This window comes from Chlamydotis macqueenii, chromosome 3 (genome assembly GCF_036417535.1).
Source record: "Chlamydotis macqueenii isolate bChlMac1 chromosome 3, bChlMac1.mat, whole genome shotgun sequence".
NCBI classification, from domain to species: Eukaryota; Metazoa; Chordata; class Aves; order Otidiformes; family Otididae; genus Chlamydotis; species Chlamydotis macqueenii.
In genome coordinates this window covers 17,851,176-17,995,354 of record NC_141558.1, presented here as the reverse complement: position 1 = coordinate 17,995,354, position 144,179 = coordinate 17,851,176, and the positions used below count along the sequence as shown (strand labels likewise).

The window sequence follows — 144,179 nt, the reverse complement described above, 5'->3', positions numbered from 1 at the left end:
GTTCCAACTCTATTCTCTCCCTCTGAGGTTGACAAGGCCATGAGAAAGAAGGCACTTTCTACAATTGCTTTGAAAATCTTGGGAGCACCTTCAGAGTACAAAAAAAAAAAAAAAAAAGCAATCACAAAAAAAAAGCTTTTCTTGTACTCCGTTCCCAAACTGTGCCAAGCACTCTTCAAAAAAAAGGTGCTGGTGCAGAAGAATAGTATTTTCAGAACAGGCTTTCCTCTTCCTTTATTTTTATTTAAACAAAAAAAATGTTTCATTCTGCTCCATCAATGCAAATGTGTGTCAGTATAACAATGTACTTCCCACCTTAAAACTGAGATCTGTATGTTGTCCCCTGCGCCTACCTTTCAAAAATGGGTTCATCACTCACAACTGCAAGGAGTGTTTTTTCATAACACAGAGCAGTAATAACGATGCTATTTCTCTTGTAGAGCTACTATACCTGACATAATATCATATCTAATGGGCCACTATCAACAATGAACCGTCCATGAAAGAGCACATTCAGTGCTGTCACTTTCTAGGCAATTAGTTTCACCATTTAAATTGTTACATTTCCAGTAATATTATGGCAGTGACACATGCATATCAAGAAAAAAAACTGTATTCTGGCAGTTCTTCATGCACGCTAATTGCTTGCAGACCTGTGGAAAAGGAAATAGAAGGAAAAATAGGAGAGAACGTAGAAGGCAAAACAACCCTGTCAAGTTATAAGTCCCTGATGGAAGCGACTTAACAATATTAGTAGTGCGCTATATGTAAATCAATTTATAGATACATAGATGTTGCTGGCATTGTTTTTACAAATATTTGCTTACTTAGATTGCTAGTTTCATAACATTAACTAATGCATCAAAATTATCTGGTACACCAATTTTCTTTCAGATTTCAAACTCAGAAAAGTAGTTCTAATTACTCGCGCAACTTACTAACAGAAATCAGTCTTTCTTCTACACACACCTAAGCTTCTGCAGTTTGCTATGTCCCTCACCAGGGCAGATCAGCAGCACCATACAGCTTGCACTTTAGTGCAGGGTTTTCTAATAAATAGCTAGATTTTTGCTTCAGCCAACTCCAGTGAACTGGGCAGAACAGCAGCGTACTCTGGCACCATCTAGCAAAAGCACAAAGTAACTCTCTTTCTCTTCCTTTCTGAGCACAGACTGAAAAGGGGACATGTAATAGAAATAGCTAACTGGGAGAGAATTCAAAACATTGGCACTTGGCCTCTTTTTTGACACACATGAAAGAGCCCTCTAAGGATCATTTGTGAATGTGTACCCACTGCTCGAGTGTGGTTTTGTGCTGTAATAGCAGAAACTAATTTCTTCTATTTCAAGGCAAATGGAATAGAATATATAATCTACAGTGATGATTTATGCCTCTGCAGAAGAGGATTAAAAAGCAAGCTCTAATTTCTTAAGTGTAAGCTTCTGCTTTAACCTTACCTGAAATCACCAACCGAGGCAAACACCAATTGTCTCCTGAGGACCAGGGTGATTTTAACAGTGATTTGTTTACTGGCCATGGAAAAGTGACCTGACCCTGGTTTTCAGTATTTCTGTATGTACAACGGAAAAACAAGATTTATTTTACAGGATTGTAGTGAAAATAAATTCTTGCACACTTATTGTTTTGTTTTTTTTTTCCGAATGCATGACCCAATCTCAAGCAACTATTTTCCTTCCTATTGATACTCTAATCAGACAGCTTTCAGGCAAAATCTTAAACTTTTACAGGGAAACGATCAGCCAAAACCTGGAGATAAGAAAGGAAGACGTGTTACTGTATTAAAGAGAGCAGCTCTGCTCTTCTTGCTTTGCCTCAGATGCAGCGGGTGAGCCCCTCAGCTGGTATAAATTGCACTCCTTCCTGCTGGCTTCAAATGATACCCGTTTACACTGACTGAAGGCCTGGCTTGTGTTTTCTAGAAACTCTGACCTTAGAAATCCCGTTGTTTGAAGGTGTTCTATGGAAACTTTTTCTTCAAAACATTTATTTTTGAAAGACAGAGGCAGTCAGAGAAGGTTTTTTCCATCAAATAACAAATAATTGCTAACTAGAAAAGTTAAACACAATTAGCCCAACTTTATAAATCCTATTGTTTGGGGTAATGTTTTAATTTTCTTCTCATCAAATGACTTGTTCCATAAATACTTCCTTTTCTTTCATCCCATCAATGCCATCTTGCTTGCAGTTTCTGATAGTTGTTTGGAATGGTTTATAAAGAGCAGGGTTCCTTAGTGCTGGTAATTTATACAATCACTTTCAAGTATCTGTAAACTTTGGGAAAATCAGGGGAAAATTGTTTAGCAAGAGTTTTGAATCAAAAAATGTTTAAAGCGTGTAAGCTATTTCAGACATAAATCAGTAACTAAAAGGCCCAGGAATTTGTAAGCACAAAGTTTATTTAACAAGTTTATCTGTGGACTTTTTCTTGCCTTTCTCCATTTACCTGAAAGAAGGAATATATTTAAATCTCTCTTTAAGCCTCATTCCATCCTCTCTTTTTCCACCTATTCTTGTTTCATTCCATCACATTCTCTATGATAAAAGCTAACTTTTGGAAGATCTACTCTTGAACTTGAATGCATTCAAATTTTCTTTGATACTTCATTTATTAGTTTATATGCCATTATATAATACCTGTGAAACACTGACAGGAGAGAGGACATTTCTGATTTTCTCGCATCTCCAAAGGGACACAAGCAGTTTCCAGGTCTGAGGGATTTTCACCTCCTGGTTTCTGCTAGTCCCTGCAGTGCATATTCAAGCTACAAAGAGCTAAATGTTTCCATCTGCGGGGTGTAACCTCAAGATATGTTATAGACATCTCAGCTGTTTTCTGGGCTAATGCATAACTTGATAGAGACATATACGAGCACATGGGGTTATCATTGAGGAACACGCATCCGTGCCTTGCCTCTCATGGCTCACAGAGACACAGTGGTCCCTGACGCAGTGAACTCTTGGCAGGGCTCCTCTCAGCACCAGGCTCTTCTCACCAGCCGGATGTCCCTGCAATTGCTGCCTGCCCCAGGGCCCCTGAATGCAAGAAAATCTAGTTGAATCCTAATCCATGCTGAAGCATTGGAGGAGTCGTGTGGAGACTGCAGCAAATGACCAGGCTAATAAATTGCAGCAGATGGGGACCAGTACAACGCACATGACTGGTCTGTGCTCCTGCCACCATTTCATGGACCGATGAGAGGACTTGGCTTAGGATCTCACAGAGATCCACAATGTTAGCTGATTATAGGTGCATAGTTTTTACCCGAATGCATTCTTAAGAACAACGTTTGGAAACATTTTTAAATCTGACTGCATATGTTATTTAGCCAGCTGCATTGGCTGTTCCATACATAAAGACAAATTTTTGTTGGCTTCTTGACATGAGTTTAAAATATGTTTGTGAATGTAGCTATGTGGGAAATGATTTGAAACTGGACCTTCTTCCATTCTGCTGGAACAATCCCTACGGCTTCAGGGTAAACCAAATGGAAGGCATTTTTTTTAAGCTCTGGCAGGTCTCCACGCTCCAATTTTTCAGAAAGTCATGGTACATACATGCTGAAAAAGTTGACATATCTGAAGTCTTTATACAGCACAAATGTCACACCAATAATAAAAAAAAAAAATGGACTATGGTTTAGGCCTGCGTTTTTTGTACCATGCCAAATTCCCCTGTAGGATGAACATCAGAGAAATTATCTCTGGAAAAACAGACTGATTATATTTAGCTTCATTAATAAGCTGTCGGTGTCTGCCTCTAAAAGATCCACATATGCAAATACTGGCCTTCATATACTTAGATTTTTCTCTGTCACCCCAAGACTGTCCTAGCTCACTGCAGCTGTGTCCTCTCCAAGCTGTCAGACTTGCATATTAACTGATATTTCATCAATTTGGCCTGAGCTGCATTTGTAACTGAGCCCCAAGGGGAAAAGCTAATGCATTAAACACAGAACATTAGCCTCCTGGAAGTCATATTTCCTTCAGAAGGAAAGAAGCCTTCCTCAGTCGAGCTGTACGAACCAGAAGCACCAAGATGGCGTGGAGAAACTCATATCACTCCTTGTGAATTTTTCATGAGTGTTTCTGCCTACGCATCTCTAACATCCAGCTGTACTTTACTGACCTCTGCTTATCCTTATCACCATCTTAAGTGTGGGAAAGGTAAAAATTACCTAGTCTTCCACATTTTTGGGGATAAGGAAGGAAGAACAAAGATGCTTCTTTTCTGTTTAAAAGGAATTGATTATATGAGGGAGGAATATTTGGAGCTGGGGGGCGGGGAAATCAGGATGGATGGATGTTAGTTTGCTAGTCCATAGCCCAATGTCTACAGAATCACGCCGTGCCGGAGGTAGTTTGTAGCTGCACAGATGGTCACGGATGATAAGATTTGCCTCGGGCAGGAGAGCTGTTCTTGCTTATTCTACTGAAATGCAGCCTTAGATATCTATAGCTAAATTGCTTTGATTTTTTTTTTTATTGTAAACTCCTCAAGTTAAAAGGGTAAAGCTCAATTTACGAACAAGATGTCAGAAGGCAAAGTATAAAATGCAAGAGTCCCTTAACCTAGCTTAAACACAAATTTCAGAAACAATTTCATTTGAAATACATTTAACTTGCAAGCTTACCAATAGCATCATTTCCCATACAGTTCAAATCAAGACTCGGCAGAACTTTCTCATTAATGCATCAAATAATGCAGATGTCCTTTTTTTGCCCCCTTTGAAGTGACATATGCTTCAATTTATTTTTAATCTTCTAAGTGATGTTGTAAGTAAAGCCGCCCTGTGTGACATATGAAGTTACTATTTTCTTCATTGCTATGGATCTGGAGAACTCAGGCAGCAGTGGCTAAACCCAGATTGAATCAGGCTGTTTAACCTAAACGCCGAGGAATTAAAGCCAGCATTTAATTGTGAGGACATACACAACGGCAAATGCAATTGCAAGTGCCCCTTGCACTAAGACACAGAATACACTAAACACTTAAAACCCCACATCTGCACTTTTCTTTCACAAGGCACATTTTCACTGCCAGATGAAGCCTTGCAGCTCTAGCTGTGTGAAACAACAGTGTCATCCAGTGGTTAGCTGGCTAACCACACACTTTTCCTCCCTCCAGACTTTCCAAAGTACGCATCTCAAGCTTGTCACATTGCTTGGGAGATGGCAGCTTGAAAATGAGCTGGCGTGAACAACTTGCCCTCTGCATCACATCTTTAAGCATTATTTCAGGTAATAGAATGGCTTTCTGCAGCCTCAACGCTGGTGGAAGGAGAATGGGTTCCATGAGGAACCTGTCAGCCTTTTGGAGACGAGGTGCAACGAGCAACCATTTTGCTTTGGCCTGGTGCAAGCAAGGAGAATTTGCAGCTCTTCAAAAGTTGTGGTCAAGGCCATTTTTAGGATGTGTTTAGGATTTGACTCTGGAAAGCCCTGTAAGACAACTGCCTGGAAGCCCAGCTAGCCCAAGGAGGGACCAGGGAGGAGGCCCTCACGCTGCTACAGAGACACTTTGCTAACCTCCCTCAGCCTCCCGCATTCGCAGCACAGGGGCTTCCTGCACCAGAGGCAGCACCTCCATGTTCAGCAGTCTGTCGTAGGTTTTCACCCTGTAGTTTGCCCACTTCCTCGATAAAACTTTGATCCTTCCACAGGCAAAGAGCCTTGTGGCTCATATGTACATGTGCAGGAAAATAGCTTCTCTCATCTGTTTTGACTCTGCCACCAGTCCTTTCTCCTTCTTACACTGGAAGAGGAAATGAATAATCTATCCCGATGCACTTTTTCTAGGCCATCGCAGTGCCCCATTTCCCCTCATCCACCTCTTTCCTGTCGCTAGCCCTGTACTTGATTGCAGCAGCTTCTCCACATCTTTGAGCTTCTTTGACCTTCTCTGTGCCGTTATCAGCTCCGCAATATCCTTTTTTGAGACAGAGGGGCATGACTGCAGATAATATTCAAGATTAAAGATGCTATTTTTGGCAAAGGTGGAACTTGCTTTCATTTTCAATAAAAGAAAGTAAAAATTAATAATACAGTTTTGTTTCATTTAAATAACATAAAGAACTTCACTAGTCTTAGAAGAAATCTATTTGGCTTTATTGGTTTTGTACATTTTCCTCTGACCTGAGGATTAAATATTGATGTTACTCTCTATATAATATATCTACAGTATTTAATATTTTATACTGTGATTTGCCATGGTCTAAATGAAATCCTTTAATTCTACTGAACTGAAACTTTCTGACATTTTCAAAACAAAATGCAATAAATGCTCTGATGTTTCCAAACTTAGGGACATAATAAATAAAAAATTCCAATCTTTCATAAAATTCAAAATTTCCACTTTAGTTTGGCATAAGATGGTTTTAAAAAAAAATTCCATGGGAAAACAGTTCTATCGTCTCAAGGCTAGCTGCAGGAATTTTCCAGATGGGAAATGATGTAGCTCCTCATGGGAATATAATGCTTTCTGTATATTTTGTTAAAGGAGTGCATATGATCACTTTGGAAAAGATATATTAATCTCAAGATTTATGCTTTGTTTGCAAGAAAAAGATGCTGCCAGGGAAAAAAAACCCTAAAGAACAGTCTAGAAGAGGCCATTCTTATGACTAAAGAATTTTTTTTTCATTGTCATTTCATTTTTATTGTTTTTCATAATCCTTTTTCAAGGCTTAATTTTCCTTTCCCTTGAACGGAATCTTTGAAAGAAATTCAACAGTCTCAGAGTCCAAGATCCCTCTCCCTCCTTTTGTCCATGCAGCCTCTCTACTTCAGGAGAGCAATGGAGATAAGGAATTTTATAAAAGAACATAAGTGATTTAGGCACAATTAGATATGTGCTCTTAAATCTGCTAGGTGCATTTAAAAGTCTCCCTACACAGGTTACGACCATTTATATCCTCATTTATATGGCCTGCCAGGACTACTTCTTTAAATTAGGTTGAAGGAGGCCAGATAAACCTAGAAGGAAGTCAGTTGTCTTTCCTTTTGGCATATAGATAGCCATTGCTTCTCCTTTCAAGGCTAACAACCAACAAGATGAGGGTAGAGATAAAGAGGACAAAGACTAAACCATCTTTTTCCTTAAGAGCTCACCAGGCAAGCAGCAAAATGTCAAGACGAATTGGATGAAATAGTAGAGTAAACTCCAATAGGAACAATACATCTTTTGAAAAGAAAGGCTGCCAGATAGCCTGAAAATGTTCCTTGGCTAGATTACCTCTTCCCCAGCAAAGCTCATGAAATCATCATGCTAAGCAATCACAGATAAAATGATGGGGTAATTATTAAAGTTTGAGCCATAATAATTGAACTTGGCAAAAAAAAAAAAGCAAGATAAAAGCTTTCTGTTCATTAGTGTTATTAGGTTTCAGTTTGTGCTGAAAATCTATGATATTTTAAAGAGTCTGGAAGCACAACTCAGCTTGAAAAGTAATTTCTGTGGAAGCATACAAAGGAAGAAGAGGAGAGCGTCTGTGATAGAATCTCTGCCAGTCTAACTGGGACTGGGTGCTGGGGGGGTGGGAGGAGGCCAGAGGAGGTATTATAATGCTTCTCAGAAGGTAACACTGCTGAGAAAGTTTTCGGAATATTTGTAGGTAACACTGCTGATAAAGTTTCCGGAATATTTATTGAGAGTCTGGAGGAAGAAGGTGACCTTCAGAAACATGCAAGCAGAATATTATCACTGACCTCTGCCTACAGCAGGAAGAGAAAGCTGTATGTTCCTGGGGGAGAGTGGGGTCACAGCTACACACCCAGGTGCTGCCCATATGCCTTTGTTTTCTGATTTTAATGAAATGATACAACACCAATGCCTTTTTTTTTTTTAATCCACTGTTTTGCTTGGAGGTTTTTGTTACTGAGTTTGGGGTTTTTTTGTTTCCTTATGTTTTTGGCAGGGTTTGCACAGGTGTGTATAGCTGCTGCTGTCAAATGGCAAAGCATATGTATACACACATATGTTCTATTTTCATATTAAATAGGTTTTCCAGCCTCCAAGGAGAAAGTAGCAGGAGAAGGGTGCTGGTGATTTCATGCAATAAAGTCTTTAGCCATCCTAACAGTAGTGCGCAGAAAGTTCGTGTTATGAGATGGGGAGATAAAAAGTGCGTTCATTCACAGAGAGTGAGAGGCTGAAACAGGCAAAAGGTGACATCAGCTGCAAGAAGTCTTAGAAAATATTGGCATTATATGGACAATATAAATGTGGGCACACATGGGGTTAAACTTAATCTCCAAGGCAGTACAGTGAATTTAACCTCTCATTCCTATAGCAAAGGGCCTCTAAACATGGCTCTCTGCGGCTGTGGGAAGCCAGCACTTCACAACACAAGCACCCCTCACCCGGGCTGCAGGTTGCTAGGGTGGAGATCCCCTAATTTGCTTGGGCTTAAAAAACCCAAAGAAGACAACTCCACTGACACCGAGGGGGAACAGACGTATTCTCTCCCTAATTGCTCCACACTGCTCAGGACGGTTCAATATGATCGCGTCTCAGAGAGCAGCGGAGAGGCGGCAGAGCGATAGCAGTCCTGCCCTGTACTGCAGCAAGTGAAATACTCCAGACCCTCACAATTGCGGCTGTAATTCCATTGAGGGTTTCTGGTGACATTAGCCAACCCCTCAAGTCTTTCTCTTGATGGAATTACAGACCTGCTATGGTCTGTGGGATAGACATCGATGCTGATGTCATTAGCATCAGCACTGGTTCTGCCTGCAAAGGCTGAAGCACTGAAAAGCAGCTTCTAAAAGTAAGAGTCATTTGAAATAATGTTTTAATGGGAAGCTGGAGAGCTCACGTAGCATAGCTCAGATGCAGCTTTCCAGATAACAGTAGCTGAAAGATATAACAATATACAGAGAAATTGAATGTACTGTTCACATTATTTGTTATAACATGGTATTTTCTTGCTTTTCTCCTTGCTTTTCACCTTGCTTGCATCAATATCAACGAAAATAGCATCACTGAAGGCAGTGGGATCACGTTGCATAAACCTGTCTAATGTGAAGTCAGGATCAAGCTTTAAATATAAATATATTACTAGTCCTAGGACAGCTACCAGGTAAGGGTGGAAATCCTCCTTACCTAAGGGTCAGTTTTGTGCCTGGAGCTCTGTTCACACAGGGCTTTGCCTTCCATAAAAGGCTGCCTAACTGGTTTCTGCACTTTGTCATCTTAAGTGGCCTAAAAATATGCTGACAATAAAAGCTTTTTTTGACAGTTGTGTAGAGGCCTCTAGTGGGGAGATAGACAGAGGGTGGAGGGTATTCACCCTTCTCCCTCCCCCACCCAGCCTAACACTCCACCCAACTCTGCAGAGCCAAAAATGTGTCCAGCTGCAGAAGCTTTCTCTTATTTTTGAAAGTTAATCTCCTCCAGAACTGGATTACCACTGGCTAATCCCTTTAACCACAGGCACATAATGTTGGAGATGGATAACTTGCTTAGAAACCTGCTCCGAGCGCAGGCGTTTAAGACACACACGTGGCCTTTTGGCTGCTCGGCATCGCGCTGGTCAGAGCAATCGCTGCCCGCTGCTATTTGCTGGCTCCTGCCTTGCTGGAGAGGCCTGTCGTACCCTTCCTACATACATTACATGGGGGTTTTTTACTGAGCTGTTGTGCGCTACCCTCCACATTGTGCTGCGGCTCTGCTATTCCACCTCCTGCCTTCTTGGAATGTTTTGTATTTTAGTTGGAGAGCTGCAGTAAAGATTTTAAATGAGCGGTTTCTGCTCATTACACAGGCCTGCTGCCCTGTTAAACAGAGCGATGTTGCGCTTCTCATTGTGCCGGAGTCTTCTGCAGCGGTTTGTGTACTGTGTCCCACACTACACTGCTTTTTATTTAGATTTCAAAACACCTGTCCAGTGCTGTGCCTGCTGCACAAAAATTAAAATTACAGCCTAGCATCAGAAATATGCTAAATATTTCTGCCTTGTTGATACTGCACTGGAATGTGTGAGAGGGGAGAGGGAAGAAAAAGCATTATTATTTTGGTCGGAAAGTACATTAAGAGCCAGAGCTTTTTGGTTAGTAGTGCAAAGCAGAAAGGTACAGGAGTAATAATGCATCTTGTCTGACGAGTCAGCACCGAGCAGGGAGGCAGCAACATTGTTTTTTACTAGGAACATCACTGGTATTTGTTCCACAATCAGACAGTATCTGGGATATTGATTAAGTATAGATAGCAATACTGGTTATACTCTAATCAAGTAACTGGAAGGCAGCTTTTCAACATATAATTACTTATACAGAAAATCATCCATACTCATGTGCTGAATTATCATATAAAAAGGAATTATTTATATTCTATAGTGGCACAGAGAAGAAGGTGATGATGGTACAGTATAATCTGAGTCTCACATTAAAGACTAATCTCATGCTACATTGTGACTCAGGGTGTGAAGTCAGAGGCAGCCAAATGCAGACCTACCCACCTCATAGCCTTGGATGCTGATACCTGCTTGGTGTAGGATGGAAGAAGCCTTTTAATCTTTCAGCATAGGTAAATCTCAAATTTACAGATTCTTCTTATGAAATGGTCGTTGCATTTTCATTCAGGATCCCTGAAGTGCCAGTTTCTAATGAGATATGTATTTTCGGCATGTGTAATGCCTAGAAAGTCATTCTGAGTTATCTGCAATGACTACAAAGTTTTGAGCTGATACAAAGTGACGCTGTCATAATATGAAATCAGGCCTCGTCTAAAAATCACTAATAATGTAGAGCAAAGGCATTATTTCATTTTGTCATTTTAATACTGACCAGTACTGGCATAATCAATTAGGAAGAGCTGTTAGATTCACAGCTTTCTACTACGTTGGAAATACAGAAGTGACAGTATGCCAGTATGCCATATGTGCATCACTTCTGTCTCCTAGGCATAACAGGGAAACAATTTATCACTATAGTGCACCCAACATGTCCCCATCTATCAGCCAGCCCCTTTATCATATGTTTGTGCCTCCATTTCAACAGCAGGTACCAAATGTCACGCTTATATTTATGACTGCATGGTTCTGCTGAGGCAGCTCCTCAAAAGCCTTTGTACTCCAAAATCCAGTCTTTCACCAGAAAGGACTTTAAAAAATGCAGAAAAATCATGCATGTCTCTTTTGGACTCTCCACTGACGGCAGAAATCCAAGGTCTAGGTAAACTGTTTTGGAAATGGTTCAGATGCTTGGGCAATGTCTGGTCTACAACCAGCATGTGAGCTTCACCTGCTGCCACGAGATTTCCAAGGAGACAGCTGGCAAGTGAGGAAGGCCATGGCCCATGGAGGCACAGAGACATTGATGCTGCCCTTCTGCATGCATCAGCCAGAGCAGCCTGAGAATGGTTGGTCCTTGTCTCCGGGGGGCAACTACCTGCAACAGGGAAATTGTTTCAGTCCTGTCAAACTGAGGAGTGTTTTCCATATGCTGAAGATTTATTGTTTTATTTATGATGCTGTGATGGCTTACTGTAATGAAATGGTGCAATATGGGCTGTAGTCTCACTGGAGCAGAAAGCAGAAAATATCTTAATTTATTAAGATGAAGACTTTAAACATTGCTAATTCCTTAGCATAATTCTTAAAGGAGGTAACTGGATCTACCCAAGACATTAGCTTCCAGTCCATGGAATAGGGCTGGCTCTCAATGCTGTGGTGACTAGATATCTCTCATGACAGAGACTGCACAGATGTTTCCATTTAATAATGTACAGAAAAAAATTACAGGTTTTAATTCAGGTTCCTCTCAATTTCCTATGAAATTCAAGGGTACTTCCATTAATTGAAAGACTTAGCAGTGATGTGAGATTTATAAATCTGGATTTTAAATTAAGTAATTTAGATTACTTGGGATAATCCAAAGCACGTTCCTGGTTTGACTGGCATAGGCTTAGTGTCCCAAAATGCTGGATTCAGATTTTTTCATAGGCTTCTAAGACTCAGCAGTCGCAGAGACTGCTACCCCAGAACAGGCTACAGGTCTCAGCAATATCTGCATGTTCAGCTGAGCACTGGAGCCAGCTTACCTGTACTATTACATTGTTAGCACAGTCCTGAGAATGTTTGATGGACTAATACAGATGTCTCTGAGGCCAGCTCTGCCCAGTTTCTAGGGTGAGAGCAGATGATAGAATCATAGAATCATAGAACAGTTTGGGTTGAAAGGGACCTTTAAAGGTCATCTAGTCCAACTCCCCTCAAGAAGCTGTGGAGACCCCACTTTCTGACTGTTATCAGTCACTGTTTATTACTACAGAAACCAGTATTTGATATTTCCAACCTGTAACTCAGGGGCTTTGCCAATGTTCCTAAACTGTGACCACTCATTTGAAACAGTAGAAGCTACAGAGAGATCTTCCAAGCATTGTGACACCTAGATGCAATCTCTGGCTTAGTTCCTCCAACAATTGTGCATGTTGTCTGAAAGCTGGAATCTTCTTGTATAAAGTTTCTCCTTGGAGAAACACTTCTGAATCTCCTGCTTTTCAAGGCACAAACTATTATCTTATTTCAACTACAAAACTTAGTGTTATATTGCCCTGTAAGAGCTACTCAAATGTTGCTAGTCCATGCACTGGACCCAAGCATGGTGGCATCTTGTGCTTACCTTCATAAGACAAGAAAAAATGAAACAAGAGATTCACTGCAAGTGTTTAGTACAAGGAATTTGTAATTGTAAATTAATTACTTGCAAATAAACAGACATGTAATAGATGAGGAACTCAAACATAAGTGCCAAGGAGTATTTATGTCCATTATAGTCTCACTTTAAAAAAAAAAAAAAAAAAACTATTTAAAATTACTTTGGTGGCACAGTGAGAACTGGTTGACTGTAGAAGTAAAGATACCACTGCTAAAGAAACAGTATTTGCCTCACAGTAGTAGGTGAAAGCTGTCTCATTCATTCATTTTGGCCATCAGGTTTTTTTTCTGTGATGGAGCAGTGGAAAAATGTACGGTTGGGAAAAGACTTTTTTTAAAAATTTAAATCTTCTGCTTTGAGCATCTGATAATGCAAGCAGAGAATGCATTGAGGGGAGCATGCTGGTGAGGCACCTGGGTGAAGACCATCAGGCCAACATTTTTATTTTTTCATTAGACAAGTAAAAGGTTGTACAAATAAATGTAAGAGCATAAGGATGACAAGGTGCACTTTTTCTGTCTATCCCACTGCTTCCAAAATACACATGCACCAGAGAGTACCAGGCTTTGTGTGGTTCATTGTGTATTGACACATCAAACTGTCTGTTTCAGTGAATTTATTACAAAAGGACTGTTCAGTTCTCAGGCCACTTCAGCGACTTGCTTCTCCAAATATGTGAACTGCCTTGGGGACAAATTGTGGTGCAACTTCTAGAGTCACACAAGGGAACAACAGGACTCAGACACCCCGTAAAAATTTATACTGAGTGGCTGCTGGAACAGGGCGCTCGGTGACTCAGCTTGCCTTGCAGCCTGCTGCTGGGGCAATGTAACTTTGTCCAACCGTTTGCATGGGTCTCATAGCAAAGCCACAGTTTAGCCTTTAAAGAACAGATCTCCATCGTTATATAGTGCCTGGATTGTCAGCATTCACATGCCAATGGTTAGTTTTGGAAGCTGGTGAGTATAATGCCCAAGCATGTGTGAAGTGGGAATTCTGAATATTGCAGCAGTATATTCATAACTTGACATAGTTTTTCAAAGCAAAATTCAGCATTGCAGCTGGTGGCAGAGTGGTGTCAAAGTCTGTCTTGGGGCTGGGGGGGAGGAAGCGGAAAAAGGAACAGGAAGGTTGAAGGGGGAAAAAGTTTCAATGAAAGGAGCTTAAGTAAGAGGGTGTTGAAGGAAAAATTGTGGCAGAAAGGAAAAGCAGCAGAGAGCTATAGATGGAAATGCTTTCCTTTCCTGCTACTGCTGGGATGAGAATAGGGGCAGCAATTTTACCTGGGTGGGAGCAGTGCATGACTTGAAGTAGTAACCATCCCATAGATGCCTGTGTTGTGGCTGGAGCTGGGGAGTGTATAAGTGGAAGAGCCTGTCTCAGGGCAGCTGTGTGCTGACCCTGCCTTGAGCAATTTTGAGATGTCCTGCCTCAGATTTTGGCTGTCACAAACAGCTGGAGCTCCACTGACCTCGAAGCGCCACCTCTTCCCTTTCCTCTCTCGACCCCAGCAGCAAGAGGGGCGAAGGCACATCGAATACATAGCATGGTGCCAACGGGAATGACCGCTTGTGAGGTTTCAAATCACAAGTTCATTGCAAAATTCACATCTTGTGTAACGGCTGTGCTCGCCCTGCTCACGGCATTTGCTGTGCATGTCAGCCGGCGAAGCTGTGCAGCATTCGTGCGGGAGCAGGAAAGGGTTAAGTGTCCGGCTGGAGCGTATGCGCAGCTGCAAGTTCAGATGAACCCTTGCAGACATTGTGCTTCACTGTTTGCACAGGGTTCATTTTCTGCTGCACTCCAGCACACCCGCATAGCCCCGCACGCACAGGCACAAGCGCGCACACACACGAGTACCCCTCTGAGAAGATTACAGTAACCAGCAGTTATAATTTTACTTAAGCCTTTATGACATTTTTAATTAAAAAGGCTTTAGTGCTTTTCTAGCATGACATTTGATTGCACTCTAGATAATGTACTCTTGCCGATTCTGGCAGCAGCAAAGCGTTTAGAAAATATATGAAATATTTTTATAAGGCATTCTGCCTGATCTGTCTTCAATGAAAGGCACAGTGCTTTCAAATCATGTGTATTCTTTTGAATAAAACAACAACATATGTCAGAGCAAGATAGCTGAAGAAAATCATCCTGTCCAAACTACTGTCCGTTCTAAACTGTTTTTTCATTCTTGCTGCCTAGATTCACTTTCATGTTTCATATAAAAATTTACTCAGATTTGCTGCACCATTCTGAAGTGCTAACTGAAATGAGACCTGCTACAAGCTGCTTCTTGCCTGTCTTGAAAAACCTGGGTCTGATGCTCTTGTCATCCATATCATTTAAATTTATTTGACTTAATCCTGATTTTCATCTCAAGCAGAATCACAGATCCTCATTCCTCAGAATCTGTCAGAATTATCCTTTTTTATTATTATTTTTATTACTATTAATATTTATATTCCTTTGATTTATTCACATGTATTCCTTTATCCACTTTGGTCAGCAGTAATCACACTTCACTTAAACGTGGCACCTTCTTAATCTCTGACACTGAGCTCTAATGCTATGCTCTTTCCTGGATTTATGCAAATTCAAAAGCAGAAATGTGGTTACTAGGGTCCTCACACACTGACGCCTTGGCTACATTTCAAAGATCAAAGAACAACATTCTAGCACCACTGAAGTCATCTGAAGATAGCCTTTGAAAGAAAGAGCTCCTAGATCTCTCTCAAAATAATAAATCTCTTAGCGAATTATTTGGTTGGTGGTTTTGTTTTTTTTTTTCCAATTAGGCAAAGCTTCTGACATTTCAAACTGTTTCCAGCCAAACTGATGCACAAATATTCACATCAAAACCTTCTCCCCGTTTGTCGCATCCTGATTTGAAATGTCAAGCCCCAGATTTTTCATCCAATGTTGTTTTATGGCACATTATTTATCATAGGGTGCTTTATTTATTCTGAGCATAACTCCCACCAGGTTGTCTCCCTGAAAGCTCAGCGTTGCTGCAGACCAGACACCACATGTCCTCTGGTAGGCATTACAATGACAAACACACAGACTTAGTCACCACCTGTGAAACAAAAAAAAAAAGTGATTTATGCTGCTTGCCGAGGGATGTAGGGTGACCTGATCCTGCGAGAGCCCTGGGGCTCAGCTGAACCTGCCCCAGCCTTGACCCATAGAATCAGAAAATCATAGAATGGTTTGGGTTGGAAGGGACCTTTAAAGGTCATCTAGTCCAACGCCCCTGCAAGGAGCAGGGACATCTCTAACCAGATCAGGTTGCTCAGAGCCCCGTCCAACCTGCCTGTGCAGAGGGAAGGATGGGGGTGACTGGCAGGGAACAAGCCGTGTACTGCAGGAAGGAGGTGGCTCCTCAGGGGATGGCTCTGGGTACCAAGTGTTGTTCAGACAGATTGCTCTGAATTTGATACCTACTTGAAAAAATCTGTCCCGCATTGGATCTGCTGTCAGACTGTTTCTTTGGAACGGCTGAGGAGAAAATTCTTGTCTCCCATCGAGTATCACATAGGGTTTCACAGTCAGAGGGCAGGATTGGGTATCACTCTCCGCTTTAACGACCCGTCCAGCCTTCCCGCAGCTGCAAGCCCTTCACTGCTTTCCATTTTTCTAGTGAGACCAGGGTTGTTTTTGCTAAATCCCCATCCTGACCCATTTCCTGAATCCCATCTATCTCATGTAGTGCACAAGGTGGGGATATAGAAGAAAACATTTTGTCAGACTGAACCTGATGAGTCCCGTCTCATTCGCCGGCAGCTTCAAGTCTCAAACAACAAGGAGCTCTGCCCCTTGGCTCCATATGGAGAGTGGTTCTCTGTTGTGCACACTTGAGGATGTAGCTCCTTGCTTTTGGCTCATCCCATTTTATTTTATTTTTTTTGGATCCTTAGGCTGATACCATGGAGCTCTTCTTCTAACTGCCTGGCAGCCCCAGCAGCAAGCTGGGAGAGCTGACAGAGGCAGCCCTGTGACATCATGCCCGATGCTGGAAGTGAGCAATGAGGCTGTGAGGACAGCTCTGCTCAGACTTCTCAGACCATGCTCACTGATGAGAGCATCAGCTCTCTTTAACAACCATCCTGTGAGCTGCAGTGAATTGAAAGGCTGCAGAAGCTTATGACTTGGCCAGATGTTCATAGCTTTTTGTGTGTGTGTGTGTGTGTGAATGCTAAAGCACGTTTTTGACACCTAGTCAGGAGTGGCCCACAACTCAGGTTTCAGATGTGGTGTAAACACATGAGGATGCTAGAGTCCTTCAACAAAATGGTGGCTGAAAATTTCTAAAATGAGTGAAGCAGCTCATCTTTTCCTTTTGCCATGCTGGGGAACCTATGCACCATGTTTGACCTTGACAGGCTGGAGAGGTGGGCCCGTGCCAACCTCATGAAGTTCAACCAGGCCAAGTGCAAGGTCCTGCACCTGGGTCATGGCAACCCCAGGCACAAATACAGGCTGGGCGGAGAATGAATTGAGAGCAGCCCTGAGGAGATGGACTTGGGAGTGCTGGTGGATGAGAAGCTTAACATGAGCCGGCAATGCGCCCTTGCAACCCAGAAGGCCAACCGCATCCTGGGCTGCATCAAGAGGAGCGTGGCCAGCAGGTCGAGGGAGGTGATTCTCCCCCTCTACTCTGCCCTGGTGAGACCCCACCTGGAGTACTGTGTCCAGTTCTGGAGCCCCCGGCACAAGAAGGACATGGACCAGTTGGAGAAGGTCCAGAGGAGGGCCACAAAGATGATAAAAGGGCTGGAGCACCTCTCGTATGAGGACAGGCTGAGAGAGTTGGGGCTGTTCAGCCTGGAGAAGAGGAGGCTCCGGGGAGACCTGATAGCGGTCTTCCAGTACCTCAAGGGGGCCTACAGGAAAGATGGGAAAGGCTGTTTAGTAGGGCCTGTTGCAATAGGACGAGAGGTAATGGTTTTAAAATAGAGGGGGGTAGATTTAGATTGGAAATTAGGAAAAAATTTTTTACGATGCGAGTTATAGAACACTGGAACAGGTTGCCCAGAAAGGTGGTGGAGGCCCCATCCCTGGAAACGTTCAAGGCCAGGCTGGATGAGGGTCTGAGCAACCTGATCTAGTCAGGGATGTCCCTGCTCCTTGCAGGGGGGTTGGACTAGATGACCTTTGAAGGTCCCTTCCAACCCTAACCATTCTATGATTCTATGATTCTATGATCTTTGCAAAATTTTTCCTGGATCTTTTGCTAACACTTTTCCAAAAGCATTCACTCTGGGGCAAGCATGCTGCAGAGGGTATTTCAACTCAGAAAGACTGGCAAAGTTACGAGAAACTAAAAATGGGGTCTTAAAAGGACACATTTCCGGCAGCTTTCACCATAAATACCACTACTTATACTGTTTAGAAGAAGCATGAACTTACACAGTACATGTAATTTTTGAGGCACCACAACTAATTTTTCAACAGTAAATTTTACACCCTCTTTAAAATCAAAACTCAATATAACCTTAACTGTGGAGCTAACATGTTACCTCCACAATGAAATTTTGTAATATCTTTAACATCAGTAATTCATATAACTCCTGTCATTATTTGTGGCTTGAAATATATCAGGAGAAGGAGGGGGAGGAATTCCTACTGACTTGAAAGAGGTTTTTAGAACCAGCATATTATGGAGTGCAGTCCTCTTTTTCTAAATGGCCCAATTTGTTTCAAAGAATGCTTCAAGGCATTAAAAAATGGTTTAAAAGCAGCAGGTTCTCAACTACGTACATCAAGTTGCAGCCAAGAGTGACATTTTATAGCTCATTGAAAAATAAGATTGTATTATGGAAAAATCTGACACACCCTTAATTATTGCAGCCTGGACGAACCTATTACAATAAAGTAAACTGATAAAACTTGTGAGACAGAAAAGACAGGGCTGTAATAGGAAGCCAGATCAATGCCGTGCATGCCTCACTGCAGAGCTCTGGGGATCTTGACTTTTTAACCAGAATACCTGGCTTGCAGCCTCAGTGGCATGGCTTCTGCATAGCTGCATGGAAAACCAGCCCAGGATGCACTTGAACAACAAATAGCATCATAAAAAAAAAAAAATCTAGTTATTTTATGCTAGTTGTAACAATCAAAGCCCCTGAGCCCCAGGTACCTGCAACATAAAATCTTCTTAGACTCTGCAGTGTACTGAGCGTGTTGAGTTTCTCTGTGAGGGGAAGAAGTTATAACGCATTCATTTCAGACATAGAGAGCAAATGGGGCATAGGGGAAATAGGACTACAGGATTATTTAGGTACTTCAGTTCTGCAGTTTTTCTGAGTATTAGTTACCTAATTACCCCTGAGGATCTGGGTCTGGGTGATTTGCTGACAGCCACACAAGGGAGCAGTGATAGAAAAGGCAAACCTTGCTTCAGCGGTGCTGTTGTAAAAATAAAGTATTGTGTTTCAATTCTGTGCAACTGAGGGTCATATTAATCACCTTATTTCATATTCCCCTTTTCCCTTTCTCTTAGATGGATGGTATAAAGGTACTTGTAAAAGCTACATCTTTATGCCATTCGGCAGCTTAGACAGCTTAGCCAGTGTTCTCCTTAAAAAAGAAACCAAGAATTGAAAAAAATCAACGCCTACCACATGTATCAAAATGGCTTTAAACTATATTTTAGTTGTCCACTTTTTAATACAACGTATTTTCTGAGCCAAGCCTCCCCCTCATTCTTCCAGCTCTTTATATTTTATGGGTTTCTATCACTCTAAAGCTGACTGTGCTTATCCAGAGGCATAACTCCCTCTTCAATCCCAAACTGCCGTATTTAATACTCTCACTCCCTCTCGTGGCTCTATATTATGTATACACCAGCTCTAAAGGATGGCTTGCAGAGCTGCAATCAACCAACTTCAGAAGAGACAGCGTTAATCTAATGTGCTGCAGATTTCCTCTTATGCACAAGCGTGCCTGATACACTGGGTTAATAGAAAGAGTAAAAGCAAATAAACCTAAAAGAAAACCAGCATCTCAGCAGATTTAGGCACGCAAATGGGGCAAGGCGGGTGGGTCAGAGCCTGCCATCTGATCTGCAGCGCTTCCCCCTTTGATGGAATTTATGGCACGGTGTGTTCTGAAATCAGACTGTTTGCATCGCCCGTGCCAGATCTGCTCCCTGTGTGGGGAAATCCGGGCAAGCCGCAGGAAAGCCTGCGAGGTTCCCCGAATGAGGATCCCAGCAGATTGTTTTGTCAGATGTTGGCCACCCTGCAGATAAAGCCTCAGGGTCTGTAGATCTCTGAGGGAGCCTGCCAAAACCCAGAGTCACCTCCCTTGGGTCACTGGGACTCTGCTTTCCCTCCTTGCCTCCTCCCAGATTTCGTGGAGGGGAACCCGGCTCCTTGCATCTCCCTTCATCCCCCTGCAGTCCGGCAAGGGGAGGATTTAATGGTACAGGAGCCTGCCTTGGGCACAATTCACTCCCCAAATTCACACTAAAAATCCATTTTTCTAGAGGTCAGAAAAGAGGCTCTTAATGCCAAGAGGCGGCACTCCTTTCTGTACCAGTGTCTGCACAGATCACCAGGGACACCAATAGGTCACGCATGCAGACAGACAGCCGGTGATGGAAAAAGCATGCAACCCAAGATCCCTGCTTCTGTCTGGGATGGGCAGACAGCCCTCACAAAAGAGGACATTTGACAAAAGAAATACGAGATATTTGTCTAAAAGAAATGCTGGTCCTTCCATACCCTTTTATGCTACAGAACAGATTATGAGTACAGGGAGGTCTTTTGGAATTCCTTTAAGTATTTCCCATACAACTCTGTTGCTTCATCTTATTCAAACACTTGAAAATGAGTATATCTTGAGGCTGTAAACCTCTTCTGTTGCCTGAAACAGGGTGTGATGCTTTCTCACCACTGACCAACACGCACAACCTGCTAGCCGAAGCCTCAGCATGTGCACAGCTCCTGTTAAAGACTGGGGGCTTAGTGCTCAGGGCTCTCCACATCCAAATATTAAATTCCAAATCCACCATGTGGATCCTATTAATTCCACACTGAGAAAGAATATCAAAGATCAGAGTGATAATCCGTAACGGACCTAACCCAAAATCCCCAGCCGAAGCAGTCATGACCTCTGAAGGAGCTCAGCTCCAGCCCCAGACATCTGTGACGTACCCCAGCCCCACAGGCTGTGTGCAACATCAACGCAACCCCAGTCCCAGGAGACAAAAGCAAACCCCAGACTTGTTGATGTCCCAGCTCTGCTCAATTTACTGAAATGGGATTCAGGGCTTTTCCTGTCACAACTGGCCATACCACCAGCATGGCTGGAAGCGAAGGACATTATTTGTTTTTCTCCTGCAGTGTGCTACTATATTCCTTGCCATTTTCTCCCCAATACTGTAAACCAAGGTAAAGCAAGATTTGATATTTACTGAAAAAGCTGTTTCTCTGTAAGGTGGAAACTAGAACAAAGAGCTTTATTACAGAAATCTTTGAACTCCTCCTTCACACCGCTCATCTCTTTACCCCCTCTTATGTCAATACCTCCAATTCTGATGCTATTTTGTACTCCTTAACCTGGCAATGAGAAATGCTAAAATCACTCATCTCTACAATTTTTCCTGTGGAACATGAACCAACACCATATACAATATATTAATTTCTCTCTCAATGAGTACAGCTGCTGAGGAAGAGAACACAATAAAAGCAAACAGAGAGGTGGAACAATGGTGAGAACAAGCCTCCCGCAAAGCTTTCAAGCCTGCTGTGGTTTTATTGATACAGACCCCTCTGGGAGCAGGATTTCTCATCCCTTCAGCATTTGTAGTCCTGGGTGAAGGCCGGCAGAGGTATAGGTACAAGAGAAGTTGAGCTTCAGAAGCTTCTTGAACAGTTTCTTGGGTTGCTAGGTTTGGTTTAAGAGTTTTAATCACATCCAAAACACTCCTCTCCTCTCTATGGCTGATGTTTTCTATAAGTTGACGAACCCATAATTTTTCTGCTATCTATCTGCCAAAGATGAAGTCAGAAGTCTGAATGAGGTACCTGCATTTTACATGCAGAGTGTAGACCTTGATCAAGGAATTCATTACAGCAATTACTCACAGCTTAAAGGTCTTCAAAAGTACCAAAGTGGAAAGAGCAGGAGGTACATATTGAATCCTCCACCCTATCAGATGCATTACCTACGTCTGCCCAGGAGTGCAACCTCACCTGGGTGGTACACTTCCAAGCTGGCCAGGGGTCACCCACTGACCTTGAGAGCACAGGGACAGAAATGCTCTTCCTTTGTACCACAGATTGACAAAACACATTCCAGGAAGACATAACCATGGGTCAGATCCTTACTCTGCTTTCAGAAGTCCAATCTCTTGTGTCCTTTCTCTGGTAAGAGTCAGGCTAAAGTTGTTATGGGAATAAGACTGTTCTTCCTCACGTAGCCCTGTGGGAAAACATTAGGAAATCACCAGCCTTGTCTTTCCTATGTGAGTGAAGTCACGCTCTACTAAAGGCTCACAGGGCAGACTGAGTAGCATCTTATTAGGTTTTAGAAGTGTGCTAAATGGCTACAGATCTAGGGAGAAAAACCAAGACAATGTGGAGCATTGCACCCACTGGAGTGTCCCTTGAATGGATCACGTTGTGCACAGGTCATTTCTCCCCACCGGTGAGCTATACAGCCTGGGTGAACTTCTGGGATCCACTGACCCACAGCTACCATTCCTTAGGGATGCACCTGAAACTTCCACACAGGAAGCATTTGAAAAAAAAATCCTTACATATAACTAAGCTATGTATTCAAAGACAGATTTAACTCCCTATACCTTTCCCCAGCACAGACGTGCACACGTATACACACACACATGCACACACACACATACGCACAGTTCAGGATGGTGTGCATCCAGTTCAGCATCCTCGCAATCTTGCATCAGTGTGATTCTATCATAGGTGATGAGTTTTTGAAATAGAAATGCCTCTACACTTTGCAGTTGTTTTTTTTTTTTTCCATTGATGATTTTGCATGGAATATTTACTGTGCTTTTTGTGGAAAATGCATGTTCCTCTGAGCCTGCCTTTTGTTTGAATATCTCCCATTTTTCCTATCTCATTCTTTATTATGGCATGGGCTGAGCGCAGCCCTCACTGATTCCCATCTAACTCAGATCTCCCCTCTGCCTGGTGGGCTGCAAACTCTGAGCAGCTCCCAGGTTGTTGTGTTTGTGTCAGAAGACTTTTCCTGTTTTCCTTTGCCCTCCTCAAGGGACTTTTTGCAGCCTCCTTCAATTTTGTTTCATCTGAGACATGCCAGCATCCCAGGGCTCTGTGGTCAGGGTGGACATCAGGGACTGTTCTGGCCAGTGAATTTGCATGTTCAAGTGGCTGCAGACCATTCTGCTTCCCTTCTCCAGGACAGTTCTGCAGCTGCTCTTTTGTTTTGCCCAGAAAACAAATGCCCAAATAATTTCTTTGGAAGAGAAAATGAGGGTAGCAACCCCTGTCCCTTTTGAATATTGGGAAATCGTCCTGAAAAACCACCCTGTAGATCCAGTGTCTCTGGAGACTTCCGTGAGCTACAGGTTTTGTCCTAACAGATTCAGATTTATAGGAAAACCTTTGTAAAATGCCAAGCAATTTCTTCCTAAGATGAAACACTTTGAGAAAGTGAATCTATTTTTGGTGATTTCTGGTGATGCTACATATAGGTGCTTCCTTTGAATTGCAGCTGCGGATAAATAAGTTTTAATTTCCTATGCAGAGCCCACATTCAGATAATTTCCTAGCTGTCTGCTCAGTGAAACTCCCACACAGAAAAAGGAGAGAAGCTTTTTACGGTACCTTGAGAGCAGTTTGCTGCACAGATGATGCATCCTCCAAGGGAGGCTGCTGAAATTGTAAAGTAGATGAACTCTACAGCTGAACTCTCTGCTGTTTTTACAGGAGTCATACAGGAACACTGCTGGTAGCTGAGGAGCTGTGCTGCTATGGGGAAGATGAGCCAGACCCAGTTCAAGGCCTCTGATCCCAGTCACCACAGATAAACCCAACAGCGGTTCAGAAACTGGGAACTGCTAAACAAAAGCTAACTGTAAGTGCTTTCCCTTCACTAAAATAGTCTATATTCCATTTACCAAACAAATCTCTTGTGGAAAATGAAAAAGCAGAGCAAATCCCGTATTGTTTGGAAAATACACATACATAGCACACAAAAATAATATATGAACTACGTTATTAAGGAATGTCTATATAGCTCTTATGAGAACAGACATACTTGGGTAATCAGCTCCAGTAAAATATTGTTGTAGAGTGAGAAAGCTCAAATGAAATTGTTAGCACAGGGACATTTATGTCAACCTGACACAGAAGCATTGCATCCCGTTTTGGAGATAAAACTAAAAATAACTGTAAGATTTTTGAGGATTTGTTTTCTGGAGGGACAAGATGGATATCAGGAGCATCTGAAGCTTGTGTTGCCAGTGCTTTGGACTGCAGGAGGGAAAGAGAGCCTTGTGGGAACTGCAGTCATGGACTAGGGCATTCACCATGAAAGCTTACAGGCTGGGAACAAGGAGTACATGCAGCTGGATACAAACCAAACTTCAGAAACAGCAGCAGTAAGTACCTTCTGTGTGTCAATACACCTAAATCTGCTTGCATTAGCAGGTGAGACTCATTATCATAGAATCATAGAATCTTAAGGCTGGAAGAGACCTCCAAGATCATCAAGTCCAAGCGTCAACCCACCACCACCATGCCTACTAAACCATGTCCTGGAGTGCCACATCTACACATTCTTTTAACATCTCCAGGGATGGTGACTCCACCACTTCCCAGGGCAGCCTGATCACTCTTTCAGTAAAGAAGTGTTTCCTAATAATCCTAAGCATGATGCATTGTTACTTACTGCTCCGACCTCATGCAAGTCTGATCGATACCACTAGAGTCAAGCAAGACTTAGGGAAACGGTCCTCTACAAGATTATCTATATCACTAACAAAAGCCTCAGAGACGCTGGCCCTGGCGACTGACAGCTGTGGATGTTGGTCTAGATCCTCCGCAGAAGTTGTGTCTTCCATCCTCTCAAGAAAAGATGCGCCCACTTGATCACAGCATCTTTTGCAAAAGAAAACTGAAAGCCCCAGCAAACGCGCAGGCTGCCCTAAGCGTTCACCTTTGCAGCTGGCCCTGGCAAGGGGGAGAGCAGCAGAAAAAGTAAATGACCCCACTGGAGCTCATTGTGTACCTGCCGCGTGCTTAAAATGGGGCTTTATCTGGCTGGCTCTTTTCATAAGCAATGAGTTTGCAGACATAGGAACTTTGTTCATCATACTTCCCCTGCTTTGGAGTACATGACATGCACTGTCTCTATGGCTGAATAAAAGGTCATGACTGACCAGCTGGTAACACAGAATGCATTTTTACACTAATGGCAGAGTATTCTCGCTTTTGTTTCACATTACAATGACTGCATATTTACATAAACCCTACATCTGTTTAGTAAATTAAGCCAGAGGGTGATGATCTTTGTCTTTACAGAAGAGCTGATTTAATTTTATTGAACATAGCTTTCCATTTAACAGATCAAAGTCAGTGCAGCCCCCTGCAGCAACAATTCAGTCTTATGTGTTTCTTCAAATATTGAAATTAGGAAAATAGGGGAACTGGGACTGAAGAAGCTAATGAATTTTAACAGACAAGTAGCAATTATTCATTGCTTAAAAAAAAAAAAAGGAAAAATAAAAATTAAAAAAAACCAAACCAAAACAAAACCCCCCCTTTGGGACCTTTGTTTATCCAGGGTTGAAGAAAGACATTGTGGAGGCAGCATGACCATTTTTAGGCAAATTTCTAGGAGCTAGTAATGCTATGGAGAAAAGACACAAAAAAAACCTGTTGAAGAACTGGCCTCTCTAGGCATCATGTCTTAGTTCCAGGCACTCAATATAGTGAATTGCTACTTGATAAAAAATCAGTTGCTTGTTATCTCTGCAGAAAGTAAGAGTGAAAATCATGACTATGAAACTGTATCTGTAATAGAGATAGGTATTTCTTGTCTTCTGAAAGAGTCTGCATGTCATCTCCCAGGATCTGACTTTGGGGAATTAGTCTGTGCCTTGCAAACTTTTACTTTTGGGAGGGGAATGGCTGAATATAAGCCTTACGTTTCACTGCTGAAGTTTGGTATTGGCTTACAAGTGGTTTCCTTGCCTCTCAGGCTGAGAGCAGCACTTACTGGTGAGCACCATGGCTGCGTCCCATTCTGTGGCAGGATGAGGCCAAGCACACACAAAAATCCACTCTTCCCTGCTCCCAACCTGTGGTTACCCCTGCAGGAAACCTGGGAATATGGACCAAAAGGAGCTATAGCACGTTCCAGGTTAGCCCTCAATCAGGACACTAAGAAAACTGGACCCAAAGTCTGTTTTGGCTCCAAGGAAACCTTTCCAAGAGAAACATGTTCCCTCTACACTACATCTATGTAACACATCCACACTAGCATGTCAGCTTGGATCAGGAATGCACTTTTGAAGCGTTCCTCCTGACCACCCCTCCCCACTACGCTTTGCTTCATATTGTGGAACAGTCCTGGTGTCTGTGAACTGGACTCCATTCAGACAAAGCTAATACAAAAGATCTGGTGTAGGAGCACACTGACTGCGCTACAGCCGCTGATGTGAGACGAGCCCATGCAACCAGATTAGAGCTGGTCCAAAATAAATCTCTGAAATACGCGGAGGGCACACACTGGGTCCTCTGCACCAGCTCCTCAGTGCTACAGATCTGCCCTACTTGGTCCAGGTCACCTGCTGATACAGACACAGCCCAAAGAGGCTGCACTGCTGCTTTCAAACCCTCTCACTGCTTAAATGGGTGAACAGTGCCATTTTAGGCACCATATGGTATCCCTGCAGGCCTGCAGCTGCCACTCTGCAGATCAACAGCTCAACCAAATGTCTCGTGTCATATCTGGCAGCTCCACGCAGACGTCTCAGATACCTTAGGGAGAGTAACTGGCTGTGGATGTCTATGTTTAGGCAACTCAATACCATTTTATTTAACCATCTATTCTGCCCTAGACAAAAAAAAAAAAAAAGGTAAGAAAATTAGATTAAAAAAATGAGAAAAAAGGTGCTTGAAATACTATGGTGAGTTCCATAAAATAAAATAATATATCTTGTAAAATTCTCTCATATGAAACTCTCTGCGAATTTTAAAAAATAACTAAAAAGTACAAAAGGTTGAATTTCAGCAAACGGAAGTACTGTTTTGTACTTCAAGAAACACCCAATTTTTATAAATAGTGATTATTGTTCAGTAAGGACTGGATTCTCTGACTTTAACAACTATTGACAAGCTTGGTATTAAGTTTCTCTGTGTGTGCTTTACTGGTCAACCCCCCAGATGCTCTGAGGACTGTAGTATCAGGATCTTTGCAGGATCACATCCTAAAGCTAGGTCTGTACTAGTAAATCAGTAAATTATCAGATTGCTAAATTTACTGGGGTAGTAATAAAAGAAACATGCTTTGCCGTGTCCTCTGCCCTGAGGATGACTAACAGGGAGCCCTTGCCTGTGCTAGCAAACCCCTGGTCTCCAGAATGGGCTGGCTGCAGGTCAATGTGGATGCTTGAGGGGCTGACCATGCCAGCACTATCACAGGCTAACCCCCTAGTCTTACACAACGACCACACTCCAAAGCTGCAGAAAAACAGTTTTATCTACCAAGACATAGCCTAAATTTCTGAATATGTGTGGAATTATTTGGACTTTCAGGTCTTTTAAGTACTGAAACCAAAATCCTGACCTCTTGTGGCCATCGAACTGCCCAGCAAAACAGCCCATAGCACATGAAGCAGGAGACGCTCTTGCTGGGAGCGTGATCTCCAGCACACATGTATCCCTGCTGCTCCTCTCCCAGATCTGCCTGCATTTCAGCAGCCAGTGATAAACCTATACAGTTGTTGTAAATTAAAATAATAGTGTAGTGTTTTTAGACACTGTGGACAAAAATGTGGCAGAAAATCCACAGAAATGGGAAGTATGGGAGTGATTATACACATTAACATCCTGCTTGTGGCACACAACCTCTTGCAGACCTTTAATTCTAACAAAGACCCAAGAAAAGGACACATTGATTTGGACTACCTTGCCTTGCTGCTCTGTTAGTCTGCCTAAGCATCTTGTTAAAGAAAAACATGGACTATTAATATATACTGCATGTGTAATTAAGAGTGTCTGATGCCACTCTTTACACATATATATTACCAGTACTCTTAAATACAAATGTACAGTTCTAAGAATCTGGCGTAGAAAAGACCAGGCAGTCTGGCTTCATGTGCCATTTTGCCTAGGAATCATAGAATCATAGAATCACATGGTTGGATGGGACCTATAAGATCATCTAGTCCAACCGTCTTCCCACTACCATTGCTGCCACAGCTACTAAACCATATCTTGTAGCTTCTCATCAAGCCGCCTCTTGAACACTGCCAGGGACGGCGACTCCACCACCTCCCTGGGCAGGCCATTCCAGTGCCTGACCACTCTTTGGGAAAAAAAGTTTTTCCTCACGTCCAATCTAAACCTCCTCTGGTACAACTTGTGGCCATACCAGGAAAGGTATTTAGTGGCATTTCTCAGGCCAAATGATCTCTTAACTGGAAAGACTAAGGCTACAAAATACTAAGGGCAGGCACACTATTTGTATCCTAATTGTCCGTGTGCAGTGATGCCTTCTATATGTGAATTTCCTTTATCCAGGACTGAATACCTGAATGCTTCATAATGTCTAAATAAGTGGAGCACCTCTAACTATGTACTTCAGTCTACATTTATGGCAAACGTCAAAGCTACTGTTATACAAATAATACGCCAAATACAACAGCATATATTACTAGTACGTATAAATGTATTCTATTAATAGCATATACTCACAAACATTAAACAGTGCATGAATAAAATGGATTTTTAGAAGGTTTTATTTCTATCACCTGGCACATACAGACTGGACACAGGAACTGTAGTACTGAGTACATTTTTATTTACAGGACAGATTAATTGATAATTGCACTTGCTTAACACAGGAAAGTAAGCAAAAATAGTGTTTTAAATAAAATTACATTTTAGTTACGTTCTTTCTGGAACTGCATTTCACTTCTGACCCCACAAAGGCTTATCAATATGTTTAGTTTTATACTTAGCAGTAACAACAGTGAAACCAACATACATAAAAATAAGCCTTTGCAGAGCTGAAGTCTGATGGTAGCCTGCTTTGACATTCAACGTATGCAAAAACCCATCCAAGAAAGAAAAGGTAAAGTGAAAAGGTACAATCAATCCCACCGCTCAGATTCTCTCTGGTTTTTCATTTCGCATTCTCTCAAAAGAACACAAATTCACATTAACAAAGCTATTAATAGGATATAGAAAGTGTTTTATAGAACAATATTTTAGCAATTATTTATGAAATGTATTTATTTTCAGGTTCTTCTCAGGTCTACATTTCTAGTATGTCACTATTCTCCTGTTTCCCTCTGAAATTGATATTTCAGTTGCATATGTTGACAGGCTTGGACTTTATTATTGAGAGGCCTAGATGCTTACTGGCCCTTATTTACAACACATTTTTTGCAGGATGCCCATCACAGCAGCAGTTGCTTATCCTCTCTTCCAGAAAACAACACTGGATTCTCTGTTCCTCAATGTTATTATCATTGTATTGTTTTACTGGTGGATGACATTTCAGTCTCTCCTTGGGTACCTAATGCTCCTGCTGCAACGCAGTGAATTCTGGTACACAACAGATGCAGGAACAGGTTCTCCTGGTGATGAAGATGCAACACGATAGCATCTTGAAATGCCACAGTGTCAGAGAGCACTCTGAGGTACTTTGTACGTGACTGTAGGGTGTGGCTTTGCCAAGAATGCTGAACAAGGTGGGAGTGGTATTTTGTCTTATACAGAAAAGTACCAATAGGCAACGGTGAAACGGATAACAGATAACCTGCCCAGACTACTGTCAATAGAAGAAAGAAGATTCTTCTGTGGGACAAAACACATCACAGCGCATTTTCAGGTAGCAAAAATAGAGGGACAATAAAAAGTACCTTTTAAGTGCTATTACATAGAAGTTGCTTTCACAACGCACAGTGTTTTTTACTTAGTTGTATCACTGTCTTGAGAACCTCTTCCTTGGAGTGGCTGGCATCAACCTCTTGGCACGCAGGATTCACCATCCTTCTGTATGACTCTTCAACTCTATTTAAAAACCAAGCAAGAGAAATGAAACTAAAGATTGCAGGGATATGAAACAGCATTAATCATCAGTCTCAGAAGAAAGTGTTCACACTGCAGAATGAAACCTATTGCGAAGAGCACTAAAGCATTAGTAATTACTATAATGCAAACCTCAAAGCGCATAGTTTCCTTGACAGTAATTCCCAGAGCTCTATCCATATTCACATGGCATGGCATTGAAACATTTCTTTCTTTACAGCTTAGCACTGGATACAATCTGGTATAGCAGTACAGTAGACAGCCTGCTTCTAATACCTGAGTTAATTTATTCAGAGCCCGCTAAGGTGTCTCTGAGCTATATGGCAAGGCGTTGTGTAGGTGTGCTCACTGACTAATCTCAGCTTTGAGTCACTGGAGAACTGGATTATGGAGTTTACACAGCATTTAACCCTTTCCTCTGATCAACTTTCCTAACTGGATGAATACCAGGATGAAATATAGGATGAAAACCTGCTCGCTTAGACTATAAGCCTTCTCACAACACAGAACTCTCCCACATTTAGTCTATGAGGATGTGAATGAGAATGTAAATATAATTTTCTATGTTCCCACAAGAATTAAAGATGGCAGACATTCAGGCCACAAGTTGTAAGATGAATCAAGCAAGATTTTGAATGTTCTCACATCCAGGTTGACTAATTAACAAGTACAAATAACTAAAGGCTTTCTGATGGAAATAAGAAGTTTCAGAATTAAAACACGAAAGATTCTTAAATGGCAGCATATTCCCTTAGCTCACCCATCACTCTGCAGGTCCCACTGTACGAACAATGTGTCCGCACAGAGCTTCTGTCATAATTAAGCAATGGATATTTTTAAGGTATATCAACACTAGAAATATTAAAACTCAACAGGTAGATTTCAGCTTTACGATGTGTAGATGTTCAGGTATCTACATTGAGGTATCTCCACAAGCACTAGGCATTTAAGTTTCCACTGTAGACAACGACGATCTAATCAATACATTTGGCAGAGCCCAGACAGCAATTCAGCACATCCTGAAGCAGGATACCTAGAGCGCAATTCAGTTGCCTAAACAAGTACTGACATGCTACATGCATGAACTTCTTGCTTTGCAGCTCTGGAACTTTTTAGGTCTCTCTCCTTCATGACCTATAGGTCAATAAGAAAGGTGATACAATACCAGCAGTAAGTAACAAATTTTAACTCTAAGATCCTTTGCAGGAGAATGAAGTTCTTCACCTGCAGCTTTCAAATACTTTCAGTCAGAAGTGACAGAATTTACCCTCCTTGTCAGCCATTAATCCTTTCCAAAAAACCCAACCCAAAAGCTCAAGCATAGGAAATTTTTGTCCCAGTACTGCGAGTAGGACATTTTGCTACTGATCCCACAGGAGCCAAGATTGCTTCCACACTCTGATTCCTCATTAAAGCGTACCTTTGGCGAAACAAACTGTTAGCTTCCAGCTCAGCTTCCTCCTTTGTTTTCTCCAGCCCCCGACGCTGAAGTCTCCGGACTCGCTCCTCAGGATCAACAGTCAGGAGAAGAACAAGATCAGGTTTAAGTAGATCCTCAGGCCACTGGTACACCTCATCATGAACTGGTGGAAGATCCTGGACTTTCCCATTTATTTCAGTGGCAATTGTGTATGCAGCTGTGCTGTGCCAATATCTGTCAAGAAAATACAGAATAGAGAGCGAAATTTTTAAAAGAATATTAATTCTCCAGTAATATAGGAGACAGGTGTCAACATAACGACAAGTGCAATAATGACAAGGTAGGTGACACTGTGATTTTGAAGGGAACTGTTGTTGCGGATGAAATATTTCACATGGTTATGATTTAGCAACAATTTAAGATTTATTAATGGTGTGAGGTAAATCAAAGGTTAAATTTAGCAGCACTTAATCATTAACCAATTTAAAGATTAAGAAAGTAATTTAATGAAGTATGTTAGGATAAAAACAGCTACTTAATTACAGATTCGAGAATGACAAGACTCACGCTAACTTACTACAGGGTACCCTAAATCAATACATACGTATATATGTGTATATGTATAAACACAAAACACACAAACATAGACAGATATTTGGATCCAATGAAGTATCTATGTTAAGGGGACTAGACTACAGCTAAAAAAGTTTCCTCCTTTTCTCTATATGGGTAGTGACGTGAATACAGGAGACTAACAGTCATAGTAAAAAGTTCTTGTTAAAAGAATTCTGTGCCATCCATTTCTTAACAGAGCAATATGACTGAATGCAATATTCAGAAATATTGTGAATTATTAAAACATATGGCAGAAGCAACATATTAGGCAAAGAGTTACATTATATGTCCAAACCCAATACTCAGAGTCCTTTTTTTTTTTGTGGTTCCCATCCTACTTTGTGCAACAGATTTGGTAGAGAACATGCAGTCTTCAACCACATGTGAATGAAGACAAACTTTATTAATGGTTATGCATTTCACTTGCATTTAATGTTCCCACCACTATGAGGTATTGTATTTTACATACTTTACTAATTTTGAGGCTGGTTAAAAGTAGCTTTTACACACATGCAAACAACTTCTGTGTATGCGTGTTGTGACAGGATGTTACAGTACATCTACTGAAACAAGACAGGGATTTCAAAGTGCATCTAGACTTTCTTTATTAAGACTAATACTGAAAGCTGCCTACAGAGTTAGTGAAAACAAGAAAGGACATAAACAAAACAAAAAAAAGTGAGAAGCATATTTCTGGCCTTACATTCTCAAAGAAGATCCACCTGGATCTCAGACCCTTTTTAGAGACAGCCATGATGAGCAGCCCTCGTTCTCCTCAGATTTGTCAGAGAGCCCTGCTTTGGCTCAGGCTGCACAGTCCATGCCTCCACTAGTCCTAACTGAAGATATAACGGGTGTTATGAGTGTTACACTGACAAAGGTCCCCTACCTGACTGTTAGCATAAGTATTACTCTTTAGAAGATGTAATACTTATCTGACTACCTGCAAGTAGCACTACCAAAAAGAAAAGAGAAACACAGAGACTACTATTGACTTCCGCTTGTAACACTGAACAACCATAGGATAGCACTGACAGAAGAGGACTTCTTCAATATACAAACCTGTCTATGATCACAGGTGCCTGAGTGGAAGCTTTCGCTATTTCTGAAGCAAGAATATAGTTACCCGCAGCATAAAATGCTCTTCTAATGGGTGCTGGCTCATCATCAAATATTGTCCTCCACTGGCTGATGCAAGCTGGTGGAGACCTTAGCAGAACACCATTCAGGGTATCCTTCACAGACTGGGTTACGGTGGTTTTGCCTGCATTTCATTGACAGAAGGAAATACTTGTTATATTACATATCAGATACAACTGAGTTTTAAAAATTGAAAAATACTCCTACCTTTTGACTTGGAGCACATGTTCTGACACCTGACTGCATAACCTGAGTATCTTGTGATAAGGTTTTCAGCGGAAAATGAATAGAAGTCAGGTTCAAGGAACTATTACTCCACTTCCTACTGTCAGGGCCTTTCTCCCATCCCTCTTGCCAGCTTTCTGTCTTCCCTCTTCTAAATGCACTAAACACATGGCAATTTCTCTATATATCCATTTAAAATATTTTTCTAGGTCACAATTCACATGAGTGTTGCCACACTGTCACCCAATGCTTTCTTTTTAGAAGAGATTTTCAGTTCTCTTTCATGGAAAAGCCAGAAAACAGTTATTCAGAGGCAAGCAGTATTTCTCTCGAAGACAAACTGCTGCCAGTTTCCCAGACTACCAGTACTTTAGCTCATGTCTTTGAAAACTTTCTAGTAAAAGTATGTTTCATAATCTGCACAAGAAATTTAATTTGCAGTACTCCACTCTTTGTATTCTTTCATTTACACAGATAGGGAAATCATCCCCCGAATGAGAATTAGCATAGATCGTTTGATCTTTTACAAGTAAGCGAAGGCAGTCTGCTGTTTATAATTACTAATTCTTTCAAGTCTGTCACCGGTTTCCAGGATTTTTTAAATTTTTAAGCCTTACTCCTAGCTGAAAGCCACAGCGGTCGCTTTTCTCCCTCATCTGCGGTTCCTCCAGCCACACGCTGCTCTTACCCGTGGCGTCCAGCCCCTCAAAAACCACGACGGGAAAAGCTCCCTTCTCCTGGTGCTCGGGACATTTCTCCAGCAGGTCCAGGACCGCTCCCGCCTCCGGGATCCGCGCCGCGCACTGCGAGGAGAGACCCGGCCCTTCACCCCCTGGCCCTCCGCTCCCAAGGAGCGGCGAGGCCTGCCCCTGCCCCTGCCCCTGCCCCTCGCCCGGCGCAGCTGGCGCAGCTGGCGCAGCTGGCGCAGCTGGCACGGCACGGCACGGCACGGCACGGCACGGCACGGCCCCGCAGCCCCGTCAGGCCCTCACCTCCCGCAGGCGGCGGCGGACAGCGGGGGCGGCGGGCGGCAGAGCGCGGCGGAGGGGCTGGAGGCCCGGAGACCCCGGGGTGCAGCGGCCCAGCATCGATGCCGACAGCCGGAATCAGCCGGGCACGGAGAGGTAAAAAGAAGGGAGAGGAGGGGCGGGGCGGGGCGGGCGGTGGCGAGAAACGAAACTGGGGCGGCCGGCCTTCCCCGGAGACGCCCGGCGGGGAGGGCTGCCCCTCGGAGGGGCGGGTTTTCTGCCTGCCCTCCACCCCACTTTCGTGGAGCGAAGGGGCTTGGTCCCTGCGGGAAATGGCTCTGTGCACGGATGGGTTGGAAGTGAAAGCGAAAGAATAAAGTTTTGGCCCCGGGATCCGGTCTGCCTGCCCCCACGCCCGCAGCAAAAAAAAAACAGGGTCACGTTCCCACAAAGTCCCGTGGCCGAATCCTGGTGGTCTCCAAAAAACCAACCAAACAAAAAAAAATGCTGCTTCGGACTGGCTCAAAGAGACAAGGAAGCCATAAACCGAACTGAACTGCTTTGCTGCGTGGCAGTGCCCAGCTGTCGGGGCATATTGGTAACTTCACCCCATTATCCTGTTACTCTTGATAACAAGACATAATGGACTCAAATAATTTGGGAAGCAAATTGGACTTTCACAGGCCTGCAGTGTTTTCGTAACTCTATAATGGCCGCTTTCAGCTCAGAGGCAGGAACCAGAAACATTGCAAATAGCTGTAACAGGTTGATGTCAGTTGCTATGAGTGATCTTGCCCAAAACGGCTGAGTTTTCAAAATATGTAACTTGAAATCCAAGAGAACTTGCACTTCTGCAGAATCCTATTTTTCCCTTTCAATAGTTGGAAAACTGCTGCTTAGAGAGATCTAAAGTTAAGCTTCTGATGCATCTTCTGAAAGAATATACTCCACAAGCGAGTACGCTCGACAAGAAATTGCTCAGAAACTCGATGTCTTCCTCTGGTCAGCTCAAACACGCTGCACAAATATATTTTGCTTAGCATACCTGCAGGGAGAGGAGCAGCTGGTAGGCAGTGTCAGTTAGCTAGAGATCACCAGACTAGTGAGGTGTGTTGACCCTGGCTGGATGCCACCAAAGCCGCTCCATCACTTCTGCTCCTCATCTGGGCAGGGGAGAGAAAAATATAACTAAAAGCTTCTGGGTTGAGGGAAGGATGGGGAGAGATCCTTCAGCAATTGCCATCACAGGCAAGACAGACTCAACTTGGGGAAATTAGTTTAATTTATTACCAATCAAAATCTGAGTAGAATAATGAGAAATAAAACAAAATCTTAAAATACCTTCCCTCCACCGCTCCTTTCTTCCCAGACTCAGCTTCACTCTCAGATTCTCTACCTCCTCCCCTCTAAGCAGCACAGGTGGATAAGGAATGGGGGTTATGGTCAGTTCATCACACATCGTCTCTGCCTCTCCCTCCTCGGGGGAAGAACTCCTCACATTCCTCCCCTGCTCCAGTGTGGGGTCTCTCCAATGGGGTGCAGTCCCTCCAGAATGGCTGCCCCAGTCTGGGCTCTCCATGGGCCACAGCTGCCTTCAGGCATCGACCTGCCCCAGCATGGGGTCCTCCGCGGGCTGCAGGTGGATCTCTGCTCCTCCATGGGCCTCCATGGGCTGCGGGGGGACAACGTGCCTCACCATGGGCTGCACCACGGGCTGCAGGGGAATCTCTGCACCAGCATCATTTTGTAAAGTTCACTCAGATTTCCCCCTCAGCTTTATCATGTCAGAAAGGAGAGCCCCCATCTCTTGTAAGGCAGCTGCTTCATCCCCTCAATCATTTAGATGCAGGGACAAGTTCTTTAATGCCGTGAGGTCCTGCTGAGACGTAGAGACCTGAACGGTACCACTAGTCAACGTATGGCTACATGTACCGAGGTTTCACAGAGCAGCTAAATAATGCCATCTGCCTTGTTCTCAATACCTTTCTGGATGGTAGTAAGCTTGTCATGGACTTTTTTTTTGCTGCTTCCTCCCACAGAGCCAATGATTTCAGAGAGGCATCAACAGTAACTCTCAGATCTCTTTTCTGAGATGTGTCACTACTGAGCTCAGCATTAGGTACACAAGGTTTCAGTCATTTTTATTACGTTCATTGCCTTACCTTTATCTACACTGAAGCTCATCTACAACTTTTCTGTTTATTTTTTTGAGGTCCAACTGGCTTGCAGCCAAGTTTCGCTTCAAGAGCGCTTGAAAAGCTGGCCGTGTTCCTCACTGACGTATCTGGCTCCTTGCTTTCTGTTTTCCTGATGCCCCTGTTGCCTTTCTTCTCCCTGCTGACTAAATGGAAAGAGCTTACTTTCCATTTTCCTTTTCCCTTCATAATCTTGTTTAGAAGCATTTCTGAGCCAAGTGGGTGGTGCTTCCTTTCTCATTTATAATATGTTTATGAGATCATTTACAATAGGTGTGTGACATCTGTCCTCCTGGCTAATTACTTAAAAGTATCTTCTTGCAAGATTTTAGGTCTTTCCCAGATTATACACAAATGGTCCAGGTGAAAATACAGCAATAGAGAGTTGCCTTTTATGTCCAAGACAGGTCTTTGTATTTAAAATCAGTGTAGAGGGTATGAAACTGTTTTGAAATTAACTTATGGTAAGTATTTTTCAGTTTGTTCACAAGGACCTTTATAATTTTGTCATCTGTATAATATGTTGTGCCAATTATGCGAAAAACACTGTTCTGGAGCCTATTCACGTCTTTGAGGGCCCACTGTGCTTGCATGTAGCTATGGGGAAGAGATACAGACACAACAAGAAGCCATACAACCAATTCAAAAAAATTTTTATCAACCCACAGTGGAAAAAGAGGAAAAAAAAAACCCTGAAAATTAGTCAGTCTGTAACTTCAAAAATATGTCTAAGTACACAGTCCTGTAACATAGATAAACAGCTATCCGAGACACAAGGCAGGAGTTACTTATGTTGAAGTTCCATAAAATGCATAGGTACGTAAAATACACACAAATAGAATACAGGTGGTTTCATGCAGAATAAACTTTAAAGGGCCTTCCAGTAAAGATAAAGGTCTGTGGGTGAGATTGTAAGAACGTAGAAGTTGGTGGAGTGTCAGACCAAGACACTCTCCTCTTCAGTGGCCAGTGCCAGATGTTTGGAGAAGAGTATGGAAAGGACACAGAAAGATCCTTCTCCCAACATCTTGTCAGTAATTTGATTTCCCTAGGAAGATACGGTTTGAGTGGAACTGCCAACTAGCCACACTGGAGAAAGCAATCTCTTTATTTAAAGAAATAAAAATACATTATAGAATCATAGAATCATAGAATGGTTAGGGTTGGAAGGGACCTTCAAAGGTCATCTAGTCCAAACCCCTGCAAGGAGCAGGGACATCCCTGACTAGGTCAGGTTGCTCAGACCCTCATCCAGCCTGGCCTTGAACGTTTCCAGAGATGGGGCCTCCACCACCTTTCTGGGCAACCTGTTCCAGTGTTCTATAACTCGCATCGTAAAAAAATTTTTCCTAATTTCTAATCTAAATCTACCCCCCTCTATTTTAAAACCATTACCTCTCGTCCTATCGCAACAGGCCCTACAGAACAGCCTTTCCCCATCTTTCTTGTAGGCCCCCTTGAGGTACTGGAAGACCGCTATCAGGTCTCCCTGGAGCCTCCTCTTCTCCAGGCTCAACAGCCCCAACTCTCTCAGCCTGCCCTCATACGAGAGGTGCTCCAGCCCTTTTATCATCTTTGTGGCCCTCCTCTGGACCTTCTCCAACTGGTCCATGTCCTTCTTGTGCTGGGGGCTCCAGAACTGGACACAGTACTCCAGGTGGGGTCTCACCAGGGCAGAGTAGAGGGGGAGAATCACCTCCTTAGACCTGCTGGCCACGCTTCTCTTGATGCAGCCCAGGATGCGGTTGGCCTTCTGAGCCGCAAGGGCGCATTGCCTGCTCATGTTAAGCTTCTCATCCACCAGCACTCCCAAGTCCTTCTCCTCAGGGCTGCTCTCAATCCATTCCCCGCCCAGCCTGTATTTGTGCCTGGGATTGCCACGACCCAGGTGCAGGACCTTGCACTTGGCCTGGTTGAACTTCATGAGGTTGGCACGGGCCCACCTCTCCAGCCTGTCAAGGTCCCTCTGGATGGCATCCCTCCCTTCCAGCGTGTCGACGGCACCACACAACTTGGTGTCGTCGGCGAACTTTCTGAGGGTGCACTCTATCCCACTGTCCATGTCGCCGACAAAGATGTTGAACAGGGCCGGGCCCAGCACGGACCCCTGAGGGACGCCACTCGTGACCGATCTCCACATGGACATTGAGCCGTTGACCACCTCTCTCTGAGTGCGGCCATCCAGCCAACTCCTTATCCACCGAGTGGTCCGTCCATCAAACCCATGTCTCTCTAGTTTAGAGAGAAGGATGTCGTGCAGGACAGTGTCAAAAGCTTTGCACAAGTCCAGGCAGATGATGTCAGTTGCTTGTCCCTTGTCCACCGATGCCGTCACCCCGTCATAGAAGGCCACCAAATTGGTCAGGAACGATCTGCCCTTGGTGAAGCCATGTTGGCTGTCACCAACCACCTCCTTGCTCTCCATGTGCCTTAGCATGGTTTCCAGGAGAATCTGCTCCATGACCTTGCCAGGCACAGAGGTGAGGCTGACCAGCCTGTAGTTACCTGGGTCCTCCTTATTCCCCTTTTTAAAAATTGGGGTTATGTTCCCTCTCTTCCAGTCATCGGGCACCTCACCAGATTGCCACGACTTCTCAAATACGATAGCCAGTGGCTTGGCAACTTCATCCGCCAGTTCCCTCCGGACCCACGGATGGATCTCATCAGGTCCCATGGACTTGTGCACCTTCAGGTTCCTTAGATGATCCCGAACCTGCTCTTCGAGTACAATGGGCAGTTCTTCATTCTCGCAGTCCCTGCTTGCACCTTCTGCAGCTTGGGCGGTGGGACAGGAACTCTTGTCGGTGAAGACTGAGGCAAAAAAGTCATTGAGAACTTCAGCCTTCTCCATGTCCTGGGTAACCAGGACACCAGTTCCCTTCTGGAGGGGGCCTACATTTACCCTGGACTTTCTTTTGTCCCCTACGTACCTATAAAAGCTCTTCCTGTTACATTTTATATCCCTGGCCAGATTCAGTTCTGCCAGGGCTTTGGCCTTCCTTACCTTATCCCTGGCCACTCGCGCAGCCTCTTTGTAGTCCTCCCAGGCTACTTGTCCCCACTTCCACCCTCTATAGGCTTCCTTTTTCACTTTCAGTTGGTCCAGGAGCTCCTTGCTCATCCACGCCGGCCTCCTGGCCTTTTTGCCTGACTTGTTTTTCATTGGGATGCACCTCTGCTGAGCTTGGAGGAGGTGCTCCTTGAATATGGACCAACTTTCCTGGGCCCCTCTTCCCTCCAGGGCCGCCTCCCATGGCACTTGGCCCATCAGGTCCCTGAAGAGGCCGAAGTCCGCCTTCCTGAAGTCTAGGGCAGAGAGCTTGCCATGTATTTTCCTTGCTGCCCCGTGGATCTTGAACTCCACCATGTCATGGTCGCTGCAGCCAAGGCTGTCCTTTAGTTTCACATCTCCCACCAGCCCCTCCCTGTTGGTGAGCACAAGGTCGAGCATGGCACCCCTCCTTGTCGGCTCCTCTATCGCCTGCAGGAGGAAGTTGTCATCCACGCATTCCAGGAACCTCCTGGACTGCCTGTGCCCTGCCTTGTTGTCTCTCCAACAGATGTCAGGGTGGTTGAAGTCCCCCATGAGGACCAGGGCCTGTGACCGTGAGGCTGCTCCTATCTGCCTATAGAGCACTTCGTCCGCTCTATCCTCCTGGCCAGGCGGCCTGTAACAGACCCCTACCATGACGTCCCCTGTCCGTCCCCATCCTCTAATCTTGACCCATAAGCTCTCTGTCAGCTCCTCCTCCATCCCCAGGCGGAGCTCCACACACTCCAGCCGGTTGCTGACGTAGAGAGCGACACCCCCTCCTCGTCTCCCCTTCCTGTCTTTTCTAAAAAGCCTATACCCCTCCACGTTGACGCTCCAGTCGTATGTGTCATCCCACCACGTCTCCATGATGCCAATGAGGTCGTAGCCCTGCTCGTGTGCAAGCATCTCCAGCTCTTCCTGTTTATTCCCCATGCTGCGTGCATTGGTATAGAGACACTTCAGCTGGGCCCCCGACAAAGCTGACTTGCTGGCTGGAGCTACAGGGGTGCTATTGCACCGCAGTTTAGGTTTATTTGCACTTATCTGTGATCCCTCCTCAGCTTCTGGACCCTCGGTGCTGGCACTGGCGCCATGCTGACAGCAGTGGGCTGAACTGTGCTCCCCCTCCCCCAGCAACACTAGTTTAAAGCCCTCCGGACGAGCCTGGCAAGTCTTTGTCCAAGCACACTCTTCCCCCTCTTGGTTAGGTGCCCGCCATCTGCCCCTAGCAGCCCGGGCTTCTCAAAGCACGCCCCGTGATCTAGATACCCAAAGCCCTGGCTGTAGCACCACTCCCTGAGCCAAGAGTTAACCTGCCAGATACGTCTGGCCCTTTCAGGTCCCTGGCCTTCGACCGGGAGGATTGACGAGAAGACCACCTGCGCCCCAGAGCCTTTGACTGTTGAACCCAGAGCCCTGAAATCCCTTTTGATGTTTTTTAGACTGCTGCCAGCTGTGTCGCTGGCCCCCACATGAAACACCAGCAGTGGATAATAGTCTGTGGTAATCATCATAGATTTTTTTACTGATTTTGGAAATTAAGTATTTTGAACTTTTTTTTTCCTATCCAGCTGAGACACTAGGCAACGAGCTGAGGGCTGAGGCTGCAATAGGTCGAGGTGACCATACCAGCCTCAGTGGATCTTCCACAATGCCCAAACTTTCAGAAGGTCAGGGAAGTTTCTGAGACAAGGTGAGCTAAATGATAATTTGTCACCTGTGATAAGATCTCTATCCAAAGCTATATGCAGAGATTGTGAGCTTGGTGGCATACGCACATGTATACATATATATATACACACACATAATACAGAATATTTATTGAAATGCACAATTTGAACTGTTGTGATTGTCTTTAAGGTCTTGTGCTCACCACAAGTTTTCTTAGTAAAAGTTTTCCAGCTCAAAGGAGGGAGAAAGGCTGTACTCTCTACATCTGCATTGGCTCAATTTGACATGAACAAAAGCAGCAATGAGATGAGAAAAGAATTTGAGTTGGGACCAGAGAAGATATGAAATGGTATAGAGTTCCTAACACGAAGCAGGAAGGATGTATGGAGCGAGGGGGAAACAGACTTCTCCAAGTTAATTGAAACACTGAAACGGCCAAGGAGCAACTTCAATGTCAGGTTTCAGTCTAAACTTGCATTGTGTTGTCTCCCTCCTTTTGCAATTTCATTTTCAAGTTTGTGATAAACAAACCCTTTACTTTATTAGAAAATCCTGCTTTCATCCTTGAGCTTGTGTCTTATGTAAACCTCAAGGAACTGGCAGGGCACATGGATAATTCCTCCCATGGTAACTCAATGAAATAGTCTCTGCTGACAAGCTCCAAGACAATTTTGGAAAGCCTCAGGAACTGAGATGTTTCCCATCATGTGGCAGCAATACATTTGTGAGGTGGCAGTGCTGTGAGGAGCAAGAAGCCTCCCATCCTGCCCTACTGGCATGAATCTGTTCCAGCAAGAAGCAACTGACAGAGATAACAATAAACACCAGCTGAAGGGGAAACCCTGAAGCCCCGTTATTCACTGATTCAGGCATTACTGAGCCAGTAGATCATCTCCAGGAAAGTTAAGGAAAGGTGATAGGAATTTGAGAACAGCAAATGACAGTACTAATTAACATAAAGGAAACACTTTTTTATTCACAAGCAGATTCTGCTTCCCATTAAAATTTGTGAACAGGATGAAGTGAGTTCTCCTACCCCTTTTTCAAGGGGAAAAAAAAAAAAAAGCCAACATGAGAGCAAGACTGTCCTGCTACATCAGCAGTTCTGGCAGCAGGTCAATGGAAGTGAGTGAAGCTCCAATTTAAGCCTGCCATAGCCAGCGTGCAGTTGTAGGTGTTGAGATTAGAGTATGGCTCTGTACCTTGGCAGCAGTGGTGACACTAAACTGCGCATGCAAGAATGAGGACAGACTGAACCAGGGCAGCATGAGGCTGAAAAGCTGTGGAGAACTTCCTGGGGTGTCCAGACCCACTGCAGATAGCAACTGGTGCTATGATGGAGGTGCTCCTCTCCAGCAATAGCTGTTGTGCCACTGAGGAATTGAGGAATACAGGAACTGGTAACTTGGTCCAAGTCACCTCCAGCACCTGCCGAATTTTTCCTGGTGTTCCTATATTCAAGTTGGAGGGGTAGCTTTGCCCGAGGTGCTTTAGGCAGTATTGGAGACTAAGAGTTAAATAGCTGTCAAGTATTTTCTTTTCATGAACCAGAAGTCACCAGGCTCCCTTAACCTGGAGTGCAAGCCTCTTTAAACTTCCAGGAGCCCACGGCTCCCTCCGAGAAGGATGCGGTGCAGTCATGAAAGCTCAGCTTTCCCCCTGCTTCAGGAGTCACATTGGACCAGCAGGACCGAAGCCACTGAGCCCACACACGTCCGAAGGGGTCCGCAGGCGCCAGGCCCGCTCAAACCTGCAGGTGCTGAAGCCGGGCCCGGAGCGAGCCTGGGGTGGCTGGGAGAAGGCGAACGGCGAGCGAGCGCCCGCTGCTCGGTGCCAAGTTTCCCTTCTGCGAGAAAGGAAAACGAAACCGAGCGCTTCCCCTCGCGTCCGGAACGCCGAGGGACGGGGATGGGAGGGGCGGGACGGGGCCGCGGTGCTCTTAAGCGCGGAGCGCCGGGCGCTTAGCTGCAGCTTGCCACTCGAGCCCAGCCGAGCCGGGTCGAACCGAGCCGAGTCTAGTCGAACCGAGCCGAGTCTAGTCGAACGCAGCCCAGCCAGATCGCTTCGAGTCGAACCGTGCCAAGCCGGGTGCAAGTGAGCTACAGCGCATCCCGCCGAGCCGAGCCGAGCCGAGCCGAGCCGAGCCGAGCCGAGCCGAGCCGAGCCGAGCCGAGCCGAGCCGAGCCGAGCCGAGCCGAGCCATGCGTCTGGTGGCGCTGGGCTGGGTGCCGCTGGCTGTGGCGCGGGCGCTGCTGGCGGCGCTGCGCGGGCGACTGGGCGCGCTGTGCTGGAGCCTGGCGCCCGCATCCCTCTCCCTGCCCCTGCCCAGCTGGCGGCGGGTCCCGGCCCCCGGCCCCGCCGCCCTCCGGCGACAGCGGGAGTGGGACGACGCGGCCCCGACGCCCACCAGCGTCAACTACCACTTCACCCGGCAGTGCAACTACAAGTGCGGGTTCTGCTTTCACACGGCCAGGACCTCCTTCGTGCTGCCTCTGGAGGAGGCCAAGCGCGGGCTGGCGATGCTGAAGGAGGCAGGTAAGGCCGGGGAGGGGCCGCCGGTGGGAGCTCACCCCTTCCGACTCCGCGGTTTACCCCTGTAACCCTGACCGGGCCGGGTCACGCCCTCCTCACATCGCGATAGTCAGGCACTGGCAGGCCCAGGCTCACGGCATCTTTTTTTTGGTCCTCTTCTAGGAATGGAGAAAATAAATTTCTCAGGAGGAGAACCGTTTCTGCAGGACAGAGGCGAGTTTGTAGGCAAGCTGGTCCAGTTTTGCAAGCAGGAGTTGAAGCTACCAAGCGTCAGCATTGTTAGCAACGGCAGCCTGATTAGGGAACGGTGGTTCAAGAAGTACGGTAAGGAAAAACCTGCTCTGCACGGAAGCAGTGGCAGGGTTTGGGAGCCTCCTTGGGGCAGGGTCCCCGAAAGCTGGCTCTCCTCGCAAGCGGGAGGTGGTTTGTTAGTGCTTCGTTTTCAGTAAGCACAAACCAAAGATAAATACCGGTGAAAAACTGTTAATTATATGTCATGAACGTAGACAGTTCGTACTGTTGCCTCTTTGGTGTAATAGTACAATAAAATAACAGCTCAGGCTGTCTCCGTAATGCTGGGCACACACACACACACACACACATGATATATATTTTGATGCTGTTGCTGCTGTGGCTTTTGCGGTTCGTGCAATGACTTCACAGAACTGTATTTCCATGGCACTTTGTGACAGATCACAAGGAAGTGAAAGGGGCAGAAGCCTGACAACTTTTATCAGAAGGACTGAATATTAATCAATTTTTAAAACTTGTTTTCAGGTGAATATTTAGACATTCTGGCCATTTCGTGTGATAGTTTTGATGAGGATGTCAACGTTTTAATTGGCCGTGGTCAAGGAAAGAAGAACCATGTGGAAAATCTGCATAAACTGAGGGAGTGGTGCCGAGAGTATGCTGTTGCTTTCAAAATAAATTCAGTGATCAACAGATTTAATGTTGAGGAAGACATGAATGAGCAGATCAAGGCACTCAACCCTGTGCGCTGGAAGGTAAGAAAGCAGTGTATACCATAGGTTTCCTGTTGAGGGAAAAGTAATGATGAAGTCCTGGAGTTGTCTGAACCTCAAATCACCTCAGTCAGATCTCCAGCTCCAGCTTGGGCTGGTGTTAGTGGACTTCATGTCAGTGTTAGATGGTTTTGAGGCAGGTTCTGTCCCTTTGTGACTGAAATGGAGCCCAATACAGAATCATACAATCATAGAATAGTTTGGGTTGGAAAGGACCTTTAAAGAGCATCTAGTCCAACCCCCTTGCAAGGAGCAGGGACATCTCCAACCACATCAGGTTGCTCAGACCCCCGTCCAACCTGGCCTTGAATGTTTCCAGGGATGGGGCATCCACCACCTCTCTGGGCAACCTGTTCCAATGTTTCACCACCCTCGTTGTAAAAGCGTTCTTAAATCTACCCTCTTTTTAGTTCAAAACCAGTATGCATTGTCCTATTACAACAGGCCCTAAAGAGTTTCTCCCCATCTTTCTTATAAGCCCCCTTTAAGTATTGAAAAGTATTTTCTGTGACCATCTGAAGCTAGTTAAACTTAGAGTCACCAATCAGGTTAAAATCTTTAAAAACAAAGATTGACATGATAGACTGCACTGTATGTGGCATTTATAATACAGCCGTACTATTTGAGGTTTAATCCAAAGTTTATTTAAGCTTTGATGATCTGTGGCCTTATTAAGTCCAGAGCAGTTAAAATTTATGTGGAAACCTGATCAGGAACCATGACTGTATAATTTAATGTAGAAGTATGTAATGTTGATTTGCTAAAAATAAATCTGCAGCATGCCCTTCGTACAGTATTCACTTATCACAATTTATGTCAATGTGGCTCCACTAGCAGAAAAATTAAAAGACATGGCTACTGAGACAACTGAAGGGTTTTGTTATGATGATAGTTTCCTATCCTCAAGGCAAGTGAAAACATAACATTTTAACCAGGTGCCTTCTGTCTTCAGGTATTCCAGTGCCTGCTTATTGAAGGGGAGAACACTGGTGAGGATGCCCTGAGAGAAGCAGAGAAATTTGTTATCAGCGATGAAGACTTTGAAAAATTCTTGGATCGCCACAAAGATGTCTCCTGTTTGGTACCAGAATCTAATCAGAAGGTAAAATTGAAACTGTCGTTTTGTAACTTTATTTTGAAGTAAAGTTGGAAAGCTGGAAAAGAACTAGAAGCTTTCATGGCAATTAACACTTTCCCTGTTAGTATTGGCTTAGAAGAGGTACAGTACAACCTTGTCAGCAACTGGTTTTCTTATGGTGAAAGCCAAGGTTTTTCATTTTCTTTAAGGCTTTTTATTGAGCACAAACTTATTAACAGAATCATACAATCATTAATAGAAGAGTAAAATCTCATTGATCCCAATCCTGTAGAAACCAGCAGGAGTCTTCTCACAGCATCGTATGGGCCTCTGCTCAGTGAGATGGATCTATAAAGTGTCGGTACAAAGTCACATTGTTAACATTGTCTATCTGAACTCCTTTGAACTGCATCTTCAGGCTCTTTATTCACAAAGAGACTCCTTGCACTACTGCAGAGCCCAACTTGATGAGCTTCCATCCAGCTTACATTAGCTGAATTAAAATGCCTAAGCGTGGAGCTCAGAATCTTTTAGAAGACTCGCTGTTAAGAAAGTTTATGAACTGAGAGATGAGATACTATGCTGAACCAAGTTCAGGAATGCCTTAAATCTCGCATCTCACCTTCCTTTTCCTCTCCACAGATTAATACTCTCCATTTACAGTTTACTTTTTAAGGAATAGAAAGCTCAAGTGAGCAGACTGGGTTGCCTCTATAATGAAGGCATAGAAGTACTGTTTCATGTTTAAAGCATTCGGTAGGAGAGAGCACTCATCAGAGAAGGTGTTTAGATGAGAACCCAGAAATTTTTCTACATTTTTTTCCATGTAAGAAATCCTACAAAAAAAACCCCATAGACTTCCGTCAGTAGGCTTGGTTCTAGAAGACTGTTTCTGATTTCTCTTAAGCCTATGTGAAAGATGGGTACCAAATTGATGAAATAGATTTCCTGTTTTACACAGCAGCGAGCTCCAGCTACCCAGAGAATTTTAGGGAAGGTCATGTAGGAGATGCCGAGTTAGCTGAGCAAGCATGTCTTATTTCAGCTGCTGGCCTATTTCCTGGTGCAGACCTGAAAGCTTTTTGAGTTGGGAGATTACCGTTGAGCTGGGAGAACACCTTTGTCTGCTGGGGTGATAATGAAACATCCCAGCTTAAATGGTCTTGCCATTTGTTTGGAAAATGACATAATCATTCCAGTATGCAAAACAGTGTAAGTTCTGCCGATGTAGAAGTTAATAGAAAACCTGGGTATTTTTGAAAACACTTTCTTCCAGTTGGGCACCCACATTTCAGTTAGGCACTTGAGAGGCCATATTCAAGGAGTTACTGGTTTATTCATGCATTGCCACGCTGAGAATCCTGTCATTTATTTCTATAAATTTGATCCAAGCTCATTGAAATAGTGAGAAGACACTACCTGTTTCAAAAATTTGGATCAGGCCTTGAATGCATAGTTGTTTGTTTTGTTTTTCACTAGAATGGAATTTCGGTTTGCATATTAATTTAGGTTTTCCTTTTGATCTCTTACAGATGAGGGATTCATACCTCATTCTTGATGAATACGTAAGTCTTTGTTTAATACTTGGTACTTGTATGCTAATGTATGTATAAAACAGTGATAGCCAATTCAATTTACTGTGTATTCTGTAAAATAGTTTTACCATGTTGTACAAGGAATAGATGTAATTTTTTCCCATCAAACATACTGAGAACTTGAATTTAAGTATGACCTAAGGAGGAGTTGCCATGAGGTTGCATGCACGATCATTGCATCACGAATCTTGAAGTGTAGATGTGTATCTTTGCAGAATGTCTTTGTGTTTTTTCTTTAATTTAAAAATGCAGAACTTGTCCTGAAAGTTAAATTTTAAAAAGCCAACTTAGTTTACACGTAACTGAAGAGCAAACATTAATCTTCAGGAGTTATGGTATGGCTTTGTTCCTTCTAAGATCCGTTAGTATGTCCAACGATGAGCTTCTGAGCCTCCTAAGGACTACAGTGAAACTGTTCATGCGCTTACATAGGCTTTTGTGGGATTCCAGTGCAACTTGTTTAATTCTGTAGAAAAATTAAGCTTTTACAAATTGACTTTCTAATGACTCATCTTCGATTTTCCAGATGCGTTTCCTAAACTGTAGAAATGGACGGAAAGAGCCTTCCAAGTCCATCCTAGATGTTGGTGTCGAAGCAGCTATAAAATTCAGTGGATTTGATGAGCAGATGTTCCTGAAAAGAGGAGGAAAGTATGTGTGGAGTAAAGCAGACATGAAACTGGACTGGTAACTCAATATACTGAGTTAGGGCAGGTGCATTATGTAAAGAAAATGGGTGTGTATGTATGTGCAGGTATGTATGTATATAATGCTTTTAACTACGCTTGGTATAGTGTACAGGTTGATGTTCAGAATAACTCTACATGTGAATGTGGTAAATATTTTTAGAATATAGATTATGTTCTTGTCTATTGTTTGGTTGAACATTACCAAGTACCTGCAGAGCTTTCATATACATACATCTCTGAAATCGACTTTCTAGTCCATTGTATGTAGGACTCAAGGGCAAGCCATAAGGTAATGCCTCACAGGAAGTGGTTTTAAGATAGTACATAAGCGTGCATGCCAGAAAACAAACAAAACACCAGCTCAGTCTCTAATTCCTTATAAACAGCTGTAATGATCGATAACAAGGAACGTATTTTGCCTCGTTCATACGAAAAGGCAGATTGCAGTTCCTCACTCGATCACAAGAGGGCCAGCAGTCAGGGCGTTGGAAGCAGCCCCTGCCTTTTTCAGGGGTCAGAATGTACAAATCATTATCTGTAATAATATATTTAAAAGGAAATCAAGATGAAAAAATTGGCAATTTTCATTCTTTAAGACTTAAACTTAAAAGCATTTGTTGTTCTTTTCCATCTTCTCTGTATACACACATAATACTTGCAAAAATGTTGAGGGATGTAATTTTCTCCAAAAATGTATTTTTAGTCATGAAAGAATATTATATTTGTCCTAAAATATGAAAGTGCATTTTATGCAATGACGAGCAACTTCTTATTTCATATTGGCAATGACCTGAGTTCTAACAAAAATTTACAGTGAAAACAATGTTTTCTCTGTTTAGCATTTTATTCATAACTTCCTGTTTTCCTTTTATCTGCAAATACTGATGTATTATTTTTAACATTTTTTTGTCTCCCTGTACATAAAGTTCTGATGAAGATTCCTTCTGAAATTAATTTATACTAGGAAGCATGCCTAACACATACCTTCTGCTGCATGCTTTTTATTTTTCTAAGCCATGGAATTACAAACAACAAAGTTAATGTATCGGGTAACCTTGTTTTAAAGATTGTGTGGCTCAGGAGTCATTTTTACTTGCTGGTTACAAATATGCAGCTATAAAGTGAAACTAATTGGGTTTTGTGATAGCTGTCTTTGATTCTAAGAACTGGTAGCATCAACATAAAATAGAGAAAGGTCAAAAACCCCTGCAGAACAAATGATCTAATATGCTGCCCTTGTTCTTGGTTTTCTGGCAATTGTTATGGCTTTATAATTGCAGTTTTCCAAATTTAACTAATGTGTCCCTCTCTGCCCCGCAAAGCTCTGTATGAAGGGCAGGGGGCTAAGCATTGCACAAAGCAGAAGGGAGCTGGCACTACTCATTCTTCCTGTCTGTTGAACTCAGTGGCTTGACTGTCTCACACGTTTAAATATTGGCAGCAGTTGGGAGCCAGCACACATGAAATGTACCATGTAGAGAAAATTACACCTTCTTTTCTTTTTTCCGATAATGCTAGTTGAATTTTTTAAAGAGTTTTTCAAGAGAAATGTTTTGCATTTTCCTAATGCATCTTCAAAATTGAAGAGGAAAGCACTTAAGTAGGAGCTGCTACTTCTGAATAAAGGAAGGTGCGTCTCTGAATACACTGTGAAAATGTTTCCATTTATAATTCCTTCGGTTTCTATTTTTATTATCCTAACTGTAAATATACTGTCTTAGTGATGCTCTTTTGTCTTTTTGTATTCTGTATTTTGCAATCACAACACTTCCTAGACACTTAAATTTCAGGGGTTTTTTTTTCCCTTGTGTTAATACTAAGTGACATTTAAAATGTGGCCCACACACATTAACCCCACAGTCTTTTGGCAGCTGTTTCGCTGACCTCAGTTGGAGTTCTGCCTGAGTAGCAACTACGGGCAGGGCAAATTTATGTAACTGTGGGGTTTGACTTCCTTTGTGTTCAAATGTTAAATCTAGCATCTTCCCCAGCATCTGTGCTGCATGAGAGAAAAGAAGCATTTTCATTTGCTGCTGGCTCCGTCCCAGCAAGGGAGAAAGATTTAGTGCATCAATGTACCAGTAAATCTACCAGCTTGCTGTTTCTGCAGAAAATGCCAGCTGTATCACAGCACGCAGATGCGAGGTACACAAACTCCCATTCAGATCCAGAAATCCTGCCGTTCTTTGCTTTGCATTTTACTCTGTAAATGGCTGTTCTTTAGCTGCAAGAGATCCTCTGTGCCTACGGAGGAAGCTGCAGGATAAACAAACTGGAGCTGAAAATGTGAAAATCCAGTAAATAATGTAAAGACATTGAAGATGGCTTTTATCAGTAGGTTCTAAGTTATCTTCTTAAAATCTTAAGGATTTTACATTGCCTCTTGCTGTTGTACATAAGACAAAGTGTCTGCTCTGTGTGATATTCTTTCCAAAAGGAAAAGCCAGTCGTGTACATTGAAAATTAAAAATTTGACGTAACAGTTTGACAGACAAATGTTGAAGTTAAAGAACAGCTATTGGTCTTTTTATATGCAAAATTCATCTTTGTATAAAAATCTCAAATATTTTTTTAGTTACAACTTGATAAACTTAGTTCAAGTTGGACTGAAAATGAACTTCAGGCTTTCATTCTGTAGTTGGGCCTAACTTTCAGCATGGGACTAGGAAAATAATACTGAATTCAATAGGGCTACTCCCAAGCTTAGAGATTACATGCACATTGTGACCCTGAAGGGTCAGGATTTAAGTTAAAGTCCTGTAAACATAGATACGCTTAGTGGTATTTTCATATGTAATCTCATAGCACCGCAGCTAAGCACTTGCTAAAGATGCTGAATTGGGAAGGAACTTAGACTGCAGTTCAGTAGCATCACGCAGCTCTTCATATTTGTGAAATTTGTAGAGAATAAGCGTTTGGGAGAATGAGTTACTTTAGTTAAAATTATCATGAATATACCTTGGCTCATAAATAAAAGTGTCATTTAAGATGTATTTTAAGATGCCTTCTTTTTCAGTATGAAGGATGGTTGGTGCTTGATATATTTGAATGTCACAAATGAATTTTTAAATGATACTGTCACATAATTAATGCTAAATATTTCACGAGTGTGTTACACATTTCAATAAATGTTTCTATTTTCTTAAGTTGGCCTTTAATTTCTTTTTTTTTTTTTTTTTTACTGTAACCCAGAACCATAATAGCAGAATGTGTGACTGCATTCGCAGCAGATCTGTAATTCTGCCTGCAGTCTGTATTTAAGGGGGCTGCTTGCACGGTGCCAAGGGCACCATCCAGGCTGAAATGGAGAACAATAGTGGCGATTCTCCTTGGGATGAAAAGCATTTGTTACACGCTTGAGCGGACTGGGCTGTGTTGGGAGAAGACAGTTAAAATATCTTGTGCTGTTCAGATGACAGCCATTATGAAAGACAAACTATACATACATATCCGGGGAGAAAACAAAGATTATCTTCTGTTATGGTAAATATAACAGAAAAGCTGGTAAATTTAGAGGAGTAAAGCGGCTTCCCAAGCTCATCTCATCTTCAGGCTGCGGTATAAACTCTTGATAACCTGAAATTGAGCTTTTCACAGCTTTGCATTTTTTTCCCCTCCCGGGCTTTGCCAGGTTTTTTCCTGCGTATTCCAGTGGAGCGAAGGCACCTAGGAGCCGAGCTGCAGCAAGATGCTTTACGCCTCCCGCTTGCCTTCGACCCCGTGACCTCGGCAGGTGCCCCGCAGGGACTGCTGCCTGCGGTCACCCCCGCTACAGCTCCGGCAAGGGCGCAAGCTGCCTTCTGCTAAATCAACCAGACGTTTCTGCAGCTCGGCATTTTTCCTTTTGTGTCTCCGTGCATTATGGAAGAAAGCCGGTGCTCCATACATAATCCAACAACAGGAAAGCAGCTGTTTTGGCTAAACGGCGCTGGCAAACCAGCCATGACCATCATGTTTCCTGACATTTCCCTCCTTCCCTTCCTTGCAAGCAATGCAAACCCTTCTGCCCTCCTTTGGAAAATCCCCCGTTGTTTCTCTCCTGCCGCGGAATGACCTACTAGGCCGGGGTGGGAAGGCCTCTAGGGCAACCTGAGATGCGATTCTTTAAAAAAAAAAAATAGAAAAAAAAAAAAAAAACATGGGAAAACCGGGAGTGCGGCACGCCCCAGGAGGCCACGGCGGCTGCCAGGCGGGAAATCCCGGGATCCCCGCGCCCGCCCCCTGCCGCCGCCAGGGGGCGCCGCTGTGCCCGGCGCAGCGGGGCGGCCGCTTCAAAGCGGGCGGCGGCAGCGGCGGCGCGGCGGTTAATGGCGCCCGCCCAGCTGCGGGTGCCACCGCCTCCGCCCGCCCTCACCCCACCCTCCGCCTTCGCCGGAGAAAAGCCCGGGAGCGGCGCCTGCCGCGCACACTCCGGGTTCGCGGCTGACGGCACCGCGGGGTGGTGGGGACCATGCCTAGGGCGGCGGCGGTGCCCTGCCGCGGCTCCGCGGGATAGCGCGGGTCGCCCCGTGCCGGCAGAGGCTGGAACGGCGGGGTAAGGCGTCCTGGGGGAACCGGGCGGCGCGGTTGCGAGGGGTTCCTCCGCCGGCCCTGCTGATCCCCGGGGGTAGGGGGTGTCCCCGCTCCCCGCCGCGGCCATCGGGCAGCGGGAGGCGGTGCCGAACCCGCGGGGCACCCGCGTCCCCTTACGTAAATGGCTCCGGCCTCCCCCGGGGGGTGGGCGCTGCCAGGGCGGGAGCCGCGGTATTTCGGCTGCCCGTGGCCCTCCCTGGGCACCCAGCGCCAGTGGGCTCCCCTTGGCCCGCGAGGTGTGAGGTGGGGGGCGCTCGGTTTGGGGAGGGGGGGGGTGCCTGGCTGTACGGCGGCGGCGGGGTGATGGCGAATTTGGTGTGCGGTTTGGAGGAGAAATTGGTTGGTTTGGGTTGCAGAGGTGGAAGAAGTAGGAGTAGGGCTCGGTTTTTTTCACGCTTGTATTTTTTTTTCTTTCCCTCACTGTGCGTAAGAGATGCTACTGTTGACTTTTTTGGAAGAAACCATATGTAGGATAATGAGGTTGCCTCCAAAGTCGATTTAAATCAAGAGGATCTTATTCCTGAAAAATCAGGCTCGATATTGCTCTATTTTTATTGCTTCTAAAGAACTGGGAGTGTTAATGGGGTAGGCTGGTGTAAGAAGATACAATCTGTTTGGATTTCCACTGTGTTCTTGGAAATACTGTATTTTCTGCCCTGGAACATATTATTCTGTTTTCTACAAGAAGCATGAATGACGATTTATAAATAGATCAATTTGTTTATATTGTTCCAAACAACTGTTTACATTGTGCAGCGGATTGCTTCATTTCACATCAGCTTATCAGTGCTGACCCAGGAGCTGCTGCAGCTGAAGTTGCAATGTTCTTGGGCAGAGGGCTACTGGAGAGATTACTTCCCTTCTTCAGAGTTAAAACTCCTGGTTGTGGCCTTTCTGTTGGCTTTTGTGTGCTTTTCTTACAGACTTGAGCTGTAGCAAAGGGGCATGGTTAGGGGGAAGAGGGTGTGTGGGGTTGTGGTGTGCTGAGGGGCAGACTTGTGCCTTTGAAGAAACTGCTGTTTGTACTTGGATGGGACTTCACAGTGTAGGAGAATTTAAATGACTGTCTCCTGGTGATGCTGGACCATCAAAGGGACCTGACTTGAAATTTGTTAAATACCCAAAAGAAGGATGATCAAGTGAGAAAAGAGTGATAGTTGGTGGGGGGGAATCTTTGCTTTTGCTTAGGAGCTACTTGAAAAAGACAGGTGTGTGGGTTTTTTTTTTTGTTGTTGGGGTTTTTTTGTTTCCCCAGGATGAGGTTTTATTCCTTTACACCTCTTTTCCCTAGCCATCATGTCTTGTTATCCACTTGTGCAATCTGTATATTGCTCATGAGGGGGAGAAACCATCTGTGATTGAAATACGAGTACAATGACGGATGTTTCAGTCTGATATAAGCACTTTCAATGAGACATCCTTAGGTAAAACAAAGGGTTTATTTCTGCGCCCCCTCCCTTCCTCCCAAATTACCCTGATTCCTATTTTAGAAGCTGCTAGATGAAATCATGTCTTTATCATCTACAAAGCTATTGTAGATTTTTACCCTTGAAGAATAGTCTAGTATTATGAGTTATCTTCACTTACAGTCTGAACTTTGCGTATTTCAGTATTTTAAGGCAATAATTTTGGGGAAAAAAGACTATGTATTTGCTTAACTGCTTTTGTTTCTGAAGTTTTTTCCAGTACTACATTCCACATCTTTGTCACATTTTCTGTGGGTTTTTTTATAACTTTTGACAACTTTCCTTTCAGTTAAGCCAAAGGACAAGGCTGCTGTCTTAACCATGAGTTTTGGCTGCCGTGCCATACTGAGGGTATGAATGGCTTCAGTGTATCTGCTGTATTTACAAGAATGCTCTCATAGGCTGGCAGAAAAGTGGTGTTTGCCCTCCCGGTGCTGATTCAGGGAAAAACAACAACTCTGATCATCCTGCAGCTTGATCTGCGCATGTAGACCCTTTCTCTCCTAGAGACCTGATGTAGCAGGGGAATCAGGAGCTGTTACATTTCTCACCATGTTTCCCTGTGGAGTAGTATTAATAATTAAGCAGTTGAGTTAATAGTCTATGATTTGATTTGCTTTTAACTGTATTCCTTTTTGTATCTGGAGTTACAAAAGGGAAATGGAAAACAATTGCAAACAACCCAAAGCTCAGTTTGAATGGTTCAGCAATTCTGCTGTGTCTAACTTAGGCTGTGGTCAGCTGTTCTCTTTATGAGACAGGATCCTTTTCTATTTTGCTTTGCAGAAAGGAGCTCATAATGTTAATCTTTCCCTGACCTTTTGAAGGAGATCAGACAAAAAGATCATAATGATAACTTCTATTTTTCACATCTAATGGCTGGGAGGAGCTGTTGAAAATACACTTGCTCCTCTGACTGCATGCTGCAAAGTAATGGGAATGATTTTTCTATTTCATAATCAAATCAGATCAGGAATGCTTACAGTTTTTCTGCATATGCAGTCAGTGAATGCTGGAGCTGGCAGTGCTAGTACAAAACGGGTTTTCAAATAGCTTGATTGTTTGCTGATGGTGCCATTTATGGTGGTGACACCATAAGTGTCCTTTCTCAAAAAGGCTGAAGAAAATGAGGAATAGAGAAAGTGAACTAATGTCTCTGGTAGTTTTGTTTACCATGAGGAAAAAAAGCTCTCATCAGATAGTTCTAGTATTGGAAAAAGAATGTTATTTTTTCCTTTTTATAACATCATTTCAATCTTTTCATTCAAAGAATAGCAATGTTCCAGGTACTACTATTGACAGTTTAATACAACTACATCCTGTTTATATTGAATGGAAGTTACTTAGGATTGAAGAAATGGATTAAAGTTTACCTAATGTAAGCTTTTTCTACCATATGATATCCAGAGGATCATCTGAAATACTTTGGAGTGAAGACAGGTCTTGCAGGTTGTCTGGAAAATAAGGAATTCTGACTTAGCAGGTTCAGGCATAATTTTTTTTCACTAGATACAAGTGCTCAACTTTGTTTGCATTGATCACAGCTTTGTTTGTGAGCAGCTAGCTTCCAAATTTTTGGAGTCTTTATATTTACTCTTGACTTTCACTTGGAAATTTTACTGACCATTCTGTTTCTGGCGTATTTGGGTTATTTCCTGTTATCATAGAACTCCACAATGAGCTACGATCTGTGAAAGCTATCACTGTGGTTCTTGGACAAAGTTTCAGCTGACCTACCTTCATCCCAGCTCCAGCCTCCAGTAAGTAGGTCATCGGCAGCATAAGAATTGGATAATACCTGACAACTGTTGTACACATCCAGCCCTTGTGGAGGACTCTTATATTTAGGTAGTGAGGAATATGAAGATGAACTTAGGAAAATATGTTAAGGCAAAAATCCATTATGAGCCCACCATAATAAGTTACGTGATCAGCTTCTTCCTGTGCTTATTATTTCTGCTGTTGCTGTTTACTAGACAGTCTGCTTCATGTTTTATTGCTGGTGAGTATCCATAAAGACGAAACCATGTGTGGATTTCTTCATCTTGGATATTAATCTCCTTTTACATCTAGTTATAGATAAGTGTGTATATATAAAAATAAGTTACAAATAATATTTTATTAGTTATATATTTTATATCTCTAAATTTTTTTTTTACCCTTGTATTCCTCTAAACGGTGTCTGGTAGGGGGTGGATCTGGCAGAATTGTTAAAAGTGATTGCATACTGTCCCACCCACACTGGGTTTCCTGAAGCACTCATTAGCATGACTTCTGTCTTTCTTTTTCTCAGTACATTGCTGCTGAGGTACATCCTCTCCAGATTTGGGTATGCTGATAATGAAGCTTTCATTTTGTCAAGCAATGCAGACTTTGAGTAGCCTCCTCCTGTTGCAGGTCCTGTGCAGCCTGTTCCTGGTGGGGTAGCAGAAGTGGCAAGCCAGGTTATTGAATCATAGGTTGGAAGGAACCTTCAAAGATCATCTAGTCCAACCCTCCTGCCGTGGGCAAGGACTTATTTCACTAGATAAGGTTGCTCAAAGCCTCATTCAACCTGACCTTCAGCACTTCCAATGATGAGGAACCTGGAGCTATTTCTCTTTTTCTGGTATTTAAAAGGATCTTTCTGGCAGATCAGTCTTTCTGTTCTTACCATAGATGAGCCTACTAGATGCCTGCTGAAGCTACACATCCGCTGCGATCCCCAGACTTGAAGTAGTGGGTCTGCTATGGCCCTGAGCCTGCAGTCTGGCCAGATGCTTTTGCTTGAAGGATATAACGTCCAGCTGTTGCCAGGTACTCAAGGGCTTTGCATTATGTCAGGCCCTCCCAGGAGGAACTCGCACTCCATTTGCAGGCAAGGCTGCCCACCCATAGTGACCACAGAGGGCAACTGTGGTGGTGTGGGTGCTGAGCCCTCTCCCTGCCCAAATGCCTCCTCCCTGGGGTGACAGGAGAGGTCACACCATATTGCATAAGGCAGTTGTGGTGTTGGGGCCTGGTGCTTTAGATGATGTTTGTGTCCTCTTAGGATGAAAATGAATGTTATTTAACTCTGATTTTCCTTCTATTTCTGCTTAAAGAAACACTTTTCCCTTCATCTCTCTATACCCGTGGAAAGAAATGCATCCATCCAGATGGAATGAGAGCGATGGTCTGACTTGTGCAGTCAGGCTTATATCTCCAGTGCAGTCTTGTAACAGTGACTGCAAATTGAAGACCAAGCTATTTGCAGTCAGTGTAGATATATTTTAGCCTGGTTTTCTGAGAAAGTAGAGATTACATGCAACTCTCTCTGTGAACCTCTGTCTTTTGCTCTCATGCTTAATAACTTGTAAACCTTTTGACCAGTTCCAGTTGTGTTTGTGAGAGGGACAGAAGCTTATCTCCAATAAACATACAAGTTTTCTGGCAGTGGGCAGCCTAGGCAGATGGAAAGATGCCTGCTGAAGGAGAGACTGCATTCTGAACTCTTCCTACAACTTTGACACACGTTCCTAGGAAACTGGATTTTACTGGCTCAGTTGCTTACCAATCAACTTATGCTTGATTGTCCTCCTGTGTTTTGACTCTCTCTCAAATTAGACTGTTACTTCCTCTTTGGATATTTTTGTAACAATTTTGAATCTGGAGGAAGAAAAAGTGTTTAGTCTTTAGCCCCAAATAGCTTTATAATACTGCAGACAGTGTATAATGATAAATGAAAGGCTCTTTGGTTTTTTAAACATTAGAATACTGTTCTCCATAGATTATAATGATGTTCTACTTATGTGAATTCCCAATTATTTTAAGTCTCTTTTTTTCTTGTATTAATTTTGTCTTGTAATAGCAGTTTTTTAACACACTCAAACTTTAAGGATTCTTGTAGTTGTCTTCTGTAAATATTGTTCCCTGAATGGAGCATGTTATTTGACAGGACACAAACTTAAACTGTTCAGTCTTATTTTTGTATTTATTTTGCATGAACATACCCTGTGTGACCCTTTCAATTAGCTGATCACTTTTGCACACTGATATCTGTTGAATACATCTTACTGTCTTCTGTTTATTTCTTCATGCCAATTGGATTGATGTTGTACCATCATCTTCCTTCATATATTTCTTGTCATGCATTTGGAGCCTAGAGGAGAAAATATCTACTTTCTTTAGATTAATTGTTCATTACTTTTACCTTTGATGTATACTATCCATTCTTACTTTTGTAGAAAAAGTGCTGACCAAATGTACATGTTGAGGATATGTGTAAGGTGTGCCATATTTGTGGAGAGGCAGTCCATCTTGAAAGTAAAAAATAAAAAAAAAAACCAAACAAATAAAACCTTTTTAATAAAACTTTCCCCTTTTAATAAAACTTTTCCTGATGCTATTTGTACTTCTGATATTTGTTGACATCGTAGGTTTTGAAAGGCTTCCAGATGACATTTCTCTCTACTTTAAATTACTAGGTTATGCTTTTGTCAACCATTGCGTCCTAGCTGTGTGTGAGTAGGTAGCTTCCTAGCAAAGATACAAGGGTGATACCCACTAGGTTTCACCAGCTGCAGCTGGAAAGCTGAGGGAGGTAGGATAACCATGGCCACTGCTGTGGGATGTCTGTGCCAGCTCAGATGAGCTGTTGGTGGTGAACTTTGTAGGTGCTACACGTTGACACTGACCACTTCCTAAGGGTGTGGTGTGTATTGCCTGATGTGCCGCCCTGATGATGGTAAACAGTTAAAAGCCTTGTCAGTTCCTGGATTTTCATCTGTTCATACTCACGTGCAGGGTGTAAGTTTATCTCAAGGCTCCAAGCTACTTTGTTATTCTTTATCTTGTGATGTGACAGTCCTTGGGAAGGGTTATGCTAGGAGCGTTTGTGCTGTGCGAGGCTTGCAGTACGCAGGGCTGCTGACCCTGGCACCTGTCCATGCTGTTGGCTCCGGTGAGTCTGTCTGGCTGTGCCCTGTACTTTGGATCCGTGTGGCTCTGAGGGAGCCACTCTCCACAGTGTGAGTTCATCCTTCTCTCCACTGCAGCTTCTCACCTCCTCTGCTTGCCTGAGCAAAAACTGCCAGAGTTTGGCTCACATGGAGTTGCTGCTGTCACTGGGCATCAGCTGCGGTGGTGTTCAGAATATGTAAGCTCCCGTATTTATCTCCTTTCTTCCACGCTGTGATGTCCCCCTGGGGCAGCAGCATCAGACGTGCACTTTGCATGGATTTGTGTCTGGAAATCCATTTTCAAATATTTCACCAGTGACTGTTACTTAGTGTAAAATGTATAGTTCTTGCTTGTTTTCCTGTCCCCTTTGCATCTGGAAGAGACATTAGTAGGGTGATAACCCACTTCTCTTTCATCTTTTGTTGGAGGTTGACATTGCCTTTGAAAAATCTTACTTCGGAGGGAGCAGCAATGTAGTTCTGGCTTCAATTCACATTAGATATTTAGCTTAAAATCAAGTTATGACAAATCCTTAGACAACTCATAAACCCAAAGAGTGTGATACTCTTTTTAGCAAACTGTCAGTTAGTGCTAAATATTTTCACCAGTCACTTCACATTTCCATTAGCTCCTTAAACAGCTGAAGTTCACAGATTTGAATGAAATCTAATGTTTACAGCTGTGTTTCCTGACTTTTAATTTAGACTGCTGCTGTGACACCTTATTATAGCTACAGGTAAATGTGTTTGTGGATTGTTTTTTTCATTTTGTTTTCCTGTCCTCCACAATTCTATTGTACTGGTCTCAGACAAATGCAGGCCTGTTCTTGTTACCTTTCATTAATGGGAATTGTTTGGATGAGATGACCCAACATAGCTGCCAAATATAAGGAAGAGTCAAATCATCATGTCCGCTAATGGTGCTAATAATAGTGGTGTATCCTTCTTATTGGCTGGCAATGCTGCTTTTAGTGGTACCTTCAGGAGCAATTGCTGGAAGGGCAGCAGGATCATTCAGGATCTCTACTTTTTCTTCTCTTGTTAGGATCTTTCCTCATACAGCTTCCCTTTTCACCCCTTGAGACTGACCCATTCTTTTCATTGAAGTAGCTGCATATTTTTTACTGTGATATCAACTAATTCTGATCTTGAACTGTGGAAGGAGGGCAAAGGTGGTGGGGTTTTTTTTTTTTTTTTTTTTTTGAGGGAGGAACAACAAAAAACCTTTAGTTTTTGTGCTACCCTGAACAGTGTGTTACTATAATTACAACTTGGAGAGGGCCAGGGTAAAGCAATACATGGATGTGCACATCAGGATGTGCTATCAAACTCACCTCAACCAACATGAAAATCAACTTGTCTTCTAAATCATGGGATCATAGAATAGGTTGGGTTGGAAGGGACCATTAAAAGTCATCTAGTCCAACCCCCCTGCAAGGAGTAGGGACATCTCCAACCAGATCAGGTTGCTCAGAGGCCTATCTAACCTGGCCTTGAATGTTTCCAGGGATGGGACATCTACCACCTCTCTGGGCAACCTGTTCCAGTGTTCCATCACCCTCACTGTAAAAAATTTTTTTTCTTGATGTCCAGTGTGAATCTACCTCCTTCTGTTTTAAAACCATTACCACTTGTCCTATCACAGCAGGCCCTACTAAAGGGTTTCTCCCCATCTTTCCTGTAGGCCCCCTTTCGGTACTGGGAGGCTGCTGTAAATACTAAGGGAGCTTTCATACGATTCCCTTAATATGAGTGACATGGGAGTTCTCCAGCCCTGCTGCTTATGGAGGTTTTAAAGAATTCACAGTATACGGAGTTTGATGTGAAAGAGAGAAAATTATTTTTCTCAAAAAATAATATTTACAGTCAAAGGATGTATGCTTAAGTGAAATACAGGTTAGGTTACAGTAAAGTCTAGATCTCTTCTAGTTTAAAGTTTTCTGGTAAATGTTTTATGAACTTTGTGCTTTGTTTCTTTAACGTTTGCCAGTTATGCTAAGAATTTGGTAGTTCTGGGCAAGGGAGGGGAGGAGGTATGAGGTCTGAAACAAACCAAGAAAATAACCTTTAAGCAAAGTACACCTTAATTGCTTCAGAAACAGCAGCCCTGTCTTTTCCCTGTGTAACTACCTGCATTACTGCAAGACCCTGTAAAACTACTAGCAAATCAAAATGGCCCATTCCTTCACATAGCAGGCTACTTGCCCACTCTCTGGGAGGGAAAAGGGAAAACCAGCACATACAGAGTAAGTCTGTGGGGTCAGTGTTTGTCTGATGGCAGAGGCAGCTTAAAGGGCACACTGAGAACTACTTGAAGCTAACGGCCCACCTCTGAGCAGGTATTTGGAGTGGTGATTGAGAAGACAGGAGATATGTGTGCCCTTCAAAATTGCTGGAAGGCTGCAGGAGGTCAGTATCTGACCATCAGCAAGCAGGTCTTTCAAGAAACATAAGGGAAATGCTCTTTATAGAAGCTGTAGACCTGAGCTTAGGAGTTTCGTGTTAGACAAAGTCTTTATCTTGGTCTGCAATCCAAACATTCCAGTGCTTGAGTGGGAGAAAATCGGAGGTTGTCAACAAGATCCCTACCAGACATTCATCAGATTGATTATTCATTGATTATTTCCATTCAGTGAAAATATGCAGAATTCTGGTACTTGAAAGTGGTAAATGCTGTAACATGACAATACAAAATAATTTAAGACTTATGTTCCTGTTTTGTATGGACATCTTATTTTTGAATCCATACATCAGATATAAGTACATCATGTTTTGATGCAGTTATAAATGCTCGAGGGGTTCATGATAACAGTATCTTCTGTGACTTCATCATTATATGCTTCGAGAGTCTGAGTGCCAGATTGACTTTCTGTTTAATGGAGGTGGCTCCTGCCATTTAAAAATAATATATACCTACAGTGATGCAAAGTCTGCAGGGATCAGAGAAGATTCCCTGATTTGCCTGAGAACTTTTTTCTAAATATATTGTTCTTGTTTTTCTCTAAAACAGTGTTACTTTTCATAATAATAATACAAAACCTCCTCCAGTTTCACTTTTTTCATCCTATTCAGCAGCCATTCAGTACACTGAAACGAGGAAATGAGGATATTTTAAAATGGGAGTACTTTGTGTAAATTATTTCCAAAAATGGTTACTGTTTTTGAATGTTGATGTTTCCTATGGATGTTAGCAGTTAAGTCATGTAATGGAACTGCCAAAGAAAACAAGATAGGAGTTCCTCAGAAAAGAATAATGTAAATATAGTGGTTTTCCTCTCAGTGCAGTATGCTTTGGCAGGTATCATCTATTCTGTGGAAGAACCATGCAAAAGGTGTGACTTCAGGACAGTCTACCTCAAAATGAATAAGAGCATTGGGCATCTGATGGTACATCTTAAAAGTGTATGAACTCCTAGTGTGTAAAGACTTGGTGTGTCTGTAAATGAGTGAGCCGCACTGTATGGCAGGGAAGATGAGTTATTTCAGAAGCTTCTCAGAGGATTGTCTGGTGTTAGCCATGGAGGAGGCCAGCCTGAATGGGGGCCTTTGACTGCTGTGGTGTTACGAATTACAGCATTGCATGCCATGCTATAAATCAGTAACCGTGTACACAGAGAAGGGGCTGTGTACCCTGTATAAAGAGTTGTATTTTTCCTTCCTGACAATTCCTGTTTGGATCACTCCAGTTTTATGCTCTCACCCTTTGTTCTCCTGTGTATATAGGGGAATGCTGGCTGTCTTGGTTTTGAGACTATCTGGGGAAAATCGAGGCAGAAAACTGAAGATAAATCGCATATCTAATTCCCTTTTCCATGAAAGGAGCTCTCTTAACTTATACAGCGCCTTTGGTACCTGTACTGATACAACACAAGGTAGAGGGGAAGAGCACTGATAGTCACTGTACAGCTATAATCTGACAGATGTAGGGAGAGTACCCCCACAAAAGTCCTGGGGATACAGGGAGTGTGTGCTTTGGGATGACATCATTATATCAGTTTCTTACTGTCTCCCGTTTTGCCTTTGTTTTGGTGGTGTAGCTTACTGCCAGTCAGCCCTGATCAAACCATTGCCAGGTCTGGCCATCTGGCTGTAGACTCTACAGAATGCAGTTGTACATCTGTTAACCTCTGTACCTCTGTCACATGTTGTACGGACGTTTCTGTGGCCTGAAAGGAGTTGCCCCATGTGTTTCTCTTCACCTTGTCAATCTCTTGTGTGCTCAGGTTTCAAGGGGGAATATAGACACTTCAGGACTGCAGGAATTTGAATCTAGGGCATTTAAACTGAAAAATTCCTTCATAAAAGAAAATACTACCTCTTTCCCTATCAAATGCTCTGTATGTTTCAAAGTATCTGAGATGAGCAGCAACTTCTCAGGTCCCTTTGTGATTGACTGTCAAAATGAGGTCAGGTTGAATCTGTGTCAGGCTGAACCTGCCCGTAGACTCCTGTTTCATTTCTTTCTAGTACTTCAAGTAGCTTTAAAAAATATTTGAGAATGGAGAGATTAAAAAATAGATTTATGTCCTCATACATGTCTAAGGGATGGATAGGAATTTTCAAAAATTCAGATTTTATTTATTTATTTATTTTTTTTACACCACTTGGCACTTCCATTCAAATCATAGGCAATTTATTTTAATATTCCTCCTTGAGAAACTAGACTGGCAAGCCATATGGAAAAAGCATTCTTTTCCTACACAGTATTAAGACTGTTCAAGTGATGTGGTGTGCCTACCATCTCCTTTTTTTATAGGAATCCATACAACATTTCATCAACTTTACTTCATTTGAAGATCATCTGGAAGGATTGCAAAACCTCCAGTAATATAAATATGAAATGCTGATTTCATTACGTTAACAGCAGGTTTTGATTGTTTGTTCTTCACTGGAGGGAAAAATAAACATAGGGAAGACCTTTTTCCATTCCAACTTTTTAATGAGCAGGTGTGTTTGCGGAGGGATGAGTTGTCTTCTCATGAAGGCTTAATTGTGTGTGCTTTTCTATTGCACATACTGTAGTAAACGTGGTAGTTAAATCCAAGTTAAGACCACCTCTTCTTACAAATCTGAAATGACAGGGCTTCTTTTGCAAGTGCATCCAGGAGTCTGTAGAGTAGTAATAGCTGTCAGGTTCAAAGCAAAGCTGTTAATTAAAACTTCTGGCCCATCATGCGAAATGTAATATATTTCTGTTTTCAGCACACAGTATCTCATGTATTAATGTGATTTGATCTATTAAAATACCTTTTATGACTATGCTTTGAACTTTTCTGTCTTCATGAAATCATGTAGTTGCTTCCTGTAAAAAGCCTTTAAGGAGCTTCCCACATCTGATTGGATAAAAAGCATCTTATTGTCATGAGCCAGCCAGATGAATAACTGTTCAGCTGTGGCAACCTGAGTAACACTTGCCAAGAGAAAATTATGTGGGATTTGTAAACCTGAGGGAAGGCAGGGAAGGATTGTGGTGGGTGCGGGACTTTGCTCCAAGGAGTCCATGGGAATGTCACCTCCTGGCTTGAATGACAGCAGAGTTAGGCTGACGCTGAGCAGCAAGGAGCTTTACCCAAAGCTTGCATGTGCTTGTCTTCTTTGCTAAACTTGTGCACTTAAGTTCTGCTTAAGTGTTTCAAGGTGTAACTCCATGTAACCTCTCTGGCACATGGATGACAGGGCTTTGGTTTGGTTGCAGCATGTAAATACCTTGCACAGCAGAACTTCCCTCTGAGTGCTTTGTGTCCCTGGCTCCTGCGGGATCTCATCTTTCCCCCTGCGGTTCTTCCCTCTTTCTGTCGGGTGACAGTGTAGGACTGTATGAAATGCAGCCTCCTGACAAGGTTAAGGAGGCTGGTGAGGACATCACGTTTTGCGTAATCACACGTTGTCACCACCATAAGTAAAGATGAAAATCCAAAACTGAAATTCCCTAGTGTGCATATAACCTGTCAAACTTCATCCTCTTTCTGGTGTGTCCTTTAGCTTTTGTCCTTGGACCCTGTGACTGCCGGGCTGTAGCTGCATCATCAGCTTTGACAGGATGAAGTGGAGGCAGATGAGTTTCACCGCCATTCATGCCTCCTAGCTACTCCTGGCTGACACAAAAAACAGATGAACCATGGGCTGTCACACAAATATAGAGCCAATCCCACAGCCTTTCTTTCTGCATCTGTCACTGGTCCTGTGCTGAGCCTGATACAGGTTTCCTAATTCTGCCTGTCAGCTTGTGGCTCTGCACAATAGGGCTTTCTTGTTGGGAAAACCATTACAGGACATCAGCAAAAGCATGCAGGGTGAATGGAGCAGAAGCTGACTGTGAAATATAAACAAGTAGATGTCTGTGGGAAATAAACTGGGAATCAAGATGCTCCAGAAGGACTGGACCTAGACCAGACACTATTTAACAGATTCATTTGTAAGACAAAAGCTTAAAAAAAAAAAGGCTGATTATGCTGTTTACCAGTCTGTCATTCCCAGATTTTAATGATAAGCAGTCACAAAGAATTTTTTTTTTTTTTTTTCACGAGTAAAACTAAAGTGCACGGTGTAGCTGAATGCAGTCAGATTTCTCAGTGATAGGGTTTCTGGATATCCATAGCACGGGGCACCACATCCTGGAGAGCAGCAACTCTGGAAAGGTATTAGGGATCATACTGGGTACAGAACTTTAAGTTACCAGTGCACTGTTGCAGGGAGAAGAGAGAGGGCTAATTTAATCCTTGGCTGAAGGGATTATAAAAGAAACATTTTTCTCTTTGCACTCATTAATGACAGTAATACTCAACTTCTGTATCTAGTCCTCACTTTCCCATCTTTAAAGGGTCTTTTGAAAAGCTGCAGGAGGTATAGAAAAAAAAGCCACAAGAATTATTAGTACTGAAAAAAAAAATCCTGGTAGTGATTTAATGTGAAAAGGGTGGAGTATGAGCAGTGCTTTTTTCTGCCTCCCCCCCCCCCCCCCGCATTTATCTTAATTTGTAATTATTGGATTCCTGTTTAGATAATTTTAGGACAGACTTAATCTCATCCAAAGACAAATGTCTAAAATAGGTCAGATGGATTGATCTGTCAGGTCCATCTCTGTGAGACAGATTGCTCTTTTGGTGATGGAGGACAATGTCACCAGCTGATCAGAAGTAGGCAGCTGGCTCTTAAACACTGGTTTAGTGGTGAAGAGAAAACAGACTGAGAAGGTTATTAAAATTATGGAGGGAAAGTTTGGATTTTTTAAATGAGTTAAATAGCAAAAAAAAAAGCTTAAAATGGCAAGGCACCATGCAGGGGACATGACCATTGCTTATGTCCCTTCAGAAATACTTCTTAAAGTCAAATTTTGTAGTTTGAAGCCCAAGAAAAGGAGGATCTGGATGAGCATTTTGGTTGTCTGACAGATCAGAAAGGAAAGACTGCCTTTTAATGTATATTATGCATGTTCTTTCTACAGGATTTAGATGTACAGGTTCTTGTTGCATCTAATGATCAGCCTGCAAGCTGGGGGACTGGCAGGATGCAGGCTAATCAAGGAAGAGCCTCTTGGGAAAGCCTTGTGTGGGAGGGGAGATAAGAGGTTTGTCTGTCTTTGTGCAGAGCTTAACCTAATAGCTGGATATCTCCAAGGAAATGTCAGAGAGGAGGATTGAAATTTCCAGTTTGGATAAGGAGAGAGAGGCCTGGAATAGGAGGCAAATCTGTGAGGTCCCTCAGAGAAGATAATTGAATTTCTGTGGCTGGAGGAGATCGCCTAGGAGCAAACAGGAGGAGAGACAAACTGCTGATAAAAAGGGAATTGTTTCCTCAGGATCCCTCCTGCCTTTGAAAAGTAGAAGTGGGAGAGAAGGCCCCAGGAAGGCAGTGCTGGTGGAGCAGTTAGTGAAGTGCTGAGGGAGGTGCTGGCAAGGGCAGGATTTTAAGAGGAAGAAAGAGGTCAGGAGACGCCTGAGTTGGATGAGGCTGATGCAATGACTGAGAGTACTGTCCAGAACAAATTTTGTGCTAAGGAAGAAGGGCTGGCAGAAGACCTGGAAAACATTTGTGGTAGAGCTGTAGGAAAGTCTTTTGCATGCAGTTTAAACACTGACCATACATCGACAGCATGAGAAGAGACTGAGCATCTTAGCTGCCTTGACAAGAAAGTATTTTGTACTAACTTTCTTTTACGTTCCTTTCCTATTTTTTATTTTCCTCCTCCCATTTAGAGAGTGAGAGGCATAACTAGAATCACTGCTGAAGTTCTAAGTGGAAGGAAAGTGAATGGCTGCAGCTCTTCAATAAATTGTCCTTCCCACTGTTGGAGAACATGGTGGATCTCTTGAGGTGTCCAGCCCAAGGCAGGTCGTGTGCCCAGGCAGTATTTGTTAGCCACGTGCAAGTTACTTGTCTTGCTTTCAGGGTACTTGAGAAATGGGTAATAATTTGTGGTTTTCAGGTTAACAAGCTAATGTGTTCAATGTGCCTTCTGACCCTAAGCTCCAGGAAGCGGTTTTCTTATTTTACAAGCAGATATACTGTAATGAAAATAAATTTTGTTTGTCACATTTTCCCCTTCCTAAAATGTCAAGAGAATGTGGGAAGAGGGCAATAACACCATTTTGTCAGATTTCCTCATTTTCAAGCAGGATTTGTGGCCAAGAAGCAAGTAGGAGGGGAGGTTTAAAGTGCAGAGGATGTGCAAGAAGGGAGGAGGGAGCCTCTTTTTGGTGACGTTAACTGTTGGTTGAATAACTGATCAGTAGCCTAAAATGTTACAGTGCATATATATCTGAGCTGGTCCCAGTATAGGTTGCCTGAGCTGTCAGGCCATTCCTTTATCTGTTTGCTTTGCTTTTTTTCTAAAAGTATAGTAGGTATTTTTTCCATGTCACATCTCTCTCTAAATCGAAATCAGAGAGTGGAGGATGAGAATGTTGCAGAAATTAAATTCTCATTTTTAGACGTTCCAAAGGTTAATGCACGCCTCTGTAATTACAAGTATTTTTAAATACTATGTTGTTTAAAAGTTAAGATGAATAAAGAAGAGAAGACTCTTGCATGTTTGGCTATAAATTAATTCCAAAGCTGCATTTTAAGATTTGAATAAAGGACAGGTTTTATGCTAAAAATCTATATACTCAGTTTGAGGATATAGGTTTTCTGAGTATTTACTGGAAAGGAACTGAGCTCAGAAATGCTCTCTCAGAAATAATGCTGTTGGATAAATGTGAAAATGGAAAATAGCTTGAAGTGAAAGTAGACTCTCGCCAACTGCTGTATTCTGAGTTCCTGCTTTTCCCTGCCATATCATCATATTTATTAAAACGCTCTGCCTACAGACTGATTTTCCTGAAAGTAGTGGGCTTTGCATGTGGCTCTGTATAAATGTTTTTCTGGTACAGTTTCTAGAAATGCTTTGAGAAGTGCATGGGAAGCAATTCATTGCTGGTTTTGTATACAAGAAATCCCTGAATGTAGTGGTGGATACAATTTGTGATCCTTCAGAGTATGTTTTCCTGAAATTCTGGATTATGGGGCTGCACCTGTGTAAGATGACAGTAAAACGCCTGGGTTTTTTTCAGGGTTAGAAATGCATTGCATTTTTTTTTTTTTTAAATCTCTTTTGTGATGGTATTAATCTTTCCAAGCTGATAAATACAAGCTGAGCCAGTAAGTGCAGAGCAGAAAGGGTTAAGAGGTGAATTTTGTCTTTCTGCTCTAAGACCACTTGTGCCACCACAAAATTTTAAAAGCTTATTGACAGAATAGCGCTGTTAGTTCCGGTTTTACACAGTCAATCTCAATAAAGTCTGACCCTTATTTTTTTCTTTTTCAGGCTTGTCTAACGCTACCTTGAGCCAAATTCCTAAACTGGTTGGTGCTTTCTCATGGGATCCCTGTGACTGACACAGGAGAGATTGTTGTGGTAGGCATTGCATTGACTGTCTCGACAACACTTGGCCTGGGCACTGACAGATGCAGTTTCCAGTGCAGCCAGTCTTTCATAAGACTCTTACGCCAACAGGAGCTGAGGGAGGGGGGAAAAAAGTGCCTGAGAGGTGGCTTTTATAGTCTTTAGAATTGCTGTTGTGTTCCCTCATAAAAATTAAAACCACATAGCCCAAACTACTACAGAGGAGGGAATTTGTCAAAGTTTGCTTTTAATTATGGAGTTCTAGAATGAAAACAGTTGGTTCATTTACCAATTAAATGTAGGAAAACAACAAAATCTGCATTCTAGTTAACTTCCTAGCAAGTCCAAAGTGCAGAAAGACTCGTTTTGGTGCAATTTGATAACTGTCTTTGAAGCACAGTTTTACGGTGGTACTAAAAATGGGTTCACTAGGCTTTTATTTTTATATAACATATGTTATATACACATATAACATATATGTAGTATGTATCTTTACGTCTCTATAATAGAACCAATTTTGCTTTCATCTGTGGTCCTTGATTTAATAGTTTAATGCCCCACAGTACTACATTTTCAATTTTAAACAGTGCTAAATCCATACTCCAAATAGGGAAGTGAGATAATAAAAAAGTTATTTCCTCTTTGATAGCTACAGATCTATATGTACTCCATAGCAAATTGTTGATATATTTGATAAATGCATTTCCAGTCAATAAAAAAAAAAGTAGCACATATTTATTTTCTTGTCTTCTAGAAGGCAGTACAAATTCTGTTTAAATAATTGAAGTCTATCCATCTCTCTGTGTGGAGTTTGGAAAAGATCAGCCTGTAAATATCACTAGAGCTGGAAGTGCTGCATTAAGCTTACTGTAATACATGGCTATATGCTTAAATAATGATATTTTTAGATTCTTCATTTGCCTGAGCTCGTGATTTACTGTTGGTAGCTTTCCCTTTTCCCAAGCAATGCCACATTCACATGCATGCATCTTCTGAAAATAGTACTGAAAAGTCATATACTTGCAGACTGGCAGACTTTAATTTTTTTTTTTTCTACTTTCCTTTGAAATTCATGTTCTTGGCTTAATTATCAAAGTGTAATGATGTTCTTGCTTGACTTTTTCTGATCACAGGAAAAACCTCTTGTGAAAAAAACACATAAACCTGCCCTCATAGGCTTGAATTTAAGTATTGAGATTTTAATGGAGCGAGCTGTATGCTCCGCTTGAGTAATGTGTCTTAGTGTAAAAAAGTACTGTTTAATTGTAAAGCTTGTTAAAATATTTTTCATCTGGGATTTTTTTTCTGCTCACTTTTTTAGTACTAAGTAAAAAAATATTTTTTTTGTCACATCTTTTTTACTAGGAGAAAACCAAAAGGGGGGGGGGGAAGAGAGATTAAATTTAGTTTTAAACCAAAATGTCTGATATTGTTTTCTGTAACCCTTCCTTATAAAGCAAGTTGAGGTTCAAAAAACAATTTACAGTTTCATTGCTTTCTTTTTATTTTAACTATTTGATAAAAAATTTAAATAGAAGAAGTAGAAAGGATTTCTTGGGTCCTTCACAGTTTGGGCTCTAGATAGTATAAATCCTTTCATAAACTTGCAGTTTACAAGTAATCAGTATTTCTGCTCCCCATACTTTTGGAAAGCTGTAATAAAAACATATACTGCATATCTGATACTTAGAAACTTGAAGAAAATTTCTATAATAAAAAGACAATGGCAAGTTTATACACGTCTGTCCTTGTGGTCAGTAATGTCTTTTTAGCTTAAGTAACTCCTCTCCCATTGTGTGACGTACATTACCCTGCATCATGTTTATTCAAGGAGTGACCATATCTCTTGATCTCCATGTGCAAAGCTAAATAAGCCAAGGTCCCTTAGTCTCCTTCCCTGGGATCAGCTCTGCGTCCTTCTCCCTGAGAGTCCCGTGCCTTGGGGCACAGCGGTCTGCCTCTGCACCCATTCCCCTCTGTGTTCTTGTCAGCAGTGCAGCTTGTTCTCACCCCCCTGTTTGTTTAGTTTTCTGCTGAGATGTTTCTTGAACCTCAAACCCCTCCAGGCACCTTTTCTGAAATACATGGGGAGAAGTGTGTGTGAAATACTCTCAAGACCTGTGTCCAGTCACTTGGAAAATCACGTAGAGCTGGTCTGTCTCTTTTTTAATTTTTCTTAAAGAAGTAGAAAACTCGGTTCAAGTGTCATTGTTCTGGCAAATGTGAAACAACTGTGGACTTTACTGTGCACGTATATAGCTGAAATGTGCCTTGTTTTTGAATTTTTCTGCTGCCTGACAACGCTATTTCACTGAAATGGCTCTGAGGGATTACTGAAATGGAGCATACCCTGGCAGAGGTCTGTATTGGAAAATATTTGTGGCATACAGATGATCATGAGGTATTTGTGTAACGAACAAGAGCATACCATACATAGTTCAGACTTAATACAAAGCAGAGGAGCGTTGCCCTCTGATTTTCTTCATCTAGCAGGCAAGAGCCCACTGCTCCTGTCAGTGTGACAGTGAACGTAGTGGCAGAACTCACTGATCTCTCCTAAGCATCTGGAGAAAAGCTTGTGCATCTTGTCATCTTTAGAGATGCTTTCATAGACGTAGCTTGCTCCTGCTCATTAGTAGTGAGAGAAGGGAGCAGATGGGGAAAGTCGGAGTTTGCCAGTAAAAGGCAAAATTCTTCTCTAATGATCTAGTGTTGGCTTGAAATTGTGGGGCTTTCTGTCTCATTGTTTATAACCTTAAAATACTTATAATGTCTCATTTTGCTGTGGAAGGGAGCAATCAAAATATTTTGGCTTTGCTTCAGAGAAAGATAATGTTTTGTAAGTAGCTGTCTGTAACCCTAATGGCAGCTAGGACCTCTATAACTAAGTCGGTGTACCATAATTTAGTGACAAGTGTGCAGTGTAGATGATCTAGCTCCAGTAACGCATTCATAATTTGCATTATTGTTGTTATTATTATTAATATTATGTCTTGTAGCAGTAGCCAAAGGCACAGCTTGACTTTGATAGCTAAAATGAAATTTAGCAAAGATGTAAATATAATCTGCCTACAGAAGTCAAATAGTGTTTTTTCAGCCTGTGACAAGAAGGAAGAGCTCCACTGCAGAGGTGACAAACTAATTCTGTGGCAACAGCCACAAATTTAAAGTTTGTTTTCAATTATCGATTATGAAACAGGATGTAAACTTAAGCCTATTTATTTGCTTTAGTCCACAAAAAAAATCCCAATAGGAAATAAAGGTTTGAAGGTGGGAAATAACTTCTTTTTAGTAAGCACAATTTTTAAAGTCATTTATATCAGCTCATTCTAGACCCATCTGTATTCCTTTGTTTGCTTGGTTGTTTATATGTGCAGATCTGTAGCTTGTGCAGAGCAACATGGAGAGGCTTTAACTGGACAAGGGCTTCTTTGCCCTCAAGGTTTTTAATTCTCAGTTCTGAATGTCTCACTATTGCTGCAGATGAGCTTAACATCCTGTTGAAATAAATAGCTGTAGATTACATGTCTGAGGTTTTATTTCAAATACTAGAGTTTTTTCTTTTTTTTTTTTTTTGTTGCTGGATTGTTGTGTGTGGGTTTTTTTGGGGTTTGTTTTTGTTTTGGTTTTTTTTTTAGCCTACTATTAGTTTCTAGTAAGTTCAGAGTGAGTAAGATGTTTTGGGGTTGTACCATAAGCCAAAACCTAATTGGGAGTTATTTCTCCCTTCTTTTGTGTGCTGTAGAACTGAAGTCTGTCTGTAAATGTTTACTTTTTGAAGAGTACAATATGAACAATATGAAATTGACTTTCTGAATAGTTTGCAGATTCTGTATAACTGCCCACTTTTCTGTTAAGAAGGGATTGGAAGAGTCAGTGGAATTAGGGATAGTTAATTGTTTTTCTTCTGTTAGCAAGTGAGAGGGGAGTTAGGGGACACAGACTACTGCAGATGCACAAAGCAACAGGGAAAAGCAGTAGAGTTCCAGTACTTAAATGTGCTGGAATGTACTGGCAATGTACGAAGTAGGGAAAGAGGCACAAGTCAAGACACTTGTCTGCTGTTCTGTATTTTGACCTTCACAGAGAAGAGTTAGGCAACGGCTGCATACCAGTCCTTGTAGCAATTGTCCTGACTTGTGCAAAAGGGTCTCACAGCATAATAAAGTTGGTTCTGAAGCTTTCACAAGCAGAACTCACTTTTTCTACTTCTTTTGAAAGCAACTTACGCAAAGTCATTACAACAGTGCTTGAGAAATTTTCTTGCATCTCCCTAGATTCAGGCATTACACTTGGGGCCTCTAATTGTACTTCATCAGACTTTCATTCTCCTGTTAGCATATTGATCCCATCTTCTGCCAAGTGAAGCCAGTTCAAAAGCTCCCTCCGTGATTGCACACATCTCTGTATTACTGAGTCTTCCTCCCACTCAAATAGCTAGAAATCTCTCTCTTCTCTTTAATTCTGACTTGCTTTCTGCATGTCTCAATCCAGTTTTGTTTTCCTATAACATTTGCAGGCTGGCTTGAAACCATACTGCAGGATAAGAACTGCCAGTGGAAATGAAGCTGCCAAAGACTCTGCATCTCACTGAGAGGACCTGTGAGCTTCATCCCTTTTTTTTTTTTTTTTATTTTTTTCCCCACCATGGTAAAAGACTGATTTACAGCTTGCTATATTAATCAGTAGTCCTCTTAATGTATCTGTCATAATTTTGAGGTGCTGGTTCCCATTTTTTTGAAGATTAGAGCCTAGGGCTAAGGAAGAAGCAGGTTGGTGGCTGGTCTGTCACAGGCACAAGCTGAGCTGTGCAAGCAAAGTAGTTCTCTCAGAGGCTGTGGAAGATGGAGCCCTCTCAAACCTCACCACTTGCTGTTCCAAGCACAACACCGACTTTTCAACCACGCTTTCTTTAACCAAAACACAAAGCCAATCTCCCTGGAAGAAACCATTTCATTTTGAGTATTAGTAGAGAAGGCAGGAGAGTACAAACTGTCTGTAGACACAGGATAATTATATTGCCTTATGCACTATGTACCACTTTGCCTACTTTTTCCATCTGCTAAGTCTCCAACCACTGCTGGCATTGCAGGAACCTGGGCCTCCTGGTTATTTCAGGTCACTAGCCAGGCATTGGTGTATCCTTCTCAAACCACCTCAGTTAACTTAAATCTATGGTCAGCAGTTAAGTCCAGTTTGTCACTCAATATTGAAGTGTTGTGCCCAAGTGCAAGAGCCTGTATTGTTGACCAGTGAGTGGGGGAAGAGGTCTCTGCCCGGCAGCCTGAATTCTTGCTCTAGTGTTATTGTTCTGTGACCATAGTTGGTTCCTTTTATATTGCTTTGTGGGTTTTGGTTTGTTTTTTTTTTTTTTTTACTGCTTACTGTTTTTAGTCATATTTATCAGGCATTTTTATAAATGGGTTAGTTACTTCTGTTCATTTGCTAACCAGCACATAGTTAGCCCCATGTGGTCAGCTTATGTTTTATATGCTTTAAGTCTTCAATTTTTATATTTCCTGGTCTGCATGTTCTTTTCTCACTTTCAGTGTCTTCTATAGACCTTCACTAGTGGGGTTTTGGTTTTTTTTTTGTTGTTCTTTTTAAAGTATGGATAGACTACAAATGTGTGTGTAGTTCATCAGTTACTGACCTAGTTGCTTTGTCAGTCGTGTTCCCAAACTCCCCATTAACTCAACTGTGTGACTTCAGCTATTAGACGTCAGAGGCTTAAAGCTTGTGTAGCATTGCTTTGGCTTACAGCTGGTGCAGTAAGTCTGGTGCAAAAACCTCCCTTTTCTCCATTTAGAGCAGAGGTCGGTATGGATTAAAGAAACACTGATTTTTCCCATTTTCTGTTGCATTGTGGGATCTTCCTACACTGCTCTGCTCTGGCCTCTCCTGCTTAAATGAGATCTGAAGCCCATCAAGCACCTTTGTTCAAGCTGTGATGCTCTTGCTCCCATTTGTGCTGACTGGTGTAAAGGATTGTGTCTCCACTTTTTAAACAAATGCTTCTTCCAACTCTTCTGTAGAAGCTGCAGCCAGCTTCTCTGCTCCTCCTTCTGTTTGTTTTTAAAGTAGCACTGTTTTGCTCTTGACTCTATTTAATTGGTTTCCTGCTGGAAAGAAACTAAAGGGCTGCCTTTGCCAATTAACTAGGACAAATACTTTATTAGTAGACAATGTAGGTTAACCAAGGATTTCAGGAAAGAAATGTGGGATACCTTCAATGTTTAAACAGTTGTTCTTTGGTGGAGGGTCTTTTTTATTAACTATAAAATAGGAATTGGAAGACATTCTAGGGTTCAGTTCCTTCCCTCTGTAAGTTTTCTTCCTGTCTAGTTTTAATATTGACAAACTGTTTCATGCTAAAAGCATGTAGAGCTCTTAACTCTTAGCCAAGCACTTATTGTTCTTTCACACAAAAAAATATCTAGAGAATGATTTGAGGCCTGTGACACAGCTTACTCATGTGATAGGCTATCTTTAGGAACATTAATAGCCATATTTTAAATGAAATTTCTATTCTTGGCCTCCTAGATTGCTAGGTTCAATAAAGTCAACCAAGAGAGAGCAATCAGATTGAGTTTGTTACTAGAAATATCTAAAAACAAACCACAAAAGCTAATTTTAAGCAGTGGGTTGCAATCCATGTTTAGCTTAGAACCTCTGAGGCCTCCAACCTTTCCAAGCGTCTCTATTTTAAACTGGCATGTCAGACCAATGTGGCTGCTCTTTCACAGTCTCCTTAACATAAAACACTATGGTGACCACTAAAGTAAATAGGAAAAAAGTAACAATTACAGAACTTAACATAAAAGATTCATTTCTTAGTACAGTAGATTACCGTTAAATACGAGGGTATGTCTCAATTGCTGAGTGGGTGGTGCGTGTGTGTACCACATTACTTGGCTGGGACCATAATGAACGACCTCATCTGTGATCTTCCCAGAAGCTGGAAAGAGGGCAGCCTTCTGTGGTTTGTGTCTTGTTTGGTTTGGGAAAGCACAAGTTGAACTTGGAAAGATTCCTACTATCTGAAATGTTCAACACGTGGCCTCTGGAAAGTGTAGAGTATCTTTAACTACTATTTTTTAATTCAGCCTTTTTAACAATAACTTTTTCAAGTAAAATTTTGGTTTACTAAGGCTTTTATGCTTTCTTTTTTAATATTGAAATAATGTGAAATGGTTGATGGGATTACTTCTGCTTTTTTAGGCTGCATACAAAAGGGAGGAAGTTACTGGAGTCAGAACTGCTCAGACACATACTGTTGTTTCAAAGATATTTCCTGACACCCGAGTGGGCCTGGAGAAAATGGTTATCCACTAAATTAATGTACTCATCCATTTTTTTAATCCAGAGAATTTAGTATCAAGGGTATAAAAATTAGGTGAATTGTTTTATAACTTTGTATTGATGTTAACTTCTGAAACCTGTGGTCCGCTGCAACATGTGTACTATGCAAATATAAAAGGAAAAGTAAAACCTTTTTCCCACAGAGGAGTTTGCAGTCTGAGGGTGATGCTGACCCTATTCTGGGTATCTTACAGTATGGAGCAAGACCTGACCTAGTGTTTAAGGTAGTTTGATAACTTAGTAAACTGGCTGTGACAGTGCAGAGCAACCATCTGAATATCTGTTCAGATGTAACTGGTCTCCACAGTGAGAGGCTTTGAAGCAGATGCTTTATGCAGGGAATGGCATGTCTTCAACGAGCTGCTAGCTGTTTCGTGGGTATTGTTTTTGTGGGACAAACTCTAGTCATCTTGTAGATAATGGACTGATCACTTGAACTTGTGGAAGGAGCTCATTCTGTGAAGTGGCTTAGGGAATATGTTGCATGTATCAATGCTTTAAATATAAGTGTCACTGCTTTATTTTGTTTCCTTCTTGAGGAAGTAAAATGATTTAATTCTGGTAATGTTAAATTCCTTTAAAAACCATAAATGCTCACTGAAGAAAGCTCTTCTTCATTTTACTGGGTTTTTTAAAGCTCTTCTTTATAAACCCCTAAAATGATGAGCACAAATTTGAGCTGCCCTAGAAATGTTTTTCCTCCGTGCCAGAATAAATCTATGCAAATTTGTCTCACTTTATGCTGCATGCCAGATCTCTTTGCTGGGAAACTGAAGAATAAGTACATGTTTTCCATCCCTGAGCTCAGCGTGTGCTCTGCTAGTAAGCAGGTCAGCACTGCCACCTGTAAGAAGCCTGAAGCATTTCAGTATCCTTCCTGCCTGTGCTCACAAGCAGGTAGAAGCTATGGATCGAGCAGAGTGGAGGTGGCTTGCACAGAGCCACAAACCAAAACTGTTGCTGTGAATCCTCACCGTGGGAAATAACCAACACGCCAGAACTGAGTACCTGTTGCAATGTGCGTATTAATTTGGAGAAGGGGTTAATATGGTCTAGGAGTACTAAGAGGCAGTGGAAAATGTTAGTAGGGAATTCCTATCCTGTGAATAGGCTGTCACTTTCACTACATACCAAATCTATAGCAAAAAGTCAAGTGTTCTGATCACACTGATGTTTTTGCATTGTTTCATTGTTACCTGAGATGTTCCCTCTTTAGCAGGATTAATTATGTTGGTATGTAGAAGGTGTAAGGGACTGACTTAAGTGCCTTCAGTTTTCTCTTTCTAACAATGCAGTGACGTGTAAAGCAACATTTTCTTACTTGTATTTGTATTGCAATTCAAATCAACTAGGCTGATATCATGTTAAAAAAGCTTTATTTAAATTACTTTTTGATAGCTTATTCTATACTGAGTCGATATTTTCCTTGAATGATTTCCAACATCTGTTCTGTTTGGGTAACTCAAAAGCCAAGTCTCTTCCATAACATTAAAGGTCAGACAACCAAAAAGCTCTAATGCGCTTCATACTGTCATTACTAAATGAATTAGTTGGCAGGGAAAGCCATTTACAAATGTAGAACTGCCAGTAGTTTGTTCTTAAGGTTTTGTTAGAAATGAGGAAAGAAAAACTATAGTTCAAGCTCCAAAAGCACCTCAATTTACATTTAATTTACAATTAATCAATGAATAAGAAAAAACTAAAAGGAAACCAGAAGTAATAAACCGAGGCCCGACACCTATTGATTTTTTTTTTTTTTTTTGAGCTGTGCTCAAGTGTTCAAAGCAGTATGGAGGAAATCCCAGTAGCATTCCCCTGCATGTGTTCCTGAAATCAAAAGGTCTGTAATTTACCAGTACCTGTTATCTAGACAACTGTAGCAAGGGGAGCCCTGAGGGGAATGTTTCCACTGTGGTGAACCTGCACTTTCTTTTCTTCCCCTTACGCTTTCTGCTGTCTCTGCATGGCCTTAGCTTCAGCCTTTGCTTTCAGTCTTCCTGCCTTTGCTGTTGCGGAGGCGTTACGCACGGTCTCTGCCATGTGCAGATGGGGTCCTATGGTGCTTCTGCTTTCTGCAGCAAACAGGTACACGTGTGCTGCTGCAAATGCTCTTAAATGTGGAGAGGGGTGAAAAAAAAAAAGCCAACAAAGGAAGAAGCACTACTATGCAACAGTTATATTACTGTGAAGGCTGGGGCTGATGTTGAGACAATACGTTGTACTGCTGAAAATACTGCAAATGCTGATTCTCGCTCTGCAGGGGGAGGAGAGAAGGAAAACGTGCACTCAGGCAGCTAACGCACTGCTTGTCCACCCACCAGCCGATGTGATGTGGTAGGTACCAGCTGATGTGTCTGAGGCACAACTAAACTGTGTGGGCTGCTCAGTTATGCAGTAAGTTTGAGGCAGAAGAGGTTATCAGTAGTTTCTTATAATTCAGGTGATTTTCTAATAACTAGATCATCCTTTTTTGGTGTGTGCAATCTTAGTGGTTCGCACTGACATAAGAACTTTCTCCTGATTGTGTTTGAAGTTCTTCCAAGGCTGGGATTAAATGACTTGACTGGACCATCAATAAGAAAGTAGGAAGAAACCAGACTAAATTAAATATCTGTCCCTAATCAAAGTGTTATTACATAATAAGAATATGTCTGTAAGTTCCTTAGCCCATGTGAGTGACTGGTCTGTGCCTAGGCATGCGCTGGTTGAATGTTACATCAGGATATGACTTGGATAAATCAGTTGGAACATGTAATTCTGTAATATGTGAAAGGAAACTTGGGAACAAACACTTTATTCACCAAGCTGGCATGGCTCAGTTATTAATGTAGACCATAATCTAATTAAATTTTGTAACACTGTGCTTAAAGGCAAGTTGCTCCTCACCCGGAGAGAAGAGGAAAACTTGTCTCAAGCCAGTTTCCTAGTAGAATTCCTCTCCTGTTTGGCTAACCTGGGCTACCTTGCCTTGGATACTGCGCACAAAGATGAGACTGAAGAACTGGATTGTGATGCAGATGTGATGGGAAGAGGACAGGCTGCTTAGAGCAGGAGGAAATTAGAACAGTATTCTGTATTGGAAAGGAGATAAAAAGACAAAGAAAATAAAACTTTTAGGAAGATGCAGGGAAATTATTTGAACAGTGTGCAGAGATATTTGAATCCAGAGTCAAGTTGGTCAGGCCAGAAGCTTGTTGTGAAATATCCTAACTGATAGGTGTAGTTTTATCATGTGAAGCGTCAGATGATATGAGGAGTTGACTATTTGATGAGACATGCAGGAATTCTCAAACCTTTTCCTCTATTAACCATTTTAAAATGTGATGGTACTATTAAGAGAAACAGTGAGTCGCTAGTACTGCTGATCAGGCTAGATCCTGTTTGCAGGATGTACTGAGCAGGCTCTGTCAGAGCTTTCTCTCTCTCAAACACTGAGGGGGGAAAAAAAAATAATCTTACCAGTCTATAATTCAGCCCATTGCACATCCCATGCCATCAGATTTATTGTCAGGAGATGGAATTCTTCCAGAAAGATGTGGTGGGTTTTTTCTTCGGGTGGGTTTTTTCCTTTGGCTGAGTTGCGTGATTCTAGACACGCAGTCTCCCTCTGAAGGCTTTCAAAATCACTTTCCTGCCTCTCAATGAGAAGGTGATGTAGGCAGTTATCTTAGAAAATCTGCTTCTTTGCACACTGACAACAGGGTGACTATCTTGGGTAGCCTGAATCCCATCCTAGGTTTCTCCTTATGCTTAGTCTGGTTTGTCACACAGACGTGGTGAATGAGTTTGTATACCATGACTTCTAATGCAAATACATTGTACTTGCCTGTCCTCTGAAGACTAGAGGGGCAGTTCTGGGTCATAGCTGGTGCAGTGTGATGTGGCATGATGGAAGCTGTTACTTCTGCAGTGAAGCTGTCCAACTTCTAGCTAGAGTTGCTGTTTTTAGGCACGGTTTTGGAAAAAGTAAAAGTAATTTCCCAGGTGGCTGGGATGCACAAAACATCTCTATGAAGTTTTACTCTTTCTATGAAGAGTCATTCTCTTTTCTTATACTTCAGCGATATTTTCTTCCTAGTCCTATTGACTGTACGTGCTCTGGTTCTTCTCCCTCTTAATACTGTTTGTGGAAGACAACATGGGAGAACTTCCTGCTAATCTCTGAGGGGCAGATCTGGGGCATGAGACTGGGAACTGGCTCTCCACACCGGGAGCTGTGAAAAATGCTCTCATACAAATATCTGCCTGGAATTTTGTGATTGAGTCACAGGAACAGAGTGAGCTGTGGGTGAGTTAACCAGACTTCACCCCACTCTGAATGTTTTCAGCTACTAGCGTATCTGCTTTGCTGTTCAAGTGTAGTGTATGAAGGGATGGTACTTGTGTATGCGTTGTCTTACAGCTAAGATGTTAAAACCTGAGCTCACTCTTAGTATGCAAGTGTAAGACGGCAAGAGGGTTTGCAGTGGGTTTTTTCAATCCCATGTACTTCATCTGCAATGGGAATGAAGCAATCTCCTGAGCAAATTTCTTTCATCTGAGACTTGTCAAGTGCTATGTAAGTACAGCACTGGGCAGTGCACCAAGCGTGTGTTTTGCTGTAGTTGCAAGGAAAAATACAATTTTGACTGGTGGAAATAAGAGCTGGTCTCTCCAGGTGTCTCTGTCAGAAGTAGGGCTCCACTCCCCTTGCTCATATTTGCATTTTCTCACTAATTTCACGCAGCTTTAAATGGGGTTTCTAGCTTTAAGCATCCAAGGCTTCTCTCTTCCCTGCCCCCTAGCAAAGAAAAAACTCAGAGCTCAAGCTTGGTGTTACTTGGGTTTTGTGTAAACATAGCTCTTACTTTTCTGAGAGAGTCAGCTATGGAGAAGGAAAAGGCTTGTGATATGTTATAGTTTCAAACTGCTCCTTACTGATTTATTGCTAGTGTGGAGACAGCTCAATGTGCACAAATCCGTCAGTGCCTTGTAAGCAGAGAGGAGGGAAAGAATAGGAGGAAGCAAGGAAAGGGGTGGAGGGGAAAAGAGCTGGGGAAGGGAAAAATAAAAACATGGGAAAACATTAGGGGTGGGAGGAAAGGCATAGCAAAGCAGTTGTTTTTGACTAGGTGATTTACAATTTTCTGGAAAATAAAAAAAAATGAGATAAATAACAATAATAAAAAAACCCTCTGGAGAGCAGAGGAATTGTCTTCTGCCCTCGTTACTGTGTGTGTTGCCTTCCCAAGCTAGAAAATAATCCAGTCATGAGTGACTTACCACTGCTAGACAGTGTTTGAGGGTTGTTGCAGCTGTGAGTTTCATGCTTAGGTTATGACTGGCTTTGGTTAAGATCAGTCTCTTTTAGGTTGGTTTTGTCTTACCTCATTTTGAGACCTCTTATGGATATCTGATTGTTTCGCCTTGGGCTCCTTTCGTTGTGGGAGAGTTAGAACCAGAAAGAGGGCAAGGTATGTGGGTGGAAATTTAAGGTGTTTTAAATGCAGGTGGCTATGGGGTTACTTGTAGCTAGTAGTAGAGCTCTAGTTGGCCCGAAGAACTGCCAAAACAGTCATCACATCCTGAAGTAGACATCTACAGCCCATGACTATAATGGGAGCTCGTAGCTAGAAAACATGAACTTATCTTCTTAGCCATGTTAATTTGGAGTAGGACTTAACTGTGTCCTGAGCTGCCTGGGCTGTTGAACACGAGCTGCGTAGCTGTTGGTGTGCCCATGGTTTTGAGCACGAATGCTGTTAACAAAGGTGGTGGCTACTAGATGCAGAATACTCAGTAAATCTAAAAACTTAGTAACCATCAGCTTTCTTCCAGTAGAAGCAAAATGTGAAAACATTCAGCCAGGAAAATTAGTTTGACCATTTCTGATTTTGTCTTCTGATAACCAAAAAAGCCAAGTCGACAGGATGATGCTCTTTCACGCTGAAAGTCTCCTGGTTGTTGCTGGCATCTGCTGAAATGGTTATTTGTGTCACAGCTCCTTTCAAGAAAGATTACACTGCTTTTGTTGTATTCAGCTGTCAGTGGAGAGTTCGGTTTTTTTTTTTTCCTGGACTCTTGCTTTTTTGGTCACAATGCCAATAAGTTGTTTTAATCTGTGCTTGATCTCGGAGTCTCGCTACTATTTCAGTCATGTAGTCTTGATTCTGGTTTGCTGAAATTTGGGGAGAAGGAGCATAATAGAGTATATGGAGAAAAATATTTTGTGTTTTTTTTTTTTTTCCTAGATTCTGTGTGTAGCTGATTTTCCTGTCTCTAAGATACTTGCAGAGCTTAAACATTTCAACTATTAATGATTTAACCTGTGGTCTTCCACACTTTTGCATGGGCTTAGTGGTTGCCGCAGTACTTCATAGATGGTGCCTTGGTCTTGGCCCTAGTTTTCAAAAGCAGTGGTTCATTGCATTAAAGTTCATGGGGGTTTTTAATGAGGTTCTAATGGGTTAATAACTCTTAAAGCAAGCAAATAAGATGGGTAGGCTCATTCTCTCCAGATCCAAATGTTTTGGATCCAGGTGACAGACCTGCCTAGGCTTTTCTAGGCCCTCTGAGGTACTTCTGAATGGACAGAAGATGAGCTTGGGGCATGTCTACTTGTAGTATTCTTTAGAAGTTAGAGCTTTAAAAATCTGTTTTTCTGTGTTTGTTTCCATAAGATCGCTTCCTCTCTACCCCCCTGTCCATTTGATAGGGAACACTGTTATATAAATCCGTAGCTAACCATTACTTTTCTAATATTTAAAATATTTTATGGTCTTTAACATAGTCAAACCAAGCTGTGTAAATTTTCTTTTTTTTTTTTTTTTTTCCCTTATGTGATACTCTAATTTCTCAGGAAAAGAAACAAGAAAAATTGTTAGCCAGAGGTTTAGCAAATAAAATTTTCTTAACTTCTTGTGACTCAGCGACCTGTCCTAGAAGCGATCCACTAGATAAATATATATGTATCTTTTTTTTTTTTTTTTTTGCATTTGTGATGCCATTGTTCAGGTACCTTTTATTACTGAGAAACCAGCTGTTCTTTCTCTCTTTCTTTCTTTTGGACATTGGAATGTTTGAATGTAAATATTATAAATGTATATATTTTAATATTATGTATACATGTGCATATATATTAGATAATATATATTTAAAATGTTTTGTATCAGTCAGGAAGGTAAAGCAAAGAAACATAATGGCTGTTTATGGAGTGGACCATTCCAGGAGCCCCTGGAATAATTTGGTTTCCACTCGAGAAAGAGCCTGTTTCCCACATGCTATATTGGCCAGGAGATTGATGTTGCTGACAGTGCTCTAAGCTTCTATATGGTCTTTTATCTCTTCTGGGCCAGGGCCCTGGAATAGCTTGAAGATAAGAACAGAGATGGTGAGTTTGGCGTTGACGGTTAACTGGTGTAAGGACTTAAAGACCAGGTCATGATAGACTGCGTGTTGACATGACTTGTATTCTGTTCGAGCTGAAGTTTTTCGTTTGTTGAGAAGAGTTACGCCTGAAAAGAGCAGCCTGTTACACTGCTGGAAGACAACATGACTTTACTGGTTGGGGTTGTCTGGAGTTCAAAGGATGACTGGTATCTGCTGAACTTGTGCAGTTGATTGTGGATCAGATTTATGAGTAAGCCTTAAGAGTTAAGTAGGCATTTGGCAGGATTTAAAAACCTAACGAAGGAAGGAACCTCTAAGCTAGTCATCTCTAAACATCTGTATAAATACAGTCTTCTGTGTGTTAGTTTGCCTGGCACCTAGCAGAGAGAATTACTCTACCCCCCAAGCAGTTCTGTGAGGATGAAAACTCAGTGACAGCTAATGCAGTGATAGACACCAGTAACTAACTGGGATTAATAAGTGAGAGACACTAAGTCTACCTGCCAACTTTTATAACCATAAAATCTACTTAGTGAGTGAATTTATTCATTAATTTGTTTTATAGAGGGACTTCTAAATGGCTTTATCAGTCCATGGTACAATTAAATAATAAAAACTGGCAAAAATAGTTGCTAACTGGTCAGTTCTGTTATATGAGCTTTGTATTGCTAGGGAAATATGGATCCTACTGAAGATCCCTGGAAAAGCCCAGGAACAGGGAAAATGGCATCAAGCTCAACCTCTGGCAAAGGGGTAACAAATAGTCCAAGTTGCAGGACTGCTACTGAACGCTCTTAGCCACCAATCTTGGTTATGTAAGATACTCCCTGCTGACTTGGGGGTCTTGGAGATAGCTGTCAAATCGTGTGCAGTGAGCTACAGCTGTGGCTACATAGGAAAGCTCAGAATTGTTTAGGTCACAGAGTCAAAATAGTCAATAGATGTGGCAAGCAGTGCCAACTACAGAGTGTAGTGTAATAGCCTTTCTGCAGATTACTCCACTTGAGAAATGTGCATTTTTTTCTTCACATAAGTGAAATATTTGGAGAAATTTTTATATATTTATAAATAGTGAATATATAAATCTAATGTATAAATATACTTTTAACATAAAATACATATATTAACTGTAGTATGGCAGATGAGTTTGACTTCATTTAGGAAGAAGTGTAGCCTGGATTATATAAATGTATACATAAATATATATATAAACCCTGTACTGTAGCAGATGTGTTTGTCAAAATAACTCTAGTTAAAATAATCCAGGCTACTAGATTAAATCAAAGAGGGAAAACAGGAATGAGAACTAATTTTAAATCCCACTTAAATCCCTTCCTTTGGCTTCTAAAAGAGCTGTTTTCCATCATGTTAGTAAATTCAGATTAAGAGAACTCCCGAAGGGAGATGACTTTAAGTGTACGTGATTAACTAGCTGTCTGGTGGGAGAGGGGACTGAAGCCCTTTATTTAGAAATTAAACTCATCCCTGATCTAAAGATGAAATGTGGATTCTGTTGAAAGCTTTATTTTGGGTATTGCTTGGTGAAAAAGACCCACCAGTTAAAGCGTGCTGTGTATGACTGTTTTGTTCAACCGCCTTTGAGTCACTTTTTTCTCACATAGCCAGTCATACATCCATGAACTTGCTGCCGTTGCAGTTTGACTGTACAGTGCCATGAAACACTTGACTACAGTGCAATGAGAAAAATCATACTGTTCTGTAATTTCTTGAATGACTCACATGGAAGAAAGTTGCATTATTTCCTACTTTCACAGAGATTTTTCTCAGACGTTTTCACATTGTTTCTGTTTCACTGTTTTCTGCAACTTCTTGGAGCCTGCAAAGAAAGAATTGTTCTATTCTTGACTTACCAGAGATCAAGTCAGCCATTTGTTCTCACTTGAAAATGTAGTCAGTGTAGGTGGACCAAAAAATAAGGGATTACTGTTCAGAAATCCAGTTTGTATTAACTTAATTCATTAATTCTTGTGCAGAAATAATGAAAGATTCCTTTCCCTCCCATACCTATCTCCCAGAACACTTAACAGTCACATTTTAAATGTATTAACACGTGGTTACAGCAAGAAGACTTCAGTCACTTCTGTGTCTTTATGCAGCGATTCCTTTTTTTTTGTGTAGATATGCCCATGGTTGCAGAATCAAACGGTCATTAGTCGGGTTGTTGATTATTTATGAGAAGACTGCTCTGAACAAACTATTACTGAAGCTGTTTTCTGTGCTTTCCTACTCCCAGCTTCCTTTGGGATGCTGTCCTAGAAAATGATGGGCTGCATTAATGTATTTCTTACAAATTCAGTGTTACCAGATGTAGACCACAGACTGCAAAAATATGTAAATGAGACTGACCTTGACTGCAGTAGAGTTTGGTGTCTGAACTGATGACTAACTTCTCTTCTGGCTTTTTGTGTCTCTATGTGATTGGTACATCTGTTATCAGGGCCTGTGAAGTATTGGTGTTTGTACTGAGTTTGGTAATTAACACCAAATCTCTAATGAACTCAATATTTATTGAGCTAAGATCTGCTCAGTAGGTGGGCTGGACTGCAATTCTGTACTTTTACGAGCTGGGGGACCTCCCAGCAGATAGCCAAAACACAAGGCAAAATTTTCTGCTGGCTGGTGCTGTAACTGGTGGCCTTCAGCATGAGGGCACACGAGTAGATATTTTTCAGTGGTTTGTTGCTCTAGAGGTCCTTTCTGTTGCCTTCTCTTTCTTCTTGCTGTTACTTTACATTTTTCCTGAAGCATTGCACATCACTGGAAGCATGAGAACACAATCTGAAGCCGTAGTAGAGCACAGCTGTGGAACAGTAGAAGTCTTAATCTGATTTTGACAGAAGGTAGGTTTTTCTCTGCTGTTCTGTGAGTTTGTCTTTTTTGGGGTGTTTTTGGTGGTGTGGGTTTTCTGAGATTTCTCAAGCATCATGATGTAAACACAGAAGCTTATTATTTAGTTGCAACAGTGCACTAGATGATCAGGAAGCAAGATCTAGTCTGTCCTCTGGAAAGCTTCATTTCTTGTCTTCCTTTACAGGGACACCCAGCAGAGATGTTCCACTTGGATGTGGTAGCTCTCTGTATGCATTTTCCAAGGCTAGGCGTCAGATTTCTTGATCCTTGCTTTAAAGCCATTAGTGATGACAGATATTTATTCACATGTGAGTGAACGTAAGATTCCATTATTAAAACTAAGGACTATTTTAGCACAGATTTAGTGTGTAATTGAGGTTATAGTGATTGTGTGTGCATATAATGCTGCAGTAGGCTAAATTGAAAGTTGCAAAGTGACAAAATGCTGTCTTGTACTATTTGTAGTCTATTTCAAAAAAATAAACATAAGACTAATTTGGTGACTTTGAATTTGTTTTCTTTGGCAGTGTGGGATAAAAGCCTTTACAGATCAAAATAAGCATTTTTTAACACACCCCTGTGAATGGAGGCAATTGGCCTCTGCTGCACGTTCCTGTATCAGCAGAAGGTGTTTGGCAAGGCGGGGTGAGCAGAAACTACTCTGCTGCCATTTGAAGCTGCGTTCAGGTTTTGCTTTCTGTTGTCACCAGGGCTGAGCTTGGCATAGATTACATGCCAGCTGTCTTAGGCACCCAATTTCTACTGGCCTGCTAGATGCCAGCTTGAAAGAGGTTTCACTTTAATTCACTTTTGCTTTGCAGGAGAAGACAGAGATATTTCCCAGTGGTGTGTTACTGCAGTATAGTTGTGCTGCAAACAAGAATTACCACAGTGATACCAGTAAGCCTCTGTTGAAAGTCCTGGGAATCGGGGAACAAGTGTAAGCCTTGGAGCTTAATATTGTCCTCTTTATCATCACCTATTGACCTACATTGAATAGATACAAATTTATTTTTTGCCTGGGTTGAACTGTATTAATATATTTGGTGAGCTTGTAGTCTGAATTATGTCAGATCTTACATCTTTGCCATAAAACTTGCTAGGATTTTGGTCTGCCTGATGTATGCAAGTGCATCTTTAAATTTATCCCTTTTCATTGTTTATCTGCTAGTTTCATCTGCTTGCTGCCGTAGGCAAGAGATGTGCACTGAACTGGGCAGGACAACCAAAGGACACTCAAACTAATAGCAAACAGAGTTAGTTCAGGTGTGTTTGATTACTGCTTCTCAAATACTTCATGAGTCTGCAAACAACAGATAAACCAAAGTTTGGAAGATGAAAATTGTTTTTGGTGATATTTTGACGCTACTTTTTTATTTAACACAATTGACAGTGAAGAAGCAGTCTAATAGCCTTTAAACTCTTTGATTTTAATTCATATCACTATATTAGACTTTTGTGTTAAAGTCTTAGAAGAGACTGTGCAGCACAAGCCTTATTTTGTGATGTGGAGCCATTATTCATCTGCCATTCAGCAGGACTGTTTCATCTGTTCTCTTTGAAACAGTGTGGAGCTTTTCTGTGGGCCTTAGGAGGCAGTGATCCAGAGCGTCCCTGGAAATGGGGTTGCTTAATCTTTCTTTTCTGCCCCTCTCCCCTCTGATGGCTGCCCTACAAATAAGTATTATCAGGCTCTGCTCTTTTGGTGTCCTTTACGTACCTTTTAAAGGGCATTGTCTAATGAGTTAGATGAACAGAGAGCTAACGTAAGATCTTCACTTTGTTTCAGAGAATTTAGAGACTTTGGTGGAGTCATGTCCACAATGAATTGAACATCAAAAGCTCAGACTTCACAAACACTTCTTGGAACTTTGCATGTGATTTGTTTGGGGGCAAAAAAACATATTTTGCTTAAACATCTGCCTAAACCTAGTCCGATAAGCATAAACTAATTTGTTGCAGTTCTAGAGGTCTTTGGAGGTTCACAGATAGTATGAGTTTAATATAAGCAGTTGCTGCAAATGCCAATGAAAAAAAAAAATACCACCACAAAAAAAAAAAAAAAAAACAAATTGCAGTCGTAGTTGGAGTAGCATAACTGCTTCTGTGGGGAAGGTACGGAACCAGCTAATTTTGGAAAAGAGGGAGGTGAGATAATGTGGACCTCTCAGGAGCCTCAGTATCTGAATTTCCCACACTTGGATGGTCAATATCATAGTGACAAAACAATACTAGTAAATGTGGTATTAAGTTTATATATGTGCTACATAAATTACCCTAGATGTTTGGACGAGTGTATGGTTTTTTTTTTTGTTGTTTTGATTTTTGTCCTGTGTGTAACTTGTAAATTAGCTTTCCTCTTTAGGAATACATTTGTTAGGTGTGAAATTATTTTCTTTCTGGTTAGTCATTTGACAACTCTCCATCTGGGCCACGAAGCCTAGGATAAAGATGCTCTGCATGGTCCTATCCTATCACTGTCTTGAAGGTGATATCTAGGTATTATAGCCCCTTCTTATAACTCACTTTGTTTTCTTATTTGCCCCAGTTGGTTGTTGCTACAGCAATGTTATGCACTTGGCATACAGCCAGAGTTGGGAGAAAAATGCAGGCTAAAACTGAGTGTACTCAGAATATTCATCGTTATTTCTAAAATTGACTTGGCAAACTGATTGATCTGTCATGCTCTTAGGAACGAAAATAACCTGGCTCTGAGAGTTGCAGTATCATCAGGCCGGTAAAGGGACACAATAGATGCTTGGTTCATGAAAGACCTTGTGAGTCTCGCCGGGGTAGCTGGAGTTGTGGGGGTTAAGGAATGTATTTTAAGTGGTGAGTGATCAATGCTGGTGAAAGAAACCTTATAACTAGTAGTGAAAATAACAGGAATTGGGAATGAGATTTTTGCATGTGTAATGCCATGCAAAAGTCTGTGACCTAAGGATATTTCCCAACTGCTGTCATATTTTGTCAGTGTATTACGTCGTTTCTTTTTCCTTTCTGCTTGCTGTTTGCATGTTCAATCAGGCAGGGGATGTGTAACCTACTCCAAGTGCTGACACTGTCAAATTAGCTGTTGCTGTTCATAGTTTGGTTTTTCCCAAATAGCCAACAGGCAGCAGCTGACAATGGGATTTTCAATGGCAGAAATGTACAAAGTATCAGTATAAAGAAATAATGGAGTATATTTTCTTTTGTGCTGTTTTTCAGACTGCTCTGCAATGACTACAGCAAGATACAGGCCTACTTGGGATTTGGTACTTGACCCATTAGTGTCGTGCAAGCTCTGCCTTGGTGAATATCCTGTGGAGCAGATGACAACAATAGCACAATGCCAATGCATCTTTTGTACCCTGGTGAGTTTGCTTTTTTATTAGGCATTAAAAAAAGGCACAATTTTAACTGCAAAAATTACGTGTGTTTCTGCTGAGTGGATTTCACCCTGAAGTATTGATGCTGCAGTGGAAATAAATGCTGTTGCTGCATACTTGACACAAATACTGGCAAGTGAACTTTTCTGTTTTTCTGTTAAAAAAAAGTTTACTCAGCACTTCTCTACACTGCTGTATACAGTTACCTCCTTAGCAAGGTTATTCACATTTCCCCTTTTATCTGTCAGGGGCTTGGATTTGGGGTTTTTTTTTTAGGTTGGTTTTTGTTGTTGGTTTTCAACTTCAGCTTCAAGTCTTCCTGGAACAAAGCCATGCGTTCACTTGTAACTAGAAAAGTATTTAATATATTGTAGATTCTAATTTCACTCTGTCATAATTACAATCTTATAACAGGTTTTCATTACCATATTGCACAAATGTGTGCCTAGAATAACAAGAATCTTGTCAGTTAAGGATAAAGCACTATTTAGTGAACATAAGTGTAGTACGTAGCAAAGATCATAATCACAGTAAATTGATATTTCTAGTTTACAAACAGAAACAAAAGTAGTAGTAGTTTTCCATCCTTAATGATTTGCTGTGAAAATGTTAGATCCTTTAATTTTGCCATGGGTGCAGGTACACAAAAGACATTGTGACGGTGGTTCAGCAGTGGAAAAATTACAGTAACATCAGTGAGAATATAATTTCTGAGATACATGCTCAAAGACTTTAACACTGTCAAACTCTAGAGAAGTGATAGGTTCAGACATGGGATCAGGTAATTTTTAATTCTGAAGTCCTTTTCAACAAAGTTAGTTGTTTTTATTTTGAGGGTTTTTAAATGTTGAAGAGCAAGGATTTTTTCAAGTAGTCTTTTCTGTCTTTTATTTCTCTTCATGGAAATATTATTCTCTTTTAAATAATAAAGTTTTTTTTCTGTTGGTTATTGAGAAACTATAGAGGATTGCCAACAGAACAGACAGCTCCTTTTTGTTGCTTGCTGAGAACAGCAAAAAAGAAGCAATGCAAACCACTCTGTTTCTAATACACATAATATTCAAAAAACTCCAAGTTGTCACAACCAACTTTAATGTTGATGTTCCATGGGAAAAGAGAAAGTTAGTACAGAGGCAGGTAGACAGCTACAGTCTGTTGCAAACACCGTGCCTGTCCAATTTAAAAAATAAGTATTGCTTCATTATGCACTTTCACAGGAGTGTTTGCTAAAGCAAGCACAAGTATATAAAATAACAAGCTTCATGAAAAACAGAGTAACAGGCTTTGTGCAAACTGTTCTCTGCTGCACAATGGATAGTTCTAGTATTTACAGCTGAGTGTTCTGTATCTCTCCTTGTTGCCTGGATGCAGAGAACATTTTAATTTCATTTTTCAGTAACATTTAAGTGGCAGCAGAAAGGCCAGGTTACCAGATACATCTTTTCCTTCCCACCTTTTTCCTTCTGACTTCTGCTGCCAGCACTGACCTTCCATTTCTCCTCGGTGGAATAGGGTTACTGACTCTAACTGCTGTTTTGAAATATATAACCTGTTACGTATATTAAAGATGTAACCTTTGCAAATAACCTGTTCTTAGGACCTCGCGTAAGTGAACTTACTGTGCTGACATTTGATTCTGGTGTTGAGCTTTATTCGGGTGAAATAATCAGGCCGTCTTTACCACTTGTATTTGATTGTCTGGAATGGTTAATTCAGCTTTGCCCTGTTTAAGCAAACCAGCATACCTTGTCTGCCTCTGGTCTACCATTTGTTTGAGCTTCACTACAGTGACATTTAAATGCCCTTAAAACGTTATTTACTCTAAAGTTTTCTTGTGAATTAATAGGAAATAATATTACCCTAGCTTTCCTTGGTGGTGGTGGAGGAAGAAATAAGAATCAATCTCAGTAATTGCAAGAGACAATAGCTATAAACCTGCAACAGTCCAGGAATTCAGCATGACCGAAACCCAAGGCCTCCATCTCCACTTCCTGAACAGCCTGCAGATTAATAAATTGCCTAAGAAAATACTCCCATAATAGGCAGGCAAGACTGTTTAACCCATTGGCAGTGGTTAAGGAAGAGAGTGACAACTATGCACTCCACCAGTGTTTCTCCAGTGATGATTTCGAGAAACTTAGTGTTTCCGGAAATCATCGTTGCACTCCTCAATTACTGAAAACCAACAGGAACAAAAAAAAAAAAAATCCTTTCGACTCAAGACTTTGGAGTCTACATACAGTAGATCCAGTACATTATACTGTGATGAGTGGGAATACAATTGGAGAAATATTTGACTATCTACTTCGTTCTTGATGGACCAATATGTAATTTTGTTCTGGCTTCTTGCTTTTATGTAAATGATGTGAGGTAACTGATGGCCTCTGCAATAAAGGAAAAGGGATGACTGTTACAAGTGTGAAAACTATTTTTGCTGCAGCTCTTGCTCCTAGCTCTAGCCCTTCTGTCTAGATTGCAGCAAGCTGAGACAGTGTGAGTATGTGTTACAAAGAGATCTTTCAAGTGCGGTGCTACTGGTATGTAGGCAGAATTTAGATCAACGTGCAAATTTCTCAGTCCTATAATATTTCTGTCTGCAAGTCTTCACTCTTTATAACCATCAAAGTGCTGTGGTAAAGATCTCATGAAGGATTGTCTTTTCCTGACGCTTAGACAATAACATAGCATTGCTATTCAGAAAGATAGAATGGAGTCACTGTTTCCTTTTGCTCTCTGGCAGAGCTGTGGATGGACTGAATAGAGCAGACTACCACTCCTCTGGTGATAAGGCATAGACGCTACAATTTCCCATCATATTATTTTGCCAGTTGTGGCTATTACAGTACTCCATTATGGTTTTTATCGTTATGGTTGTTAATGCACACACAATGCCGTGAGCTCTCTCAAGTTTTGCCTATCTCATACATTAGGAATGTATCCATTGTTGGATTGCTGAAGGTACCAGAGGAACAAAAGCCTAGAGAGTTGAAAAGAAAACAAGCTATTTGCTCTTGGCTTTTTGTTTGGGTGTTTTTCCGAGTATTGTCAAGGGGCAAGCTAATATCTCTTTCCCTCTGGAATCATGTCAGCAACAGGAGCAATCTTAAGTGTACTTTCCAAATTTTGGACCCAAATGCTTAAATGTTTTGCTTTTTATTAAATCACTTTTTCCTATTTCTAAATAGCACACAGTAGATAGCTAGTAGTCTTAAACTTCAAGATAGACACTTAGCAGTTGCTTGCTCCAGGAGAGGTAATTGATTTTGCGTGTTTTCTTCAGAAAGCTTTCTTTGTGACACTTGTCTCCTTATGGAAGGAAAGAGAAAGTAAAGCAAACAGGGCATCAGGAGTTTTTTGTGTTGTTTTAATTACTGCACCAAAAATCTTCAGTTATTACTTAGGCTTTGCTTTTTTGGGGGGTAAGGGGAGATAGGGAGGGAGCAATTTTGGTCCAATTCCTGCCTGAAATTCTGAACGTTCTATAATCTGTGATGAAATTCTCCTGTCTTTTAAAGGACAGGGTGTTCCCTTGATGTATTACCAATTGTATATGTACTAAAGTTACAACAGATTTTGTTCCAGTTGGCATTTTTGCATGAAAGTTAATCAGTTAGTTGCTGAAATGTGTTGTGATTCATGATTATGTGTATGTGTGTACATATATAATTTTTATATATATTAACATAACACACAGAAGTGTAAAATAATGTTTTGCAAGTACAGTGATGTCACTGCCCTTACTCAAGACAGGCTAAGCTCCTCTTGCCTTCACATTAGATTGTTCAGTCCCCTTCAAGATTTTATGCAGTTCTGATCATTCTGGTACTGGAGGATTTGTTGCAAATACCTAGAAGAAGTATGAAGTGCAAGAGAGAACTTGTCTTTGATGTAAAGAATTATTTTGATTCCTCATCTGCAGTCCACCTTGTTTACCGATGGAAGGAAGGAGTTGTATTCAGATATGTGAGAGATCTTACAATCAAAAAGAAAGTAATAAAAGTAATGTTAAGACCTACCTTCCATTGCTTGTTTGTGATTTCTTGTTGGCCACCTATGGATGTGTAGATCAGCTTTAAGGTGTTTGAAACTAATACTACTATGCCAGTTTTATATCTGTTGAGTAGATACTTATACTTTGATTCTTACCCATAGGCTTTACCTTAAGCCCTTGCAACAGCTAGTTAATATTCCCTGGACTTCTAGGTGTCACTGAGTTTGGTAGGACTGTGCTTTCAGTCTGTATCTAAGTGTATTCTATCTCAAGTAGCATGACAGTGGGATAGAGAGAGACTCTCCTGCTATCACTAGCACTCTTTAACCAGGATGTCTGTATTTGCCTAATCATGAATATTCGTACATGTCTACTTAATTCTGGTCACTCCTCTAATTGAGCTTCACCATAGGCTGAAGACCTGAAAGGAAGGGAAGACCTTAATGATCAGCAGGGCAAATATCATTAGCCTGCCTGGAACTGGAAGCAGGCTTTTTTTTTTTTTTTTTTTTTTTTTTTTAATTTTCTGGTTATGCTTGACTGGAAGCACATAGAGGCTTGCTGGCCTCTGAGTTGAAATAAGGGAAAAAGCATGATTACTTTGTGTTCTCCCTCGCTCCAAATGAGGCAGCATCAGCTTCTGCTTCCCGTGGAGCAAGGCAGATACCAAGAGCAGTGTGGATGGGAGCAGGTGGGCTTGGCTGCCTTTGTTTTCTACTGTGCTTTGTCCCTGCTTGCCAAGGGAAACCTGCTGTAGCAGGGCAGCACCGGGCTGAGGCCAGGCTGTCCCCCATCTCTACCAAGAGGAGATGCCCTGCTTGCTTTGAAACAGGAAGGAAGGGGAAACCTAATGGCTTGTGAGGTTTTATAGAGCTCTGGGTATTTCTTCGCAGCTGTAATGGTTTTCCTGTTTCCCGCCAGCTGCTGGCAAAGCTTGCTTAGAGCTTGCACTCACTTCCCCCAGACCTTAGCAGAGAAGTGACACTAATCTTGACACGTGATGTGAAAGTAGAGCCTTCATGGTTAGAGATTGCTGTGTTTGCATAAGGAATTCACATAGCTAGCTGAGTTCTGACTTGAATTGTAGGTGCTGTGATGACAAAACTCCCTGTTTGAATAATAAATTTGCCTGTTTGCAGTGTAATTAGTGTTGGGAACTGTACAACCCTCAGTGAAAATAACTTGAGCCTTCAGTTCTCCCTTCTCCTCCCTTCTCCTCCGTGATGTTACTAAATGAGATTAACATTATCTGTCTTCATCTGGGTGTTGGGAAAACTAGTTCATTTTTGTTTGCATAATGTTTTGCATGTGAAAGTGAAAGGTCCTTTGTTTGCTGCAGGTGCACTGTCCTCCCACTCAGATACTAATTCTGTTCTGAAATAGAATAAACTTTTCTCGAACAACCATATAAGGGAAGACTGATTGTTGTTGTTGTTGTTTTTTTCTTGCCTCCTGAATGTTTGAGTTTCATCCTGCATATGTTGGCATTTGAAAACAAATTTCTTCTTGTGAAGTTTACTTTGTGTTTCTACCAATTGCAGCCCTGAATAAGTGAGAACAAGCAGCTTATGTGAGATAATGGAGGGGCAAAAATACAGCATGAAAAAATATTTACATATACATCCACTTGAAATATCTATTCTAAGATGAAGATATGCACAAACCACAAGATATTATTGTCTCATTTGCCCTTTTTCTGCTATCTACTGATGTGAAAGATTTCTGTGAAGAAAAATTGTTCCTCTTCTATAAATTTTACAGTATACACTCCTATATAAATGTGTATATAAACTCTCATTAAAAACAACCCACTACTTCAAAGGATAGGTGACTTGAAGTCTTCATTGCCTTCTCCTTCTCTATAAAGACATTTAATTTGAAACAGACACTTGTTTTTCAGGTTCTTTTAGTTCCTGTTGCTTGGTCCTGCTTGTGATTTCCGTATCCATTGATTGCTGTGTTTCAAAGGTTATTTGCCGTAGTCTAATATTTCTCAAGCTGAAGAAGTCAGCAGGGCTCTTCTTTCAAGGATAGCTCTCACTGAAAATACCTGTATCCTTGATGCTACCTACATTTCTTCTTGCCCACTTTCATCATTTGTTGACTGATGGCCTGATGCTGACACTTCCCTGTGCTCAAATTGGCACAGTTACTCCATTGCAAAGGGCTGGGAGGCTGCTCATCATCCCTAAAGTGAATATTTTTGTCTATGAGTTGTTTGCATCAGTTAAGAAGTGTGTACTAGGGACTGCTGTGATATTTGAGTGTACTGCCAGAAAGTGTTTGGGCAGACGTAGAGCCAAAGCAGCAAACTCTGCACTGCTCTCCACCGGCTAAATCGGCAGCTGGTTTTGCACTGACCACAGTGCATTTGCAATGGGTGAGTCCCTGCTCCTGGCAGGCTGCTGGCCCGTTCCCATCCTGAGATTCTACCAGCTGATGGGAGCACAAGGACTTTCGGACAAGACCAATTTTTACAGATCAGGAAAGGATGCTCAGATGGTTTGTCTTGAGACATGGAAGCATATGGGTTGTATTTATCTTCCCCAGCTGTTTGGCTGTCATCCACAGGCAAGATGATGTTTCTGGGTTTGGGCTGACAATATGGGGACAAACGTTTTCGCAGGGCCTGGTGTGACAGGACAAGGGGTGACGTTTTAAACTAAAAGAGGGTAGATTTAGATTACACATAAGAAAGAATATATATATATATATTTTTTTTTTTTTTTCTTTACAATGAGGGTGGTAGAACACTGGAACATGTTGCCCAGAGAGGTGGTTGATGGCCCATCCCTGGAAACATTCAAGGCCAGGTTGGACGGGGCTCTGAGCAACCTGATCTGGTTGGAGATGTCCCTGCTCCTTGCAGAGCTCTGGAGAGCCTTGCAGGTGCTTGTCTTAGAGTCAAGGTTTTGTATGCTTGTGTAGCATGGTTTTTATCTCTGCAACAAAACAAAGGATAGAAAGAGCAAGCATGTAAGACTCTGTTACCGCTTTCACGTTTGTACATTTGAAATACTGCATGTCAAGATAAGTGACTGTTTCCTCCTGTGACTTATTCTTAAGGATGATGAATCAGTTGCAGGGTTAATAAAAATTGGAATTTTGATAGTGAAGATTTCTTTGAAAGTAGATTATTATCTCTGAGAAAATGTCTGTAGAAGTGGAAATGATCTATTAAAGTTCAAAGTAGTATCACAAACATTAAACATCTGTCTAATGTACATCTGTTTCCAAGATCTAGGTAGCTGTGAGGTTGAATATAGCTTGTGTTCTTGGATTTGATTAGTATAGCTCACAGTATGTCTAATTAAAAAAAAAAAAAATTACTCCCACGGTCATGTGTATGCCTCAAACAGATCTCTCTGATTAAGTGTGCATGGATATTTTCCAGTGAGGCACTTATCAATGAAGTAGGATTAGGACGATACTAAACAGCAAGACTGTAGATCTGCCATAGAGAATTGTGAACACTGGAGCGGCAGTGCAAGAGTATTTAAAAGTTGAGCCTACGATTAAATAAGAATAGATTTGAGCAGGATTATAACTACTACTTTACACAAGAAGGCCATGTAGTAAGTTTGAAAGAAGCTTAAAGCTCTCCAAGGAACCTACAATTTTTTTTTCTTTCCTCTTGCATGTTTTCTGGTGTGCTCTAAGTGTAACACGGAAATTTGGCAGAAAGTAGTTTTCTTTTTCTATGAAACACTAAGATTAAAAATGCTTTTGTCTTGCTACCAGATGAGTATTCTTATTGCTTTTAGAAGTATCCACTGAAATATTAAAAAAGGTAGCATCTGACAGTTACGTATGGCTGCAGGAAATCCCTGCTCTACAGGAACAGGGCAGACTCAGGCTCAAACCTTATTCCATGATTATTCCTTTCTCTAGAGAACACTCCAGCTGTAGGCTGCTTATTTTAGGGGAGCTTTTCCTCTTGGGATTGTTAAGCTTTGTCTAAATGGAAAGTTGTTCTAGAAAGTGACATTTTCTTCAGGGTAAAGCTATCTAGTCCAGAGTGAATTTGCTGTTTGGAGGAAAGGGAGGGGAGCTATTATTTCAAGAGTATTAGCCTCTGCCTGAGACATGGACACCCAAATTTGTCTCTCTGACTTGTTTGTAGTGAGATATATTCACTCACTGTCATGCATGCTCTTTCCCCCTGCCCTGGTGAGTGTTGCACACTGCATTGCTATTTATTATTCTAATCCAAAGCTAAAAATGAGCATTGCATCACATTACCTATTGAAGAGTTTTGCTCACGTATGTAGCCTCATCACGTGAATTTTGAGCTTTGGCTTAGGCTTTTTAGCACAAAAACCACCCATAGACCAAACTGTAGATTTATAGCTACAAAACACTGCAAAATAAGTGCTTTTCACTTAATAGCCTTTCAAATTCTTTATATTTTTTTCTAGAATGTAGAGCCAAAAAGGATCATTACGTTCATCTAGCCTGATGTCATTTGTAATGTGGGTCATAAAATACCAACCAGCATTTCTTGACTTTTCATGTGGTTGAATGCAAGTTTATATATAAATATATGTGTGTGTGTGTATATGTGTATGTATATTTTTAGAAGTTAATCTAATCCTGGTTTGCAGATGACATAGAATTTGCGAGACTTCAGCAGCTTAGTCTGCATGTTGATAATCATCTTACTTGGTAACATTTTCTTGTTCAGTTTGAGCTTTCTTCCCAGTATTATTATATCCCCCATTTTCCCTCTTAGCATTGAAATCAAGGATTACTAATTTTAGAATCAGATTTTTTGGTTAAAAAAAAAAATCTCCCTTGTTGAAAAAGCATGTCAGCCCCTCCTTGTATTCCTGAAGTGCAGTGCAGAGGTCTTAGTAATTGTCTGCCCAAGGTGGAGGGTTATTTACCTGGTTAATATTTGTGCACAGTAGCAAGTGCCTTTGCCTGCCCTTAATATTCACCTTTACTGAATGTATTATAAAAAAATTAATTCCTTTTCATTTTTAGAACTTAGTAAATGCTAGGTTTCTTTCCTTTAATTTCTTCTTTTTTCCATTTCAATTTTATGAGTAGGTGTTTGGGTTTTTTAAGTGTTTTATCAATATTAGCACGTGATGATTTTGCATGTAGTGCACATCTTAATTTGGGGTGGCTGTGGCCTAGTGCCAGCCCTAAAATACATTTAAACTTCTAAGAAATAAATCAAATGATACGGTGGTGATATACTTGGCTCTGCAATCCTGTTATGCTTTTCTGGCCTTTCCAAATCCATTGACTTATTTATAAAATTTCCAGTATGACTTGGCACTTGCATCTGCAGCATTAGTGTAGTCAGAAGTCTGCGTTTTGACAAAATCCACCCAGCAGCTGTTAAGAAAATAATACAGTATAATCTTTTTGCCTGCCTAACTCTCAAATGAAAGGTGACATCTTGAAAAGCTATTCCTTGTCTCCTGTGATAGTAGCAATAACATGTTCTTAAAAGTAAATTTGCTGTAACTTTTCAAAAAGATATGCTCTTCTGTTTTAAAAAATAAAGATGTTGACCAAAAATATTATCAAGTGTTTTTAATTATATCCATTGTGTACGGCACCAAGTGAACACACTTTTTTTTTTTGTCAAAGTAGATAGGTGGTAGATAAATGTTGCCCTACATGGAAACAATGAAAGTCAAATTCCTTCTTATGAATTATAACGGCTTTTATTTGGTTTTGCGTGCCAGGAGAAATAAGTCAAAGGACCATCATCAGAAATAGTCATAATTATTACTTGAATTCTCCTAAAAGAAAATTAAAAGCTGTGGCCTGTACAGATTTATTAGAGTTAAATGTAGCAGAGTAAAATTATGTGTTATGTTTTGGAGACTGGGAAAAAAATAATTATTTTGATTCTCATAGGGTGTTTTGATCTTCAGTTTTAGGCAAAATGACGTGCAGCTCCAAAGCAACAGCACATCAATGGTCACTGAATATACCTTTGTGTGGCACAGTCCGTGATGTACAAAGGTTAGAAGCACAACCCATCTTGCAGCTTTAAATATCAGGCTATGCTTGGCAGCTTCAGAAAGGAAGTCATTGCTTTATTAACCATCTATCTCTGAGGCTGAGACAAAAAAACCCACAAGCATTCCTAATTTATGTAGGCAGCTGATAATAAAACTGCTGCTGAGTTGGGCTCTCAGTTGATCCTTGTGAGAGAATGGATCTGGGCCAAAAATCCTCAAAGTTGGACGTGCTCCTGCCCTTTGTCATGGGGTCAGCAAACAACAGTAGGATTCTTGGATTACCAGGTGAAAGAAAAAGTTGTCCAGACACCAGAAAGGACAACAGTGGTGTGCAGAAAGAGGGCAGAGCAGGGATGAACACAGAGCCTGCATACACAGGGAAAAATACAGGTGTAATGCTCCGGGGGAGCTAAGCGGTCTGTTCTGGCTGATCTTAGGCTGTTTGGCAGCACTGGGCCATGCAATGCATCTTGACCTGCAGTTTATATAACCTTCTATAAAGGTTTAAAGATAGTTTTATATAGGTATGTTTTATATATATAGTTTATACAGTCTATATAACACATGTTGTGCAGGGCTTTGCTTCCCTTTGTCTAAGGGAAATTCCAAAGGTCATATGGCAGTTTGCATGGAGTTCTCTGGCATCCGTCTATGGTAGTATATTGCAGTCTCCTTTTAATTTAAAAAATATAAGAAGTTGTAAAATGAATATTAAGATGTAGATCTGTATAGTTAAGGAATCCAAACAACCTTAGTAGTGTTCTAGAGTGCCATCATATAATAATTGTTCTTTTCCCCGCTTCTGTCATGTGTGACATGAGTATGCATGCCAGGCAGAAACCTAAGCCTCTACAGTTACCTGTTCACTTGTTGTGTCTGCAACATAAAGCAGAATAACTTCCCCAATGACTGTTATAAACTGGTATGTTTAGTTCCGGATTGGAAAAGGAGTAGAAGCACACACGTGGTTTGTTACAGTAGGTGAGCTAATGACTAAAAACTTATACACTTAATCCTTTCTTCTTACTGGCTAGGCAGGTCTTCATTATTCCAGGTGAAGATTTTCAGAGTACAGAAATTAAGTACAAAACTGAATGCAAAGGAAACAGTTCCTCTTACGACCTACTTAATTCAGTAAAGAATTTTTTATAAAATGCCAAGTCTTACCCTGGCTTCATCATGTCAGACTACATACATAAGCAGAAATGGACAGAATAACCACCATCACTTTTTGATAGGTTTAGAGTATAAGTGTGAATTACGTAAAAAATATTTAGTTATTTAATTACCAAAATACAATGAGTTTTTTAAAAAGAAATAAGCAAGTGGAATTTAGCAAAAGTATTGCTTCAAATAAAAGTAACTTTCCATTGACACACATCCATAAAGGAAGAATCAAGATGCTCCTCAGCCTATTGGTTTTGTAAGGGTCAATGTACAACAAGAAGGGTATCTTGTGACCTTATTCCAACCTCAGCCCTTAGGTACCTGATTCAGCTCCTGTTTTCTCTGAGAAGAAATATGTAATGCAGTTCATTTGGAAAGTTTTTTGGTGTGATTTATACTCCCACATTTTTTGTTCATCCTAAACAGTACTTCATAGTCTTTCCATTAAGGCAATAAAGATACTTTCTTTCAGCATCAAATCAACTACAAGCTGCACAGAAAATGAGCAACACTTTCTTTGTCATCTTTTTGCAGTTGTTTTGTAAAGAATTGTTTATAGTATTTAACTGAGTACCTACTCCTACGGTGTTGTTTTGCTTGCATGCTGGTGCGTTTCTAGTACTATAGCTGGTTTAAAATTTTCTGACACAAGTGGCACATCTTGTGTCTGCTCTCAAGAGAAGTGACAGCTACCCTGTACTTCAAATTCTCTTGCAACCACTTTGAGCTACTCCTTCTCCGCCCAAGAAATCTCTGGAGTGAGGAAGTCTTGAGTAGACAGTGTGTTTTATCCTGTGTAATTTACAGTGATACTTCATGGCTTGTGACAGTGTCTGTGTTCCCAGAAGGTATAGCATAAGAAGTGCACTTTGGGCTGGTGTCGTAGTTTAACCCCAGCCAGCAACTAAAGCACCACCCAGCTGATCACTCACTGCCCCCATGGTGAGATATGGGAGAGAATCAGAAGAGTAAAAGTAAGAACACTTGTGGGCGGAGATAAAGCGAAAGCCACGCATGCAAGCAAAGCAAAACAAGAAATTATTCACCTCTTCCCATCAGCAGGCAAGTGTTCAGCTACTTCTAGGAAAGCAGGATTCCATCATGCATAATGGTTACTTGGGAAGACGAAGACCATCTCTCCAAATGTACTCTCGCTTCCTTCCTTCTTCCTCCAGCTTTATATGCTGAGCATGACATCATATGGTATGGAATATCCATTTGGCTGGCTGGGGTCAGCTCTCCTGGCTTCTTGTGCAGCTCCAGCCTTTTCCCTGGCAGGGTGTGAGAAGCTGAAAAGTCCTGGACTTTGTGTAAGCACTGCTTAGCAACAACTGAAACTTCAGTGTTAGTAACATTATTCTCGTACTAAATCCAAAACGTAGCACTACACCAGCTACTAGGAAGAAAATCAACTCTATCCTAGCTGAAACCAGGACAGCTGTTTTTGAGGAGGTAGGGGCCAGTGCTAGATCAGGGAAAGGGGAAGGCCTTGGACACTGCTTGTGGCAGGGGTGATCTATATGATTCCTTGGAAGACGTGAGGAAAGGGAAAGAAATCGAATGGGCTTTGGCAATGGTCCCAAACAAGTTGAGGAATAGAATTAACCACATTAATGATTAATGATGGCAAAGCTCATTCAACTTGAAAAGTACTTTCTATAAGTACTAAGTGCTGGCATTAAAAATGCATGCATTTTCATTTTAATCCACACTTGGCATCTGCAAATGGAGGGGAAGGGGAAGAGCCAACAGTGTCATTATGGCAACACTAATACTTCCCTGCAGCTGAAGTCGCAGTTTGCCAAGGCACACAACCTAGGACCTGGTTCTTGCGGAGCTCAGCCTGCTGTAGTTGCTGCTAGTGGTTCTCTTGAACTGATCCACCACTCACCGTGCGAAGACTTGAAAACCTTCTGCAAGTCAAATGATTTACTAAGCAAACAGTTGTCTTCATTCAATCCCTACTGATAAGAAGGCATAGACTGTAATCTATCACACATGGGTTTTTTTAAACATGTAAAACTTTTAAAGATCAATTATCCAGCCTCTGTTTTTCTTTTACAAAACGATAGGCGTGTTGTCTCTGTTGATTAGGAGACACAGGGAAGGGCAGTCTGATAGAAATGATTTCTCGTGCTGTCAAAGTGGTGGCATGTTGCTACCAGAAAAGCTGTGTACCACAGCAGCAGAAATTTTGTGGGCAGTAAGTGAGGTTTTTGCTGTGATCAAGCTGTGAGCGGTAAAATCTAAAATAAAATGTTAATATAGATGGTAGGGTCTCTGAAAGGAGCAGAATAGACATGTCGAGAGGCAGAACAGAAAGAGAAGAGGCTGAATGAGTAGACTCAAAGACCTTTGGAGCTACGAGCCACATGCAAAGGGTTAGGCTGGAAGCGTGCTTGTCGATGGGCCTGTTTGATGGTGTGGTTGGAACGAAGAAGCGGCTTTGTGCTCTGACCGGCGGCTGGGCACACTGGACATGGCAACGTCGATGCAGCCTTTTGCCTTCCCATGCTGATAGCGACTCAGCAGCTGTGTACCTTTTGCAAGTTCTGTCTGGAAATGGTACTTGAAGTCCCCATTTTGCCAGCTTGCTGCAGAGTGTGTGATCCTTCTCACCTCCCACCCAGCTGTGTGCTGAGCTTGTTTTCTGTCTTCATTTCACTCTGCTTTTCGTCTAGCCTCACTCCTTTTTTTCATGTATCTGGTAACAGAGAGTTAGGGACACCAATTTGTCACTGCCAGCTGAGCTCACAAGCTCAGGTGAGAATGCCACAGGGTGACCCATCCGCTGGAAAGCAGACCCTCATTTGCTCTTTCTGTGTAGCGTGAGGCTGGTAGAAGTTGCATGGTGTCTGCAGAGAGAAGGATTCTCTCTCTCTCCTTCGCTCCCCTCGCCTCCCTAGCAGACACCTATGCGGTAGCCCTCACCTTGATGTGGGAAGTGTGGAGGTGGAGGGGGAGGTGGTTGCTCTTCCAGAATAGCAAGGTTTGGTCTTAATTTGCCCTTAGTCTGAAATACCCACCTTTCTTCTCTGTTTGCTGGTGGTCATGCTGTGCACCGCTGTGTTAGGTGCTACATTTTCAGTTATGACTTGGGTAAAATGTTGTGGTTGCTAGGGGAGAAAAGTATTAGTATTACCAATATTTATTATTCAGTCCCCATGGAAACTGTAGTTCTTCTGGGAGTCCTAATTCTCACATTTTTGCCTTCCTGTGGAAAAGGTATCTCTTTAACCATGAAGTACAGATAGTTATTTTCTGGAAATAGAAGGCAAGACAGACCACTCCTTTTTGCTTTCTGGTATGGTTGACAGATGTCTGTCCATGGGTAGTTACTGCTTACTAAGCTGTGTTGTGGTTTGCAGTCACATAAAGATTTTCAGAGTGTGGTTAATCTAATTTTATCTTCATGGTGTTTTATTATTTTTTTTCCATTCCTAGCTCCCTGTTTGATTTATTCTTTTCCTCGTTGTTATTTTTTAATTTGCTGTGTATTTTAAATTGAGGAACAGTTATTTGATGGGGAAGTTAAGTTGGTGTTTTCTATTTAAAGGTATGACTGTGGCTAAAGCTGTGAGCATGGCCCATGGTTGTCAAAGGGACACAGTAGTATCTGTTTTTTCGAAGAAGTTTGAGTTCTTCAGATTTTCAGAGGAAAACTGTTAAAATACTGTGTGGTTTATTCTTGGTGGGATAGTTAACTCAGTCTTTGGCTCTCTTACAGTGCCTAAAACAGTATGTGGAACTTTTGATCAAAGAAGGTCTAGAAACAGCAATCAGCTGCCCTGATGCTGCCTGCCCAAAGCGGGGTCATCTGCAAGAAAATGAGGTACACTTTTACTGCAAATAGGTTTTTTCCTTTTCTTTCCAGGATGTTTAAATGCGTCTTGCTCTGTATGTTACAGAGCTATTGTTGCCAACGTATGTTTTCAGTAATTCTCTAAAGGCCAAATATTTTGTCTCCATGTGTTGAAAATGCCTTAGATTATTGCTGTTCCTAATTGGAAATTTGTCTTTTCCTTCCTTTAACAGATTGAGTGCATGGTTGCGTCGGAAATCATGCAAAGGTATAAGAAGCTACAGTTTGAAAGAGGTAACGCATGTAACACTACACATTGCAAGGCTGTGGGAATGGTGTCACTCCGGAGCGATCCCATAAATCCAAATCTACCTCTGCACATGTTCATGCAGTAACATTGTGCATTAATTGTTTGGTCATCACAAAAAAAAAAAACAACCCAAAACATTGTTTCTGTTCTTGCCTGTGTGATTCTCAGAATCGCAACGTTCTGTGAATAAACTAAGGAAAGAAAATTGCTATGTATTATATTGCTCTGCAACTAAGGGAGGGAGTGACTTCTGTTTCGAGCTTTGCTGTTTGAGTTGACTACCAGTACTCTAGGGGCTGGGAGGGTAGCCCGATCCTTTTTATGGAGGCATCATTATCTCCTGCGATGGCATCTGGTGCAGAATTACTAAGCAGTTCTGTGTGTAATGATAACATGAACTTTGCTGTTTTTTATTGAGGATATAAGATGACTGGGTGCCTATGGGGATGTGGAACCATGTTGCTGTAGAGAACTCACAGTAAGGTTTTACTGAGGGCAGGACTCAGCCTAGAAACCGCTGAAGTCATTGGTAGGTTTTTATTGACTTCAGTGGGTTTTGAAAAATGAAATGACTTAACACTAAGCAGCCTCCAAGAAAGGAATTAAACTGTATAACGCTCTTATGCTGTTGTTGATCATGTAGTTAAGGCCAACTTGAAATAGAATCCTACTGGGCAAAGCACTGTAAAAACACTTTCTGATGGGTTATACCTGCATAGTATATGTTCCATTTAACTTCAAGTACAACTGAAGAAAAATACAGCATTTCATTCTCAGAACAAGTTTAGTTCAGTGAATGAAAGCAGGCAATTAATTCAAACTTGGAAAACTCATTTTAGTTTGGTGCCTGTTTGCAATGCAGACCGGATTTATGTCTAAGTGAGTAGCATAAATTAAAAGGCTTCTTTTGAAAATGTGTGTCTTCAAATGCCCTACCAGTCAACCTAAGCTGGAATACTTTGTTATGGCAGGCTGGTGTTGTAACCGCCTTTGAATTTTGTTCTTTTATGCCCCTTTACAGAAGTGCTTTTGGATCCGTGTCGGACTTGGTGTCCATCCTCTACTTGCCAGGCAGTTTGCCAGCTCCAGGAACCAAGCCCACAAGACCCCCAGCTGGTCCAGTGCAAAGCCTGTGACATTGAGTTCTGCTCTGCTTGCAAATCTAATTGGCATCCAGGTCAAGGTTGTCAAGAGAACATGCCAATCTCTTTTCTTCCAGGAGAAACAAGGTAAAGTACTGCAAAAGATCAAGTGTTTAGAAAGAAAATACTCAATCTTTAACCAAACCAGAGTACGAATAGTAAAGAGGCATTTTCCTGATATTTTGTTTTAAACTTGTTTCGTTCACTTGGTCATTCTTGTTCCTTTAATGCTGTATTCCAAAACTGGATAGCTCTTGGCAGCCTCACTCCTTGTCACCATTCTCGACAAGTACAAAGGAACTGATTGAGCCTCTCTATCAGCCACCCTTTGGCCCCAGTGGGAAAAATGTGATATCTATGCAGCTCATGAGCTTCCCTTCAGAGACGATCTCATTGCTGCTGCTATTTTGGACAGCGTGAGGGTTGGTAACATCATGCCAGACAGTGATTTTTAGGATACCATGTCAATCATCCCAACTGCTGCTCATTTGGCAAATGATCTTCAGTTCTGTTTCAAGTTGTTTCCACCGGCACGCTGCAGCCAATGAATAAGAAAGACTGTTGTGCATGTGTTCTACTTAATGTTTGGGATTTTTAAAGGATTGTATAGCAGTTCAAGGTATTACTAAAGCCCTGATCAGCCTTGGACTTAGCTATTCATAACTTGTCCTCTTTCAAGGTTTGCTGTAACTGGTGACTACCTAGGATGCTGTCCAAACATAGTAACTTTTGCAGATGCTTTTTGCATGTTCTTGACCAGAACTGAGGCTCACTAAACTTCATGGCAAGATAAGAAGCTATTTATTTTCCTAGTGTTTTCGTTGCTTTTAGTTTTTATTTCATGCTTTGTTTTTCACTCCATTGAAGTTTGTTTTTTCATTGTTTTGGAGTATAATGTGCCAGTAGCAGTTTGTGCTACCATGCATTTGGAGTTTCATATACAGTTTATGTATTCAAAGCATTTTTCTGTAATATGTTTGCCCCTAGTGTGAGTAATGAGTGTATGTCCTTTTATCTTGCTGTTGCGCAAATCAATCCAATTAGTCAGTTGTGGGTCAGTCCTTTTTTCCAGCAAATAGTTGATTCCCCATCAGTCATTCCTGTATCTCCCACTAGCAGTGGCTACAAGAAGTGTCATTTGTTAAGATACATTTTAGTTGTTGGTGTGCAGAAAGCCTGCATATAGTAGAAAGCTACTCCAGGGAAATAAGTGTCCTTAAATGTCTTTCTAGAGTTTCCACATTCCTCTGTGTTGTGCCCATTATATGAGGGGACATCCTATGATTTTGCACAGTGATGCAAGACAAGAAGAGGCAGTGCTGACTCATGAACAGTGTTAGAGATGAAGAGATCAACTCTGAAAGGACAGCATGCCCCAAAAACCTCATGTTTCCTGATCTGAAAGGAAATTCCTGGAGAGGATCCTCAAGGAGGGCAGAGACAAGCAATCTCTCACTAGTGCCTCAGTCTGAAGAAATGTGGTCTGGGCTTGTTGCCATCAAGGGATTGCTTTCTGCTTTTTTCTGAGAAAGAAGAAAGGAGGAGAAAAAAAAAATGATCTAGACATCATTAAGGTGTGAACTAGTTGCTGCTCATCTGATATATTCCAGGAGAAAACTGTATACTATCTATTAGTATCACTAGATAAGAAAACGGTAAAATGGATGGTAGAGAAAATTTCCTGACTCTTATGTAGGCACTGTAGTCATTAAACACTGTTTTTCTAGGGAGATGTTTGAAAAATAGAGTATAGCCAAAATACCTGAATAACAAAACTCAGTTAAATACCTGGATCTCTACTAATTTATCTTTTTTCTTTTTTTTTTTTTTAATAAAAGAGTAGGCTTATCTTCTTAGCGCATTTCTTAGAATTCCTTCTCTTCTTCATAGCCACGTATCTTATTAATTCCTCACTCTCTCCCACAGTTCAGTTTTTAAAATGGATGATGATGATGCTCCAATCAAACGCTGTCCAAAGTGTAAAGTTTACATTGAACGAGATGAAGGCTGTGCCCAAATGATGTGTAAGAACTGCAAACATGCCTTTTGCTGGTACTGCCTGGAATCTCTTGATGTGAGTACATGCCATGCACTCCGATTCTCAAAAGCTTAGAAGTTCCTTGCTTTGCCATCCAGCTGTCTCATTAATCAATAAAATAGTAGCTCACTAGCTTCTACCCAACTTAGTGGACTGCAACTCACCAGAGCTGATGCTGGTAATGTCATAAGACTTGTATGCTCTGTTTTACTTGTCTGACCTTTGTGATCTTAGCATTTTGCCTATGTGAGTCAGGAATTAGTCATTATAAAGTAAAATTTTATGAAGATGTTGTTTGCAATCTTTACATGGTAACTAACATGGGTTTGTTAGGTATTTTTTTGTTTGTTTATTTTTTGTAATAGTGCTTCATTTAGTACTGACTTTTTAATGTTTCCCTTCTTGAAGGAGTTACAGGATGAGTATAGCAATGTTCACAGTCTGTGGAAGTTTATCAGACAAATGTTAGATTTGGTGCGTCACCATGCAGGAGTCTAGTAGTCAGACTTGTTTACCATTCATTGTATTCTGTGGGGCAAGAAATAGATCTGACATATGAAAAAGAATACAATGTTCTACGTACACCGGGAATTTGTCAGTCTATAAGCTGGTGCTGTCATATGTTTATGTTTTTTTAAATCAGCCTGTTATTGTGCCCAAGAATCAGAGTACACACAATATACAACATCTGTTTCCGTGTCATCTGTTTTATTTTATAGCATCGTTAACAATAGCGCAGGAAATGTTTTAGGTTCCCAAAAGCTACTCTGACTATTCAAATCCCGTGGTTGTCCCATTTGAATGCTTCACTAACAGTCCTTAAATCGCACGTTTCTCACATGCTCAGTTAAAAAGCAGTGTTCCCTTGGTACTAGGCCTGCTGTCTTGGCTGCTTTGCCAAAGGATGGCAGGACAGATAGGAACATAATTTCTCAAAAATCTGTATTGTCCTTTTATTTTTCAACTAATAAAAGGAACCAAGTTTGGGAGATCTGTGGTACAAGTATTCATTTTCCTTTGCTCTTTCTGTATGTATGTGAAATATATGCAATGGGCAGCTTAGCTTCTTGGATTGTCTTGCTAAACTCCATACTAGCATTTAAATATGCAAGTTGAAAGCCTTTAGGAGAAGAATACATTGTAGATCTGTAACACTTGCTAAACAAACCTGTTTGTGAAGACACTTAACTGTAAACGAAGCACTTTGGAAATGTTGAACCTGGCTATATCTTCCTGCATAATTCTTGTTTATAAGTTCTCAGAAAATAGTATTTTATAACTTGAGGAAGAGTTTGTACTATTGTTTATTACCTACCTTTTCATTTAATATTTTGTAGGATGATTTTCTCCTTATACATTACGACAAAGGACCTTGTAGAAACAAGCTGGGACACTCCAGGGCATCTGTTATCTGGCACAGAACACAGGTAAAGCTCAGATCTTTAAAAGCTCTGTACAGGTCTACTACTGTCATAGTGCCTTCCTTTGCCTTACTCATTTTAACATCATAGCTCTGGATCCAGAACTGGAAAGAATTAGCTCAGTATCTTGCTCTGGACTCGCAGTTGACTCATTCATGTAGGCTGGACAGAAGGTAACCTAGTGAGTTTATCAGTAGTTCCAAACAGATTCAGTTTAACATTACAAGGAATGTGGAGATATCTCTTGTAGTCTAGATCCAGTCTTGCTGGACCCAACATGAGTGCTGGTAATGGAAGAGCTCTCTGCACTACTTCAATGCATACTAAATACCAATGTGTGACTTAGTCCAATCTCCTACCTTTACAGTCACTTCAGAGACACAGGGACATCTAGGTATCTGAGTCATCTCTTCCTAAATTAACTGTGTGCCAGTAAATATGTACCTTATCTTGAGATGAAGTGTTCTTCATGAAGTACAGACTTCTTTCTGTTTGAGCATAAAACCCAAGTCTAGAGAATAAACCCCAAGTCTGGAGAAACAGCTAAAATTAAATAAAAGGAGAAGGATTGCACCCCTGTCCCACATACACCCCTGGATGCCTGACGTATGGACTGGGTTTTGCTTGGTTTAGCCAATGGTACCTTCGGAAGCGTGTGGGTATGTCAGCTTCAGCCTTGAGAAGAGCAGGCTCCAAGGACACCTTATAGTGGTGTTCCAGTACCTAAAAGGGGCTTATAAGAAAGACATGGAGAACCTCTTCAGTAGGGCCTGTTGTGATAGGACGAGAGATGGTGGTTTAAAAACAGAGGGAGGCAGATTCAGACTGGGATATAAGGAATTTTTTTTTTACAATGACGGTAGTGGAACACTGGAACAGTTTGCCCAGAGAGGTGATAGATGCCCCATCCCTGGAAACATTCAAGGCCAGGCTGGATGAGGCTATGAGCAACCTGATCTGGTTGGAGATGTCCCCTGCTCCTTGCAGGGGGGTTGGACTAGATGATCTTTAAAGGTCCCTTCCAACCCAAACTGTTCTATATGATTCTATGATATATCTGTAACATGAGGTAGTTAATCTGATATTTGGCATCTGTTCGTAGCCACAGCAGTTAGTGCAAATATGTTTGGTAGACAGTATGTTTGATGTTCCAGTCATTGTTGAAAAAGAAAGAGGTAATTCTCTATCAATCAGGATATAATTCTGCTAAACCCACTAAAGCTGAATCAACATTGCAATAGTTTCTTTATGTTAAGTTCCTTTCAGTATTTATCCAAGACAAATTGAGGTGAGCCTTTGTTTTGTTGTTTGTAGATGTAAAAAAAAAAAATATTTGTTTTGGCCAGAGGGAATTGCTTGATGCTGAGTAAGGCAGCAACTTCTTCAGAAGCAACAGAACTAAGTAGAAAATTAGTAAGTAATGCTCAGCAGGCAGTTTTGTTCAAAAACCAAGCAAACATACAAACCCCTCCACACCAAAAACCCCTCAAATTAAACAACAAAAAATCCCAAATAAAATGAAACTTAATGTAATCTTTGATGGCATATTGAGGCTGAAAGGAAGGTATAAATAGATCTCATTAAAATTACCAGTAGTCAATCCAGTCCAATCAATTGCTAACTTCCAGCTTGGCTCTGTCTGACCAGCCTGGGCTGCAGAGAGCTAGGCAAGGGCATGCTGTCTCCAAAAGGCAGTGTGGCAGTAGTTGCAGCTTACAGTTTTTAAAGGAAATGAGAATTTAGCTTTGGTGTATGTCTGTAGTAAATAAATGCGAAGATTAGTAAATGGAAGTTGCATCAGTATGTCAGCAACTCCAAAAAAAGAATGAATAATGAAACGTGCACATCTCTGAAGCTGAAAAATAAATTGCTTTTGGCAAGAAATAAAATTGTTAGGGCAAGGAAGTCTGAGATCCTTGCCCCTGGACAGCCAAAATGCAAGACTGAAAGAATTAGGTGAAGAGGCAGTCTGAGAGCTGTGACTGCTGTCCCACAGCGCCATCTCCTGCAATCAGCCATTCCTCTCAGCCCTCGTCTGAAAATCCCTGGATAGTGGAATTGCAAAAAGAAATACATAGTAATTAGAACGAGAAATTGTCCGTGGCTGACAGAAGTACTAGTAAATCATCCCATCTATACCATGGCTGATTAAATATTTGCCAGTTAATTGAAGTGGCGTATCTAGCCCTGGCTAGAAGAAATTTTTAATGAGTACTGCTCTCTAATTTCATTTTGCCTTCTATTGTGAGGTTTTCCTAGTAGATTAGCATTCTGCTCCTGCCTTCATTATTAAAAATTATTCACAGACACTCTCATGTGAATAAATCGCAATTATTTTATCAAATAATTTGCAGGCATATTGTTGCAGCATTACTCTTACAGTTGCCTGTGGCAAATGGGAAACTACCTCAGGCAATGAACCTGAATGGTTTTTTTTTAATAGTTTTCCAGATTTAAACTCTGTAGAAACTAATGGAGTTTGGCACACTGTCAGGATGGGTAGGTCTGTGGTCCTCTGCCCATGCTGGGAAGAGCGTGATCAATACATGTAAGTGAAACAAATGCTTTTACAGTTAGGTCATGTCCCCTGAAGCAGCAGCATAAGCTCAGGTCTGACTGCAAAAAGCCATTTGGCATCAGCAAAGTCCTTCTATAGTCTGTAGTGTTTGGAATCTGTGGCTCAGATTCCCAAGCTTGTGTTCCTGCTGGTGGGAGGTTTGTGGGAGTCTTCTCAGTTTCTCCATGAACAGCACCCAAACATTGACTGATTCTTCTTGGAGATTTCTCCAGCAAAAAGAGGAGCACCTGAAAGTGAGAGTCTCTAACTCTACTGTAGTCTTGATCCTGATATTTAATATTTAGATTTGATCAAGAAAAAAGTATCTAGTCAGTTCCTTCATTAGTTGTCTGAGATATAGCAAAACTCAAAAAGGCAAATAACCACCTGCATCACTTTGTGTGATGGAACTGAGTTGTGTGGCACAGCACAGTTCTGACTGGAGCAATGAGACATGAACGTTCACTCTTTGATCTCATTCACCTTTACTGATCACAGGAGCTGACTAGCATACATTTGGGGCGAAGTCCTGGCTCTAGTAAGGTCAATAGCATTTGCTGAGATCCTTTTGAAGGACACTGATGATGCACTGGTATCAGCAGAATCTAGACGATTAATATTCCTAATGCAATGCTATTCCTTTCTCTTGCAGGTGGTAGGAATTTTTGCAGGATTTGGTCTTCTACTTTTGGTGGCCTCCCCTTTCCTTCTACTTGCTACACCATTTGTTCTGTGCTGCAAGTGCAAATGTAATAAAGGAGATGATGACCCTCTACCTTCCTAGACAGAGAAGACTGGACTCATCACAACACGTGTTTTGATTTTATTGTTGCTGTTGATGTTTCCCTTTTGCACTTACATTGCTGTAGCCTTACTTGCCCCATTCTGCTTTTCATTGACACACAGTCTTGGTTCCAGGAACTGTTGTTACTACTGTTGCATAAATCAACTGATAATAGACAAGGAGGGTGTTGGAAGGCAAGTTTGGTGCTAAAGAGAGACCACGGACTCAGATAGCTATCTGAAATGAAGAGGTGATACTGCTAAAAATAAAGCAAAAAGTTTCTGTTGCCCTGCTGGTGGACTTGGAACTGTGCTGAATAACATCAGCAAAACAAGCTAAAAATGCATACAAATCTAAACTTTCTGCATATCTGCTTGCTTCAAAATTTAGTGTCTTATTCCTGTACATATTTCAGTTGCCTATCATTTAAATCAGAAGGTCAACTTAGTGTGACTTTGCCATGTTTATTATACATCTGTTTTTGTTAAAGCCATCACAATGTCCTTTTTAGTACCTATTTTTCCAAGTATAACAAAATCAATAAGGTGCATATAGGCCATCTTATGCCTTTCTTGAAATTTGGAGAGGGTTAGAGGGACAAAGTTGGTCCTGTTGCCTTCCAGGAATTTTGTTGAAGTCTTATAAGAAATTTGTTTGATTTAAAGTTACATTTTAAAAATGAATTGATGAAGCTGTAAGGTTGAGTGCTGACACAAACCTGCTATCTAATCAAGGTTCTTTTAAAAATGCATTGATGGTATAGATTACCACTGGACCACTAGTGTTTTTCTGAATTGTTATTTTTTGCTGTTATTTAGGGTTCTGCTGCACTTACAGGGCTACATAACTTCTAATCCAGGTATCTTAATCTTTTTATATGGATATATATACACGATCCTATTTAAACCAAATGTGTAAATAGCTGTGCTATTGAAATATTTTGGAAGTTCAAGATAGCTTGCTTCTGTCTTTAGGGCAATTATTAAAAAATACAGGACTAACTTTACTATTTAGCAGACTCTTGGGTTATCAATGAATCTTTTCTTTTAAGTATAAAAATATATTAGCGTTATTCCTGTAGTTAATAATAAAAATGCCTGGGATATTTGTGGAAGTTCTACTTCACATTTAAAATACTTAGCCCATTTCCAGACTTAATATCTTATGATGTATGGTGTATGCTTTTAATAACAATACTGTGACAAAACAAGTTTTCATTTGAAAAATAATCACTTGATTTGATAGTTTTGTGGAATTCACAGTGCTGCGTTTCTGGGGTAGTAAAGCGTGCTAGTCGACATACAATTAGTCATTGTAGCTTCTCTTTAGAAATGTTTTGTTGAAAACCATTTTGCTCTGATTTTAAAGCCTATAAGAATTTGACTGATAACTTCTTGCCATGAAATATGAAGCATCTGAAACAATGTGTATCTCTGTGTGTAGTACTGAAGGAAAACATTCTTTTGAATGGCTTGTGGACTGAAGTTTGCGGTTTTTTCATCATCATTTATTTCTGTGCGTTATCCATGTACTGAGATGGATTAATATGTTGAAGCTAGGATAACTTTGCACTGAAGATGTATTAAGACCGTTAAATGCAACTGCTTCTGGCTACTGTCACAGGCTGAGAATATGTTTTCATAGCTCAAGCATAAGGAAATTACTCCTTCCTTTATTATCTTTCATTTTATACTGTCTATCTGTTAAATAAAAAGACCGTAGGGTACAATTTTGAAAAGGGCCACTGTCTTTTTATAAAACTACTCTTTAATTTCTTCTCCTCCACCTTCTTCTAAGTTTAGTGGTATACAAATTCAAGCAGTATCTAACCACAGATTTTAGCTCCGGGAACTGGAGTTTATCTGAAGTTCACTTATTTGGCTTGATTTTTGAAGTTCACTTATTTGGCCATTGTAATGTGAAGAAAAAGGATAGCTGGTTTCCAGCAAGTCTGAACTCCTTGTGATATCTTCAGATTTTTTATGGCAGTGTACAGTTCAGATCTTTACTTGTAATATCTGGTTTCGCTACCGCAATATTGTTAGTATTTTAGCTATCTTTGTTGTTAAAAATTACTTAGTTGTTCAAAAATATCTGTGGGGAAGTCTGGACAGTGCATTTGATCACTGTTTGCCAGTCCCCAAGGCGTAAGTGAAGCACTGCTAAGTTCAGCGGGCAGTGAAGTGGTTATCTCACTCTGGCTCTGGCAGCAGCTCAGTCCATCTCCCCATCTCCCTAAGCCGAGCACCTGTCTCGTCCTGAGTCATAGCTTCAGTGCGCAGAAGTGATGGAAACCCTTCTGTGGAGGACAGCTTCCTGCAGGTAAGCTTAAACAGTGACCTTTCATCCTTGGCCCCGTAGTTCTATTTGACTGGAGGAAAAAAAAAATAAAAAAACTGGACAAAAGGACATAATGATTTAATGAGTGGTTAATTTTCTATTTGGGACCACTAAAGGATTTTGCTATACGTGGCAGTGACTGTAATGACCAATTCTACTGCTGGGATGATAGTAACAGCAGAGGTGCAGTGGGTTGTTAACAGCACCAAGGTGTCCTGGTATGAGGTTTTTTTTCTTTGTGCCTTTCTTAGAGACAGCCTTTATGGCAATAGAGTGAATCTTGAGTTTCCTATGGTACTGTGTGGCCAGTTAATAATCAATGTCAAAACTTTAATGCATTTCCAGATGTAAAAAAAAAAAGGAAAGAAAAATAAATCCTTTACAAATACAGACAGTTTTAATTGGTAGTTTATAATTAATGCTCACAAGTAACGTTATATATAATCAGAAAATAGTCTACTTCTGTCAGTATCTCTATTGCCAGTGTCAACATACTTGAATTGCTACTGGAGATTTTTATGACGTATCTCATGTTTCACATCCTGGCTGTTGGAATATATGCCTACATACACTGCTCCTTGCAGGGGGGTTGGACTAGATGACCTTTGAAGGTCCCTTCCAACCCTAACCATTCTATGATTCTGTGATTCTATATATTTACCAAATACCTGATCCTTTCAGATTTGCTAAATGTGATCCCATCTGTATTCTTCTGGGGGATTTTTTTTTTAAATTTTTTTAAACGCTTTTTTTTTCCCAAAGTAGCAACTTCTGGTGGTGGTGTATTGAGTTTGGGGCCTTTTTGTATTACAGCTTTATGCTGATAGTGTGACATTTAATACCCTAAAATTTAATTGTAAATACATTATTTTAAACCCTGCCTTGGAAAAGTGAATGTCTGTGTCTGCTGCTTTTCAGATTAAATTCTGCTACAACAGCTTTGGCTTTTTAGATTTTCACCAGAAAAAAAAAAAAAAAAGATTGACTGCATGCTTTCTGTTGCATTTTTATGATCATGCTATTATTTAGGGATTTTGCATTGTCTTAAATGTTGTTTTTAGTGGAGTTTGTAACAGTACATCATTTGCATGTTCTGTTTGGGGTAAAGTGGTGTCCTGTCTAGCAAGCATGGGACTGAGTGTGGAGTCCAGATTCCAGAGACTTTGCAGTTCCCTAGGCTTGCCATTCATTAGTTAGGCTGAAGTCAGCCCTGAGAGAGATCAACAGCACAGCCTGCACCAACTTCAGTGGCAGTAGCATTGAGTTTTCCCCACATGACACTGGACATGTATCTCCTCTTATCTCAATTTAACCATCTTTTAAATGGATGGACCAATGTTTACCTACCTCACAGGAGGGCTGTGAGGGCAAATTCATTGGTTTTGAAGCTCTTCAAGATTCTGTGATGAAGGATTAAATAGAAATGCTTACTGTAGTTTCTTGTTAATATTTAAATTTTATTCATGTTGGCATTCATCCTGAAACCTCCTGCTACTGTCTTTAGCATGCTAAGAACTTGAGATACTTTCCCCCACATACCAAGCAGCATGATCTTTTTTTCAAATACTCCAGCTTAGGAATTAGGCAAAATCTCAAATAAGAGCTGACTGGATCAACTCTCAGTTTACAGTTGATCTCCTGACATGCAGGAAACGCAATCCAAATTATTGAAAAGCTCTCTTGTTTATGGAGCTGACAGGATAAAATATTCATAGATCAGAAAAAGACAAAGTGCTTTTGATTTCAAATTGTTATGGGCAGGAAAATAAAAATGAAGTTTTGTGCATTTCGTCTGTAGGCCTTTTACTGTATAGGAATAAATATATTTGATACAGGCTGTTCCCATGCCAGTGAGGTACAGCATACATAAAGCTTTGCGCAGGTTTGCTTTTTTAAAACCAAAGTTTGTACATTTCACATACATATTCTAAAATCCTGAGGAAAATAGATAGAATACGGTTTTTGATGACAGTGATATTAATGACATCAAAAAAGCCTGCATCAGTGCTTAATTGCTAATGCACTTAATACTAAGTAAGGCATGCTATTTGTGTTTAGAGCCCTGTGGTCTTCATTATTGCTTTGATTTGTGTATCTCTCTGATAAGAATTCCAGGAACATTAGGTACAGGTACATGGTCCATAACTGAACCTTTCTTGATCATTTTATCATGGATGTATTTTAAACTTGTATAGGGATAAGCATGAAGGAGTCATGCATATGTATAAATAATGTATTTGACCAGTGTAAAAATGGTTCTGTTGATGTATTTGAAATGTAAGTACATTTTGTGCCACTAACACTGTGATGTATAAAAGAGCTGTTGAATGCCTTTTAATGTTGTGTTTTGTACTTTGAATCATATTGAAGAGTTTAATTTGTAATTTCAATAGATATTTTAAATGAATGTGTCTCCTGTGATTCTTCGTAGTGACTTTTCAGTGCTGTATGTTCACTAAAGAAAAGTGCTTTTGTTACGGTAGGGCTCCTGGTGCTTATCTGGCTCTCCATCCTTGAGAGCAAGCACAGCCTGTGGCCTGGAGACCTGCTGCCTCACTTCTGGGCGTAACGGCAGTTTCTGACTCATCATCTTGCAGCTTAGCCGAAAGAGTGAATCTGGTTATCTCTAGAGCTGATCTGACCCACGGCTGGCTTTTCGCTCCAGCTCCTGTTGGGTCATTGGTGTATGCTCTAGCTGGATGAATGTGCTGCTGCTCCGAGGATCACTCTGAGATGCCTGTACCTTCAGTTTTAGGTCTGGTAGAGGTGGCTGTAACAGATCTCTCCACAGTGAGTAGCTTGTATTCTCCTCAGTTTGGTTTGTGGAGGTGAAACTTTTAAAGGCAAAGCCCGATCTCCTGTACAAGTGGGCATACTTACTTGTCTTTGATGGCTCTCACGTTCTTGACACCATCAGCAGGCACTTTGCATTTTGCCTAAACTGCAGCTGAAGATGTGGTCTGTCCAGTCCCCATAGTTTCTCACTTGTTAGTATACAATTTGTCTATACCTGTAAAAAAACCACAGGCACAATTTCTTCTAAAAAAAATGGTATGCATAACTAATATGCATGTATGGGCTTTATACCTGACAGTTTGAGAAAAATCAAGGCTACCTAATAACTGCTAACGAGTCCTTCCTTCCTTTGATTTTCATGGAGCATAATGATTTTTCTCCATAAGGCAAAGATCAGTTTAGATGTTTTGTTCAATTAATTGGGCAGAAAATAGTCTATAAATGCCACAAGGGGTTTTCACCTATTCTAGGAGCAGGTATTGTTAACAAAGCAATGTTTCTACTTTCTTCCTCTGCTCCCACAGTCAGTTACTTCCAATTAGGGTATGTTTTGCTTTGCAGTTTTCTTTTAGTGGAGGGTTATTTCTCAGTCATATGCAATTATCTTGTAGTTTAGTAACATTTAGCTCCTGGGCATTTCCTCAGTCTCTCTGCCAGGTTCAGCTTACCTTACTGAAGAAGGATTTTTTTACCCAATGCCTTCAGCTGTCTGACTGAGTTTCTGCACAACAGGTCTGTGATCAGAGAACGAAGCACTGCAGACAGGTGGAGTAACAGACTTCAGGGTCTCAAATGTCTAATATTAGAGCGTTTAAGTTGAATTCTTAAATGGCAAACTTCTAGCCCATGTATATGCTAGTAAATAGAGTGTCTAGGATCATTCAGTTGCCAGAGGTGACACAGCCATAGTAATAAGTTCTGTTAGAAGTGACCCCAGCCCCAGAATAACTTCTGAACTGTACCTGGGTACTGGGTGGGAGAGTTCAGGTTGAAATCACACCAGTAGCTGTCTTCTAAGAACTGAACAACTGAGACAATTGAATCCCACAGCACAAAACCGTGCTCATTCTAGCATTCTACTAGTTTTAATGGTACTAATAGAGTTGTGACTGTAGACACGAATTAAGTATACACACATGTATGGGGGGGTGGTGCTAGAGATCGCCACTGCCAACCTGCAAGCACAGTGCATCTACAAAGGTGGAGTTTTGGGGTTTTGGTGTTTGTGGTTTTTTGGGGTTTTTTTGCTTTTTTTTTTTATTGGAAATCATCTCAGATGTGCCTCATAGGAGATTCTGTGCTGTGACTACTTGCCCATTAGCAGTGCATCTATACCAAGAGTCTTATTTTATTCAGGATATATAGAAACTGATGAAACTTTCATTGATTTTGAAAGAAGGGAGAAAAGACTATTTTGTACAAAAAAGCCTTTTTCTACCCAGACTCCATACTCTGGGAACCAAGATTCAGCATCCGTTCTCTTAATTACGAGGTTTGTCTTAACATTCAGGTGTCTGGCCTTAACTGATGGTAATCCATGGAAAGACACATCCCCTGTGTCTTTGGGACACTTCCCATCCTATGCCGCTTACTACGACAGGCATCTAGTCAGCTTAGTTAGCTGTCTCAAGGTGCATCCCAGGTATGAGTTTTTTCCCCACCCACTTTGATGACAGAAGCAGTCTAGGCAACAGCCTTTGTACAGGCACATAACTTCTACATGGCTAAAACTGAGTGAAACTGTCATAGAGTGCCTTATCACAAGTACTGGTTTCAGGTACCAGGGCAGAACTTGGTGGTGCAGATTAGAACCAGGTTACTCTGTTCCCATACACTGTTTCCAGATGAATGTGTGATTATAACTTGACACATATATGGCACAAATACAAAATGTTTAGATGCTGTAAATCATGCAAGCAATGGAAATGCCCTTGAAAGACTGAATAGTCCAGTTCTTTTGTGGTACATACTGAGGAGAGAACAATGTCAAGCTGTATGTGCTAACTGCTAATTTATTCCTGGTGTTCCTTGGTGACTTCTCTTTTTTTTTTTTTAAAGCCAAAAATGAAATGAACATTATAATCAGTATGTAAATGTTAAATTTAAACCTAGGTCCCAAAGAAGAGAGCCCCTGGGAGTAAATTCTAGGTGTCCTAACTCAATGCTGCTTACTAAAATCTGAATGTATGTATGTGTGTCTAGCTGGTGTGTGGTACTTTATTTTTATGTGTGGCATGTCCTTAAATGTCAAATGTGGCTTCTAGACAGTGTAGCTTATATATGTCTACAGGAAGAAGAAATTCTACTGCATAATTTTGGAGAGCAAGAAATCTGATCCTGGAACAATGCAGATTGCACATATTAAATAGACCAGTAAAGGTTCTGGGATATTTTTTGTAGTTTTATGTGGAAGAAAGTATATTAGGAAGAGAATTAAATCACTTCCTTCTTCAAAACACTGCCTTTCTTTTTCCCAAGTAGCTAGAAAAGTAAAAACAAATGCCTACAAGCTTGAGGAGGTGGTACACCATGTATACTACGAATTGGATGCTCAGAGCTCATTAAAACGGATTAGTGTTTTTATTACTTGTTAGCGAGTTTGGATTTTCATTCTAGGTGAGCAACGAGCTCACCTTGCTGCATAAGAGAGCCCCTGCAATCTGTTTTTTCTGACAGGGTTTACTCTGCCAGTGATTTGCTTCAATTGTCATGATCTGTTTTGTGTGACAGAATCGGGGAGACTGATTCCTCTGTGGACTATAAGGGAAAGTTATAGATCATTAAAGGAGAATGAACATAACACACTAATTTAGCAGGTTCTGTAGGCCCGACCTGCTCACACCAGTTTAAATTAAACTCTGTGGGCTCAGCCACTCCTGAGATCTACACTGCTGTGGTTTATTCTTTAAAATGATTACAAACAAGCACACATTTTATTTTTTCTCTTTGCTCCCTTGAGATGACGTTTTGGGTTTTTGTGGGTGGCAGAAATGCTTGAGCTGCCTCAAAACACTGTCATTTTGTGGGATTACCCGCAGAAGAAATGCATGAGAGATTGTGCAAAATTTTGTTTTAAAATTGCCTTGGCAGATAAGCATAATGCGGCATTTCTTTATTGTCATGCCTCAGTAATTATTAGTGTACTCGTTTTGTTGCAGTCTCATGAAACTTCTGTGATGGGTGTAGGTCGAGTGAGGGATGCCTGAGTTGGAATATGGATAAACTTTTCTCGATGCGTTAGAAAAGCTGATGGAAAGTTCATTTTCAGCCCGCGCGGCAAGCGGTGCTGCTGAGAGCCAGCAGGGTGCAGCCTCTGAACGCCAGCGCGGGCAGAAAGGCCTGGCTTTCTTGGAGAGCATGGCACATAAATCCCTATTAACGAGATTTCTCTCTCAAGCTTTTAAAGTCTGTGTTTTAAAACCTCCGCACAGTTAATTGTAATGATATCAGGGCTAAAAATAACAATGTTATGATGGGCCTGCACATTCTGCTGGGGCTGTTCCAGTCACTGGATATTAACATATGTTATGGCTCCTGTTCTCTGAGAGTATATAAACCTTTTCTGAAAATGAAAAAGCCTAAGTATTTGAACTTTCAGAAAACTGATACAAGCATAGAGATGTTTCAGTCATCAAATGCAAAATGAGAGGTGCAAAGCAGAGGCCTCTTTCAAAACGCCACGTTCAGAAAGTGCTGATTAAATCACGCAGAGAGAAGAAGGGGGAACACTAAAAATCAGCTGGTTCAAAACAGATTAAGTATTGGCTAATAACATTGCATCTTCTCTGTATTTTATAATTGACGGATGTTGTAACTGAGCCAAATTATTCTCTTCTCCCTTCCTACCCACGCCTGCTGTCGTATCTCTGTTCCTCAATACAGATGTTCAGCAGAAACAATGCAACTGTCCAAACAATAACTCTAACCATCCGTTTAGCAGTCAACATGTTTGGTAGGGGAGGCAAGCTGCAACGGGGGGGTGCTGTAAGTCCTTCTGCCTGTACCTCACTCTATTTATATATCGTCCAGCGTTTGTGTATCTTCCTTCCCGCTACCCTCCAAGTATACCTGAGCAGAGCAAAGCAAAGTGAAAAGTTAGTTTCTTGTATTTTTTGTGGCCTAAAGGTATGTTTCAGGATCCTGCCAAAACTAACACAAACTCTAAGTTTCAAAGAAAATATAATGTGCTGTCCTGGCTGCCACCATATCCTTGCCAAAGTTTCAGGGACTCCTGAGAAACTCCTGGTTCATGCCAGTCACAGCCTGTTGGGGATGTGTTTGGAGCATGTTTTTCAGCTGGATCCATTTTCCTTTTCAGGATCTTGCAATTATCTTATGCAAAACAGTGCAATTAGAGGACTAGGGTAGGACAATTCATCTTACCAGACTGCTAGCAGTTTGCTCCCACCATATCACTGCATTTTGTTCAGCAGATATCCCCTGTCTTCAGCACTGATCAGGTGGTTACAGACTGAGGACCTCAGCGCAGGATGCCTCCAGCCTTTCAGTGCTGCTTGCAGCTCCTCCTAGCTTCCCAGCAGCAGGGCCTTGTTTCTAGGTGCAGAGCAGCATTGTATGTTGAAGAACAGCCCTTGGAAGATGCATGTCTATAGTGGCCACCTCACTGCTTCCCACAGTAGGAAACAGAAAGCAGGGAGATCCAGAGCAGCAGAAATGAGAGGTACTGAGAAAGAGCACCTTTCTCTCTGTCACCTCTACCTATGCAACGACACAGAAATGCAAGTTTGGAGCTCAGTGCCATCACCCTTACCAGAAATTTTTATCTTTTCACTTGTGATCTTAGGATATGCTGCATTGCAGGCTCTGCGGGCAATTACTGGCATGTCTTTACAACTAAGACTTGGTAAGGGAGGCAGAGGGGGGGTTGTGACTGGATTAAAATCTGAGAGCCTTATGCGAGAGCTGACCCTCTGCGTCAGCTTCTCCTTTGCACTAAAGCTGAAGCAATTAACCCAGATATTTTCTCTGCCATTTGTCTATGGAAAGTGAACATGAAAAGCTACAGTACCTGCAAGTAGTATTATTGGTCCTTTTAGATACATCCCAGTGCTCTCTTTAAACCCAAAGTGCTGTGGAGGGTGCAACCATCTCCCTTCGGTAGCTTTTACCGCTGCGCCTGAGAAAACCTCTTCTGAGCCACAGGGTCTGGCCAGAGGCCGTGGCTGCGAGGCAAAGGAAACTGAGAAATGCCTGAGGTTCCAGCAACATCTGCTTTAAATCACAGGATACCTTAATGACCCTTCAGGACACTCAGTACTTAAGGTCTTTAAAGCTTTTGATGGCAACCTCAAATGCGCAGCCTGTCAGCACAGCTCAGTCAGGTTATAACATTTATTTTGGCTGGATGAACTATGACTTTCCTTACTCCAACACGAATATGAAGCTCACAGAGGAACTCTAGCTGCTATCCAATGCCAGCAAAGGAGCTGGGAGCTGCTTGCTTCGCCCTTTGCTGTGGCTTACAGCACCACGGAGCACTTGGTAAGAAGTGCTCATGATTTTCTCTGCTGAAAGATGATCGTCTCCGAATACGGGTGGACAGCAGCCCCACAGAGACGATTGCGGTATTCCTGGTGTCTTGCTTCAAGCAACAGTTCTTGGTCTCGGTTGGGAGGCCACATCGGATTTGCCAATAAAACAACAAATGATGCCCCAGTGGAAGAGTTTTATAGGGCTTTATGTTTCCGAGTATTCAACAACCACATGTGAAACACTATGAACTGCAAAAGCTCCTGGATAAAAGGAGCAATCAACATGTTGATAGGGGAAGGAAAACCTTTTCTGTTTACAGGGAAATATCATAATGTCTTTAAAGGCCATAAAAGCAGTCAGAACACAAGGTCCAAAAAATTTTCCATTACTCTCTGGAGTGTCCTGTATGTCCTTTGTATAAAATAGGTATTTCCACCCTGAAGAACTCACACTCTCCTAGCATCTCTGAAGAGCTACAGAAGACTTGACATAAGGTTTGTGTGATGAGTGTGTGGGCTGTGTGCTGCGCTCTGGCTCATCGCTGCCCCTGAAGCAGCTGGGAGGGGGTGGCCGCAGAGGAATATTAAATGAGAGTAGTCTACAAAGATTAGAAAAGGCAATAATCACTTGATTTGCCAGGAGTAGAATCAGGCAATTTAAGCAAACATCTCTGAATCATTCTTATTATTTACTTCAGTGAGCAAGATTTGAAAAGATATCTGGCATCCACCCCTCTCCCACTCCACAGAGAGGAAAACCTCTCTGGTGTTACTGCTGACTTTTGTTTCAGTAAAATGGAATTTTCTGGCTATTTTAAAGGTAAGAAACAAAACCCCAAATTCCAACAAGCTCTTGAGTGCTGCACAATGCACGGCTTATTTCTTTTCATGCATGGTGTCATGGCAACAGGAAGAATTCAAAATTAATTATAATTCAGGCAAGATGGCCTCTACTTATATTATATGCTGGGTTTAGCCTGGCCTTGTGATTTTATTTTTGCTAAAACAGTATAAAAGGTGCTCCTTGCTACTAAGGGTTTTTGTTTCTTTGGTATATAAATCTTGTGGTCACTAATTTGAGTATGTAGCAAGCTGCCAATGAAAATTATTACTTTGAATTAATACAAAGATATGAGACAAAAGAATATTCAAGGGAAAAATCAGAAAAAGGTAGTGAGTGATTAAGACAAACAGGTCTTGTTGAACTTTAGTAAACCCCATAAATAAAAAAAAAAACATTATTTTTAATAGGAACAGCTCAATGAATGTTTCTAATAATAATTTCTCTAAAGAGATTTGATTTATGGGCTTAGTAATCAGATATGAGAATGTGTTTCATCTGAGAAATGTTCAGTACATGCCTTGATATGATGATGCTTTAACCTTAAAGACACGTTGACGGTACACAGAGAGAACTCAATGAAAATTCAAGTAGGCTTTCCAGTCTAACAGGTGTTTCTATTGCTCATTCAAATACAAAGTCCAAAATTCTTAATTTTTCTCTTCTGTTCTTCTTCTGCTAAAGGTCATATATTGCATATATTGTCCAACAGAAAGGGATAAATTCAAGTTTTTAACCATTAGGTAGCATTCTTACAGCTAGAAAGCCAACTCTGCAGTTCTGTACCTGCAAGGATATTCTGCAGTTCCACCTGCAGATGTACTGTGCATCCTGTGAAGGGACCACAGCTGGCAGGAGAGCTTGCGAAGGCTGGGATTTCCCTGCAGCAGATTCCCACAGCCTCTGCTCCACGTAACACAGAAGTAGCCCCCATATGGCAAATGAGTGACCCATTTATGAGGCAATCATGAGAGGTGTAAAGGCCTAACTCACCAAGAAAAAGAAAGTTTGGGATTCTTTATGTCCATCTATTGGCTTTTGAACCATAAGCATCTGTATCTGCAAGTTTTCTTTCATTATGAAGACCAGAATCAATGTATTTATGTTAAAAAAACCAACCAAACAAACAAACAAAAACAAAAAAAAACCCAAACCAGAACCAAAACTGAGATTCAGCACAAGCTCCAAAAGTAGAACTTCTGAATAAATAATAAATCCAACAAGGTGTTGCTTCTTTATCCTTTTGTTTGTATGAAATGTTTTGAATGCAGCTTATTTCCTTTGGGCCAAGTGAGTTCTTAATTACACATTCCAAGTATCAGGTAGCCACAAACAACCTATGTCGTCCAGGAAGAGAGCTGGAGAATTGATTCACTTACCAGATGTATGAAAGAAGGGCAGGCAGCTTTCCCAATTCCTCTTGTCTTCACATATGAAGCATCAAAGAGATGAACAAAGACTCTGTTAGCTGTGTTTTTGAAGAAGGGAAGTTACTCACTCAGTTCTTCGACAGAAATATTTGCAGGATTGTGTTGGTTTTGTTTAGTGAGGGGGGCGCTACGCAGCTTCTGTAAGAAGCTTCTAGAAGTTGTTTCCCTTTTGTCCAGTGAACTCGGCCAGGCCTAGAGTGGACCAGCTGCTGGCCAGGGCTGAGCCACTTGGCAGCAGAATGTTCCACGATAACACCTCTGCGAAAAGAAGGGGAAAACAGAAAAAAAGATGTGAAGATGTTGAGCGAGGGCAGAGAGAGGGAGGTGTGAGCCTTGTGGACCTTGCAGGCCTCACCTTCTGGCCTCCCGCTGGGCCACCGACTGGGCCCCACTTGGCTTGGCCCAGCTGCAAGAAGTGAAGAGATGAGATGTGAAGAGAACCTGAGAGGCATCTGCCTGAGCCTGATAGTGAAGAATTTCTTGTGAGAGGAACGGCTGCAGATGCCAAGGTCAGTGGAGAAGGAAGGGGAGGAGTAATGCTGCTCCTGGATAAGATTTCCCTGCAGCCTGTGGTGATGACCATGGTGGAGCAGGTTGTCCCCCTGCAGCCCATGGAGGTCCACGGAGGAGCAGAGATCCACCTGCAGCCCATGGAAGACCCCATGCTGGGGCAGGTGGAGGCCTGTAGGAGGCTGTGGCTCATGGAGGGCCCATGCTGGGGCATTCGATTCTGGAGGGACTGCACCCCGTGGAAGAGATGACTGTCACATTCTGATTTCAGATGAGAGGAAGGCCCCCTTGCGTTCTAGCTGCCCTCAGACGAGTCTGGGAGGCTAGGGGCAGCTAGACCAACCTCTCACACACCGGAGTGTGGTTTTGCTCGTATTCTCAGGAACAGAATTAAGACTCAAAATGGAGTCAAGCACCAGGTAACTTTATTTACCTGAGAATAAGTTTGCAAATGCAAGAGAAAAGAGAGAAAGAAAGGAAAGAGAGAGAAAAGAAAAGAATTTCAGTTGCAATAGCTACCACCACGGAGCTGCAGCGTCCCGACAGTCCAGTTCACTTGGTGGGGGAACTTTCCATCTGATGTTGATTCCGTCGATGTTGATTTTCCGTCGATGTGTTGTTTTCTTGATGTTTGTTCCCCTTTTTCATGTTGGTTGTTTTTGTCCTTTTATTGTTCGTTTCATTGCATATTCATTGTATTCCAAGAGCTGGTTTGCCTAGCCGCACCCCTCACCTGGCAGTGATATGCATGCCCATTACCATCTCTGGGCCCCTCTGTTTTTTTTCTTCTGGCCTTGGGTTTGGGCTCATGCCGGGGGGGTAGGGCTAAATTTCTCAGAACCAGCTCTGCATTCAGGTTCGCAGGACAACAGGAGTTGGCTTGCAAGATAACAGGAATTGGCTTGCAAGATAACAGGAAGACTCTAGTCCTATGGTTTAACTGAAGTTCCATTGTTCGGGTGGTGGTTTGATGTTTCCACAATGTTGAGACAAATATTTGACACAGTCTTTTACAATGACCCACACTGGAGCAGTTTCGCGAGGACTGTAGCCTGTGGGTGGGACCCCCCTCCGCTCCCGATAGAGCAGGTAAGGAATGGGAGGAGTTCTTCCCCCCCGACCCGCCCCCGAGGAGGAAGGAGCGGCATAAAGTGACATGTGATGAACTGACTATAACCCCCATTCCCTATTCCCCCCTGTGCCGCTCAGGGGGGGAAGGAGGTAGAGACAATGTTAAGCCCAGGAAGAGGGAGGGGTGAGGGGAAGTTGTCTTTTTTCTCTTCACATTGTCCTGTTTAGGTTTTAATAATAAACAAACAGTTTTCCCCAAGTTGAGTCTGTTTTGCCCATAATGGTAACTTTAAGGATCTCTCCCTGTCCTTATCTCAAACCTTGAGCCTTTTTCCTCATACTAGCTTTCCCTATTCTCTCGGGGGGGTGGGGAGGGGGTGTGAGAGAGAAACTGCGTAGCCCCGTAGAGCAGGGCTAAACTACGACAGGAGTATAGACACTTCCCCAAGAAGAAGGATTCTGGTGTGTGATACCACTTGAGGATCAGCTTTCTGAAGAAAAGTGCAAGGCTAATGAAGAGTGAGTAAGAGACAATAAAGCAAGCAGATTTCCTAGTCCTCAGTTACTCTGAGAAGTAGTGCTTTAGCTGTGGCTCTCTTACTGTGGTGCTCTCTCTGTGTTTTGTATCTCTACTGCCTGTAGCCAGCCTTGTTTATAGCCACAGATGATACTGGAGGATTTATAGCATCTGAATTGCTCTAACATGTTTCCAAATAGTTCCACAAATTACTATTGCCATTTATTTTGGATATCATTTTAAATGACTGTGTTTCTTTTATGCACAGAGAGAATGAGACCCAGGTTTTTTCCATATGGACTGGCAAGCAAGCAGTGATCAAGAGGACTGATGTACACCAGTAACCCCTCTCTCCCAAGAGCATGCTCCCAAATTGCCGCTTCTGAAAAATGCGGTGTTGGTTAGCAAAACAGTGAGACCTCGTAGGCAGCCGAAGAGAGTCTGCGTGTTTAATCCATACTTAACCAGGAGAGGGAAAGCCACAAGAGCCCAGTAACTTTGTGGATATGAGCAATGTTATGTCAGCTGAAAACTTGGCAGAGCAGAATCATAGGGAGGGCAAGGACAAAAGCTCAGACAAAAAGTCAGAGGAGAGGCATCCAGACTAAAAGAGGACACTATTTAATAAAAAGGGGAAAGAAACAGCAGTGTGGTTACAAAAAAAAAAAAAAAACCAAACAAAAAAAACCCAACCAAAACCAAAATACCCCAACAGGATGCAAATACAAGTGAAAGGAAAAAAAAAACAAACCAACAAATTAAACAGGTGTAAAATGTTTGTGTGAAAATCCATACATACTTAATTTCATAGAATACCTGTGTAAAAGACTATTCTCACTGTGTTTGATAAGCTGTTTGTATAGAAAAGTGTGTTTCAGAGTTACTTTGCACCCACTGTGCACATTACTCAGGCTAGGACTGCTGGCAGGATGCTTTCCCTCAGTGGTAGCAGCACTCCCACTTGGCTGAGCACAAATAGACTTGCCTTCCTTCAGTACTCCAGCCAGGATCACCAAAGAGAGGACACTTTGCATCTTCATAGAAGGCAAGTTCAAGAACGAAACCTTGTGATACTAGAATTTTAGCATCTAATCACTTCACATTTATTAAGAGTTATGTCGATGTAAAGAATGATGAAGCAGTTCCAAAGGTGTCCATGGGAAACTGCTCTCAACCACAGAGGATAAAACTGAATGAAATTAGTTTGGAAATGGAGAAGGATCTGGCCTTGGTAGAAGGTGGGCTGAAATCAGGGACTGGCACCCTTGCAGGAGTGTTGTGCCAGTCAGTGTATTTCCTGCCCAAATTAGAATTTAAGCATGTTGATAGGAACTTGATGGGAGCCAGAAGCACTGCTTCTCAGCCAGAAAATGTGCCATTGATGAGACGTTCAAATCCCACAGGAGACAGGGCTGCGAACTGCTGCCTCTCGTAGGAGACTGGGCTTTTAGAACCCAGACCATGCTGGCCCTGCTGATAGAGTCCTGATGTCTTTCTAAGAAAATATGGCTGCATACCACCTTTGCAAAATTTCTGACCCTGATTTTCACATCCTTGGTTTCCAAGTGCATTTTATTGTATTCAGTGTTACAAGCAAACACTAAGACCAGTTGAGAAATGGACCCAAAAGGCAACCACAAAGTCACTTTTTCTGTGTTATTCAGCATCTTCTTTCTTTTATGTTTGTTCTACCAAACAAGCAAATCCTTGAATATCTTGGAGAAACTTCTGGTTTTAAAAAGGAACAGAGGAAGCTGCATCAAAACAACAGCGATGTCTTTAGCAGTAGTCAGGTAACAAGCAACAAAACCTTGCAGTAACCCAGCAGTTACCACCCTACTTCAGTTTGGGGACTGGGGTAGCAACAATGAAAATGTGTTTAAAAGAAATAGAGATTTGCAAGGCAGCCTTACTTCTTCAAAATCTTTTTCTCCCACTTACATACATACATATAGATTCCCAGTATTTACATTTGGTGTGCTTCATTTCTATTGCTCTGCAGAGTTATTCATTCATTCCTTTCACAGAGCTGTGGTGAGGAGCCCAAGACTGAGTTTCTCACCCTGATTCTCACAGTTTTTTTATCTCACCCAATCTGGATGTCTACAAATTAGACAGCTAGATGGCAAAGTCTCCCATTACATGCAATGGAAAGAAACAGTTATCTCCAGAGGGGGCTTATCTCACAAGTTACGTGAGATTGAGACTTGTCTCTAGGTTTGGTGTCTAAAAGGGATGCGGCGAACTGCTCACTGTTTCAATCCAATGATGCTGAAGGAGCATGGGGCTGATTTGCCAGTAACCCAAGCCAGCCTGACTGAAGGCTGTTATGGGCCTTTCCTCCAGAAGTCATTTGGTTCTTCCCTTCCCAAAAATTGACACTGAAGCTTGTGAGATCCTTTTCCACATGCTCATTTAGCAGGCCATCAGGAAAATCACTGGAGTCACTGTAAAGTTACAGTCTGAGATGAATAACTTTCAGCTACTTAAACTTCCAGAGATAATATTTTCTGTTTTATTTTGTGTGTTTGTTTTTGTGGGACTGGTTAGAGGGTTTTGTTCCTTACTGTTTACTACAGACATTGATTCTCATTCTGTTTTGTGAGCTGAGAGGATGCACTTGCTCTTTTCAAGTGTTATTTCTGTGAAAAAGAAAAAAAAAGTCTAGAAATCTTTTTGGGAAATGAAAACAGAGTATTGCACGCGCTCTGTATTTCAGCAGTTGAATTCCTGAGGGAAGCACTGGATACGGGAGAAAGTGGAAACAGTGAACTTGATACAGCGATAGATGGAAACACAAAGTGAATTTGATTAAGAGTAAAAATGGCAAATGGTTAAACTTTTGTGTCTTCTTTTCTGAACTCTGATTAGAAACAGTCAGCTGAGCTCTCTGTGCAGCAGACTTGCCTGAACTCACCTAAAACACATGGGGCCATCTTTGCGGCTCTTCTGTTTATTGTTGTTTATACCCATCAGGTATGCAGGTGTGCTTTCTCCGGCTAGCAGTTCACAGTTTCATATATCCAGATGTAGCCTGTATATAAAAAGATCCATATCAGGACATTCACAGTTTAAATCAATATCATTTTAGGTAATATTCCTTCTTTCCATTGTCTTCTAGTTTCTGTGTCTCTCTTCCAACATAACCACAGAACACCGATGCCAGAAGCCATATGTCTTCACTTTGAATATTTATAAGTAGTCTATAGTCCCCTTTGTTTTATTGTTTCTGACTGATCTTTGTTTTTAGAGCAATTCAGCAGTTTAAAAATAGATGGATCCATTACATTCAAAAATCCCGATGAAGGATGAATGCTTTGATCTTTTCTGATTCAAAAATGTGCTAAATAACAATTCTTCATATGGTATAACCCTCTAAGACTTGCATAACACAAGTATTTATCTGTTTCTGAGCAGTTTGATATTCCAAAATGATATTTTATTAATGAAAAAGAACTTCAAAAAAGGTCAAACTAAATTATCTTACTGTTGCCATGAACATATTTTTGGCAGTTCTTACCTCTCTAATGTATTTTGGCTAAATTCAAGGCTCACACTTACATTTTAGATTCACTTTTGCTTGAAAACATAACCTCTGACCAATATTATTATTTCTGGAGTAGTAAGACCTATGATGAAACACCTATTCCTTTTTAAAAATTTTTTAATCTGTCCCTTTCTAACTCAAAGTGACACAGTTCTGGTGAACAGAATGAAAATAAAAATAGTCTGGTTTTTAGTCCCTTGAATGTTTTTGGGATTCTGCAATTAGCAGCTTACAATTAGCTGCTGAAGTATACATGGCATTTGAGGAAGGTTATTGCAACCCTCCACACCAGAAGCTGAGTTGAGCAAAGGAGAACATGTCTCGAGAGGATGGCGCAGCTCCTGGCTGTCAGGTGAGCTGTAGCTTGGAATCCCAGATGCACAGGGTGGGCTACGTTGGCTGTATGACAAAAGTAAGGCATTTCTTCAGGTCTCTTCAGTTTGGACTGTCCATCTAACAGCTGGCTAGGTGTTGAGTTTCCACCTGAAAACTGGTCACCTCCCAACCAATTGCTTGCATCTGCAGGTATTCAGCCCTTAAAAACCTAAACAGTAATCTTCTTAGTTATACACCAGGAGTTATGGAGTAATTTGAAAACATGTGCTTTATATGACTAAATCAAAGATTACCTCAATCTCTGTCCTCTTTGTCTTCTTATTGTTTTAGTGGAGTGAAATAATCTCTGAATAGCCTGCTATACAATGGTCTTTCTGGAATCTGAAGACCCTTTCTAAGCCTAGACATCCATACTGCACAAAGCCAACTTGTTCCTGCTCCCATGTTGTGTAGATCAAAGTGAAGATAACATTCCCAGGGGCATATTGGCAAGTTACTGTTTTCCAGGTGTGTGTTATATTCTTCCTTAGTCCACTTGGGCTAGCTGTGAGCTGGGCAATTATACTGGAGAACAATACATGCACTGCGGACCAGTAGTCAGGCTCAGTAGTACTCATGCAAGCCTTACACAGATTGATCTCACACAATATTGCACGTGTTTGGTAGACCCCAGCTGGACCTGAACTCTCCCCTACTCTCAAAGCAATGGAACAGAATCCTATTAATGTGTTTTCCCATGAGATGAAAAGCAAGGAGACAGCTGCACTTTCGTTTTCCCTGCATATTTCTAATGTAAGATAGCAGCAGAATTTACATACGGAGGAATGGCAGGAAAAGATGTGACTCATAATTTAATCTCACATGGGAAAGGAGGGGAGGTGTTATTCTTCAGGTTGTCACAAGTGCAATACTATACTTGATATCCACCCTTCTTACCTGTATTGTATTGTACATAAAGAAAAAAAGCAATCTCAATAGTTGCAAAGAAACAAAATACTAGAGAGTAAAACAGAGTATAAAGTCTGACTGGTCATATTCCAAAGTAGTATTTTACATTTGATTGTATATGTTATTACTTTATGTTGTGAAAGAAAAAAAAAAAAAGAGAGATAAATAAATCAAAGTAGGAAACAGAAAGGAGCCATGGGAAACAGATGAATGATGACATTCAAAGAATGGCATGAAAAACTGAAGAAATGCTACACAAAGCCAGGAAATTGTCATTTTGCAGCAATGGCATCTATCTGCAATCGTCTCCAGCACTGTTTCACCACATCCATCAATGAAGGATGCACAAATGTCACCATGAGAAGTTCACAATTTGAATCAAGTTCCTCAGCAAGCAATGGAAAAACTTTGATTGACTCTAGAGGGCTTTGGATTGGGCTCTTTCCATATCCTGGCTCACTTTGGCTCAGGACCTGAAATCACTGTTGTTCTTTTTAATAACCACAATTTCGATGTCTGTAGTGACTTCCATCCACAGAGCTCGGTGGAAGCTCAGAATATTTCCTCTTATGAGTCCTATTAATTATAAAACGTGATAACCTAAGAAGTTATTCAGATTTTGAAATATCAAGGCAGAGATAATTCTTCAGTTTTATATTTTACTTATGGAATGGGATTTTCTTCTTTTATGCATATGACAGTCAACATCTATCATTAGTTACTGTCTGAAATGCAAACTATCACTGCCTGTAACACATCATAATGTGATAGAAACATGATTCAAAAATCCAGATGTTTTTCCTTTTTTAAATTGTAGAGGGAGCTGTGCTGTAGTAACATAGTATCAAATGAAATATCTCTCTTTTTTCCCTTCTCTTTTATTTTTCTAATCAGTATCTCCTGTTTATGTTACAATGAAATTATTTGATCCTTTCAGTCAGGACAAAACACCATGAAAACTAAAGGCAATAAAGTCAAAAAGTCTCCCTTGAGTACAAAAAGTAATATGAAAGTTGTTCTGCTACATGTTTACAGAATGGAAAAAGTGCTTGTGCAGGGCAATATGATAGTTGATTCTTCTGGGAAATCTATCCTGGATTATAAATAATTAAAATTTTTATTTTGAATAGACAACCAGTGACTTGTAGACCACAAAGATAAAATATCTCTACAGAAATATAGATAGCAGTGAGCACACAAGGCAGGTGTGTCTGGGTGCAGGTTGCCCTCCTCTCCCCTAGAAAGGATTTCCAAATCCCAAAAGATGAGACCAATAAAAGCAAACAATAGTGCTGCTATTTTAGCAACAAGAAACAAGAAAAAAGCAGCTCGATGCAAGAAAAGGGCTTTTATCTCTCCTTCCATCCTGGTGTCATAGCCAAACATCATGACAAGACTTTCAGTTCCAGTGCAACAGTACACTCCATTTTTAAAGGCCAAAACGGATTCTGACGAGGCTGTCTTGATTCATTAAAAATAGCCTTGTGCTGAAGTGGAAGAGGGCTTGTTCCAAAGCCCGCTGAAGGCAATAGGAGGTGACTTCAATTGTCTTTGGATCTAGGCCATAGTAAAGACAGAGGCACCCTGAGGTCATAGTTTAACAACTTTGTTCTAAAGGACAAAGCCTAAAATGTTCCAGCCCTCCTGAGTTCCTTACTTAGCTGCAGGAGGCTTCAATGGACAGTTTGCGTTATTAATTGAATCCACTATCCTTTTAGTCGAGAGGATGCTACCGAGTACTCAAGTTAGAAAAGCTTGTGGTTGCAGTGGTTAGGGCTGCCTCTAGAACAGTGAGGGCTCTCAGGGAGCTCTGAAGCTTTCTCCATAAATTACAAGAGTGCATCTCAACTCCCTTCTTCAGCTGCCACCACAGATGGCCTGGACGGGTTCAGTAACTGCGTGTCACCATGGCTGTGATTGCAGAGATCATTCTAAGGGCTTATGTCAGTAGTTCAGCATTCAGCCCTCTGCAGCAGCTTCGTCAGAGATTTTTTTTTTTTTTTAGATTTGTAATAAATAAGTAAACATCATAAATCTAGTGAACACTATTTTTTTTCCCCTCTCTTTTATTTGTAGAAGCCTTCCTCTTTTTCTCTCTCTTGGCTCCTAGCACCATTACAGTCCTTTGTTCCAGCCAGGCAGATATAGCAGATCACATATTGCTGGTGTTCTGCTTTTGCACATTGGCCTTTAGCCATGCGAGGGGAGCTCATACTAGTTGGCTGGGTAGTTCTGGGCCAGTAAGGTGTTACCTTTGCTTTCATCCCACAGATGTTCTGTAGGTTATGTGTGCTTCAAGATTGCCCTCAAGGGAATGCTGGGAGCGCAAGGATGGGGTTTGTCGTTATGCTGTGCAGTAACACCACTGAGCATGGGGCAGTGTGGGGTGCAAGGTGCTCTCTGGTGACTCTCCCAGATGGGCAGCTGAGATGTATGGGAGGATGCTGACAGGTTCAGAATGAGGCAAGTGAAGTACATGTGAAAAAAAAAAGTTGTTTTTTTTTAACCCAATCTGGACCAGCACGCAGTCTCACATACAAACCATGTTTTCCCTGAGCTTTTGCGTGAAGATTTACTTCAAGTAAAAGCCTCAAAATGTAGGTTCAAACTTAAGAAAAATCTGTGAAGAATCATTACAAATGTAACTGCTACCAGCAAATAGGTCCCTGCTGCCCCTCTGAAAGGAAATACTGTGGAGGGTTCCTTTTTCTTTTTCTTTTGCAACAGTTGCAAAATCTAATGAAATAAAATTAAATGGAAGAAAATGTAGTGATGTTAGCCCAGATTTACCTGTGCAAGAGTCCCATACAATTAACAGTTTAGTTTTGTGGGGCTGTGACTTTGATGATTTGGATGAAATATCATAATAGTCAGAAATCATTTAAGCAAAGCTTTCTAAAAGCATGAGTTTTAGATAAATATTTAGCATCTTATAAAAAAGTAAAATCAAGACAGGTTTGTTCCTGGGAAAATGTAACATGAGCCCTTGGTATGATCAGAAATTTATGAATTCAATATTCCAGCAATACAACAAAACCCCCTATCTATCTTCAGCTTATTTATTTCCCAGCATAACTGTTTGCTGTCTGTTAGACTCCACAGATACAGTCCTCTGTTTGGTTCCGGTAGCCTGAGTTCTGGTATTTCTGAGGATACTTGCTGGTTCTTATCCTCAATCAAAGCTTATGTCAGTAAGTATTTCACATCGGTACTATTAAAAAGGTAGCTTGAATTAGTTAATATTAGCTAAATAACACAATTTTTATTTTCTGTACATGTAGTGATTTTTTCATGTACACTAAAGGTTTTGTCCATTCTCACTGAATAAACAGTATTTTTAGTCTATTATCTCCCATCATTATTGTAGTGTTACTCAATAAAACTAAATGCTTTATTTGTTCAGCAGGGTGACAGTGTATTTCCTTAACAACACAACATCATTGTGTGCTTTAGGAAACAGCTGCACAAGCCAGTAAAGTGATGACACATACTTGGAATTTTCTCCATCTCTCAACCACATTTTGATGAATATCCCATGAAATGAATAAAAGCTATCTGCTGTAAATGTCAGGCAGGTGCTATGCAGCTGCACACCAAACACGGAAGGACTATTTCATGAGAATCTATCTGCTCTATCTATCTCTTCATCTCTCCATCTCTGCACTGTGTCTACCCATCTACATCTTTTCTGTCCATTCTCATCTTTAAATCTATTTCAGTCTAATCATCCGCTTTCTTCTATGTAAATCCAGATTTTACTTCCTGCAGTGGCTATGTTGTCCAAACCCTTTTACTAAGGAAGTTCTATTAAGGAACATTCAAGAACATCAGCTCACTTTCAGGTACCATTTAATTAAAATGCTTATCAAAGTGGGACTGACTTCTGAATTTTGAATATCTGACCCTAAGAGCTTGCACAATTCTTGCGGCACAGAGAATTTTTAAAAGGAGTTCTGCCTTCACATTACACTGGGTAGAGGCATTTTAATACTGTCTTCCAAATGTTTACTGTCAGGCTGACACCAGGACAGCATATTTGCCTCAGCTGGCTGACAGACAGTATGCATTTGCTTCAATGAACCTTGACACTACATACAGCAATCTCCAGACTCTCTGAAGAACTGGTAGGACTAGGAGAGTGTGGTACACGCTGTCCCTGTGGCTGTGCTTGGCACATGCTGGTGACCAGATCTGGGGACAGGGGCTCACTGTCCATAAGCATATTTATCTCCATTGTTTATAGAATATGGATGGGACTGACACTTTCTAAAATGTGCTTAAAATGAGATTCAACTACCTAAAATCTATTCACCCACCATAAACTTGTCTACCCCACCTAATCTATACCTATGTGGATATCAATGTGTGTATTTATACATATATATATACACCCACCCACCTCCTTCCCTCAGCACATTTGTGTGTCTGGATATATAGAACAGAACAAAATAAAATAGAATATTTCATCTAATCCACCTGCCTATGCACCTGTTCTATATATTCTAGTGCAAAATACCTATGTTTGTGTGTACGTATTTCTCTGTGTTAAGGAGAACCACCAATACTGCACATAAATCCATGGCATCAGCTTGTATCCATGTGGTTGCAAAACTGGGAGGAGTAGCTAATACACCAGATGCTTGTGCTGCAATTCAGAGGAACCTCAACTGGCTGGAGAAATGATCCAACAAGAATCTTATGAAATTCAACTAAGGGAAATGCCAAGCCCTGCAGCTGGGGAGGAATGACCCCATGCACCAGTACACACTAGGGGAAAGCCAGCTGGAAAGCAGCTTTGCAGGGAAAGCCCTGGGGATTCTGTTGGATACCAAGTTGACTATAAGCTAGCAATGTGCCCTCATGGTAAAGGTCAGCAACAACGTGGCCTGCATTAGGGTTGCGTTGCCAGCAGGTAAAGGGAAGTGATTCTTTCTCTCTATTCAACCCCAAATGTCACAGCTGAGGTGCTAGGTCTGGTTCTGGGCTCTCCAGTACAAGACAGAGAAGCACATACTGGAGCAGACCCAGTGAAGGACCATGAAGATGATGAAGTGGAGCATCTGACATATGAGGAAAGGCTGATTCAGCTTGGAGACGAGAAGGCTTGGGCACAATCTTGTCAGTGTATATAAATACCTGATGAGAAGACATAGCCAGCCTCTTCTTAAGCCAGATAATAGACAGCCTTACCAGAAGGGATGCGATACAGTACCTGTTGCCACCAATGCACATGAGCTAATGGGTGATGTCAAGACTGGAGGCAGCCTGGCCTGCAGTGATCATGCACTGGTGGAGTTCACAGTCCTGAGGGATATGGGTCAGGCAAAGAGTAAAGTCAGCACCTTGAATTTTAGGAAAGCAGACTTCCAGCTCTTCAAGGAGTTAGCCAATAGGACCCCCTGGGAAACTGCCCTCAGGGACAAGGGAGCAGAACAGAGCTGGCACATCTTTAAGGACACTTTCCATTGAGTGCCAGAGCTCTCGATCCCTAGGTATAAGAAAGCAGGCAAGGAAGGGAAGAGACTGGCATGGATGAGTTGAGATCTGCTGATCAAAGTAAAAGGCAATAAGGAAATGCACGGGCGGTGGAAGCAGGGACAAGTATCCTGGGAGGAATATAGGTACGCTGTCTGGTTGTGTAGGGATGCGGTCAGGAAGGCCAAGGCACAGCTAGAGCTGAGCTTGGCAAGGGACGCAAGGAATAATCAGAAGGGATTCTACAGGTATGTCAGCCAGAAAAGGCTGGTTGGACTAGAAGATCTCCAGAGATGCCTTTCAGCTTCAACAGTTCTGTGATTCTGTGAATGTGTGATTCTGTGGATGAATGGAGGTACCCAGAAGTTCTTATTGTCTCAGCATTTTGCTTTAATTTTGGATCAGTCACACGAGAAACCTGGAAGCAGAAATCTACCTTAAATGCACTCAGCAGACTTCTAGAACTGCTAACATTGCCCGCTCAATGCCTGAGAGGCATAGGCACATGGGCTGCTTTCCTTGCTGCTCCACGCTCTCTCTGAAGCGCCCGATTATTACCTATCTTTCACAGGTTATTGTACAGACAATTTTACTAAACAGTTCTGTTATGGAGATTATATCATCCTCATGCTTTCCTTGCAATGTCACTGAGACTGCAGTGCAAAAATAATGTAAAACAAGTCTCCATTCCAGACTTTTGTGCATTGCAAAGTGCACAAAGTTTATTCAGTCAAACTACTCCATTGTCTTTCCTATTGTGATGATCCTGTAAGTAAGAAAAATTCAAAGTAAACTTTAAGCTTAGCTAGCTCTTGTACTTTGGTTTCGCTGGCATTGATTATTTGCACTGAAGAACCTTGCCAGGGAGAAAACTAGCTGAGGTCTGTTTTCCCAGCTTTCCAAAGGAAGAAACAATATCTAAATGAAGCAGCATTCTCTTCTAGCAGATACTATTCTTAAAAAGCAAGGCATTCACAGTTCAAAAGAATAGTAAAGGTATGGACCATTTTTCCTCTGACATGGTAAAAGCTGGATAAATACGATCGTTGCTTGACTTATCATAGACTAAGCCTCATGTAATTTCATAGAACAAACATACAAAAAATTTTGTTCCCTGAAAAAATTTCTAAAATAAATTTATTTAAAATTCCAATGAACATAACAAAACATGTATGAAACAACAAAAAAAAAAATCTGTCTTTTTTAGTTCCTGAATGTTACATTTGCATTAGATAGAATTGATAATAAATGTCCACTAAAAAGGCCTGTAAGGGCCTATAGTATATTCCCACATTTCACATGAAATTAGAATAAAAAGTTCCAGTACCTACAGGAACTGCTGAAGATTTATTTTTATTTGAGTTTTCCCTCCTCAGCCAGTACATAAATGTAAATGGACCAGGGCAGCTAGGTGTTAGAAATAGTTTTATATAATCATAGATTCTCTCGGTACATAAAAATGTCTCTTCTTTGGTGGTTTTTTTTTTCTGTTAATTATTTTTTAAATTTCTTTTTCTTGGAGTACATAAACAAAATCAATTAAATCCTCTCTGAAATATGAATTATTTCCTTACATGCATGAGAAAATTAAAACTACCCTTAGTAACAATGAAACTGTAGGATTAACATATGTATTAAAAAAAAAGAGAGAGAATAGACAGTTCCACAATAATTAGAACTGAAATTTAATTTTTAGTTATTTGTTGTGATAAAGAAGACTACCTGTGTTTATTTGCTTTTCATACAAAGTAAGAAATCAATCTTTATTAAATCAAAGAAGCAGCATAATTTCTTTTTGCCTATAGCACACAACTTGTCGGTAAACATTACTTTTTTAGGAGATTGTTGTATACATTTTTCATTAGAGTTTATGAGACAAAATCTACTAAGCAAAGAGCTGAAGGGAAATGCTTTCCTGTTGTGTTTGTTTTTCCTTTTTAAAATTATTTCATAAATGTTTAAAACTGAGTGTAGTCCTCTACTTTTATTCTCCCAGGTGAAAAGGATTTTTGACATAGGTACAAAGATTTCAAGCAGAAGAGCTCATGGGTAAAACTTTCAGTCATAAGGATATGACTGCCAAAAGAATGCTCTGCCTAATAGATATGGAAAAGGAAACGTTATTTATGCCTTTTTCACTCCCCAAATGGACTAATTCCATACCGTACTCCAGAATATGAATCTGTCAACAACACAACTTGTCTTCCAAGGACTATGGTGGTTGCAAAACCTTTGAAATATGCTATAGTCTAAACCAAGGATATCTAAAAATAACTCTCTAACTCTAGGCCCACGGATAAGTCTGTTCTTTTGGAATAACCGCATGCTTGCAGTGAGTCTCATCTGCAAATTAGATGTGAGTTTCTCAGAGAAGCAGTAGCTATGTCCACCACAGATCTTGCACTCTTCCAGAGCAGATTGTAATCTGAATGTCATGACTATTTCTTATATTCTCTTCTCCACATTTACCTTTCTCAAAAAGCATACAATAACTGACAACAGGACTGATGCAACAAAAAGAGATTAAAATTGCCCTGAATAGTTTTTATTCCCTAAGAAGGAAAGAATAGGATCCAGTAAAAATTATACAATCCAATAAAGTATGTAGGAAAGAGCCTAAGAGAAGCAATCCAAACTGCTAAACCTAAGGCAAAATCTCTCCCTACCTACTTAATGTGTATAATAGCTATTTGCCTAAATCAGTCCACAAACTTTTAGAATTCTATAATCACCATTGGCAAACTAATCTGGTAGTTCCATCTCCTTACAGTAAGAAAACTTCTTGCAAATTTCCACTGCTGTAACTTTAAATTCAAGTTTAAAGTTACACCAGTGTGCATGTGAAAAGAAAATTCAGAACAACTCGAACCAAATATTTTTATCCTTTTCAGTAATCTTTTATACAGTTGAAAACTGCTTTTAAGTCTCTTCCATACTTCTTTTCTTTGTATTAAAAAACAAAACAAAACAAAACAAAATCTTCAAAGCAATTAATTCAGGTTTCCTTGCTAGGTCTTTATCTTCAAATTTCTGATCAGACTTGTCACTGACCTCTGGACCCTCGCCAGATGTACCCTGTCTGTCAGGGGCACTAGTAGAATGGAGCTTTGGCTGAAGTCACATTTTATTTTAAGTGGAAGGGTCTTCATCACGTCTTCCACCTTCTTATTATGGCCAGTGTGACGTAACATATGTCACCATCAATTTATGTTTAGTTGGTGATCCACCATAGCTTTGAGAGCTTTTTCCGTAAATTTTTAAAATTTTTTTAATTTCCTCTTGTATTCATACTTCACTTTTGTTTATTTTTTACAGTGTCATATTTTGCACAAATCCTGTTGGATCGTGTCCCATTTATTGTATTTCATTTATGCAATTTCTCAATGTCATTCTTGACATCAAGAATGTATTCAATTTATCAAGGTCCTTTTGGGTTATAATCCTGCCCTCTAATATATTTGCAATTCCAGATTGGTACAACCTCAGATTTCAGAAACACATTTCTATTCTACTGTTCAAGTTATTTAATGTGGATACTGGAGAGTAACTGATCTACCACAGAACCTTATAGACCCCATCTTTAGGCATCTTCCCAGTTAGATGTTGCTAAACAACTAGTACTAAACACTGGGATTAATTTTCTTATTTAATTCTGTGCACACATTTATTTTAACCACATCTTCTTAACCTGTTCATGAAATGGGGATGGAAGACAAAGTCAAAAGCTTAAAAACCAAAGGTATGCCATATTTATTCCTTCTTTCCTGTCCACACAACCATTTCTCCTGTCATCAAAGGCCTTTCAATGGACTTGACATTTTATTCTTTACAAATCCATGTATTGAATACTTATAACATTTTTTTATTTATTCCAATGTCTTTCGAGCACTGAAGTTAAGCCCCATTGGTCTGTTAATGACTGAGGATTCCTTTTCTGCTTTTTATACGTGTTATGCTGTATTTTATCTTTTCAGTCTTCTGGAGCCCAGCTGTCCTCCATTATCACTAGATTTTCTGGTATTGCCCTAGACGATGTCCTAAGTACTCTGAGGAGAATTTAAACAGGCTATCAAATTATTTGAAAACATTTAACTTATTTAGATAGCCTCTGAGTTGTTCTTTTTTTTTTTTATGCCAGCTGACTTCATACTTCTTTGACATTGATGTTAATTGTGTTAGCTGTCTAATCACAGTTGGTGAAGACTAAAGCCTGAAAAACAGAAACCACTTCAGATCTATTGGCAACATCTGTCATTAGCATTCCCTCTCCATTAAGCAAAAGACCACATGCTTTCTTCTTATTCTTTCTTCTTATTACTCTTTTGTAACAACTGGACTGAAATTATCCTGTGTTTGGTCTTTCTGACACTGTCACTGCATGTTTATGTTATTCTTCATGCTTGTCATTAACAACTCAACCAGTCTTTATTTTATATTCTTTTTTTTTTTTAAGAGTGAAGCACTGAAGAGCTAATCCAAGTTTACCCTCTCACTGTTAAATTCATGTATTAGTTATTAAGGAGAATTTGAGGTGGAACTTATAACTAAGATTAATTTTCATTACAACTAAAGGGAAACTAAGAGGCAAGAGAGGAAGAAACTCATGAGGGAGTGAAAGGAATCTCCTCTGTTCTGGTTTGCAAGGCTGTTGAATACAGTATTGGATCCCTTAAACCAAAATGTTAAATCAGTCTTCGAGTTGGCTGCTCCTCCTTATACTGACTTTATTGTTCATCTTTCTTGTGCCTTTAAGAAACTACCAGCTCCCTTGGACTCTCTTATAGTTGTATTTCCTACGGGGTCTTAGCAATCAATTCTCTGAGCTATGAATATCTGTTTTCCTGCAGCCCACTGTCCTTTTTTCCACTGTTCTCTCCTCCATTTCAAAGAATTATCAATTCTACCACTTTACTGATCATTCTCCCTTTAGTTGCCTCCTCCTCCCTGTTTTCAGTAATTTCCTCCTTTTGATCAGAATCAAATTGAGAAGAGGTTTGATTTCCACTCAGGACTTTTTTTTTTACAACATTTACAGTATGAGTGAGAATAATTTAATCTGACTTTAACTATCTTAGACACTTTGTTACCTAGGTTTCCTCCATTGTCTATGTAGAGAGACAGATTTATACAGAGGCAATTCTTCCCATCCTAAAATAGCAGTTTAAGACAGGTGGAAGGGATTCAATTGCAATATGAACCTATATGAGTATTTTAAATTAGATACCTAACTATGAAAAGGCTAAAATTAAATTAAACATGTCCAGCTTTTCATTCTCTGTGTCCTACTGTATTTCTTTCCCAAAGATGCCCTTTCCTCCTTATTTTACTACCCTGGAGACTTTCAACAGGTCTGTCTCCCACCAGATTCCAGATCTCAGGGTGAACATGTGCATCCTGCATCATATAAGGCAAAATACTTCACACATATCTACAACTGATTCAGTCATTTCCTTCTCGTCCCTCTTCTGACCCTATTATGAATACCTCCTCCTCGCTTCAGGAAACCCAAGTCCTCTAAGCTGCACCATCTGTATAGCCATATATTTATCTCCAGGATGTGTCTGTCCTTGCTCAGGCTTTTACCCTTGCCGATGGGATTGATAAGAACACCAGCTGAGGCGCTGATTCTGTCATCCTTGCTTCAGGAGCCTTGCTTTTTCTTACAGCTTTCTCTAGTTTGTTCCTAGAGCAGTGGCATTAGCTTCCAAGTGAATGAGCTACAGGGAGGAGGTATCAGATGGC

The 144,179-nt window shown here is 41.3% G+C and overlaps 3 protein-coding genes across 6 annotated transcripts; 2 read left to right on the top strand and 1 right to left on the bottom strand.

Annotated features, from left to right (window-relative positions):
• Positions 1-28,682: 28,682 nt before the first annotated feature.
• Positions 28,683-34,490, bottom strand: CMPK2 (cytidine/uridine monophosphate kinase 2). The gene is made up of 5 exons (XM_086745575.1): positions 34,332-34,490; positions 34,028-34,142; positions 33,037-33,238; positions 31,360-31,593; positions 28,683-29,921 (listed from the first exon to the last, which is right to left on the bottom strand). The coding sequence occupies exons 1-5, from the start codon at positions 34,425-34,427 to the stop codon at positions 29,801-29,803; spliced, it is 768 nt and encodes a 255-aa protein (XP_086601701.1). The 5' UTR covers positions 34,428-34,490; the 3' UTR covers positions 28,683-29,800.
• Positions 34,491-43,408: 8,918 nt separating this feature from the next.
• RSAD2 (radical S-adenosyl methionine domain containing 2) lies at positions 43,409-51,272 on the top strand. Its single transcript, XM_010124810.2, has 6 exons — positions 43,409-43,742; positions 43,902-44,063; positions 44,517-44,746; positions 45,717-45,866; positions 47,375-47,407; positions 47,964-51,272. Exons 1-6 carry the CDS (start codon positions 43,409-43,411, stop codon positions 48,126-48,128), a joined length of 1,074 nt encoding a protein of 357 aa, XP_010123112.2. The 3' UTR covers positions 48,129-51,272.
• A 1,193-nt stretch (positions 51,273-52,465) lies between these two features.
• Positions 52,466-117,881, top strand: RNF144A (ring finger protein 144A). 4 transcript variants are annotated; one of them, XM_086745331.1, is made up of 9 exons: positions 52,466-52,660; positions 68,889-68,978; positions 89,778-89,923; positions 104,808-104,912; positions 105,116-105,176; positions 106,214-106,421; positions 108,261-108,408; positions 109,710-109,799; positions 113,003-117,881. In XM_086745331.1, exons 3-9 carry the CDS (start codon positions 89,789-89,791, stop codon positions 113,132-113,134), a joined length of 879 nt encoding a protein of 292 aa, XP_086601457.1. In that variant the 5' UTR covers positions 52,466-52,660; positions 68,889-68,978; positions 89,778-89,788; the 3' UTR covers positions 113,135-117,881. The 4 variants fall into 4 exon arrangements, with proteins under 4 accessions (XP_086601457.1, XP_086601456.1, XP_086601458.1 ...); XM_086745330.1 differs by lacking the exon at positions 68,889-68,978; XM_086745332.1 differs by lacking the exons at positions 52,466-52,660; positions 68,889-68,978 and adding an exon at positions 78,129-78,168.
• Positions 117,882-144,179: the final 26,298 nt, after the last annotated feature.

Excerpts from the sequence above, each read along its gene's own strand:
- CMPK2 (XM_086745575.1), bottom strand. The coding sequence starts at position 34,427 with ATGCTGGGCCGCTGCACCCCGGGGTCTCCGGGCCTCCAGCCCCTCCGC. Across the intron at positions 33,239-34,027 it reads TGAGGGGCTGGACGCCACGG|GCAAAACCACCGTAACCCAG; the intron begins GTAAGAGCAGCG and ends AATGAAATGCAG. Across the intron at positions 31,594-33,036 it reads GCACCTGTGATCATAGACAG|ATATTGGCACAGCACAGCTG; the intron begins GTTTGTATATTG and ends TTTTCTTGACAG.
- RSAD2 (XM_010124810.2), top strand. The coding sequence starts at position 43,409 with ATGCGTCTGGTGGCGCTGGGCTGGGTGCCGCTGGCTGTGGCGCGGGCG. Across the intron at positions 44,064-44,516 it reads ACGGTGGTTCAAGAAGTACG|GTGAATATTTAGACATTCTG; the intron begins GTAAGGAAAAAC and ends ACTTGTTTTCAG. Across the intron at positions 47,408-47,963 it reads ACCTCATTCTTGATGAATAC|ATGCGTTTCCTAAACTGTAG; the intron begins GTAAGTCTTTGT and ends TCGATTTTCCAG.
- RNF144A (XM_086745330.1), top strand. The coding sequence starts at position 89,789 with ATGACTACAGCAAGATACAGGCCTACTTGGGATTTGGTACTTGACCCA. Across the intron at positions 105,177-106,213 it reads GAAGCTACAGTTTGAAAGAG|AAGTGCTTTTGGATCCGTGT; the intron begins GTAACGCATGTA and ends GCCCCTTTACAG. Across the intron at positions 109,800-113,002 it reads TTATCTGGCACAGAACACAG|GTGGTAGGAATTTTTGCAGG; the intron begins GTAAAGCTCAGA and ends TTTCTCTTGCAG.